The following is a 106867-nucleotide window of genomic DNA, read 5'->3' as shown; positions in this document are numbered from 1 at the left end:
ACTGCGTGAGATCATAGAACTGAGATACCTATGGAAGCCAAAGAAACAGGTAAAATATGATTGGATTGAGGGAAGAATGTAAAAAAGTAACTTCCTGAATGCCCACTTAGAGGATTTAATATCTAGTGAGCTCGGGTCATCTTTACTTTTGGCATAGCTTTCTTCATCTGACGGGCACGCTCTTTTGCCTCTCTCTTGCGAATAGCTTCTGCACTGAGCTTTGCTTCAGCCTCCTCTGGCATCTTCTTCTTCTCTGCCTTCTTTCTCTGCAAGGCTTCTTGTAGCGCCCAATTAGATCAATGTAATAAGGAATAAGCGCAACCAATCTAGTCGTATCAGCCATGTTACTGGCATCAGGAAGTGCAAACTTAAACAAGAGCATCTTCTTGTGCACTCCGAGGTGTTCATCAGAAAAATGCATGGAGATGAAACCCTTGCCATATTTCTCAAAAGCTTTTTCACCAAAAACCTGCAGAATTTCAGATTCACTTCATATTGTAAGTTCATTAAAGCAACATAATAAACATCATTCTGACCATGAGTTAAATTGCATGGGAAGTCCTATGATGAACTTAGGCAGGAGAAGGTAATGAAAATAACTCTGTATCATGTCACGTAAACCTAAAATAAGAAACAATATATTAGTCAATGATACTAATAACGGCAATAGGAATGGAACCAGCTAACAAGATAATTATACAGGTTTCCCATATCAAAACCAACAATAAGTCGTGTCAAATATACAGCTCAGTCCTAACTTTCGACAAACAGGACAAACAAGTTCTCTGCCAACAACGTTCATCTAAATGTTGATATAAGAAGCTCATATTTAGAAAAATGCTACATGCTCCTGTCTTTTTCTTAATAAGAAAAAGCAAATCATGGCGTAGTCTATATCAAAATTGTGTATTGCATTTATTTTGTTGTGGAAAGGAGATGGTGCATGTTAGGTTCAAGAATGACTCAATCTTTTGTTTTATTGGGTCAGAAACTGAGCATGGAACAACAAACAAATTCAAGCCAGTCACAGTGTAAGAGAACCAGTAAACTATAGCTCTATTTCGTCCTCTAGTCTCTCTGTACTCTGGAGATCATCACAACAACTCAATACTAGGATGCAAAATAAAAGTCCATTCCATCTTTTTAAAGCATAGATCTAATTAACAACTCCAAATACGGACCAAGATATGTGTGGCTCTTCATGCTCGGTCACTGAACCACTTATAAAAAAGAAGTTGCCTAGGGCAGGAGAAAATGGCAAAAATGTGGAGGTTATATTCTAATCAACTTTTCAGTCCTTCCCAAACTTGTGGCACACAAACAGATTTCTATTCACTTCCCTAAACATCCCGAAGAGCAGTTACCTAGGGCCTCTCTTCACAATAAATCCCCAAAACAAAACATTCTATGACATCTAAAGATTTAAGTAATTTTTTCATTGTCAAAGCCATGCATGAATTCTGTTTAACTCGCTGCATGTATCAACAACAAGCCAAGACTATCCTAGCAAAATAACTGAAAAAAGGGGAGGCAATGCTAAATAATCATTTTTGATAAGCAAGCACTTCGTCAAAGAAGAAATAGTTCCTAATCGCAAAGGTTCCAGTGCCTTTCCATAGAATATAAGAAGATACTAATTGCAAAGAAAGTGGAATTTTCCACAATAATAGCAAAGCACTCCATGCTAGATTCATAAACAATGCTCTACATTAATCAACAAGGTGCGCCTAGCATAAACATTAAAAAAAAGGAATGAGACAGCTTCACTGGATAATAAGAATAAAATCACCTTAGCTCTTATATACAATGTTATCTAATCAAAATAGCCACAAAACTAAGTCATTCTTATTAAATTTCAAATTCTATCGCATTCCTCGTGCAGGACCACAGTTTCCAAGAAACACATGGCGTCTCTCTCCTGTAAGCCAAAATTGCCTAGCAAAGATAGTGCATGTAATCCAAGGCAAGACTCCTATGGCATTACTGAGGATCTAATAGAAGAGATATTCAATAGAACCTCAAATACAAATTTATTTCGCTCTAAAAAATAATGGCTAACAAGATGATCAGTAATTAGACATAATCATTTCAAACAGCAAGATATTAAGTGGTCAAGATAAAAAGTATAACTAAAACACTCAAAAGAAACTAGAAACTGAAGTATGGACTATGGAGTATTAAACTTTGAAACTGAGCTGCTAAAAGAGTGGAAAACAAACCCCACCCAGTGAAAGCATAATCAAGCTATAAACCATATATAAGATACTAACCCATACAATAGGACATCAACCAAAAAGAATAGACCAGACCAGGCTACAGATAAAAGCATCAAAATACATCACCAAAAAAAAAAAAAAAAAAAATTCAACTGTGCAAAACATGAGATCAATTTAATAATCTAATTTAAGAATTTGGTGAGTGCCTTTCTATATATATGTCGAGTTATTTCCATATGTTGGATGAAATAAGAAATTTTGCTATGAATAAATTGAAGGGAGATGGAAAAGGGGACTTTTGTCTATATCATAAATTTGCTCTGGTATTAACAATTGTTGCTGTGAAAATAACACCACCCATTTTAAATTTGTTTATATTTAATGAGTCATCATTATCATTAATCAATAAAAATTATTAAAAAATATGTGAAATTATGCAAAAATTAGAGAATTTACAATCGAAGTGTTGTAGTTTTCCTCCTAATTTACTAATTGACTTGAAATGTGTAATTAAGACTGCTTCAATCTAACATATTAAAGCTCAACTGCATCAATTTTAATTATTAACTTCTTTTTTTTTTTTTAATCTTAAATGTAAAGTTGGAATTCTTTTTAAAGTGTAACATTCATCATGGGCCCCTACAGACCCAAAGCCAGGTAAGATGGGGCATCCATTCTTTAATATTTTATCATTACAAGTTAACTTCCTTTTCAATCTAAGAAATGATTAGCCTTTAATGGCCAAATGAGACTTGTTAAGAATTACATCCCCATAAGCAACAGAGCTTCCTTTTTTAAAATAATTTTTCTTTTTAAAAATTATATTAAAGAATTTTTCTTAGTGCAATAAAAGTTATTAAATAAAAAGGATCATGTGAGGATTTCAACTTTCCGATAACATACACACTAAATAATTAAATGCCTTAATTATTTGAATTATGCATATATGTTAACCATTTTTTTTTTTAGAAAAATACATATTAATTCCAGATCTGATATAAGTGATAGTACTAAACAAGAATAATCAGTATTATTGAATAATCCAAACTGTTTATAAGTGATTTAAAGGTACCTTGAAAAAAAAAAAAAAACTCATTTATTGAATTTAAGGAGTTAAGTTTGAGCTTGATGTTCTGTTTGGTTCGTAAAATGACTTGCAGAAAAATATTTTCTATGGAAAACTTTTTCTTTGAAAACTATTTTTCAAATGACTTATTTTCCATTGTTTGGTTGTAATATTAAAAATTAGGTAAAAATATTAAATTCTTTATCTCACAAGACTATAAAATATATTAATAATAATAGAAATTTTATAATTTAAAAATTTATTGTTAAATATAAGAATAATGCAAAAAGAAAAATGTAAATTATGAAAGCCACTGATGGCCGTTAGTGGTTATGGTCGATGGTAAATAGTGACTGGTAGTAGTGACTACAATGATTACTAACTTATAAAAATATAGATTTTTAATGTTTGCCGATGTTTGAAAAATGTTTTATTTTCTCAAAAATGAAAAAATATTTTTCTTAAAAAATTTTCCTTTGACTAGGAAAATATTTGCCGTTGATTTATTTTCTTGAATACCTCAAACAACGGAAAATTATTAAAAATATTTTTCTACAATTTATTTTACTGAAACAAATAGAGTCTAAATTACTTATCAAAATCATTTAAGAAACAAGCTGAGTTCGAACTCCAGCCTATAAAGGAGTTATATATATTTTAAAAACTATAAATTGTATTTGAATTTGGTTTCTCAAATTTGAGTTTAGCATGAACTGAGCTGAGTTGGAGCTATGGTCGATGGTAAATAGTGACTGGTAGTAATGACTACAATGATTACTAACTTATAAAAATATAGATTTTTAATGTTTGCCGATGTTTGAAAAATGTTTTATTTTCTCAAAAATGAAAAAATATTTTTCTTAAAAAATTTTCCTTTGACTAGGAAAATATTTTCCGTTGATTTATTTTCTTGAATACCTCAAACAACGGAAAATTATTAAAAATATTTTCTTACAATTTATTTTACTGAAACAAATAGAGTCTAAATTACTTATCAAAATCATTTAAGAAACAAGCTGAGTTCGAACTCCAGCCTATAAAAGAGTTATATATATTTTAAAAACTATAAATTGTATTTGAATTTGGTTTCTCAAATTTGAGTTTAGCATGAACCGAGCTGAGTTGGACCTAAATAACATTCCATTCAGTTGAATTTATTTACAGTTTTGGATTAAAATAAATTTTTATTTTAACCTTTTTTTAATCATAATTAACTTTCTATCCAAAGTAAGAAAAATTATTTTTTATAATTTTATAATCTCAATGTGAATACTATATCATTAAGGGCACGAAGTTAGCATAATATGTAAAAAAAATTATCCTAATGCACACCAAGATTGAATATAATAAAATAATTAAACTTTCCAACTTGTTAATAAGCCTTTTTCTTTTTCTTTTTTTTTATTCTTTACAGGAAATGGTAATAAGGCTTCTAAAATATAAAAATCCACTTTAAGCATAACCTTTTTGAGTTTAATATATAAATTTAGGTAATTTTTTCTTGTTATTTTCTGAATTTCAATTACTTCAAGCAACTCAAGAGAATTCTGGATCTCCTTGAATTTAGACTCTTTATTGAACTTATCCGATCTCCAAACCAAGAACAACCGACTATACACTTTCATAAATTAATAATAGTTATACTTTTCATTGAAATGAAATAATTTTACATGAGTTTAATCATAATCTTATACTTTTATATTTTATTTCGATAAAAAATATAATTATTATTAAAATATAAAATACAGTATCATAATTGGAACCTATGAGAAATTTAAGGGGCCATACCCAAAATTTAAAGTCAAAATTTTAATATTAAGAGGATTTTTTTATTACTTTTGTTATTTGTCATTGCAAAGAAATAAAGAATAAGAACGTGCTTGAACACATAGTGTCGAAGGAGCCAATTTTTTTTAAAAAAATTATTTCTCGCATGAGAAAAGACACCTGGGTCTGACACATTCACACATCATACCCAACAACAGGAATGATAAAATGACGGACAGGATCACAGGAACTGCTTCCACATCAGCAAAATTAGAAAGACAGCTGGAGGAAACTTGGGAGGCTAATGCACATGGATGGGGCCCATTTTACATGTGGACAAAACGCCGCAGTGGATCCCACAAAGCCACGTGAAACATTTTGGACCTGTACTTTTACTGAGTGATTAAAGATCAGCTTTGACATGTTGGCCACATCGGTGATTTATATATTGCTTGTCAGAAAAATAATATTTAGGAGACTGCAAGCTTTGACCATACTTTAATCTAAAAGTTTGGATTTTTATACGAAGAAATATACAACTTTGGATACTTTACTCCATCTCCGGATGATTTTATCTATATAATTTGACAAAATACGTGTATTAACGTGTATTGAAAATTTAATCAATAAAATTATTTTTTTATTTTTTATTCTTTAAATTAATACTATTACTAATAATAGTAGTTAATCTTAATAATTACCACTTGCACGGAAATAAAGGCGCCAAAATCCCACATTTTCTCATGTGTTCATCTGCAATGAGGCTCCAAGTCAAAACTGTAGGTATATAATCTATAATTGCATTTGTTTCTATGATTGTATTAATATAAATTAGCAATTAAATATGTTTAAATCCATTTATTTTTTGTAGTTATCAATTATTAATTTATATATAAAATTATTAATTAATTGAATGTGATCTGGTTGATTTCTCATTTATGCGAAGAGTGTGAGGTCTGAAGAGAGATACGAGCTACTCTAGTTGTGATATTATATTGAATATTACTTTTTGATTGTATTTATATATTTTCCAATTAATATTAAAAAACAGAAATGAAAAAGAATTTAGGAAAATAAATCATTAATATTACTTGCCAAAAAAAAAAAAAAAACCCAATTAGTGATCAGCTGATCATAATATGAGATTCCTGGTTATTAATCATTAGCACATAGCAACTGGGATTACAAAGGATACCCACATGCTCATGATCCTGTCAACTACATTATTATACATTTGCATTTAATTACTAAAATGAAAATTTCAACTCTAATTTTGAATTTTCAGACAAGAACAATGGAATCCAACTGGGATTCTTCGGTTTAAAATTATCCATATGAAATTCGATTTCCAATATTTTAATTTGGCTTGATTATAAAAATTATGATATTATTTTAATATAATCTAGTATTGGATGATTATAACAATGTAATAGTTGGATGATTATAACAATGGAACTCCAATATTGACAGTCTTTGTTGTTGAAAAAAAATTATTTAATTCTTAAATATTTTTTAATTTTTTAAAAGCCAGACATGAGTTTCAAGTTTCAACTCTTTGTATTGCTGTCCTTTTTGTATTAAAATAAACATATTTAATTAAGAAATATTATGTCTAATTCACAGATATCAACAGTCATTAATTCAGAACCAATCATATGGCCATGTCGGAAAGCCACATCATATGAATGCATATAATATTGCCACTATCACACATTTTGTTTTTATTATTTATTTAATGTTTTTTTTTCACCTCGATAACAATGGTGAGGTCCAACTATACATTTGGAGTCGAGAATGTCTTGGCCAAATGTCGCCACAAAGGCAAACGTCAAACAGATAACGATGATGATTTTTGAGAAACCACAATACATATTTTTGATTGGGTTATGTAGTCTTGGTCAAGGCCAGTAAATAGAATGAAGAAGAGACAAATGTCGCCACAAAGGCAAACGTCAAACAGATAACGATGATGATTTTTGAGAAACCACAATACATATTTTGTGCGCCTATCACTATTGGGTTATGTTCAATCTGTAATCAATATCTTTAAAGTTCATATTTTGCATACCAAACAGCAGCATCAAATTGTAAAGCACAAGAAAGGACTGCAAAAAATAGCATTCACCTTTGTTTAGTAATTTCAAAGTACCAAGCACAATTCTTAATTAAAATATGCAATTTTGTATATGAACAATATCCATTAACTAAACAAAAGAAATGTATAAAAACTATAACAATGAAGATCCATAAATAAAATTATAGAGAAAATAAAAAAAGGCTCACTTCAAAAATGTAACAGGGAGGTAAAAAAAATGGTAAGATGAAGCATATACCTCTAAAGCAAATAAAGAATATTAATGCCCCTCTCATTTTGCACAAGCATAAAGCCTAATGCACACATTCATTTTGGGTTTTCCAAGTTCTTCAACTAGATATATATACAAACCATGCAATATTCATTCCCAGCTTGTATCTCAATTTGAGCCATACAAAAATTTTTCAGAAGCTCAGTCTCAACAACAAAGATGAACTTCTTCCTGCTCAACACCAAGCTTCTTTGTTTAAAGACTATAAAATCAAAGATTTGGACTTTTACATATGTCAACTGTGCACAGCCATCAAATAAGTAATGAAGTCAGACAAATAAGCTGAAAATCAAGGTACATAATGCAGTTATACAATATATTGAAAAAAGTGGAGGGGCATGATGAACAGTGAAATCCAAAGAGGTCAATTTTTGCAGTAAGATAGGCAAAGAGAGAAATAAGGATTAGCTCTTTATGCTTGGAGAAAATATTTTGAGCTTTCTTTGGGTTTGATTGCTTTCTTTATTTGGCCTCTAGCAACCTTCGCCAACACACTTGAGCCACTGGGAATTTGGGAGACATATGCCAAAAGAGAATACTAGGAACCTCCATGTGATACATAAGTCCACAACTTGATAAAACGAAGAAGCCTAATATACAGACCCACATTTAATCATGTCACTTTTGGAAAAGGAAACACTTCCAAAACGATAGAAAAATTAGACACCACTCAGGTATTCAACTACAACCTGAGCAAGTTAATACTATGATTGTGAGTGTGATGTGATCATAAATTCTTAATGGTTCCATCTAATCAAGAGCTATGTAATAACACCAAAGATTGACAAAAAAGTAACACATGTAGAACTTCATAGTTAATCCGCTGCAATCTTTAAATAGAGGCCAAAAGGTCATAGTGATCCAATTCAAATGTTAGTGAAATCACTCTGCTTCATTATACAAAAAGTCATTAAAAAGCTCATGTTTAACATTTTGACTTTGCACAACAAAAAGCTCTCAAATCTATACCATCTGGAAGAAAACAACTCAAGTTGCTTGTCCATAAGCATTGAAAAACATTGAAACAGCAGAATGTCAATTTATCAAAAATGAAACAGCAGCAGTTGGTTCAACCACATTGAAAAACATCCATAAGCATTCACGGGTAACTAGGAAGCAAACTTATCTCAAAGCCATGGTCCCAGTAGACAGTTTCCAATTAAAACAAATAAAGAATGCAGAGGAAGAAGGGAACTCACCATCCGAAAAGCTGTAACAGGTGGGCATAAAGAACCATAATTCAACAATTTTCCCTCTTTTATTTGATCCATTGGTTATATATCTCATTTCATTCCGTAGCTCAATTTCTTGTTTTCACAGAATTTTGTCAAACTGATTTCAACTTCCAATTGGACCATTTGAAGCAAAATTCCAACGTACTGATATCAACATCTTGCCTCCTGGTTCACATGATACCAATTATCAGTTATCAGCATATCAATTCACGATTCCAATTTCATTGGCTCATCATTTCTGCATCCTCAAATTCAGAATCAGAATGTTCCAAGTCCTGAAATTCATTATCAAAAGAGCCATTTGACTTCGCTTCCTCTTCTTTCTCACTTTTATCTCTCACTATTCTTTCCTACCCTTCATTGATCGATGAGGCAACCGGCCTTTTCGACCAAGAACCTAAAGCTCCACTGATTGATTTAATGGGCCTTTTGTTAGCTTTTTTCATAAGATGAATATACCTAAATCTCATTCCCATCAAAGGATGCTTCACCACTAAAAAATCCTTCCTGTATGACTCTCTAAGCACCACAGTCTGTGTCCTAATCTTATTCGAAACATAAAATATCCCCGGATGATGTACCAAAGCCTTCTTAAATCTATGTCCAAACCCCAAATAGTCTCCCAAAACAAGCAAATTCTCCTTCTCTGTCTTCTTTGACACTAGCAACCACAACAACTCATGTAACACAGCAACAACCCACTTCTCTGCTTGATCCCCGTTTGGGTTTAAATGGAAGGCATTTTCATAAGGTGACATATATGGCAAACCTTGCCAATCAAAAACCCAATCTTTCACTTTATTCTTCAAATCAAACCCGTTAGGATAACTCAAAGGAAACCCAATGCGCTCACCTTTCTTGATATTTTTCATATCCCCATGTGCTACTCTTTTCTCCATTTCAGAGACAGATAACTCATCCCTCCAAGAAACCAACTCTAGGTGAAGCAATTTTTTATCACTAAAACAATCTTGAACTTCACAAACATGAAAATACTCGGGATAATCAGATAAAAGGGAAGTAATATAGTTATGAGGCAAACCCAAATCAAACTTAAATCTGTCGATGACATGCAAAGGCAATCTAGTTATTCTAGTAAGCATTAAAAGCTTAGCTAACCTTTTAACAGCATCATCTCTATATGTCAAAGAATTATGAATAACTTGTTCTTCTTTGTGGATTGAGAGAGCAAAAGGAGTGAGCTTGACATGGACAGGGAGAGAAGGAGAGGGCTGGAATTGAATAAACAGTGATGGATACTTCTGCAAAAATTTGAGAGCTGTCGTTGGGAGATTGAAGTGGGGTTTTAGAAGAGAGAGAGAGGAAAGGGGGAGAGATTTGGAGGGAGAAAAGAGGATTTGATTCTTGATAGAAATGGCTTGTTTAAGGTCTTTTTCTTCAGAGACTGCTGCGTCTAGATATGCATCACGAACCCATTTGATCTTGGCGGCTATGAACGTTCGGTAGTGGTGGAATTGGTGTGTGAATTTGGTGGTGCAGAGATGCATATGAGTCGTTTGTTGCTAGAAGTTGATTGTGCGCTACAGTCGGCAGTGGAGAAATTGATTCCAGTTAAAATTGGCTCTGGTTTACGACACAAGTTTTACTGCCGTTTGTGGCGCCGGTAGTGGTTGTTTCAAAGGTTTTTTGAATGTGAAAGACACTTAATGGCAAAACAGACAGATTAGGCACATTGGACTGTCGTTTAATATTTTTCTATAAACGGCTATCGTCTCAACTGGTTATTCAGCCGCATTTCAAGTTTCAACATTGCACTCTCCTTCACAATGAAGAATGAACTTTCTCACAGAAACGTGCTAAACTGGTCAAATACGACAAAACCGTTCTGGGGAACCCAACCAGCCAATCGATTCACTCTCTCTTCACCATCACCCAACACCACATGCTACCCAATGCCCATTCTCTCCTCAAAAACTCCCTCTAAAAAATTTGCTTTCTTGATAAATTTTCAAATTCACTTAGCCGATGGACAACAACACATTAGAAGTCTCACCTTACGATCTTCTCTTCAAAGCTCTTTCCTTTATTCCAATTCATCACTATCTATTATACCTGTTATTGACACTCTTCTTTTTCCTCTACAACTTCCTTGAGATTCATTTCTTTGACTATTTGTTCACTGGGTTTAGAGGCGATCCTGTGTTACTCACATGCAATTTGTCCTCTGAGCTCTACCAATCTGTTGCTTCCAAGTGTCCGATTATTCATGGAAGGTGAAGTCTTCCATCGTCAAATTCTGTAACTTTTTTGTTTCATTTTTCTGATTTCAATGTTCTTGCTTTGGTATTGTTAATATTGCAACTCAAAGTTTTGCATTTTTTTAAAAAGGTTTTCTCCAACGCCGTGGCTATGTAGTCCTCATCTCCAAACAGCTTTCCTGAGTCTTTTTGGGAATTCTCCTAGTTTTGCCTATACAAGGTTAGTACTTGGTAGCATTGACTTTTTTTCCCTCACATATATCAAGTTTTATTTTATTTCTTGTTTATATTTTAATATGTATATTTTCAGACATATTTTCAAGGCTAAAGATGGAGGAACACTTGCTTTGGACTGGCTAATGTGCTCTGATGGTTAGTTTCAGTTGTAACCCCTTATTCTAGGCCTTAATTTCAATAAAGTTGATGCCATTTACCCTTTAGCTATTAGCCTTTCACTTACATCTCTATCTTTTTCATTTCATATCATATGCTTGCATTTTTAGGAGGATTATGGTTGAAAATAATTAACAATAGAGGGTATGGTCTAGCTTCAGATAAAATAGGTCAATAATTTTCTAATGCTAGATGTCATTTTAAAAACAGCTTCACTTTCTTTTGGTTGAAAATATTACAACAGAAATTGATCTCAAGATGTATGACTTTTGAGTTACATACAAAATTTAAGTATTTGGCTCTGGTTCTTACAACCATGATTTGCAGTTGAAGGTGTTTCCGATAAAAATGATTCCATTCTTCAAGATGATAGAACTCCAATTTTAATAGTGATTCCTGGCTTAACTAGCGACTCTGCTTCTGCTGTGAGTTCCTTCCATTTTCTGTATCCTTTGCAATGTGTTCCTATATTATTACTAATATTATTATTATTATTATTATTATTATTATTATTATTATTTATGCACGCATATTTCAACTGATAAAACCAAACTTCGTGTTCATTTCCCTTATCTCTTGACATAAAACCTGTATAACTTATTAACATGCTCATTCTTTGGTGATATTTTCTCTTTCTTTGTTAACTTCATCTTCCTCTACTTTTAATATCTAATAAAAATGAACTGTATAACAGTATATAAAGCATCTTGCTTTCACAATGGCAAGGCAGGGTTGGAACGTTGTCGTGAGCAATCATCGGGGACTGGGAGGCATATCAATTACTGTGAGTATTATATATTTGCTTACAATTTTTTGATTTCTTATTAAGTAATGCTTTCCTTTTCAATCTCCATGGAGGACTGGTCTCTAGTCTCTATCTCTCTGTTCCTCATATGTATTTCTCATACAGATTCACATTGGTAGAAAGGACATCATACTTTATGATCAGTAATGGCTTTTCATTGGATGCTGTTTGAATTTGTTCATTTAAAAGCATACTTGACTCATAAATTGCCCTTTCTGAATTTCTCTGCTGTGAGGTGATTCTGTGCATGATTATTTTGTTAGGTTATGAAGTTATTCATGAGGGTCTTATCATCATTCTGAGCATATTCATCATTACATATAGTGATAAATTGTCCAACATTTTAAGTAACTTGAACATATTTTTAATTTTAAATTATCATTCATTGTCTGTGTGGTTATACATCCATGCTTGTCTGGATGTTGAGTGGTGTTAATTGTTGACTAGTAAGTTGTCTTGTTGTAAATATTTATGTCAGTCTGATTGCTTCTATAATGCTGGATGGACAGAGGATATTCGGAGTATCATCGATCATATCCATTGTCAATATCCTGAAGCTCCTCTATATGCTGTTGGAACTAGCATTGGTGCCAATATTCTGGTAAGCAAATTACCTGATCTTCCCCCTCCCTACTCAAATTTATTCGTGTAATTTTGAGTATGGAGGCATCAAAGTTTCATTATGTATTTATGTTAATGGACAAATTCTGTTGATGAATTAACTTACCAGTGAGATTGTTATATATTCCATTTCTAAAATTCAGAAAGGTCATAGTGCTTGAATGTATAATGCATTTTTGGACTGTTCTAAATGGTGAAGCTGAAAGCAAACTAAACATTTCATGGATGGACTTATTTAGAACTTATATTTATTAAATCTCTTAGAAATAGACACCAAAAGAAACTTTTTATTTCATTGTAAATTTGTAATGCTTTTTTACACTGTTGTTTTTTCTTCCCTTGATTTACTTCTTTTCCTCCTAATTCAACTATTTACTTGAGACTTGAGTGGGTATGAGGGCAGAATTTTTAACCAAATATAGTGAACTAAAAAAAAATGCTAGAAACCAGATTGCTGTCTTACTTTCTCAATGACAGTAAGTTAAAGAATAGGTAATTCCCATCATTTCTTAAAGTTGAAGAACAGATTGATATAATGTCACTGCTCTGATTGGATTGAAAAGGAAAACTGGACATCGGCCTCCTCATCCTTCTATATAAGTGACTATTATAGTTTTATGTATAACTGGAACTCTGGAGCACTTGATGTGCACATATTTTCATTTTTCTATTATGGTGGAGTACTTCTTGCAGGTTAAATATCTTGGCGAGCATGGGGTTAATATTCCTCTTACTGGCGCTGCTGCTATTTGCTCTCCATGGGACCTTTTGGTTAGTACATTCATATGTGTGATGTTGTCAAATGCCAAATCCCTTTGAATAGGGCTATGTATCACAAAATTTCTTATGCTTTTTGCATTTACGTACTGAATTAGTTTGTGCGATGATATTGGTGCTTTGATATGCACCTCTTAGTTTTTTTAGCTTCTTAAGGGTTCAAATCTCATCTATAGATATGATAAACTCTTTTTATCTCCTAAAAAAAAAAAAAATTGAAGTTATATGATTGAAAGTGTGATGACGTAGTTGGGTTCCAAATTTCCAGTATCCATTTCAGGCAATTGTTAACGTGGATGATAAAAGCTAGTGTTTCATGCAAAGAAAGAAACCTTCTCTCTTTATTTACATTGGTCTCTTACAAATATATGTGTTATCATGAGCGGGTGGTGGGACAACTGCAGCATTTTGAAAAAGTTTAGTCAGATTATATTTGATGAATGAATTAGAAATGCAGCATTTTGCTTCCTTATTGAAATGATCAAATATTCGGTTGTTTTTTTGGGTATCAAAGACAAGATGTCCTTTGATCATTTACAAAGAAAAGAATAAAGTTATAGAATAAAAAGCCAATAAAATATCAATATTTGTGTTTTTATGTTATAAATAATAAAACCTTTCCTGGATATATGCTCCAGGCAAGGTACCTGAACCTGCCATTAACTGCTTTTCCTATTGGAAATTCCATAATTTTAATGTTTATGAGATTAATGTGCTAAAGTGAATATTATATTGGTTGCTTTACAGATATGTGACAGGTTCATCAACCGCAGGCTTGTGCAGAAATTATATGATAGAGTGCTAAGTGTGGGCCTGAAGGCATATGCGCAGTTGTAAGTCTACATTTCTTCTTCCTCTATGTTTCTTGACTCGAATCTCTTATTATTGCTGCTGTATACAATATATAATGATTAAATAAAAAATGTAAAAGATTTCTTATAGACTACGATTTTGCTTTTCTTTTTCTTTTAATTTACATTCAGTCTATACTTTCCTACAGGCATCAATCTGTCTTGACTCGTCTAGTAGATTGGAATGGCATTGAGCTGGTATTTTGCATTTCTTTCTTAAACTCTAGTAATTGTGTTACACACAGCTGAATATTCACTCAGTTCATCTGTTTTCCAAAAACAGCAAACTGTCATGGCAATTAAATAATCTTATGGTACAATTTGAGAAATGACCTTTTCATGGCAATTAAATAAATGGTACAATTTGAGAAATGACCTTTTGGATTTGATCTAATCATTTTTATCCTTTTACAATATTAACAGTAATTATACATCCAAATAAAATGTTAACATATACAGTATTAACAGTTAGTATACATCCAGATACAGTAATAACAGTTAGTATACATCGAAATTGAAAACTGTCTTATCCCAGATATTGTCTGCAATTGGCAACTAATTGTGATGGTCACAAGCTATTTGATCTTGTAAATGGAAGTGTTTGTTTTCCTATTTCCTTCAAATCAAATGTGGCTTGTAGGTTGTAAACGTTCTCTGTAGGATTTGATTGATCAGAGATTCCAGAGGACATATTTACCACTAAATGGCCTCATGGTCTCATTAGAAATTGATCAATTAGTGGAAAATAAGTGTAAGATAGTAGCCTATAGGCAGTATTATGTCTGAAGAAAGCCCACAAAAACAACATATATAAAATTTATTTATTCCACAGCCCAATTGTATGTATACATGACATGTAGTCTCCACATTATAAACAAAGTCCATCATGTACATACTTTTTAACATTCATCTATTTGCTCATGTAAATATAAAAATAATCATTGAGGGGTTCCATGGACCAAGTAAATGGTCTACTTCTATTCTGAATGTTCCTCGACTACATGTGATTTTACCCTTTGACAGTCATGTTCAGTTAGAGACTTCGACAGACATGCAACTCGAGTTCTTGCAAAGTTTGAGGTAAAAGCCATTTTTCTCATTCCCCGAATCAAAGATGGTTGCTTTTCTATATCCCCTGATTGACTAAAGGATTCTGCTGTTTCTCAGACTGTAGATGCATATTACAGGCGTTCTAGTTGTGTGAATTTTATAGGAAATGTATCCTTGCCTCTCCTGTGTGTGAGCGCACTGGATGATCCAGTTTGTACAAGGGAAGCCATCCCATGGGATGAATGTAGGTAAGGAGTAAGAATCCTCTATTTGTGGCATTACTTGAAGGAAACTTGTTTGGTAGTGTTAAAAGTATGCACTAGGCCTAGCATGAGCTGTTAGGCATTAAGTTTTAGCTTTGGCAGCAATGGCTTCTTAATCCTTGGGTGAAATGCACCAAGGCATGAATGCGTTGTTCGTGAACCATAGTTGTGAAGGACAAAAAGACATGCCCAGGAACCTTCTTTCCTAAACTTTTCCTCTATATGGTTACTTGGATTCAGCTACAACTATGGGCATGAATATATGTTCAGGAGTCACGCACTACATTTGACGATTCTCCCACTAATTTGAAGTTCCAAAGTGTCATTTCCATGTCTGAATATCCCTATGTATAAGCTATAATGAAACCATTGAAGCGACTGTATTTCTAACCTTAAATAAGTTTCAACATGTCCAAAAATTTGCTCATTGGTCCAAGTTTTGGCCACCTGACATTATGATGTTGCACCTACTGAGTACTGACCTACACTAGTGCCATCAATCAGACTGGAAGGATGATCTTTTTTTAAACTTTTTGTATACTTGCTGTCAAAACTCTTGGATGTACAAAACGATTTTGATGAGCAAAATGGAACATTAGTATAGCAGATACATTTAAACATCCCAATGGTGAGGCTTGCTTGCTTAAATATGTTAAAAAATTTGAACAATACTAGCACGATGTCAGGCGAAATCAAAGACATCCATATTTTTGTTACTTTACATAGTTTGGTAGTCACTACATTATATTTGCAAAGTTGATACTAGTTTTATGTGAAACTGATACATTTGATTCATTTTAGGGCGAATGAGAACATTATCCTGGCCACCACAAAACATGGAGGACACCTGGCTTATTACGAGGGTATAACTGTAAATAGCTTGTGGCAATTTACAGCTTCTCTCTCTTTCTCGTGTTTTTGCTTCAGGCAAATCCTGTATTCTGCAACATTGAGGGACAGGTTTCCCCTAGTCTTCCTTTTATATTCACATTTTCCTTGCATCATAATAGTTAATACAAATTCTTCTTCCATCACAAAAGAAAAAGTTAAAATAAAGAGAGAACCCATGCCCTGGAGAATCCCATTGTGTGCCTGTTTCTGGATCTTACTAGAGGTGTCATCTTAGGACTGATGTGATGTTTCACGAGGATCTTTGCAATTTGGCCTAATTATTCGGTTGTTTCAAAGGAAGTTTAGTATTTTTTGTGTGGCTTTGTTTAATTTGAGATATATTGGTAAATTATCCCAGAAAAATGATAAAACCAATGGGATAGATAAAAATTAAGAAGCAAATTTCCATGAATTAAGACCTGTCATATTTTCCTAGAACCTAGGTATATCATGCATGTGCAAATGTATTTCAACATGTGTTATTGGCGTGTTGCGCTAGAGACCATTCGTGAGTTTATCTAACTGCGCGGTCATGGTATGATATATGATTCTTTGGATTGTGAAAAACAATTACTGTACGATATGCATGGGAGTCATGGTGTGATATATTTCTTCATTCACTTGCAGGTGGGTGAGAGTCGTTGATGAATTCTTTCATGTCTTGCACTCTAGCCCATTGAGAAACAGAAAAGAGAAGGTACAAAATAGTTTACCAATAGCTTAGAGCTAATATACTAAATAAAAATAGCAGAAGAATACCTGATGAGAATACATGACATGCCTCATATTGCAGTTTTCATATTTTATCTTACGATTTGAACCAAAAACCTGGCACTAGGTCCATTTACCTCCTGAGCTTGACAGAGGCTGAAGTTGCATTAAGGATTTTGTTGAAGCCTAATATTTTATCCGGCTGAATTAATGAAAAGTTGAAACTCTTCCTGAGAAAAGAGCGTGTATATAGTTGCATAAAAGAATCAGGAGCTTGATATTTTAGATCTTTTTTTTTTCTTGGAAAGTTGCATTCAAGATCAAAATGTGAACTTTTGAACTAAAATGGAATTGGCTAGTCCCAGTTGGCTGCAAGTTTAATATTTTTGCTTTGTATTGTCTTGCAGGTGGAAGAGTGTAGCTCGACTTCCATGCCGCAATCTTCAATTGATCAGGGACCATTCTTGAATGTTATGGAAGGTGGAATGGTGACTGCAATGGGCAACATCACAGACAGTGTAGTAGAAGAAACGTGCAATGGAGATGGGGATCATGTTAAGAAGGGAGAAGAAACCATTTCTGACAGAGAGAGGAGTGATAATATGACAGATAAAATACCTCCTATAATTAATGACAAGCAACAATCAGATCAAAATCTCAATGATCTTATAGTTCCTATGAGAAGATACATGGGTCAGCTCTCGAAGCGAAGTGGGATTTCAATCTGGCTGCTTGTATACATTGCAATTGTAACAACTTGGCCGCTGGCAGGCTCAGCTCTTCTTTTGTTCATCAAGAAAAGGTTCAAAAGCATAATTCCAGCAGCATTGCTTAGAAGATAACACACTATCACAATTATGTACTAGATATATTATAGGCATGTTGAGAGATTCCTACCTGATAATTGACAATTGGGTCTAAATATTGATTTATAAGATGTACTATCTTCTTAAGGATAATAAATATGCTAATTGCATCTCATAACAAATCGATGGGAACTTCTTGCCTAATATTAGGAAAACATTTTCCTTAGAAAAAGTTATTTTTTGGGAATAAACGGAGCTTTTTGATAATATAGAATGTAGATATATAATTAACAAAAAATAAGAATCTCAATTTTTTACAATTAAACAAATACAATTAGATGTCATTTAGAAATTTTTTCATCATAAATGTATTGTATCTGCCGCTACTGACTTGACGCAAGCTTTCTAATCAAGACGAGTGATTAAGGTTGGAAGTTAACAATTATATAAATGGCAGATGTTATCTGAGTTTTTTATTGTAAAATTTTATATATATTAAACACTTTCAACGTGGAGAAATTACTTCTATTAAGCAATTCAACGTATAAAAGTTTTATTAAATATTTATCAAATAATTAAAAAAATAAAACAAAAAGATGCATAAAATATTACTTGTCAAATATACATTCACTTGAATCGGTAGAAAATGATTTTTTTTTTTTTTTTTTAACTTTTGAGCTTGATATGGATTGATTCCTTATACGTCGATCTCTTTTTTTGATGCAAGTGTTATTCATTTATGATTTGTTCTTTTATCCTTTTTATTACCTTAAAATCTAATAAGCATTAGGTTCTGGCAATTTATTTAGAAAGAGAGGATATATTACATTGAGTATGGTTTGGTTTTCTCTGTGAAAGAAGGAAATAAAACCACATGAAAAAAAAAAAAGATAAAGAAAAAAATAAATGAGTAATTGAATGTGTGTTAATGTTATTTCAGTCTCATTACAGCCATATTTTGTCGTGGGTCTCTCCAACATATGAGACCCATAACCTTTGACAAAGAAAAAAAAAAAGGAAAACGCTGATAAAATTAGACGCGTTAATAACGCGTCTGGTCGGTGTATGCGTTAATAATGCGTTTGGTCGGTGGACGCGTTAATCAGCCATATTTTGTTATGGATCCCTCTGATATATGGGAACCATATCCTTTGACAAAGAAATAAAAAAGAAAATGTTGATAAAATTGGACGGGTTCTATTAACGCGTCCCCTTCTCCTATAGTGAGCACTTTGAACTTGACTTTAACCTTTTTTCTTTATTTAACCTGTTCTTTTATCCTTTTTATTACCTTACAAGCTAATAAGCATTAGGTTCTGGCAATTTATTTAGAAAGAGGGGATGTATTACATTGAGTATGGTTTGGTTTTCTCTTTGTGAAAGGAGTAAATAAAACCAGATGAAAAAAAAAAGATAAAGAAAAAAATAAATGAGTAATTGAATGTGTGTTAATGTTATTTCGGTCTCATTACAATCATATTTAAAGATCTTTTGATTTATGTTATGTATATAATACTAGTCATATACCCGCACGATGTACGGACTATATAATTTTTTTAATTAAATTGAATGTAATTTTTAATAAAATTATTGTAATTTATATTTGCGTTGCTTTAATGTAAATAATTTGTTTATGTATTTTTGATTAAAAATGAAAAGTAAAATTATAAGCTCTTTTTGAAATTCTCAATTAATGAACTAAAATATTAATTAGCACAATTAACTATTGTGAGTAAATTATTGTAATTCAACCTATATAGTTATTTTTTTTTCTCTTTAAAATTCACATATGTTCAAATTGGATGAGGTATTATAAGAATATTTAATTTTAATGAAATAAATTTTAGTGAATTGAAATCAATATTTTAATTTTATTTGTTAATGTAACTACATTATTCAATTAATTTTTATCAAATATGACTTTATTATAACTCCATTAGTTTTATTTGACAGAAAAAATTATTTTATAAAAAATTTAATAGTTATTAAATGTAAAAAATATTAATTGTAATAAAATCATTCATTAAATTTATTAGTTTGTAACTCCATTATTTAATGAAAAACATTTAATATTATTAATTATATTGAAAAAATAAAATGACACATTATCAGTTTCAAATTCTAATATATTGCTATATAAGTATTTATATCTTAAAAAATTATATATTTCTATAGATAGATAGTACAGAATCCATACAATTAGAGATTCAAAATAATAAAAAAAAATTAAAATTTTTAATAAAGTTTAGCGGTTTAGATGTCAATTCATCCCGAGAGAAAAATGCTAGGGACATTTCCACTAACTAACCCAACAATTAATACCGCTATGAAATGGCATTAAGGATCTATTAGAGTCTTCAATTTCTAGATTTGCATGTTTATTAGGGTTTGAGACAAACAAATCTCATTTAGTCTTTATTGCTCTTTTGTAATTTTCTTTTACACGATGTTCGTTTAAAGATTTCGCAACTATGGATTTTTATTATAAAGTTAATTGACATGATATTGATCGGAATATTTATAACTTTTTTGTCAAAAATATTATCGAGACCTTTCACTCTCCATATTTTCTATATTTTGTAGAAAGATCGATCAGATCATAACTGAATGATGTTAAATTTAAATGTTTGATTAGTAATTTATCAGAAAAAATAAAGTTTTTAGTATTTATGTCTCATCTTTACTTTTTCACATTCACGACGGTATTTTCTCGTCCCAAAAGTTGAAAAAAATTATATTTCTATAGAAAATAAGACATTTTAAAATTATATAATAATATTTATTTGTTTCAAAATATAATTCGTTTTTGTGTGATTATTTTATTCCAAACTATAAGTTATTTCGAGTATTTTAAGGAGTAATAAATGATGTTTTTCTAATGTTATCCTTATAGAATAACTACTTTCATAAGAGTAACTATCGGTATTGAGATAAAGGATAATTTAACCAAATTATCATTGGTTTTGTTTTATTAGGAACATTAATTACTTCCTTAATCATTGTAAAAAAACTTAAATGACTTTTATTTTGGGACAGAGAAAGTAATATTAATTGTCATAATTATGCTATTTTCTCAGAAAATTTTTATGATTATCTTACGATAATTAAACTTTGTTATAATAATTTCTTGGAATTCTATTTTTCTTGGAAAATATTTTTCCATAAAAAATTGAATTTCGGTGAATAAGTTTATCTTACCTCACAATAGTTGAAATACTCAATTTTATTTAAATAATTAGATTTCAGAAAAAAAAAAATAGTAACTCAAACTATTAGCATAAACTTGCAAATTTTACGGTATGAAGGATCTTACATGCGTGAGATAATCCGAGATAATCGCATCGTGCTATTGCTATCAATCCAATACTTAATAGTAACTTATACTCAGGGTATTATTATTTTTTTTTCGGGTATAATCGATCTTCTTGAGTGTAAAAGTCTTTTGTGCTCCCAATAAAGTGCGGAGCACGCTTTTTGAGAATCAAATTTGTATTCTCATTTTTTCGAGGGTTGAAGTCGATTATCACTTTAATCAACACATTGTTAATGATATTTATTTAATAAATTTAATAACGAACAATTAAAGAAAAAAAAGATTATAAATTTCTTTTTTAATAAAAAAATAAAATAGCAATAAGGCTAACCAGATGTATAGTTTAGTTAATTTTTCTTATAACGGTGAGCAGAATGAGTTCGGAGTCTTTACAATTAAAAAATCTTTGCTAATTATTATGAAATTATAAAGATATTTGTACCGTGACTCATGACTGAACGGAGCAAAATTTGTATCATATATAACTAAATAGTGGGCCAAAATAGTGAATATGACATTGTAAAGATAGGTCAACCTGGTTGAAAAGAAACGACGAAAGGAACAATTGAACATATACATAGGAAGGGGACGTAGGAGAGGCACATGCATTTGTCTAATTTAGTCAAAGTTTATATCTTTTTGGTTAAAAATTTATCTCTTTGTTAAAGGCCAAAAAAGAGTATTTGGTAGACCCATTTTTTATCATCTTCCCAACTTCTTTGTAATTTATTGTTTTGTTTTCATTAAAATTATAAGCATTTTTAGGGTTTCTTAGAGGGAAAAAAATGTCATGGTTAATAGAAGAATATAACAAAATAACAATAAAAAGATGTAGCAATATAATAAAAGAGGAGAGAGAGAGAGATGAGAGGAAGAAGATGTAGCTCTAAGATGAGATTTTTTTATAATTTTTCATTGTTTGGGGCATTCAAGAAAATAAGTAAAAAGAAATTATTTTCTTGGTCAAATAAAAATCAAATCATTTTGAAGAAAAATGACTTCTCATTTTTAAGACTTTAAAATATTTTTCTGACATTAATAAATTTATTATAACTTTATAATTTTTAATTTATTAACCATCGGTAGCTATTACTATCACTTACCATTCACCACCAATTCATACCATCGTCCACTATCATCGGTCAATGACATATTTCATAATTTACTTTTTTCTGTATTCTTCTCATATTTAACAATAAAATTTTTAAAATACGAAATTTCTATTACTGTTATTAATATTTTTACGGTCTTATGAGTTAAAATTTTAATATTTTTAACTAATTTTTAATATTACAACCAAACAACGAAAAAAAAATCATTTGAAAAATATTTTTCAAGAAAAAACATCATGTCTTCCGAAAATAAATGTAACCTAAGTCGTTACGTCTTTTCTTCCTCCTTCCATGTATAAGTATAAAATATTTCTTTCAATTTTCTTTTTTGACTATTGCAATAATGGGGTTCATATTGTGTCTTTCTTTCCCCTTTTCCTCCCTCTTTCCATGAATAAATACAAAAATAGTCACTATATTTTTTTTGCCTATTAAAATTATGGGACCCATAAGTATATATATTAATTATTAATTTGTTAAAGTAAATTTATATAATAAGTTACCTATCATACAATTTATCATTTCAAATGATAGTTTTAACATGTATAATGGGCAGTAATTATATTTTGATTATCAAAACATTAACGATATTAACGATGAATCCTTTGATTTTTGAGTAACTAAATAGATTAATTAATAATATAATATTTTTGATGATTGAAATATTTCTTGAAATTTTCAATTATGACCAGGAGTCACGTAATTATCTAATTGTGATTTAAAAAAATTATTAAATTATAATTGTCAGGTCAATTTTTCTCGGTATTTAGACTTGATCAGTAATTGGATTCAATTGAAATAACTTTTACAAGTGAGCTATTAACTGTAATTATACAAATCGAGCAAAGCTCTGCTTCCACGCACTAAAATGTCTCTCTTTGCTATGCTCTCGCATCGCTTCACTTTTCTCTCTATCCCACTTCCACTCGCTCACTTTGTTAAAGTTTCTTTGAAGTTTCTGTGATGATGACTCTCAAATCTCAATGGTTTAGCTTTATATATACTCTTCTACGTTTTATAAAACTCGCCTTTTATTGCTTCTTGTATCATTTGAATTTTCCGCTATGGGTTCTTTTTTCTCTTCTTCTGCTTCGACCTCTTCCCAGCGAACCCCTTCTTTTATCATTAATTCTATTGCTGCTTCTTCTCCTTCGTCAACCTCTTCCCAGCAAAACCCTTCCGAGCCAAATAACCGCGAAGTTTTTATTAATTTCAGAGGCAAAGACATCCGCGACGGTTTTCTCTCCTTTCTCTTTGAATCTTTGAAGGAAAAAGGAATCGATACCTTCAAGGATGAAAACCTTAAAAAAGGAACTGAAATAACACCAGCCCTCAAGCAAACAATTCAAGAATCATGTATTTCAATTGTCATATTCTCCAAAAACTATGAAATTTTCTCCATGGTGCTTGGACGAGCTTGTTGTGATAAATGAATGCAGAGAAAAGTCGGGGCAAATAGTTTTGCCAGTTTTTTACCGTGTAGATCCAACTGACGTTCAAGCGCTGAGAGGCCCTTTCGCAAGTGCACTTGCTAGGCTTTTAAAAGATCCCAGCGATAGTTCACACAACCTGGGTGGATGGTGCCATGCTTTGAAGACAATCAGCAACGACTTAAGTGCTTTTGTTTCGAATGAGATCAAGTAAAGCTATCATTTTTCCCTGTTTACTTTTCCATGTCTTTTTATTTTCTATTCATCAATAATAGATCAATCTTGCGCACAGAATAGATGGCTTTTAGTCGCGATATCTACTCCTTTGAACTCTCACTTATTTTTATTTTCTTGTTAAAATTCTGTTTCATTTTCTCCTATTCCTTCAATCATGGTATTTACCCACCCAGTTTTTCCAAACACTTAATTGATTGTATTCTAGAATATATAAGTTTTGGCTTACTTTTTATCTTTCATATGTGATCAGAAATGACCAAATGCTAGTTCAAAGAATCGTCAATCGTGTTTCAGAAATATTAAGTCATATGCCATCAAATGCTAGTTACCATGACAAGTTAGTTGGAATCGATTCGCGTGTCGAGGAAGTAATATCGTTATTGGATATTGATGTAAATGACAGAAATTGGATAATAGGAATTTGGGGAATGGCTGGTATTGGAAAGACAACTCTTGCCGGTATAGTGTTTTCCCAAATCAAGGCTAAATTTGATGCCCACTGCTTTGTTTCAAATGTCAAGGAACAGATAAGGAAGGAAACAGCAATTGTTTTACGGGATAAAATCATTGGTTCACTATTGGGGGACGAAAATTTGAAAATAGGCACGCCTCTTTTAGTTTTAGATGGTTGGATTATGAGAAGGCTACAACGAAAAAAAGTTCTTATTGTTTTTGATGACGTTGATGATTCAAACGATTTAGATCTTCTAGCTGGAAACTGTAGTTTGTACCGTAAGGGAAGTAGAATCATTATAACTAGTACAGATAGACAAGTACTTAAAAATGTTTGTCACAAAGAACATATTTATCAGGTTGAGGGATTAATTGATAAGGAAGCTCTTCAACTCTTTAGCTTGCACGCTTTCAAACAAAATGAACCGAAAGAAGGATACGTGGAGCTATCCGAGCAGGTGATAAGTTATGCTCAAGGCAATCCATTAGCACTGAAAGTTTTAGGCTCTAGCCTTTATGGCAAGGAGAAAGAGTACTGGGAGAGCCAGTTGCTCAAATTGAATAGCATCCCGAACAAGAGAATTCAAGATGTTCTAAAACTAGGCTATGATGGGTTAGATAGAAATGAGCAGAGCATATTTCTGGATATTGCATGTTTCTTTCGACGAGCATTTGCCCTGTTAAAAAAAAATAAGCTTGAAAAAATAATGGAAAGTTTTGGTTTCTTTGCGAGTTGTGGAATAAGGAGTCTCATTGATAAATCTCTCCTAACCATTTTAGGAAGCTATGTAACAATGCATAACTTACTGCAACAAATGGGAAAGGAGATTGTGAATGAGGAATGCAAACAGCCTGGAGGACGCAGTAGGTTGTGGAATCGTGAGGACATTTCTCATGTATTCAAAACAAATACAGTAAGGAGCAAAATTTGCTACATTTTTCTTTTGTTTTTCTTTTTATATTTGAACAATTGAAATTTGAACTTACCGCTCCACATAATTAGCTTTTATTTTTAAATATTTTATATTCAATTACCTATTTTCATTTGTTGTTAATTTATCAGGGAACTGATAAGATTGAGTGCATTTCGTTTGAGATGTTGAATGCTGGAGCTTTTGAGATAAGTTCCAAAATTTTCATGAAGATGCCTAATCTTAAATTCCTCAGTATCTATGACTCTGAATTGATTTTGCCTGATGGCCTTGATTTTCTTCCGGAACAGCTGAGATATTTATCTTGGCATCGTTACCCTTTGAAATCGTTGCCGTTGAAGTTTTGCCCAAATAACCTTGTACAACTTCACCTGCCTGAAAGCCAACTCAAACAACTGTGGGATGGAGATAATAAGGTATATTTCCTAAACTTTAATATTTGTATTTGGTGTAAATGAACTTATAACATAATAAGATGTAGTTTGATATTAACTTATACTTAGCTGAGTTAAAATTTATAAAAATGGTTTGATGAGAGTGGCGGATCATGAAAGAATATCATAAAAAGAAATAATATGTTCTAATCATTTAAGTAATGCTTATTCTTAAATGCATTTCTAAGGAAATAGATTTTAAAATTTTCTTAATGAATCATTTACAAATGTTTTATGTCCAATATATTTTTTACAAATTGGTCTTTATATAGTTAAAGGTCAAATCATTGAATTAAACGAGACTTTTTAATTTCGTCTTAAATTCTAAATATTAGTGATGAGTAATAAAAATTTTGATCAACCAATATATGATTAGTCTAAATTAGAGAAATTCAAATGTTAAGAATATACTTTGACTTATTTAAAAAACAGATGATGTGTTAATTAATCTTCATACTTTAAATTGGCTTATTTTAATTTTGGTATTTGTACAGACAATTATATTAAAATACAATTTTTAGAATTTATTTTTTGTATTATTATTTTTTGGATAAATAACGAATATATGTAAAACATGCAATTTTAATAATTCATATTCTTACTCTTTTTATTACAGCCTTTTAAAAGTTTGGAAGTTATGAACCTCCAGAGCTCTCTGTCTTTATTGAGAATTTCGGACTCGTTTCAAGCCCCAAACCTTGAGGAATTACGTTTGTCAAGTTGTAGCAGTTTAATTGAGATTCCTTCATCTCTTAAATATTCAACCAAGCTTGTTCGGCTACACTTAGACTACTGTGTAAGTATTCGCAGTTTGCCAAGCTTCCTTCAGTTAGAAAATCTTGAGATTCTTGATCTTCGAGGTTGCAGTAAACTTGACGAATGTCCTGAGCTTCCTTGCAATTTAAGGGATTTAAATTTAAGTGAAACTGCAATAAAACAATTGCCTTCATCAATTGGACATTGCTCTCAACTTGTTGAATTATCGTTAAGTGAGTGTACAGAGCTTGAAAATCTTCCAAACTGCATTGGCCAGTTACAATCTCTGAAGAAACTTGACGCAACAGGAAGTGGCATAAATTTTAATGGATGTAAAGGTTTGACGGTATGGCCTTTGTTGTCCGGTTTGAATAGCCTACAGAAGCTTTATCTAGGTAACTGTGGCACATCAGAAATTCCGGAGAGTATTGGATCATTAGTTTCATTGAAAGAGTTATATTTAGACGGAAACGATTTCGAAAGCATTCCTGCAAACATCAAACAACTCTCTAACTTGGACATTCTTATGCTGCATGATTGCAAGAGGCTTAGATATTTGCCAGAGCTTCCAGGCACAAGGTCATTTTCTGCATTAAATTGCACCTCTTTAGAATTTGTATCATTTTCGTCCTTTTCCAAAGCAAAAAGAGGAGATGCCCGTCGGTACACTAATCTTAATTTTGGTAACTGCATCAAATTGGGTGATAATGTACGTCTTCAAATTACGGAAGCTCTGTTCTCAGCACAACAAGGCCAGAACGTATGTTTCCTTTCTCTAATATTAAATTAATAAAGAAGTCCTTATTTAAAAAAAATGTTAATTAAGATTTTGGATGATAAACATCAATGGATTATTTTCCTAACTTGTGAATTTCATAATTAATTTGTGCTTTGACAAGGGAAGAGAGATAAACATAATATATCATCTTACCATAAAAAAAATATCACAAAAAGATTTCAATAGTTATTATAAGTGTTTTTTAAAATTTGTGTTTAAATTATCCATTTACTCATTCATCAGCTATTTAAATTCAACTCTATCGTTAATTAATTATGATATTCTTTAACAAAATATATTTTCATGGAGCAGGACTATCGATTATGTATCCCTGGGGTGGAAGTGCCGCAAAGTATGAAATATCGAACAAGTGGGTCTCATCTTTCAGTTCAGTTGGAAAGGCCTGATTGTATGTTGGGTTTTTATTTTTCTGCTGTTATTGATTTCCAAGATTTTGATATATATGAAATTTCGGGTTGTGGGATCTTCCAAGATAAATCTGGAAAGACGTATGAGTATGACTTTGACTTTAATTCTATATATTTTGGGCGGTTTAAGTTAGATTCAAAACATGTGTTCCTTGGGTATCAAACTTTTGAGCATGAAATGAATTTCACTCGAGTCTCATTCCAGCTTAATCAACGTGAATATTTAAGGGATGAGAGGGTGATCAATTGTGGCATTCATCCTATATATCGGGAAGAATACAGGAAAGCGGAAAGAAGGAATAAAAGAAGGAAAGAATCGGACAAGGATATAGTACAGGCGGCAAACACTGAATTATGGGAGAAGAATTCAAGACAAAGACTCTGATTAATGTCAATTAGTATGGCAAATGGAAATTGACAATAGGTAAAGAAATTTCTAGTTTCTGTGTGTTTTACTTTGGGATTTTGGTTGACTTCGGTTTTCAATCACAGCATCACAGCAGTGAAGAGAATCAGTTTATTATTGGCTGTTACTTGGGTATTAGCACTCGTAATAGCTAATCTATTTCTAAGTTTCTGCAGTTGTACGTTGGCATTGTATCTTAAGGGCTTGTTGCAGTTGGTGGAAGATCTTTAATCATGTTTGTAGTTATCCTAAATGCTTGTAATTATTTGCTAGTTTGGAGTTTTGGAGGGAAGTATAGATTGATCTTTAAAAGATGTTTGCTTCGTTTCAATTGATCTTTAAAACAAATTTTTTAAATTGGTTCAATTATATCAGCAACTCACATAAATATTTTCTTTGGATCTGTGATGCTATATCACCCTATAAAAAAAAAAAAAAAAAAAACCTATCAAGTCTATTGTTTTTCTTTCTTTTTATTTATTTATTTATTATGAGTTTCAATACATAGAATAAGATTATGAACTATATAATATAATACCCTCTTTAATTCATTAAATTATAAAAAATTTTATAATAAGATTGATAAAATCGTACTTGATTAACATTTTTATGAAATTTTAAAAATATTTTTACATCTAAAAATATTTCTTATTTAGAAACTATTTTCATTTATGAGTCACTTTTTATAATTTCAAGTGATTTCACATGAAACTATGGAGTGCATCATTTCCATATGCACAAAGCATGTTAAATAATTCCTTTTATGCTCTGTATACAAGTTGAAACTTAATTATTGGAAATATGGAATTATTAATGAGTTCATTCTAATTACCCATATTAATATGAGGGTTAAAAATACTTATCACCAAGAGCATAATTCACAATAAATGAAATTATTCATGAAACTAGCAAATAAAGTGCTGCTCGTGAAATATGAAAGGAGATTAATTTTGAATTCCAGTGAATACTTGCAAACCACTAATTGATGTTCGATCTCTAAATTGAATAGCATAGCAATTAAACTCGGTCCAATCTTTTACTAAAAGGATTGAGCTGAATTACATCCAAATCCAAATCTTAGAAGGCCTAATCTCAGATGAGAATTGAAGACCTAATCAATCGAATGATAAATATCACACACTTGGCCATAATCACTATCCCCAAACAACCATTAAGGAAAACGTTTTAGCTATTATAAATTAGACCCCCAAAGCGGAAAATGGCTCCACCTACTCCAAAACCAGATAAAAGAATGTCGTCTAAGAAAAAATTTATGTTTCCAAGTGTTGCATTTTCATACATTCAAAACTCTCAAAGATGGGAAATGTAGACTATGCTAAATTAATCAAAACAGTAGCTAAAAGTACACTTCTTGAGATCATAGAACTGAGATACCTATGGAAGCCAAAGAAACAGGTAAAATATGATTGGATTGAGGGAAGAATGTAAAAAAGTAACTTCCTGAATGCCCAATTAGAGGATTTAATATCTAGTGAGCTCGGGTCATCTTTACTTTTGGCATAGCTTTCTTCATCTGACGGGCACGCTCTTTTGCCTCTCTCTTGCGAATAGCTTCTGCACTGAGCTTTGCTTCAGCCTCCTCTTGCATCTTCTTCCTCTCTGCCTTCTTTCTCTGCAAGGCTTCTTGTCTTGCACCCTGAAGTTCTTTGTATGCCTCCTGGGCAGCTTTCACTCTAGCTGCCTCTGTTTTCGATCGAGCCTGCAGAAGGCAAAGCAAAGTTTCAAGACCATTGAATTTTGCAAATTATCATGTTGAAAAAGGCAAGTATAACATGACCCACCCACCTGTGAACTCAACTTGTAGCGCCCAATTAGATCAATGTAATAAGGAATAAGCGCAACCAATCTAGTCATATCAGCCATGTTATTGGCATTAGGAAGTGCAAACTTAAACAACAGCATCTTCTTGTGCACTCCAAGGTGTTGATCAGAAAAATGCATGGAGATGAAACCCTTGCCATATTTCTCAAAAGCTTTTTCACCAAAAACCTGCAGAATTTCAAATTCACTTCATATTGTAAGTTCATTAAAGCAACATAATAAACATCATTCTGACCATGAGTTAAATTGCATGGGAAGTCCTATGATGAACTTAGGCAGGAGAAGGTAATGAAAATAACTCTGTATCATGTCACATAAACCTAAAATAAGAAACCATATATTAGTCAATGATACTAATAATGGCAATAGGAATGGAACCAGCTAACAAGATAATTATACAGGTTTCCCACATTAAAACCAACAATAAGTCCTGTCAAATATACAGCTCAGTCCTAACTTTCGACAAACTAGGACAAATAAGTTCTCTGGCAACAACATTCATCTAAATGTTGATATAAGAAGCTCACATTTAGAAAAATGCTACATGCTCCTGTTTTTTTCTTAATAAGAAAAAGCAAATCATGGCGTAGTCTATATCAAAATTGTGTATTGCATTTATTTTGTTGTGGAAAGCAGATGGTGCATGTTAGGTTCAAGAATGACTCAATCTTTTGGTTTATTAGGTCAGAAACTGAGGATGGAACAACAAACAAATTCAAGCCAGTCACAGTGTAAGAGAACAGTAAACTATAGCTCTATTTTGTCCTCTAGTCTCTCTTTACTCTGGAGATCATCACAACAACTCAATACTAGGATGCAAAATAAAAGTCCATTCCATCTTTGTAAAGCATAGATCTAATTAACCACTGTAGTTCTATCAACCATAATTACTCCAAATACGGGACCAAGATATGTGTGGCTCTTCATGCTCGGTCACTGAACCACTAACACAATTCCACTTATAAAAGAAGTTACAATATTGATTGGCAGGAGAAAATGACAAAAATGTGGAGGTTATATTCTAATCAACTTTTCAGTCCTTCCCAAACTTATGGCACACAAACAGATTTCTATTCACTTCCCAAAGTCCAGTTACCTAGGGCCTCTCAAAACAAAACATTCTATGACATCTAAAGATGTAAGTAATTTTTTCATTGTCAAAGCCATGCATGAATTCTGTTTAACTCCCTGCATGTATCAACAACAAGCCAAGACGATCCTAGCAAAATAACTGAAAAAAGGGGAGGCAATGCTAAATAATCATTTTTGATAAGCAAGCACTTTGTCAAAGAAGAAATAGTTCCTAATCACAAAGGTTCCAGGGCCTTTCCATAGAATATAAGAAGATACTAATTGCAAAGAAAGTGGAATTTTCCACAATAATAGCAAAGCACTCCATGCTAGATTCATAAACAATGCTCTACATTAATCAACAAGGTGCGCCTAGCATAAACATTAAAAAAAAGGAATGAGACAGCTTCACTGGATAATAAGCATACAATCACCTTAGCTCTTATATACAATGTTATCTAATCAAAATAGCCACAAAACTAAGTCATTCTTATTAAATTTCAAATTCTATGGCATTCCCCGTTCAGGACCACAGTTTCCAGGAAACACATGGCGTCTCTCTCCTGTAAGCCAAACTTGCCTAGCAAAGATAGTGCATGTAATCCAAGACAAGACTCCTATGGCATTACTGAGGATCTAATAGAAGAGATATTCAATAGAACCTCAAATACAAATTTATTTCGCTCTAAAATATAATGGCTAACAAGATGATCAGTAATTAGACATAATCATTTCAAACAACAAGATATTAAGTGGTCAAGATAAAAAGTATAACTAAAACACTCAAAAGAAACTAGAAACTGAAGTATGGACTATGGAGTATTAAACTTTGAAACTGAGCTACAAAAAGAGTGGAAAACAAACCCCACCCAGTGAAAGCATAATCAAGCTATAAACCATATATAAGATACTAACCCATAAAATAGGACATCAAACCAAAAAGAATAGACCAGACCAGGCTACAGATAAAAGCATCAAAATACATTACCAAAAAAAAATATATATATATTCAACTATGCAAAAGATGAGATCAATTTAATAATCTAACCTGCTCAAGCACAACTTCAGTGATCAAATCCCCAGCAACCTCCTTAGACTCTGCAATAACTCCCAACTCCTCAGACACCCATTTCCTCCCACTAGGTGGTTGTGCAAGAAGCCCCGCGAATCTCTGCAAATCCCTCACTTCCTTTTGCATCCCTTTGGCTGCCTTCTTCTTTGCCAGCGCGAAAACCACGTGATCCATTGCATCATCATTCATATACACTTCAAAAGTAATCTCATCCTTGCAAGGCACGATCATATTATAAACCCTGGAAATCAAATCGTGCCTGCTCTTCAACTCCATTGTAGCCAGTAATCCTTGACAGTACCTTCGACCACTAGCATAAAATTTAAAAATATTTTGCCCTTCTTTCAACAGTAGTGGTGAATCGTCACCTTCTCCTACTCCTAACAGACTAAAATTCTTCTCAAATATCGAATCTTTAGTAGCAAATTTCGCTGCCCAAGATAGTGCCAAGTTCTCATTTTCGCGTTTACCAGTAAAGTAATTGATAATAAACATTATCAAGAAAGAAACGCACACAATCTCCACTGTATAGGATTGCTTCTTAGTTGATATCGGTTTCGGTTTCGGATCCATGCTTTGATTATCAGTCGGAGTGGTAGATTCGGTAGTTTTAGAGGTTTCGAGTGGCGGTTGTTGAACAGGTAGACCTTCGAATTCATCTTCATCCCAGTAATCAAAGGTGGTTGTTGATGCTGGAGATGAGGGTTTTGGAGGATCCGATTCTGGATTCGACGAGGGAGTATCCGGATTGGAATTCGGGTTCGGTTCAGAGTTTTCTGATATGGGATCTGGTATTGGTGTTGATGGTGAGTCGGAGCGAGTTAATTTAAGATCGGTAAGTTTAAATGAAACAGGGTCTATTGTTTCCTCAACGACCTCCTCTTCCTCGGCTTCGAAACCCTCAAAGTGGGAATCGGCGACGGCATAAGAGTGAGAGAGAACGAGAAATAAGAGAGAAAAGAGTGAGAGGAACCGCAAAAGGGAAGCGGATCGAGCCATTGCGGTGGACAAGGCTCCCTCTTTAGAGAGATGAAAAATGTAATATTTGGGGTGAGCTTTCTAGAGAGATAATAAGGTCGTAGCAGACGGTTGTTGGGACGGTGGAGAGAGAGTCATTGATGACGGAAGAAACGAAGGAACTGATCGTTGATGATTGGCAGAGATAAAGAGTACATTAGATGCATGCAACTGCTACTTGTACGTTGGTGACGTGGACTGGACAAAGTTCGAAAAGTTTTAATTTCTTGAGATGCAAATTCTTTTTGTTTTTTTCATTAAGGAATTTTGAGGAAAGATTAATTCTAAAAAATTTAAAATTAATTAAAAATAAAAACATAAGTCTAGAATATGTTTTATGTACATTTTATATTTAATACATTACCATTTTATTACATTTTTGAAGATATAGATAGACAAAGATATCAAAAAGAGTATAAGTTTGCAAAAAAAAAAAAAAAAGATTAAGATTGAAAAGTAATAAAAAAATTCTATTTTTTTCAAGTTTTAATATTTTTGTTCCTTCAAATTTATCTTTCAAGATTTATCACCTTTTAACCTATTAAAAGTTGGGAAGAACATTGATTTTTTTTTTTTCTTTTTGAGTTTCATTATTTTATTTAGGTTATTTTATAATAATTACTGGTCACCTTTCCTTACTTTTTGAGTATAGTAAAAAATCAAAAGATCGTCCAATTTTTTTTCAATTAAATGGTTAATTATCATTTCAATTTGAATCATCTCACTAATTTAAAATATTATTATATTTTTAGATTTTAGTATTATAATTGGTTCATAAATTTCATATTATAGACAAAACATAATAAATAATTATACAAAAAGAAAAATTAAATCATGACTGCCGTGAAATGTACATAAAAAGAAAAAAAAAGCTAGTAATATAATAAATGTAACAATACCATATTTATATAAACACACCCATTTTGTTAGTTTAATAAAATCCAATTTTATACTAGTTTGAGAAATTTGTAAATCATTATTTACATTTTTATTTTAAAATACTTTCAAATCACTATTGTCCAAGTGTTTGGGGATTTTGTTTTAACTTATTAACAATTTATTAGAACTCCGACTTATTTATTTAGAAGTTAAAATTTGTTGGGATGAAAAATTTCTCGTTTAGTAAACTATAACATTATTTTTCATTTTTTAACCGTTTAATAATACAGATTATGAATTGAAATTCATCATTGAGAGTTTAATCTAAATATATCTAACAATCATAACAAAGGCAAGTAATTTTTTACTTATCGGGATCGAATTTGTGTTCACGTCCTCGCGAAGATTGGGTCGCAAGTAATTTTAACTTAGCTTGATAGGTTCCTATCCATTTGATTCCCCTTTCACAACAAGTTCCCTCCAACTTTCTTGGTACGTCTCCTTCGCCTAGAAGGCCTAAACTACTTCGCTTACAATGTGAGACGAATGAACTAAGTTTTCATTACTTGTTCACAACGTAAACAAACAGTGTCTACTTGGTCACTGGATACCCACTTTCACTCTCACTCTATAAATGTCCTGTTTTTGCCTTCAAAAAACACCGCATTTTCTTGAATTCATATACCTGCTTGTCTTTTTAGCAACTCATTCATCAATGGATAGTGGTGGTTATAGAGGAAAGGCTGGTGCAGGTGCTGCTGCTGGTGGTTGGAGAGGGAGAGGGAGAGGGATAGGAAGGAGTGGCCAGGATGGTAGTCTTGGTCGTGGTCGCAGCACCGGTCGTAGTGGTGGTGATCATCAATACCATACTCGTCAGCAGTTTTATCATCAACAGCAACAATATAATCAGCAGATGTGGGTGTCAAGTCAAGATGGCCGTGGCAGTGGCCGTTATGGTGGTCTGAGGCCCACACGCGGTGCGTATGGTGGTCATGGAGGAGAAGGAAGAGGAAGAGGGTGGTGCCAATATGCTGTTCCGGTTCAATCACAGATGGAGTTACAAAGGCCATCTCCTGAAAGTCTCCCAACAGTTCAATCACAGATGGAGTTACGGAGGCCATCTCCTGAAAGTCTTCCAACAGTTCAATCACAGATGGAGTTGCAGAGGACATTTCCTGAAACTCTTCCTTGTGGTATGTTTCTCTGTCCCAAAGCAATACTTTTAACTGGTTTATCTACACTTCTATTTATTTTTAAGCTTAATTGCTAGTTTAACTTCATCTAATTAAGAAATGTATAGAATTTTATTTGGTTACTTACTAAAACTCAGTATAAATTGAGTTCCATAAAATTTCAAGAATTCTATTGGTTATCATATATCTACGTTGAAATCCCGAGTTTTGATGTCTCTTTTTAGAGGATTATAAACAGAGTTCTTGAAACAAGTGTAGAAAGGAGTATTCTTTTATTTAATTTTGATGTTGGGTAGGGGGTTTCCGGATCATGGCCTACTGAGAAAATGGTAATTAGTTGGGATCTGAATAACACTTTTCTTCTTACAATTATATGCTTGGTCTGTTTTAATCATCAAATGAAAAAGAGATAACTCATGAAGATTGGTTTTGTTAATGGTATTGTAATGTGGTTCTTGAACCTTCAGTAATAACTTGTTGCTGTTTTTCTTTTTCCAGATTCACCAATTGTTCCTGAAATGCAATCACTACAAATTTCTGGACAGTCACCTTCTTCATCTTCTTCTTCAACTTCTCCTCCAGAAGTTGCAGGCAAACTTATTCCAATGAAAAGGCCTGATAATGGCGGTAAGAAGGACATCCGGCGCATAAGCCTTCATGCTAACCATTTTCGGGTTAAGTACAATCCAGAGACAATCATAAGACACTATGATATTGATGTCAAACTGGACATGCCCACCAAAAACAATCTCCCTACGACATTTTCAAAGACTGTTCTATCCGCTGTTCGTGACAAGTTATTCTCAGATGATCCCACCAGGTTTCCCAGCCTGTCAATGACAGCATATGATGGTGAGAAGAATATCTTCAGTACAGAGTCATTACCCACTGGCAAGTTTAAGTTGGAGTTATCAAATGAGGAAGGCTCAAAGATCCAATCTTTCAAAGTACAAGTCCAGCTAGTGAATGAGCTCAAATATGAGAAGTTGGATAGTTATTTGAGTGGCCTAACTTTCACAATACCTCGTGATGTACTTCAAGCTATGGATGTAGTAACGAAGGAGAATCCTACAAAGCAAATGATTTATGTTGGTAAAAGTTTTCACTCTACTAGACCTTATTTACAAGTTGATCTTGGTCGAGGTGTCATAGCTTCTGAAGGTATTAAACACAGTTTAAAAACAACCTCCCAAGGTGCAGCTTTGTGTCTGGACTATTCTGTTTTGCCACTTCGCAAGCCAATGCCAGTTATTGATTATCTCAGGGAGGATATTCGTGGTTTTGATTTAAACAATTTCGCAAGTTTCAGGAAAAAAGTTGAGAATGCTTTGAAGGGATTGAAAGTTACTGTGACTCACAGAAGTAGCAATCATAGGTACAAAATTGCAGCATTAACCGATGAGAATGTGCAGGACATCTGTTTTGATCTTGAAGACCTGAGTGGAGATCAAATACCTCTGAGACGAGTTAGCCTTGTTGAGTATTTCAAAGAAAAATACAGCAAGGATATTATGTACAAGGATATTCCATGTTTGGATTTAGGGAAAAGTAATAGGAAAATCTATGTTCCTATGGAGTTCTGTGCCATAACTGCTGGGCAAAGGTATGGAAAGGAGCGTCTCGAAAAATATCAAGCTGAAAAGTTAAGGAAGATTTCACTGGCTCCACCAAAGGTTAGAGAGAGCACAATATATGGCATGATAAGATCTGGAGATGGACCTTGTGGGTAAGTAACTTCAACTTGTTTTAAAATAGAAAGAAAATTTGACTGCCATATTTTTCTAATTCATATCATTTATACTTGCATTAACTTGCAGACATTTCTTCTGTTTTTCTGGCAGGGGAGGTATCTGCAAAAATTTTGGAATTGAGGCAGATATGAATATGACATCAGTGATTGGTCGAGTTATTGAGCCACCAGAATTGAAGCTTGGCACTTCAAGGGGAAGATGGATGAAGGCAACAGTTGATAGAAGGAAATGTGATTGGAACCTTAACAGAAATTCAGTAATTTCCAGCAAACCCATCACAGTATGGGGTGTTATTGATTTTGGGACTTTTAGTATTGAAAGGTTCATTCCTGATCTGATTTCTCGGTGCTACAGACTCAACATTAACATGGAGAAGCCTGTTTTCTATAAACGTCTTCAAATGGGTTTATTATATGAGGCTGATAATCTCCACCAACTACTTGAGAATGTTAAGGACGAGTCTTTTAAAATTGGTGGTAGCCATTTGCAGATTCTTCTCTGTGTGCTGCCTGAACAAGATCCAGGATATAACAATCTAAAGTGGATAAGTGAGACCAAAGTAGGCATTTTAACTCAATGTTGTTTATCTGCAAATGCCAATAAATCAAAAGATCAGTTTCTTGCTAATGTCGCTTTAAAGATCAATGCGAAGCTTGGAGGCAGTAATATGGAGCTCCTGACGCAACCTCAGTGCTTGCAGAGTAAAAGTCATGTTATGTTCATCGGTGTTGATAGTAATCGCCCTGGCCCTCTTAACGCAACAAGTCCTTCAATTGCAGCTGTTGTTGCCACCATGAATTGGCCTGCTGCGAATCAGTATGCTACGCGAATTTGTCCTCAGGACAATCGAGCAGAGAAGATTCTGAAAATCGGTACCATGTGTTTGCAGCTAGTGAACACTTATGCTCAGCTAAATCAAGTAAGGCCAGACAAGATTGTCCTATTTCGAGATGGAGTTAGTGATAACCAGTTTGATATGGTTCTCAATGAAGAGTTAAGGGATATCAAGAGAACATTTCGAGCACAGAATTACTTCCCAACTATTACTATTGTTGTCGCGCAGAAACGACACACAACTCGTTTGTTTCTTGACGGTGATAGAGAAGAAAATGTGCCTCCAGGCACTGTGGTGGATACAAAAATCACAAGCCTTGTTGGGTTCGATTTTTATCTCTGTAGCCATTTTGGTCATATTGGGACAAGCAAGCCAGCACATTACCATGTGTTATGGGATGAGAATGATTTTACTTCTGATCAACTGCAGGAGCTTATTTATGGCATGTGCTTTACTAGTGCTCAATGCACTAAGCCTGTCTCATTGGTCCCTCCTGTGTGCTATGCCGACCGTGCTGCTTATCGGGGCCGGCTCTACCATGATTCAATTGAGTGGGATCATTCTTCAGCTTCATCTTCATCTTCATCGAAGGCTTCTTTTGACGAGAAGTTCTACAGGTTGCATCCTAACCTGGAGAATTCAATGTTTTTCATTTGAGATGCCATGCCATTGCTCATCTCATTTCCTTCTTTCCTGTCATGCGAAGGAAAGAAAATAGCTATATATATATATATTCAAAACCTGTAAGTATGTAGGTACATACGAGTTGTTTGTATTGCTGAATGAAATTTGTGCTTTTCTTTTCCAAGCTCCCTTTCTTCTGCAGAAAGGAAAAGCAGTTTGTGCGTGAATCTAATGTTGTTGAAGTAGGTGTGTTTTTGAGTGTAGTGTTTAGCCTTGAATGGACTATGCTGGCCATAAAGGAATAAATGTGTTTATGTTCTTTCAATTAAGCAACAAAGTGTCTAGTTGTGTTTGTGTTCTACTATCAGTATATATATATTGATATTAATATATTAAATATATTAAATATTAATATATACCATGTCCTGTCAATCAAGTTTCATTTATTGATTGTGATAAGTGAGAGATTTTGATTTGTTTTTTGTTGCAATGTTTTCCCTCTCCCAAAAACTTTTTCTCATACGTCTTGACAATCAAAGATTCTAATCCAAAAAACATGCATGTATAAAATATATTGAAGTCAAACCCAAGGGCAAGACCCATAGACCATGAGTTTTCCTCAACTTTCTTCTTATATTTCTTTTTACCCGCTACTTCGCAAACAAACACTCTTCTCTTCTCCTTCGCTTACACTGTGAGATGAACTGTTCCTTAATTCCTTCATGGTTAGTATTATATGGATAACAGCTACCAAGGCGCTGGCTGCTGCAAGGAAGGTTTGGTTCAGATATCGTGACAGCCATTTTCTCCATCTGCTCCAAATATGATGAATCGGTTGTTATCAGGGAGGAATCTTGCCCCTGGTGTAGTGATATGTTCCTTGTCTCACCAAAATTCGAGACGAGGAAGATGCTTGCACATTTTGTTGCTTTTTGTAACTTTATTTCGAGGGTTTGTCTTCATCTAACAATAACTGGATCATAGATCTGATGACCTCATTCTCAACAATAGTTGCATTCTGTAAGACATTAAAAATATATTACATATACGAATCATTATTCCTCAAAGAAAAACATATATGAATCATTTCAGGTGCACATATGTCAAGAAAAGGCGAGGTAACTAATAGGAACCGAAAAGGATTTAAAAAATGAAAAACGGCACAAGAGAGTTGAATCAGAAGAAGATCATCACTATCAGATAGACTGGTTAAAGGGAGATAGACGATATATAGTAAGCTATATTTGGTAATGCATAACCTTATAGTCGCATGTTAAGAGACTAAGAACTGAATAAAACAAAAGCATGGCCAGAAAGGTACCTACAGTACTAATTGCTTGATAACATATCACGCATATGAAATGCACAAAACTATTATTTGTCTCAAAATGCTGTAAATTCTAGCAGACAAGCAAGTAATAGCTATGTTCTTGTCATGGAAATCATAGTAGCTGTAATTGACTTCCATTACCCTCCAACAATTTGCATTAACCAAATATGTTTATCCTTTAATGCTATTATTTGCTCTTGTAGTTCTCTAGTCTTTTGATGCCTCACTTGCATATATCAAAATATACTTGGATTCGACTTATTTATTTTATTTTATTTTATTCAGCCAGGGAAATGGGAAATTCATTGCAAACAAGAAACAGGGACAACATCAAGACCCAAATACTGCATAATGAAAAAGAGGGGGGAAAAGGAAAAACTAAAGGCACATTCTGGCAGAGAGTCCAATAGCCAAGTAAGTCATCGGGAAGAATTGTATGACACAAACAGTGCATAAAAAAAAAAAAAACCTTTGGCTTTTGGACAAGTTCCTTTAGTAGGGAATGAAGAGCTAATCTAAGTTCCTTAAATAAGACAGCAGATTGGGCTGGAGCTGTTAGCTTTAACCATCCATCTATGGTGACCAATCCTGTCTGCAAATGGAAGTTAAAAGAAAGTAATAATTTTACATACTAACAGGTCTACAGCAAAATGCATATATATTCTTTGTGAATAAAGATAGGAAAGGTACCTGATGCTGAATGTTAATGAAGCCACCAAACAGCAAGATAGAGAAGGGAGATACAATAGTAGTATCCCGCAGAAATACTTTGTTGGTTTCAACCTTAAAGTACAAAAGATATGGCGCATTATAATCTTAGTGTTCAATGCACAAAGTAATTATGTGGGCATTGCTGCTGGAACTTTTGGATTTTATTGCAACCATGAAATAAACATAAAAAAGGAAAGATTTCAAGACATTAATACCTTCAGAACGCACAGTTTAGAAGAAATTTTACTTCTTCAGAGCTCATCTAAACTAGAAAACATTAAATGTTACCAAGCCCAACATTATGCATGACATAAATTTAGCAGCAGGCACATAAACTTCTATAACTACATGCCCCTTCTTGCCTTAAGAAAGCATGAAAGGGACTTCTTTTTTTTTTTTTTTTTTTTTTTTTTTTTGATTCATTGGATGGCCCGATGGACCGAAATAACACTACGGGCTAAACAGCAGGGGGTAGCCCTTCCCTAGACTCACCAAATTGATAAAAACATTTGTGTCATATAAGTGAGAGGACCAATCAAACCACACTTGATTGGCAATAAGGGACTTATTTAATATTACTCCGAATTCAACATGCAATCTCTTCTGAATCAGAGAAAACTGACTAAATAACTACATGATTTATCAACAAGGGCAGCAAGCTTAAAATAAAATTATTGGACCACTGCTACAACTATGTGAAAGCAAAATGAGCTCAAAGAAAGGTGGAAGGAGGAGAGACCAGAATTACAAACTAACTGATATAGTCTATGCAATATTAATCAGATATCATGAAATAGAAAACAGAACAATGTCCCGGAACTAATTTGCAAACCTTCTCAAGGAAGACTAGAAATGGGTGCTGAAATGCTTTTACACCACTGTTGATTGAAGATGGGTGTATATGAACCTCTCTTCTTCCATCATACCAGAGAGGACGAGCCTTCGTTACAGGATTGCTAGACTGCTTAAGGCTGTTAAAAGCTGTTGCAGTAATGCCTTGTTCAGTGGCAGCCACATTTGGATACAAACCTGCACTTAGAATTGCCTGCAAGAATGTCTTAAAATCCATCTAACCCAACGAAAAATGCTATTTCAGAAGTTCAAGCTTTTATGTGACATACTTTTCTAAGTTCAACCATTAACAGCCACAGCTAAGAAGTAAAAGAAATTACAAAGTAATTGGGAAAAAAAAGTAAAAATAAATGGGTACATTGTTATCATGATAAGGCCAAACAAGTCTTTGAAATAAAGGAAATTAAATGTAAGAAAACGTCATATTGGTGTTACCTTCACAATTGAGGAGTGATGTGAATATATATTGAATGTCTGTGATCTGTCAGATAACCATCTGTGAAGATTCTCTCTGTTTTTTCCTAGAGTCTGCCAAGAAACCAAATTGTTGTTAAGGTTGTAGACAATAATTCGGTAAAAAAAAAGTTGCATTTCTGTACATAAAGGAGATTCAAAAAAGGGGAATGCACAACAGAATCCACAAGTTATTTTAGGCAAAATAGAAATGAAAACAAAGTTATCCTTTTCTAAAATCAGGTATGCAAAAACGTGCATTCTATGTTTATATCTACATAAAAGTAGCACAAGAACAGTACCTGGTAATTCTTTGGAAGAGTGATGAATCCAATGTCTGCCAGCAGTGACCCAAATTGTATCCTCATGTCTCTGAAATTTTGGCATATCAAATACAAGATGCTTCTCTAAATACACTAAGAGAAAAGAAAAGGGAAACCAAAATCTAAAACAATAAAAGACAAAAACAGATGTAAGAATATTTGGTGTCTTTTCACATGATTAATAAGCATATGATGCAAGTCATTCTTCCATATAGTTCTGTCAACATAGACGCGGAATTTGTAATAAATCCTAATTCCAACATATTAAACATCTATCTTTGCAATAAAACACGCTGGATCTAGATGAAGACTGAACATCTAACTACTTGGAATTTTTAAATGAAATAGGAATACAACCAACTGTTATACGGCCTTAGCACCCATGGTTAAAGAAACGTAAAGAGAAAGAGACCAAAATAATAAAGGAAAATGGTGTCTTAGATATATCTCCTTGCTGACTAGGATCGCAAAAAGGTTAGAATTTGATAGCTGAAGGATGATCTATGAATATGATTGATGACCAGAAGCTCAAAACTATACAGCTATGGTTTTCTATGTTCTCAATTTTCTGTCAGTTTCAATTTTTTTTTTTTCCTTTTCAAATCATATAAGCCAGAAATCTTGCCCAGATGTTACATATTAAAATTTACAAGAACTTGGCAGGGACTGAAAAAATGAAACCTAAGGTTGTATTATTGGTGGACCGTACTAAATCATATCCACCAGACAAGTATTTAAATCAGTTACAATTTCTCGTAACTGATACTGTTACCAAAAAGGGGTAAAAAGCATAAAATACTAGCTTTCGTATCCCACTATGTTAGAGCTAAAAAGCATAAAATGCATTAACATATTTGTTATAAGAAAAGAAAACAGTCGACATATTTAAGAATAACAAAGGGTGAAGAATAGGAAACTAAACCTTATCATGTACATAACTGAACTGCTCAAAAAATAAGAATTGCAAAATTGCTGTGCAGCTTTAGCACCCCTCTGCAAGTGTGAATTTCCAAATATCAGTCAACAAAGTAATCCGCAAAACAAAAACTCCCACTGATATGAGGTCTATAAGTGCAGGGATCATCTTAGACTTCTCAGTGTAGTGTCCCCAATTAGCTGATCCATGACACTGCAGAGGGCAGCTATCAATCTCCTATGGGATGCATTACTATGGTGATAAATTGTGCAAAGTGGATCATTATTGAAATTGCTTAATACCTTGAACTGAAAAGCTTACGGATTCTAATTAGTGACATATGATAGTGCAGAAGACAGCTGCAGGTCCCCTTTAAGGATGAATTATTAAGAAAAATACAATAACCATGCATAGCATCATTAGAATTGCTTAACCTGTCAGATAAACTAACTAAATCACAGAAATCTTGATCTGTGAGTGCAAAGAGCATATAGGCATATAATTTTAAGTACTTTTTGAGTGTGTCCCAGAATAATTATAGTGAAAAACGTCTGAAATAATAACAAATTCACTACATATTTGTGTCACATAAGAATCTTAAAAGCCATTGAAGCTTTAGCGGCTAGAATCAAAACTAAACTGGCTTATATGGTCCTAAAACATAGCCATCATGAAAAGACTCTGGGCATAATACTTGTTTGACATGCAATTAAACATGATCTAACAATATAGAGAGTTTACTTATTAAAAAATGAGCAAACCCCAACTAACCTCCTGCAGAATCTTCTCCCACTTCTTGTACGCAACCATCATTACTATGTGATCAGATTGCTTATCATTGTCATTTGAATCATTTGAGCCATCTGACTTATCGGTTAAAAGCGCAAGCTTTGCCCTTTCAACATTTTGCCTCTAGAATTTATCCAAAATAACAGAAATAAAAAGTTAATAATAATAACAATAAAATGTCATATCTTTTCTGCTCTCAAGATGAAGAAACAGTAAAAAACTTGGGACACAATTAGAAATAGAGACCTCGTCTTTCGGGTATACAAAAGGTGATTTATAGCTGAGAAATGCAGAAATGGAAAGAATAGGTGATAAGCAACCAAATATTGCACCATACAGCATCATCTGCATTTTGAGAAGCACATAGTTAGAGGGTATATTCTGAAGAATACTTGCAACATAAGAAAGAGAGAGAATATGTAAAGTATGCAAATAGTATATAATGAGTTGCTAAGTTTTCAGAGGTTTCCAACATTCCTCTGCTAGCATGAACCAGCAAAAAGAATAATTACTTTGCTAAACTTGATCCAGCCTTAATCCAGCATATAGTCTAAGGCCTGATTTCAGAATGACAGTAGAAGAATTCCACTCCAAGCAAGGTCAAGCCAACATGACATCAACATAAACCAACTAAAATAACTGAGTTAACCAGAAGAGACATAAGTCATATCGGAGTTGATGTAAAGGTATACAAGCTGATAATAGGACCTAAAGGTTGAATATACTGATTTCAACACTGATACTTTACAGCTGTATAAATAAGCCATGGACAATATTCACATACAAACATTCAGCCAGAATGGTTTTGTCATAGAAATTGAATAAATTTCAACAATTTTCTGTAAAGTTCAGGAAACTTCAGTAGTTTGATTCCTATGAAGCACTTATATCAGATACTCAATGGGTCCATACCATTAGAGGTCCATGAGGAAGCCAAGAGCATAGCTTTTTCATGTAATACTGAACTGCTAAACTTTAATGCTTAGACACCAGGCATGACTCTAACCAAATACACAAATCATAAACTCAAACCCATAACCTCAAAGCATTCACTTTCCTGCCAAAAGCTCTATATTTAGAGCTTCATAACACCCTCTGACATCTACAAAAATCGAACCCAACCTTCCCAGCAGCTACAAAAATCAAATTCCAAAGAGACAATGAAGCGAGGCATTGAAGAAATTGATGACGTAGTTTGCTCTCCCGATAGATCATAACACATATATTAGGAGATAATGCAAATTCAGGTCACCTCACATGCAAGAAAATTTGAGTGTCCCAAAACTGATTTGCCAAGAGAAATGGCATTTGGATAATAGTAAAATGGATCGAAAACCTTTACAAGGAGCTGCAAAAACTGTCTTAAAAAATTTTTCTATCCTATCTAAGCCAGAAGAAGACAAAATTGAACCAAAGTGATTAACATGGTAATATCTACCACCTCTCAATCATTTAGGTTTTTCAACATACTTATAACAATTCAAAGTTTAAACATTGCATAATAGCTCCTAAACAAATTCTTGACACAATCTTGAAATAAGTTTCATGTAAAAATGTAAAGGCCTTTAAGAGTTGTTTGAGGCCATTATGATGAAGCAGAAATGAAGAGAACTTGTTTTCCTATCAATACCTTTCCGATCAATACATCAACAGGAAGTTTTGCCAAATGATGCCCAAGAGGTGTCAACTCTTCATCCCCTTCTACAGCTCCAACCTGCAAATTTTTGACACCAGGGATTTAGTTTACCAGATAAAAATATAAAGGAGCTCCAAAATAACAAAGATTACCAATATAATTAGATGCTCTGACCATTCTTTTCTAATACAAAACTTCGTAGTATAAACTTATACACAACTTAGTTGCATAATAAACTATGGTCAATAGCATGAGTAAAAGACCTACATAGTAACACAGAAGAAGATATCTCATTTTTCCCAGGGTAGTCCCCTTACTAGGCAACAAGAAGGAGAGAGAGAGAAACAGAGAGACAGAATGCATGAAAACCTACCTCATATAGCAATGAAATTGCAGAAGTCATAGCCTCATCGTTTGGAGGTTCCAAAGCCTGAAGATAGTATTCAAAATAATCTGTTAGAAGATTTTAACAATTAAACTATCTCCCATCTGCAGGCTCATTTTGCATTACTTACCTTGGATAAAAATGGTTTTATGTGACCAAGAGAAAGTAACTTTATTTGCAAACACAACTCCACTAATGGCATCCGAAGCATCTCAGGAACCTTATATTGAAGATACAAGAGTTTACTTTAAAATAAAAGAATGAAAAATTAAGAATATTGAAACAGTTAAAATTGAAAAGCACATGAAGATAGATGCCTCAATATCAATCATACAGAAGTACCTGATAAGGACGCATAAGTTTCTCAAATCTATGACGTGTATACAAGCAAAAGCAAATTCCAGGTTTAACACGTCCAGCTCTTCCTCGGCGTTGCCTCGCATTTGCTTGAGATATCCAATCCTCAACCATGCTTGTCAATTTCTAAAGCAACCAAAAAACTACTCAGACACCAAGAACAACAGGTAAGATAAGTAATGAATTCATAGACAGAAACCCAGATGAGCAGATGGTATTGGCAATTAACAAAGGGCCATTTGAAGCTTGAGAACATATTTCACTATTAGCAATTCCTCATTGTAATATATCCTGCTAGACAGCATCCCAAAAGCTAATACAATGGATTACATAATGCTAAGTCTTCAGGACAGAGAAAAGTAGAAGACCTGAGGAATTAGGACATCCCTTTTCTTTTTTCATATATTTTTAAAACAGCAGAAAGTAATGATCCAAGCATATTCCAAGATAAGAAAGAAAATTCCAATAATTGGAAAAGTTCCTTTCATGTATCAGCAGGATTATATGTTAGATCACAAGGGTAATAGGAAATGTATGCACTTCTATAGATTTTGTGAAGTTAATGCCATAATGATTTTCATCAGAAACATATCCCATAAACTGAAATTGTTTCTAATAACCTAGAAATTTAGCACTGTTTCTTTTAGTAAAAAACTTTATTGTATCAATACTTTTAAGAAATGCAGAGCCCAGAATGTTTTTAATAAAGAAGACAAAGAAGCAGGAAAAGAAAACATACTTTTTGAGGATTATAACGATTTTCCTTGTGCTTTCCACAGTCAATCACATAAATTACATCATCTATTGTTATACTAGTCTCTGCAATGTTTGTTGCAATAATAACCTGCACCAGAAAATCAATGAAAAATGGAGACAACAAGAAAAATTTTAGTGAAGTCAGTCAATCAAACAGCCAAAATATACTGGAAATTTATATCTGATAAGAAAGAAATTGCACAGATTTTAATAAGGTTGGGAGAGTACAATTGGCAGGTTGAAAGCTTTATATTAAGAAACTAATGTTTGTAACAGGATCTTGGAGTTTCTCAGGGGTTTTCTTTATTTGTGAATGGACAAGCAAATCATTAGAAGATGAGGTACGCACAATTGTCCAAGTAATAAGAATAAAAAATAACACAAATAAAATTCAAACACACAAAATTAACACGGTAAAGCTTTGTAACTCATAAACTTTAATACCCAAATGTTGCACCAAAGGAAACCTATAAACCATTTATAGTCATGTAAGACTCTCAAGAGCATATTTTACTATTCCTTCTAGTCAAATATTTCAAAGCACAATTTCCATCCATATCCCCATAATAGATATTAAATTATTTCTCTCCTATCTAGGACAAATCCAAGAGAGTGCAGTATTAAAGATCCTAAATCATAGCTTTTCTTTTCTTCTTTCTTCTCCATTTTACCTTTTGCCACATGTATCATTCACTTGGGTCATACTCCCTTAGCGTGGTTAATTTGTTGTATTATTTTTCATTCACAAACATGTTAACTTATTTATTATTAATGGAAACATATATATAGTTGAGCAACTTGAGAAAATATTAGATTTGCAGGATAGCACAGCATGCATGATGCCTTGGAGAACATAGAATAGGATAAATTTATGGTTTGAGCACCAGATTCAGAAAAGGATCACTATTGATATAACATTTTGTTTGAATATTGGATGATGACAATTTTTCAAGGAAATTGAAAAAAAAAAAAAGACTGGAAAAGTCTTACACCAAACAGACGGACACACCACATTGTAAACTAGGGTTGCAGAAGCCAAATAGAAATTTCTATGTTACATTTGGATTTCAAAAGCCCCCAATAAGAAATTTCTTTCACGGCCTTCTCTGAAAAGATTGGACCCAATGGACTATCCTTCAGTCAACTTGCTACCATTAGAAAAGACTTTTAACGGGCAATAACATACAAGATCTTTATTGCTGAAAGAGGGACTCTTTTACTATAAACATCAAACTCCCAGTTAGAAGGCCTTCCTGCTTTTTGAGATAGAATTCATATTATCACTTCCATTCTTCCTGACTATTCGAAAGTTTGTCCTACGCTCTTATGGAATTCCAATTTTCATTATAAGATAACTCACCCCTTAAAACCATCTGTGGAGGAAATAATCACCATCCTTCTCATGCATAAATACAAAATTTAACTCTTACAAAGATAAATTCTGGACAAACATACAAATCATAATTTCCTTATGATCAGCAACTTCACAAAAGGAAACAAAACTTCATTCTCACAAGAAGCATAATTGGATAAAGAACAAATTCAAAATAGTTAGAATTTATAATGAAAAACAGAAGTAAAAGAATAAATAACAACTGACAGTAAAAAGTTACCTTGCGTGTGTTTTCAGGTGGACGCAAGAACACCTTTTTTTGATCCATTGGTGCTATAGAAGAATGCAAAGGAAGTACCCAGTCAGATGATGTTCCACCAAATCGGTAAGATGCAGATAACCTATCGAGTAGCATGTGAATTTCAGACACTCCCTGTGATCAGTAGCAAGTGTGTAGATTCAGAAGGATATAACAAATGCCAAAGAGTTATTTAAGTAAAAGGATTACTGAATGAACTTACAGGCAAAAAGACAAGTATGGCACCTTCACCACATGTTTCATCAACATAGCATATCAAGTCTTCCAACACATCATAGTCAATCACATCTTCATTCAATTTTTTCTAAACATTAGATTGGATAAATGTTATACCATGGATCATGAAAAGAAATGGAACAGAAACTATATTATTGACATGGCTATAGCACTTACCAAATTCTGTCGGGTTTGCTCACCATACAATTGATAATTGCTTGAGACATAATGGGGATTAACAAAGTCTTCTGAAAGCAGAGAATCGTCACCCCAAGCAGACAAGACAAGATTTTTCTTCCCTCTACGGTTATTCACAGAACCACTCTGCAGCTACTATTCGTTATTTAGATGTTTCTTTTAAGCAAAAAACATAAAAAAAATAAAAAATAAAAAAAAATAAAAAAAGAAAAAAAACCACGAATTGTTGGAATCTGCAATCAGAAAAGAACTCTACATGCATCCTAGAGACTAATAAATGGCATGTAGAAAACCTATCAAATAATTGCTAAAAAATCTTATAAAGGCTTTACATTTAAGGTACATAAGCATTTAAGGCATAACAATAAAGCCATATCAAGAAGAGAAAACATGTTTGTAACTTTTTGGGGATCACACTAATGGCCATGAGCTTTGATGTTCATCTTAACAGCATTTATTAATGAATTCAACTTCAAGCAAAAACCTTACATGCATATGCTCGTCATTTAGTTGGGTTATCTATATAGTTTTAAGAAACCCGTTAAAGGATTGCTCAAAGAATAAGCACATTAGAATGCAAGGCATAACAACAAAGTTATCAAGAAAAGGCAAACCCTTATTGAAATCACACTAGCAACCCAACCATGTCAAGTATAACTTACATAAGTGCAAAACAATACAATTGTTAATTTCAAGTTAGAAGATCTCGTCGAGAAATGGATATCTTATGAATATTGAAAGCTATCCACCATAGCGATGCAATCATACGTGCTAAAAAGCATTCATAAGCACTACATAAACTTATTTCTGAAGCCAAAATGTAACTGCACCTTATCAAATGTTGGTGTTTGGTATTTTAAAGCAGCTGGAGAATCTGAAGTCAAATGATAATTAATACTCTCATATATATCCTCAAGAAAGTAAGTTGTCACAGGATGCGTACGGCCTTGTGCAGTAAGAACAGGACAGTGTCCAAAATAACTTGAAAATAAAGTTGAATCAACAGTTGCAGACCTGAACATTATTAATTCAATAAAAATAAGATGCCAATGTATTTACAGACGAACAAAGTAATGCCTGTAGAACAAAACTGAAAATAAGTATTACATAAGAATAACTTTCAGCTTTGGCGTGCCATGACCAGATTCCTTCTCTATCAGGCTCTTCAAAATAATGAGTAGAAAATCACCCTATTCCAGATTCAACAAATGAGATTTTGCATCAGCCAACCTTTATAAAAAAGGATACATCACACGTAAGATCTGGTCCCTTTCATTAAGAAGTTGCAAGGTAAATATAAAAATGAAAAGGACTCACTCAGTTGCAAAAACTGAAAACAGAAAAATCATTCAGGACTTGCCTTGATTTGGTGGTGCTTATTCCAAATGCACTAAACTATTGAAAAACATGTTGTGATACATGAACCTAGCCACTTTGAAATGAATCAGAGTGATGAATCCTAGTTTCCAGATGAAACATGCCAAAAAAATTTCCCTATGCAACAAATAGAAAGTAAAACACGTGGCCTGTATTGAAGAAACTGTCTGAAATTGCAATATGGCATAAAAAAGACAAAAAAAATGCCACGACTTGTATCTGTTTTATGCTGTTAACATTTTGTTGACTCACATACAGAGATCACAAATTTACTATATCATGTGGGGGAAAAAATTAACTCTATCAAGTCATCATCTGACATCCATTCGTACATACCAATCAACTGCGCTAACTCTGACTCTTTGTAAGGAATTCATCCATTTAAACAAATATGAAAGGCTGCAGACATTACGTACTATACAGGTAGCAGGTGCACAAAAAACAAAACAAAGAAAAAAGAAGAGAAAGAGAGAGAAACAAAAAACAAACAAAATGAAAAACTAAAGAAACAGTCTCTCAAATCCAGGGATCGAAGAAACAGGATATCTTAGGCTACATTAATGAAGAATAGAATACCTTCAGCTACATTAAGTTTCACTTACCAATAGTGACCGTTCATGCACCTCATCAACAATGACATGAGTAACACCGGCTAAGTTTCTATCCCCCTGCAAATAGTTGAAACCGCAATGAGAAAAGATTGTTTTAACTGGCCATACCAAAGCAAGTTTCAACTTCCAAAAAATTAAGAAACCACTGAAATAATTTCAAATTTCTGAAAATATCTCATAATTAAGAATTCTTTGAATAAAATTTGAATCTTAATTAAAAAGCAAAAAGATTGAAATAATTACAAAGCAGTCGGAAAATATCCTCATCTCAGTGTAACACAAAAACACGTACTGATGTCAAAGATTTCATTTTATATTGCCTGTGGAAAAAATTAAGGCTGGCATAAAAACATCTCGATGAAAACATCATAAACCATATTTTATATACATTTCTGGGATAAACAACAAAACAAGTTAAGGTTACGAATATCTTAAACAGCAGCCTTTGGTTTTTTATTTTGTTATATTTCTATTCTTTTGATAACGAAGAATTTATTAAAATGAGAAAGGACGATTAATATGAGGACAAGGTATCCTCTGCCAAGGAGAAAAAGAAGCTGATTTTCATGTTTTGAAATACTGACATTTTTACTAGGCAATACCAAATACCAATGTCAAAAACGACCACTAAATTTCTAAGATACATGTAGGAAAAAAAAATGATGCTGGCATCTAAATTTTGTTTCCTTATCAGAAAAGCAAAATGGGCCAAATTCAAATATAACAAATTCAAGATCACTCAGTAATTTCAGCTTACCACAAGCCTCCTCAAAAGAATGCCTGTTGTGCAAAAGAGAAGCTTCGTTTTCTCATTCCTAAGACAGTAAGTTATAAGAAAAGAAAAAGACAATTAGTATGCATGAAAGTATAATATGCATAAAGATTGTTGAAAGAACACACAAATGGAAAAGGAGAGAATAAAACATCCCACTATTTCCCTAAACCAAAATGAAACGAAGCATTTCAAGCAATAACAAGAAATTAGCAGATAGAAAAAGCATGATTTTCAATCACAAAAAATAACCAGAGCTGAATCTCAAAACAAAAATAAGTTCAAATACATGCAAGGAAATGAAGGAATGAATCTCAGCAATATGATCAAAATGCAACATATGAAATGCAGGTGATGCATACATATGGTGATCCTCACAGTAACCTTAGCCAATAAGAAAGAAAGAAGCAGATTAGCACCTTGCACTATCAAGACGAACTTGATAACCAACTAAGGAGCCATTTGAACCAGGTGAAGGTTCACATCGCTCATCAGCAACTCTTTCAGCCACAGAAATAGCCTACAATGCATTGGAGAAATCAACAAATTATAGTCAACGAATGGATAGAAAAGATTTCCCCATGCTTCTCAATCTACAATGGCCACATTATATATAACAAAAAGATATTTTCTTAAAGACTAAGATGACAACCAGTTGCAGATATAGGAGAAAAAAGATATTCCAAGTACATTCTATTTTAACTTTGAACAAATAAAATAAAGAAATTGACTACCAAAAGATGAGCACTAAAGATGGATAAATGCTCTCTTATAGGGCCAATAGAATAAGGAAATACAAAACAGAGCCATGAACCATGTGTTAGGACATGCATTTTAGAGCTCCCGATTGAAGATTACCAGGTTTATTATAACCAATTGTCATCTATACCTAAACTGGATTTTAGAAACTTCATAATCAAGTTGGAGGGGGAGTCAAATAACATTATAGATAAGAATATGGAGGAAATAGATCAGAGATTTCTTAACTGGTTAAAAGGAGATCTCAAGTCCGAGTCTGAAAGTGTCTACGAGTTTCAGACTAAGGGACAGTCCATCTTCTTTGTTCGTTTACATTATTGAAGTTCTTAGGAGAAAGCTGAATAGGGGAGGTAAGTAAGGGCTGATTTATTGACTTAGTATCCAATGGGGTTTCTTTCATTTGTAGTTCACCAATGGCGCATTTTCTTAGACTTTGATAAGAGAATAGCTGAAGAGCTTCATAATGAGATGCTCGTCTTACACCTACTTGGAATCCATGAGACTCCTGCATTTAGAAATCTTAAGTTACATCCAGCCTTCTGAAGTGAGTTGACCTTCTCTTAACCTCCAATGAGCCTGGACCCCAAGCCCTAAGTGACATTAGAAGACATCCACAACTTCCCAACACCGATAGGAAGCAAGCCTGACAGGACCTTTAAGATTTTAGACAGAAAACCTTGTCCCCATTAGAGAGTGTCCAGCTTAATGATCAGAATTTAACGGTCATCTGACAAGTATAAATTTACCTCGAGACTATGTGTGGGGTACTAGGTAGGATTGTGTATGCAGATGAAAAGTCCATGTTCATCATTTAATATATTTATGAGTGGATTTAACCCGGTAAGCATATGAATTTTGCAAATGAATCTTAGAGATTTCAGAAGTAGAAAAGTAAGGAAATAGAAACGATGTTCTGTCTTTGCATGAGCTGATCTACCTGGATAGATAGGAGTACTAAGGCTCTTTATGTTCTGCAAAATATTTTAATGAAGATATTTTCTTTTCACGCACGAGCAAATTCCAAATCTTCCAATAAAAGACGCCAGGTTAAAAGAGGTAGGCAAGAGAATAAAACTTGTATATTTCAAAACAAATATATATATATATATATATATATATATATATATATATAATTGGAAGTACTGACTTTTTAGGGATACACACCTGCAACAAGTTATTGTAGTCACCTTACGAGTGACAGTTGGCCATAATAAGCCCTAACTTTTTGTATGGTACCGTGACCTTCCATAAGAACTACCAATTGATGAGTAGAAGTAGGACTACTAGGAACATGAATAAGAAATAAAAGAAGAGTTTTCAAAAGTACCAAGCACTGATAATACTAGGAGACCCAAGGGCAATGTAAGATAATAATATGAGCAGACCTAGAATGAGGTTGTTTGCAGTCAACTTTAACCACTGAAGGTGAATACAGGAACGGTGTTTGAAAAATAGCAGCATTTCCACCCAAACCCAACTTTCACTATTCATACAAAAAAAAAAATTCTTATACAACTGCCTCGTATATCATGTTTATTTCCAGTGTTGTTAGGACTAGAATAAAATATGTTTTAATTGGAGAGTGATTTCTGTATAGAAGTAGCACATTGATGAGATAGATATCTAAAACAATAATCTGTTCATGGACAAGGTAAAGTACCCACCGCTATTCTCCTCGGTTGTGTGCATATAATGCTACACTCTCCACCACGTCCAGATTCAATCATGTCATCCAATATAAATTGTGGAACCTACATAAAAGGTCAGTTAGATAGGTGGAGGCCTGTTTCTCAGAAAGAGGAAAAGACAAACAAAGAGCCCCACCCATTAAACGACAAAACACCAAAAGCTAAATGAGCACCACCGGTACACAAGCTAAGTAAGACCCAAAAGAGATATAAGGTAACTATGAATATGGACCTGAGTAGTCTTTCCAGAGCCTGTTTCCCCGCAAACAACAAGAAAATTATTTTCATTCAGCATTTGCAGTATATCATCCTTCAATCCAGCAATAGGAAGAGCATTTCTAGTTTTCAACATATCCTACAACATGAATATAAGCAAAATACATAAGCAGCAAAAAAGGCAGAAGAATTTTTTAAGTCATTAAAGGAAAAAAAGCACATGGAGACCAAAAAAAAAAAAAAAAAATCATATTGACAAAACTCAGTTTACACCCATTATCTTTTAAAACAAAAAGGAAAATGACAGTAGCCCTAACAATGAATCAAACAGTCATTTAACCCACTGATGCGACTAATTTCAGCTTAAAATGGAGAGGGCGTGGCTGTAAAGAAAATGCCAATATTCTTTCAGATTGTGTTTCTCTAATAGAATTATGAAGTATTCAGACAGAGATATACTAAAAAAGGTTCTAGCCTTAACTCATTTAGCATTGTATGAAGGATAAGATTCAATTTAAGTGGATTATTCTATCAATTTTTACTTTATGGTATTTTTAACTGTATTTATTAGTTTTGTATCATAAGAAATTGGTCATTTCCTAATTATGAAGTAAAAACGATATTTCACATAAAATAAAACTGAACGTCTATGATGGAATGATAAAAAGTCCCTCCAATGACTTCTTTCCCATCCAATAAGAGCTGAGAAAAATAAATAAATAAACCAACCCTGTATTTCTGCATTGTCTTTTTGTTTTCTTGCTCCTGTCTCAGATAAGAACTTTCCACGTCACTTGTAATCTTTTCCCCTACAGCATGCGATGGTCAAAGAAAGTCATGAAAGCCTCAAATACAAATTTGCAGTACAATTTTCATTCTGATGACAAAACGAATAGGCTCCACATCAAAACTTTATTTTTTGAATATGTGTTCATCACTTCTATATTGATTGAATAATACTCGAAATATCAAAGGATGCCTGCCAGCTCAATCCTTCTCAATCTTAATTGTTTATGTCATAATTTTATAGACTTTATTTTTCTTTTTACTCACACAAAGAGATATATTGGTCAAATTAGAGCAAGATAATTGAAGAATATGGCAAGTGAAATGATAATAACCTACAAATTAGGGCAAATGCATTAGACGAAATAAAAGAACACCTTTTTAAATTATATCTCATTAAAATAAGTGAACCCATCAGTAAAGAGTACGTACTTCCTGCTACGGGATGAGCACCAGCATCACTAAACTTGCTAGCCTCTTGAACATGAGAGTTTTGTAATGGTTCTGAAAGCCCATTTGTAGTATCAGCTCTGGCAATCGATACATCTGAATTCAATAACCGATCCACAAAACCAGCTCTCCGCTCCTCCACAGCATTTTCCACTTTGCTTGATGATTCCCCTGTAAGCATTCATAGATTTTACAATGCTTAACTAATCCAAAAGTATCAAAGGAAGAAGAAAAACAATAAAAATAACATAAAAAATAATTCCAACAACAACAGTTGTGACAGTTGTAATGAATAAATTGCAGAAATAATGCCAGGATGACGATTCTACTTAAGATTACAGAAAGTCCAAATAAATAAACAATTCTACGGCAAGTGATGGAGAAAGTATATGGCCTGTATTAAGAAAGCATTACCTTCTTTCCACTGTAAAATAAGAGAAGCATAAGGTTTGGTAACGATCAGGTGAATAGGGATATCAGGAAACAGTTCGTAAAGAGCAAATGCAGCAACTCTGTTCTGGGCATCCTGCAGTTGTAATCATTCACAACCAAAGGAAGAAAATTAAAAAAGACACAAAAAGAACATCAAAACTTCTTTAAAAATTAAAGGAAAGTAATATTCACTAAAATACATTTCATTTCAGAGCAAGCCCTTTCAATATTGAGTCCACAAGTGACAAAAATAAGGATTTGGTAACCACCAATCAAATAAGTAGTGACAATGAACTTAGCAATTCAAGGGTCCAACCCAATTAAAGACGGTCGAAAATTGGACCCTGGAAGCTCTCTCAACTCAGAGGCAGAAGTGGGATGGGTTTTATGTCTACACTATAATCAAGCAGAGACTTGAATATAACTAACATGACAACTACTATCAAAATTTACCTCTAATACATTCAGAAAGACATAGATAAATAAATACAAGACTCAACACCATATTACATCCTACACCCCTTGTCATACTTTTCGTGCTTGGATACTAAGTTGATGGGAGATTAAGAGTTATCCAATCCCTGGTTATAACTTAGAAGATGGTAGTTCAGTCACAGCAAGAACAAAGCAAAGGGCAGAACAGGACAGCGGTGTACTTAGGTCAGAGAATTGCTGAAGTGGGAAAGAAACAACAATGTTACTAAGTGTCTTCTTGTTATCACCCAGCTATTGCCAGCTTCTAATATAAATTTTCTAAGAGTGGAGGTAGGAGTAACTTTGACACTTTTGAAATTGGAAATGGAACCAGAATTAAAGTACCTCAGCAGATTCATATGTTTCATCCCAGTCAGGAAGCTGAAGGGTGATCAAACCGCCAGCTTTTCTACTCTTGCCCCTTCCACTAGCTTTGCGTAATATGCTAACAGAATACAGGAAGCCTTCTCTCCTTTCTAGCACCTTATTAAATTTTGGAGCATCCCACCCTGATTTTTGACATAGTTGGTGAAGGACAGCCTTAGGAATCTTATGCGGGTCCCCCTGTCATTATTTAGCCTCAATCAGAATTATTTAAAAAAAAAAAAAAAAAAGAAGGAAAAAGAAGAAGAGGAAGAAGTAGCAATTCCAACTTGTGTACAAAACAATCACATTGTAAGAGCCAAAAATAGAAGAGAATTACTTTAACCATGAGAAATTTGGATAATAATCCATGGGGAGAGAAGCATACATGAAACATATAAGTCCATGTTAAAAAAAAAAAATGCTATATAAAATTTTTCAGCAGGAAAATTCATATTCCAAACATTCCAAAAAATTCATTGCATAGCAGTTTTTCTCCCATAGATATATGAGATTGTAGGACAGAAAAACAGATCTGAAACCATAGAACTAACTATATGGATTTTTTACTAGGCATCATGTATTACCTAACTTACATTACATCCAGGATCAGTAATATTTTCCTAACAAGCCTTCAAACATTAGTACCTTCTTCCAAATGCCGTCTAATTTCTCCAAATTCTTCTCATTTAATAATTCTTCTCTCCTTTTTTCCTTCTTTTGTAATTCCAATACTTGAGGAGGTAAAGCTTCATTTGATGCAACATCTTCCAAAAAGAAATCACCGAGCTCCACTTCTCCAGCCTCATCTTCTAATACAATGTCTTTTTGTACAGGTACACTAGAGGGAATAGATTCTTCTGAAAACTCCACAGAACTTGAACTTTCCACATCATTTGCTTCTACTGGTATTTCATCCGATGGCACAAGAAAGTCTGAGCCCCCTTCTGCATCAGATGATGTTTTTTCCTGAAGTTGCTCTTGAGGCATAGCACTCATAGATGTGCCCTCAGGCACAGAAACAGAATGACGTTCATGATCAAACTCTTGTGCTAACATGTCATCTGATAACCCTGCTCAATTAATAAAATACAGCACAAGGTAATTGGAACCACAACCAGATTTGACTATGGATCAGGAAAGGGACTGAATTTAACCTAAAGAAGCCAATTCCTGTTTGAGCTTGCGGATAACATGGCCTGCTTGCTCCTGAGTTTTTTTGTCCCCTTTTTCTTTGGCTTTTGTAGCTTCCAATCGTGCTGCATAGTACTCTTCAGCTATAATTTCATAAGACCGCGGTACAGGATCCTATTAAAATAAAGAGAAAATAGAAAAACCGAGTCAAAAGCAGGCTTCAAATTTTTCCATGGTTGAATATTTCTCTCTGACCAAAAAGAGAGGAAGGAAGAAGAGAATTTACCTTGTTCACTAAATTTCCATCAACATCATAGTCTTCCCAAGTTTGGGACTCATCCTGTACATATTCACAAAAATGAATATTAGTTCACTTAACTAATTCTTCACCATTAAATATCTCCCAAATCAAATACACAAATTCTTGCTTAACGGATCATATATAAACAACTTTTTGCATGTTATTGAATGTAAAGTAAATCAAATATGTCAAAATAAAGTAGCTCTTTCCCACACCATAATTCTATCACGCTCCAATTCTAGAGTATTTTCTTCAAAGGAGACTAGAAACTGGCTGACTTAAAATTTCTTTCAGGATCAAGCCAACGCAATAACCCAGAAGCCAAAAATAAAATACTTTAGGCCCCAACCTCTACTGGAAATACAGTATTATGTTCACCAACTCATATCAAATGATAAAGAAATCAAATTCTAGAGGACAACAATTGCACCTTTGACTTCCATTTTCTTTCTTCCTCTCTTCTTCTTCTTCATTCCTTTTTTTTTTTTTTTTTTTTTTTTTTTGTCAACAACAGCAAGACATGCGTGAAATCTATAATACTTAAAGGCATTCAGTCTACCTCTTCCTGTTGTTCCATATATTGCCTAATCCAATCTGCCTGTGAACGAGAATCTAGAGCATCATCATTATCATCCCACCGTGCTTTGATTCTAACAGAAACTGGTTGCACAGGCTCCTCGGTCTTTGCGGAAGCATTGACTGAAGGAGTCCAATTGTCCCGCGCAGTTGATACAACACTAACAGAACCTACAAAATAACATTACAAAAAAAATAATTGGCTAACTTGAATGCCAACAATCAACACGTCATCATTCATTCACGTGAAAATTGCATTATAACACTAGTTAAAATGAAAATCAAATATACCTTCATTTGTATTTAGCGAAGTTCCACTTGAAAACTTCAAAGGAAGCTCGTTTCCCGGTAAATTCAAGCATAACCAATCCAAAGCAGATTCAAATGTAGCATTATCCTACTCACAACACAAAGAAGTTTATATTTTCTCCTTTTTTGTCGTTCTTTTCGTTTATATGAAGTAATAAAACAGTAGTAATAAGAAGAATCTATTACCTTGATTGAAGTGAGAGCAAGCTCAATTTGATCATTAGAAAAGCCTTCACAGGAGAGCTTCTCGTAGATATTTTTCAATCTCTTGGCCTTTTGAACCTTAGAGAGATTATCTTGAACAGAAGTCGCGGAGGATGGCTGAGTGGACTGGCCGGAGTTAAGTAAGAGCCGTCTTAGACGATTCTCGTTTTCGGCAGAAATCTGAAGCCTTGGACCGGAGGAAGATTGTGGTTTGGATTTAGAAGACGTTGAAGATGCTTTGTTGTTGCTTTGCTTCTGCTGTTTCTTTTTTGGTGCCATTTTTTCTGATTCTAGGCTTCTCAGGGAGAGATCAGAAACAAAGACGATGATGGCGGATCTTTTATATTTCGATTAAACGGCGACGTTTCCAGGTAAAACGTTTATCACACGTGCTTTAACAAGAATCAGGGGTAAATTACAATAAGACGATCGAGGAATTGTAAAATTGTATAAATCAGCCCTCACTTTAAAAATATATACCGAATCCCCACAAATAAATTTGTAATTCATAGAATTCATCCATGGGATAATATCGTTGAGATTAAAGTGTAATAAATTATTTGAAACATATCATAAAATAAAATTATTACTAGCAAACCAATAAAATTGAAATTAAATTACTATTTAATTTTTATGTTATGACAAAAAAGATTTATATTTTCAAATATTAATTAATCCCTCTATTTTGTTGTTGTAAAACTAAAGAGCTATTCTATTAAGATTTTTAATTTATCAACTAAAAATATCAAATACATTTGGAAAAATAATGATTCCAATTTTATTATTGAGATAAAAAAAATTAAATTTTATTGTCAAATCTTATCTAATAATTTAATATAAACACATTGATGGAATGTTATTTTTAATGAGTTTCTATTTAGAAATTAGAATAGCTAATCTAAGTTTTAGTATAAAAAGAAAACTTAGGATTTGATCTGATAATATAAGGTAAAAGAAAATTGAAAGTTTTGTCTTAAGGGTAAATTTGATATTTCATTATAATTTAATAAAAAATTTAACAGAATGACGATTAAGTTGAATGTTAATGAAATTAATAGAGAGATCATTTAATTGATTTTTGAAAATATAAATCTCAATTTATAAATTTCAATAAATTATAAAAATTAACTAGCAATTCACCCTAAATTTTGATTTATAAATTTGTTTGTGATTACTGCAAAAACCATTTATTTGATTGCTTATTATAAATCATCTAAAAGTATTACACCTATGCCTGAGTCATGACAAGCAGCACAAATACTGTTTTAGCCTCAAGCACCATCCTCCAAGCTATTTATTTTTAAAAAATACAAATTAACAATTCTGACCAGTAAAAATTCCCTATTTTGTTTTTTGAAAACAATAGAGAGAGAGCAAGAACACACTACAAATGCAAATCTCTTCTCATATCATTAATTTGAGAAGGACATGTTTATATGCGGTGGGGTGGTCGAGTCAATCAAATGTTGTTTTGGTTCAAAATTATGGGATTGTCTTCATATGATAATTCCATCAACTTGATCCATTGCTTAATACTTGCATTGCCTCTTGTGTGCATGGGTGGGTCGCTCTCTTCAATATTCGAATCATCCATGGAGCTATTAAACAAATTTTCAAACTTTAGTTTCGATTTGGGTAACTTTTTATTTGGTATGACAATACAACAATAGCTAAGTTTTAGTCTCAAATTAACCGGCATCGACTATATGAATCATTTGTAATTGCATCCGCTCAGAGTTCGTTGCAACAAGAACAGGCAAATCATAATATATATATATATATATATATATATATATATATATATATATATATATATATTAGCAACAATTAAGCTTTATTTCCAAATGAATCATTTGTTATTGTATCCGCTCAGAGTTCGTAGCAACAAGAATAGGCAAATCATAATATATATATATATATATATATATATATATATATATATATATATAACAATTAAGCTTTATTTCCAAACTAATCGGATCCGCTATATGAATCTCTTGTCATTATATCCATTCGGGTTCTTAACAACAAGGATAAGCAATATATATATATATGCACGCGCGCACATACATACATTTGGTATAAATGAACTTAAATATATTTATTTATTTATTTACAAAATTATAGAATTTTTGCCGGTTTGATTAATTATTAATTTTTAAAATTGAATTAATGGCAATAAAATTAACATTTCCTTTCATATTAGACATAAACATATAAATTCCAAAGAAATTTCACAAGAATTCATTTAAACCAACAAATAAAAAAGGCCTTAGAAAGAAAGAAGAAACCTAAAATATTCAAACTCCAATCCAATCCCAAGTAACAAAGACAAAGAGTATTAGTAAGTATAATCCCTTGTAAATCAATACGCCAACAATTGGTGGTTTACAAATCATAATCTACACGTCCACTTCCAAATTCCCTTTCGATGCTGTCTTAACCTTAAAACAACGGTCTCCCATCTCTAATGTCTCCTCTTTCTTATCAATCATTTTTTTTTAATATATCTTTTGAAGTAAAAGCAAAGAAAACCAAACCAAACTCATTGTCAAATAATCCCTTCTCATCCCTCCAAAACACACAACATAGCTAGCTAGTTACTCTCATTCATCTTCACCATGGAAGAAACCCCAACTCCTCTTCTTTCTCCAAAACCAAACGAAGACTATAGCTCCTTTGTCGACACTTCTCGCCCTTTTCGCTCTGTGAAAGAGGCTGTTGCCATATTCGGTGAACGCATTCTTGTCGGAGAAATATACTCTCCCAAGCCATATTACACTCCTCCTCCTAGCCATGACACTTCATGGATGCATTACTCATCTCCAAGTCCTATAAGCCCTATTTGTAAAGAAGATAATCATGAAGGAAGTAACAATAATAATGAATTCTTGGATACTTTAAAGAAACTAGAGGCAGAGCTTGAGCAAACAAAGGTGGAGTTGAAGGTACTAAAGGAGAGAGAGTCAGAGACAGAAATTGCAGTGGCTTCTTTGAATGCTGAGTTACACAAGAACATGTCTAAGTTGGCTGAGGCAGAGGCAGCAGCAGCTAAAAAGGCAGCGGCTGCAGCAAGGGTAAGTTTTGAAAAGAGAGAAGATGTTTTTAAAGAGGAAGAAAAGAACAGAGAGTTTATGATAAGAATGGAGAATTCACCAAATTTGGCTCAAATATTGAGTCTTGGAGAAGAGAGAGGATATTTTGGAGGTAAAAAGGAGAGGAAGGTGATGAAGAAGAAGCCTTTAGTTCCTCTTCTGGGAGATTTTTTCTTCAGGAAAAAGGGGTCATCCAACAAAACACTTAATAACCCTCTTTATGCATCTGCTCATGGTGTGTATTAATTAGGGAAAAATTTGTAGCAAACTAAGTTCATGATTTGTTTCAGGTTGAATTTAATTTGATTTCTCAGAGTTTGTTGTGTGGTTGTTTGTATCTATGTTCATGTAAAATAACTAAAACTTCTTATTGCTTGTTATTTCTATAAAGTTTTGCAGTCAAGCAGAGAGAGAATTTGAATTTATTATATTTTTTTGTTAAAGTGGACTTTGTTCTTAACTAATTGGATCAAGGCTCTTAATTGCACTAATTGTTAATTTCTACAGATAGACCAAAAACATAATCCCTACATTTCTGCTAGCAGCAAGGCAAATCTTGAAGGCCTAAAAGCTATTTTTACTTCTGCAATCTAATGGTTAAAGACCTTAAAAAAATTCACATGCATGGTACAAAATAACATATAGAAATGCAAAATATAAAGAACAAATGTCTATGTCAATTGAAGGGGAAAGAAAAACCTTATGTTCATTTTGGTGTTTTTCTAATCTAATGAAAATAAAGCCCCTAACGGACAAGCAGAAACTTTGTTGAATCACCAGTTATGTCATTGCAAAAAACTAAACTAATTTAAATTTTTTACTTCTAAATTGTTCCTACATTTCAAACCATAAATTTAACTTGGTTTTACAGAACAAAAAATTGTACTTCAAACCAAGGAACTACTCACCACACGTAATTCACTATCAGTCTTGTGCATTCTTGCTTCCATTACTTCGACTTTTTCCCTTGTTTCTTTTTTATCACTTCATCAATGTACATTATACCTTTGCCTTTGTAAACTTCAGGAGGCTTGCAACTACGAACAGAGGCAGCAAACTGGTGCACCCTTTGCTTGTCAATTCCAGTGCAACAAACAACATTGTTCTTGAAGCAGAAAACGCGAACAGCAGGAGGCACTGTGAGTTCAACCTCATGACTGTATCCCAACTTGAGATATAAGAGACGGCCTTCTGCTTCTGCTCTGGCTTTGTATCCAACACCAACAATCTTAAGAAAGCGAAAAAATTTGGCATCCATTATGCTCAAGTATATTGGTCACACGAACAGTCCTGAGATAAAATAAATGGCACTAGTTCAAAAAAATATTCATATCCAAACAAAATCTTGATGGGAGAAACATATGTGTGCATATGCACAAAAAGAACAGGTAATTATGTTTCAAGAGGAATATTTCTATTGATGATTGGCATTTTGCTGCAATCATAATAAAACAGTTTGGAAGTTGGCGATTGCCTCCCAGGAAATCGAACAAATAAAAGGTAGGAGAAAGCTGCCTCTAACTTGAGACAAGAACCTTTTTTTAAAAGAAAGGGAATTTTTTGACATGATAGGAGAACATTGCCAGAAGATCAAAAGAAGTTTGTTTCTGTAATTATTGATTTGACCTAGACGTCAACCCAGCAAATGAATCAAGTTGGTTAGAAATCATTAAATCAATAAGTGTCATCAATGAAACTAGCACAAAAATGTCAACTACGTTTAAACTAATCAAGTAAATCCCAACTGCATGTAATAATTTCCTTAATTCCTCAGGTTTATGAACTAGAATTATCAAATATTTTAAATGTAATTCTCAATTCAATGTAAGATGCAGATAGCATATAATATGAAAGAACTCAACTTCAAAAAACCAGATAAACTACAAGTGCAAAATTTTTCATAAAAGATTAATAAAAGCATTAAACATATCGAAACCCAAACATCTGATGATCAAAATATTAATGAGAGCTTATACAATACCAAGTTTCAAACTTTATCAGCAGTTAAAAGAGTAAAGTTTGAACTTACACATTAGTCCTAATCTAACAACACAAAAAAAAAAAAAAAAAAAAAAAAAAAAAAAAAAAAACATGTCCTTTGAATCTAAAATTTTCGTTTTCATTTTCTTCTCGTTATGATGCTAAGAACAATCACTTGATGATCCAGTTCAATTTCAAGATTTCTTGCCTCTTTAGAGGAATAGATGTCGTTGAAAGCATCCACTGATTTAATCAAGAAGAAAAAAATCATGAAACTTGAGAGACCGTTGTTTTTACCTCAATGTTGCCGGAACTTAAATAACTCTAAGGCGCCGGTGGTTGGAGCTTGGGAGCCGGATTTTTCCTTCTTTAGGGAGTGAGTGTAATTAAGACGATAAAAATGGAAAGGCTGAATAAGCAAGAAAAGCTAGTGAATGTTTTGAGCTTCGAAACGACGTAGTTTATAATTCATTGGTTTATTTCCCCTAACCGGTTCGTTAAGATTGCCTCCGGGTTTGACCGGATAAACATCTGGCCAAAAATAACTGTAAACCGAATGGGTTTGATCACGGTTTAAGCTATCAAGCCTTTTACCTGGGCCTCCAATGATATTTGAATTTATAATATTTGAGAAAAAATATTTGTAGTTTCATGATAATTATAAACTTCACTTTTTATTTTATCTTTTTTTTTTTTGGTTTGACAATCTTCAAAATTGTAATTAGTTTTAACCTTCACTAATCCAAATATTCGGTTTTGCTACATACTTATGGAACCAAGTGGTCCGGTTTAAAACATTGAAAACAACTTGAACTAGAACTCTCCCTGCCAATATCAAAACAAACAGAACCAAAACTCCCAGATTCCAGCCACATTTTCCAATCAAAACAAAATTAAATTATACATAGCCCTCCATTTTCGACCATTAAACAAAAAAGGCGGCGCTAACCTCCATAAATCGCAGAGCAGAGCTTAGACAAAGATTGAAATCTATATTTCATCAAGCAATCAATCAATTGGCTTTGGGTTTTACTTTTTTTTTTTTTAGCTAACAATCAAGAGAAGGATCATGCAAGCTGTGGTGCTTAACCCGATTTATTGTAGGGCCCAGCAAACCCCAGACTCTCCTTCCTCTTCTCATCCCTTTAAGGTATTTACTTTGTTTCTCTGTAAAGTTCCTTTTTTTGTCTTTTTGAAATAATCAGCTAAAATGAACTTGTAATGAATCTCAAATTTGTAGAGTTCGAGTTTATTTGCTACTCAAGTCTCGCTTAAGCGGGAACGCAATCAGCTGCGGCGTATCCCATGTCGTTCCCTGCGGATTCGGTTGCCTGCGTTTAATCGGAGGCTAGGTTTGTTTCTGCTTACTTTCAATTTGAAGAAGATTCAAATTTAGAGGCTTATATAATTGATTGCTTCCTGTTTCTCTTTTTCAATCTGAGTGTGTGTATAATTGTGAATATGTGCGAAAATCTCTTTGAAGTTATGTCTTTTATGTTTGTTTTTTTTTTTTGGCCCTTTTTAGTGTTTGTATAATGTTCTTAAGAGAGTTTTGATAACACAACGTTTATTTCGATTTTGGTTGATAGCATATGGACTTAGTTTTCTCTTCTTTTATTGTTGGTCAACTTTTAAATGGTTCGTTATTAAATTACTTCATTTGATGATTTGCAGTCTTAAGGGCTGTTGCTACACCAGAATCAGCATTGGAATTGCCACTAACTGCAGAGAATGTGGAGAGTGTATTGGATGAGGTTCGACCATATCTCATTGCTGATGGGGGTAATGTGGCTTTACATGAGATTGATGGCAATGTTGTGAGGTTGAAGCTACAAGGAGCATGTGGCTCTTGTCCAAGTTCTGTTATGACGATGAAAATGGGTATTGAGCGTCGCTTAATGGAAAAGATTCCTGAAATAGTTGCAGTAGAACCAGTAGCAGATGAAGAAACCGGACTTGAGCTAAATGAAGAAAATATCGAGAAGGTAATCGCATGACTGACTTTAATCTTATTGTTACTTCTTCGTTTATGGCTTCCGTACGTGGTTCTGTTACTTTTGTTTGAAAGATTTGGTCTTGCATATACTTCTGTAAATAACTCATTTGGGATGAATTAAAAGAAGTGAATAGATGGTGAAAATCTCACTTCTGAAAGGACTGAACTCTATGCAGACTAAATATTGTGGGTTGCACATTAATTGTATTTCACATTAATGTTTGATTACTTTTTCTTTGTGGTCTTTAATGTTTAATTACCTTTTCTTTGCTGCCAATTTCCAATAACATGTAGGTTTTCCAAAACTGTTTTTCTACACCTGTTTAAAGTTCTAACTAAAAGACGGTTTCACTTAAGTTCTGGTTCCTGGAAAATCATTTGCTATCATCTTTTATCTGCCAGAGAATTCTAAAACACTCCAGTTTCTTTCATTTACAATTTGTGTGATACTTCCTTCTTTCAAGGGTTTTACATTTAATTCCTGTTGGGCAGTTTGAGCAATATTTTCTGCTCACCACATATATTTAGCCTCAAAAGGTATAATTAGCATCTCAGGACTTCTCTCTGCCAGTTTCATCCACCTGCAACTACTAGTTAGGCAGTCACAAAATGTTTTCTGTATATGAACAGTCCTTTACAGAGGGTGTTTGGTTTTAAATACTTGTGAGTGGATTTATTTTTATGCCTTTTTTCTATGTCTAAACATTTGTGAGAGAACAAAGTCGTCACTCCTTTAACTAAGGGAAATTAGTGCTAGTAATACTGTTAAACAAGAATTTATGAAGTACGGTTGACCTCTATTATTAGGTAACTGGCTTCTATGGGCCACAAGAACATGCCATCAATGGTAAACAAAAGGAGCTGCTTGACTTTCTGTATTCATTTTGGTGATATAAAAGTACTCGAATGAGATATAAATTTAATTTTTTTAGCTATCTTTACTTTGACAATTATTTACACTGTAAATTTTGGTCAATGGTAAGAAATGCAACAGCCTCTTAATAGTGATTTAGTTCTTTCTTCAAGAGCCCCTGGAATTTGTAGGTGTGTGATTTGCGCTGTTGAGATGAAAGTTTTTGCATGACACAATTATCCATAAAGGCTGCTTTACATGACATTGGGGATTTTTGTTATGTTTTGGTTCTCTTTTACCGGAGTCTGCACCACATAAATGCTGCAGTGAAAGTTCAAATAATGTGCTTCCACTTGCAGTTATTATGATCTAGTTAACTTATTGTGTGAGTGTTAATCATGTCAGGTGCTTGAAGAAATTAGGCCATACCTTGTTGGGGCAGCTGGAGGATCTCTTGAACTAGTAGCAATCGAAGAGCCAATAGTGAAAGTCCGAATCACAGGTCCAGCGGCTGGTGTCATGACTGTTCGAGTAGCTGTTACACAGAAATTACGAGAGAAAATTCCAGCCATTGCTGCAGTTCAGCTTCTATAAACGAAACATGCTCGCAAACTTTTGACGCTATGCCATTCAGCGACGTCCTCAAATAAATAAACTGAGAGCAAGTAGACTCATAAACCTGTATAAATAGTCATATACTGTGTGTACAGCTGAGTTAATCTTAATGCAATTGTTGAATGTTATTTAAAAATTCAATTTGAGGAAATTTGAAAGCGAAAACTCGATTTATTATGTTTTAGTGTGTTTGACATTTTTATCTTTATGGCAATTTCTTTTTACACCTGCACCTGCTAAAGTAGGAAACATCGCTTCAACAGTAGTGTTTTCTTTTACACTTGAGAATGGTGTTCAGAAATCTTATTATTTTGAACATATAGATTAAAATATCTTGAATTAATTATCATACTAATCTACCAGAAGTAACATTGAAAAACAATATGTATCGGTTTTTCTTTTATTGGTTGTTCTATTAAAAAGAAAAAAAAAAAAAAAGGAGAGAGAAAGAAATCAAGAGTACCTAAAACATTCAATAACACAAATTTCAAGAAATGCACGAAACCTTTCAATTTATAAATACATATAAATATATTAGACAATTAATAAATCAACATAGAACCAGTATTGGCTTTGTCAAAATTATAACTGAGGCCTTATCCAGATAATATAGGCAACAGCTAAATCAACCACTCGCTACCTCAACGCTCAACCTAGTGTATCTGTATTTGCTTGAACACCATCTTGTATCATACAATCCAGCACATGAGCATCTCTCAAATCCCAGTCATCCTTCAATGTCATGTGATGTGCAATCTTTTCCCAACCAGTGTGAACAATAAATGCTGCTTTTTTTATCATCCTAATGACAATAGAGTTTGATCAATGAATCAGCACCAGCAGTGAATAACCAGGGTTGCCTTGGATGAAACTTACAATCCAATATTCCTGCAATATCATGAGAAACAATTAAAGTGTAATCATTTTTCTCAACTCAAAAGTGCATACGATATATAATTAGATCTGACATGAAAAAACACAGTCTGTACAAAATTTACATAAGATAGGGGATACATATCTATTATTCCTAAAATTAATGGCGCATCCACTTTATTTTGACTAATTAATTGATCTTATGGTGATCAACGGTTCTGCATGTCAAGAAGACGCGTACTGGTAAAAAACTCACCTCTACCATTTGAGGTTGAATGTCCACGAAGAATTTCCAGTGGAACAATAAGAGGGTTCTGGTTAAGATCAGAATAAACCATGCCATGAAAAACATATGCAGTGCAATCATCAGAACACGATGCAAATAGGGGGTACGAACGATGGAATGCCACATTGGTTATATCTTTTGGATGACACCTGAGAAGTTCCAAAATCATCAAAGACAAATCAGCATATCAGATAAAATATGTAAATGGAACACCAGAAAGCTGCATACATTACATTTACTAGTGCTTGAAATTTGTAATTATATAACACCTGAAATTCAATTAGTTAAACAAAGCATTCCACTTGAAATATTTTGCCTGTTGGTGAACTATCTCCTTAACTAAGGTAAATATTTTAAGCACAATTGTGATATACTTAAAATTAATGAAGGGAAAAATATTGCTAATATTATAATGTGGGCACTTATAAGGGCAGAAAAAAGAAATCTCCGACATACTTGAGAATTTTGTAAGGCTTTGATGAAAGGTCCATATCAAACCAACATAATTTTCCCTCCTTGCTTCCCACAATTACATTATCACCTGCATCGAAAGGAAACCTTAGATATATGACTAGAACAAGAAATAAATACAAGGTGTGAAAAATCATAAATGGGAATGGAGGTAAAACCAGCAGGATGAACTGAAATAGAGGAAACTTCGCGGAGTCCTGTCTCAAGCTTCTTAATCAGCTTGTGCTTCAACAAATCATAAACACGAACATTTTTCTTTGTTGCAACAAAGAAAACAGAACGAGTAGGATGAAAAACTGATGTTACTGGAAGTCCATGCAGCTTAAAAGGTAGTCTTTGTGTAAGCTTCTTAGAGAGCTGGTGTATGAGAATAGCTTTTGATTCACGTGATTAACAAGTCAAGAAAATGCAAATGTGTTCGAATACATGCCTATTTCTACTTCACACACAAATATCTGCCTACCTTGGGGGAAAATCAAATTTACATAACAATCCTTGGATAATTAACCAATGTTTCAATATTGATATGCATCAACATAATCATATTGCACCTAATCAAAAGCATAACCATTTGCAGAATTCCCTCATCACAAGTTATACCTTAAAAGGGAATCATTATAGTCCTATGATGATCCTTGACTAAATAGGAACAGAACTATAACTACATATCACATAGACAAGGTCCATAACCTTGATTTACCAAGATGTAGAAATTTCTAGGATATTAATTCTTTACCATCCAGATGTTACCCTAAGTAACATTCCTTACTTTTATATTCTTGAGAACATACAGATGAACCTTAAGTTTTCACAAAAAGATGGAATACGTCCACCAACTGAGAGCAATAGAAAACCATCCTCACCAACACATAAAACAGACATCAGTTAACAGGCGTGAAGGTGTCGTTTTTACAATAACGGAAGCCAAAAAACAGACAAATACATAATATAAACATGGAAACAAATTGATAAAGAAACAATAAAAACCTAGCAAGAAAGATCAACATAATTCATACATGCAGAAGTTTAATTAAATAGGAGCAAAAGAAGGATATCAGCTGGCATCACGCTGCACAAATAGTCCCCTTTACGATGCCATTCTACTGAAGATACAGTCTGCAAGAAACCATAATGTAAAAAGTTAATAAACCCAAAAAGGAGTTTCAAACAAATATCTTCCAATAACCATAGATGAAGAGAAAACTGCAGTCAACATATGAATACAAGAGGAATTACCCTAAAATGCCGCAACTTTATTCCTCCATGAATGTTGTCTTGAAGCCAGCTCAAACTGGAACTTGTTTTATCTGTACATACATGATAATTTTATGTGAGAATTGGAAAATATTCATTTCTATCTGTTGTTGATAATGATAGCTATTTTTACACAGACCAGAATCATCTGAAACAGTAGGTGTCTCAACATGAAGTAGTTCCTTCACTTTTTTTTGCACTTCTCCACTGCCCAATCCAGTATTGAGAACAATTACATCTTGTCCCCTGCAGAATTATTCTTCATCAAATTAAAATGCAAGAAAATGAAATTTGCAAACTAGAGAACATTTGGGTTAAAAAAATTAAGCACACTGCAATTGAGAAACGAAATTATTCTTACACAGATACTGCCAAGATAGGAAGCTCATGAGAAGGATTCCATGCTACACATTGGACAGCTTCACCAAGCTCCCATATTTTAATACATCTACCCGTCTCAACCTCCCAAACACGTACAGTTCCGTCAGTTGCACCTTTTTAAAGATGATTACACCATGAGATAGATGCCCAATGATAATGAAAATTTTCTTGGGAAAGACAACTATTAAGATGATATACAAACCTGAAGCAATCCATTGTCCTGAAGCTTCAGTGGAAATTGACATAACTGCACCTTTATGACCTCTATACTCAAGATAGCATGTCACAGGGTAAGGCTTAAGATCTCTTCTACTTGGCAGCTTAGGTTTCAATGATTCAGGATCAATATTAATCTGAAATATAGCAAGGAAGAATTTTCATTAGCTTGACTGCGTAGAAGCGGACTGGACTAATACAAAGATCTTGCAAGAAAATCATCAAAAGCTATATTTTACAAGCATTCAAAAACATGGTCTTCAACAGGGGTCACCAACTTACACGTTTCTTACGAACTCTAGGGCACAAGTATAGATCCAAACAACGTTCAAAAGAGTCCTTAACAGCATTCTCATATGCAGGGATGCTTCTTAGAGATGTAAACCTAATCAGAGATAATTTTTTTTTAAGATACTAGATATTCAAAAATAAAACTAGAAATGGAAATAAGAATCATAGACCAAGATTTTGAATCACCGTTTAGGTATAAATTTAGGTCGGTCTTCCTCATCCATCAGCATATAAGAATTAATCTCTTCTTGTGTTGGGACGTATTCCAGGGAAGGATTATACGACTCCTCATGGCCTGAAACAAAAATCAGTATAAGATATATCATGTGCATAAAATTCTGAAACTTTAAAAAAAAAAAAAAAAAAATTGCAGGTATTGAAAATGGTACCTGGCAATTTTGGCTTTGGTGCAGGGATGTAAGATAAATGTGCAGCCTTTTCAGCTGAGCCAGAATCATCACCCCACAACAAGTGAAAACGTGGTTCTTCTTTTGGCTTGTCAAACTTTATTAAACCTTTACGAATTGCCCTAACATACTTTACAACCTATATATTCCAAAGTGAGATCAATGAACCATGTTAAAATTTTGACCAAGAGATGCCAAGCGTAAGTCATATAATTGCTTATTCAGAAATAATAAATCCCAATATAAAGGCTAAGAAAACACTTGGCCAATTCCATGGTTTGGAACCAAAAAGAAAAATTACCATTTTAGCTTCCCATTTTGAGGGAGTAAATCGCCTCTTTGGTTCGGGAGCATTTGACAGTGGATGCTTCGCATCCCAGTCGAACCAGTCGCTGTAAGTCTGAAAAAACACATAAAAACACAAAAATTCAGCATAATAATATACATAATATGACAAATTAATCATGAAAACTAAAAGTAGTCAACAGGAAAATTAATGAGAACTACAGACCGGATATGGTTCAAAGTCAAGATGCGGAGCCTTTCCTTTGACCAATCGACGAATAACTTTTATTTCTTCTTTTGTTAGTTCTACCACTTCATCATTGTATTCATCATAAATTTTGCGCCTGAAAATAACCAAAATTGGATATTAAAAAAAACACAAATAAATAGTACCTTTATGTGTGTTAACAAAAAGGACTTAAATTTCAGTAATCAGAAATGGAATTATAGTAATTAATGTATGGACAACAAAAACAGAATAAAAGCATATAAACAAACAGCTGATTCATATCAAATTCCTGACACTGATGCCAATCAATGATTCCAACATTTCATACAGTGTAGCAGCAACTGAAAAAAAAAACATCCCAGCCAAAAAAGTTGCAGTCAGTAATCAATGCAAAATTGGGAGGGATAAGTTCCTAGAATGGCTGGAGAACAGTTGCCTGGATTACAGAGTTACAAACCATTTATATTCATCCTGATTCAGTTAAACCTCAGATTCATGAAGTGAAAAAAGAAAATGTGTTCCCATTGATGATAACCAAAAAATGAGAAAATAATTACAACTGGAAACTCACCAATTTTCTGAATCATCAGCGCTTGCAAGAAACGACTCCAGTTTATCTTGCCTCTCCTTCTTTGTTATTTTCCTCCCAGCTATATCATATCCAATATGTTTTTCATCCTCGTACCACTTCAAGGGAACATCTCCAACCGTATTTCGAGGAGCCACCTTATAAAACATAAACAATATAATTAAAACTTCCAGTAAATAATGGTAAAGCATTAAGTAAATATATAATTCAATTTGAAAAGGAAAGAAGGGGAGTAGAAGAAGCAATAAACCTCATCCTCAGAGGAATCACTTTCTTCAGCAACTTTATCAGATTCTGAACCTTCACTTTGATCTTCATTGTCCACGCTATCATTATTGTCAGTGTCAATAGAATCCTGCAATAGTTTACTCTTATTGTAATTTCTACCTTCATTGTTATCTCTTTTTCTATCATGTCTTTTGTTTCAAAGACCAACTCATAGATAAAACCAAAATTTGAAAAATATAAACCTTGATCTTTCCATATTTCTTGGCACGTAGTGCATTTGCATATCAAAAGAAAATGAAGGAAATTACCATGTACCTCATCTCCAGATGAATTGCTTTCTCCAGCTTCTGAATCCCCAGATGATTCAAAATACTCGCCCTCAGAATCAGAAAGTTCCTAATTTGACAAACATTAACTCAATGATACCAACTACTACAAATTGAAATTAACAGTTCAAAAAACCAACACATTGTAGTATAAGCATGTACAAATGTACGCTTAACCCAAACTAACTAAGAATTACAAGCAAATGAAAAGGTTAAAAGCTTCTAAAATTTATAAACAAGGTCCTAACTCCAAAATATAACTGCAAATTTCTGTTTGTTTCTTGAGAATATAGTAGTTACCTCAAACTCAGACTCGGAATCAGTAGCAATTTCTTTTTCTTCCAGATAGTGTTCAGGCTCTTCACTATTATTAAGTTTGTCTTCCTTTGATTGGTTTTTTATACTCTTTTCTTTGTTTTTATTATTCTTGTTCTTCTGCTTCGCTGAATTCATCTGAAGGGACTGTTTCTTGCCCGCCCTCATTCTCACTCGATGAAAGATTTCGTCTTTCTCTCTAGGAACAAGAGTTGAGTTAGGATGAAGAGAAGGCTGCAAGAAAGGAAAAGGAATTTGGGGTTAGGGTTTTTGGGGTTTTGTGGTTAAGAACTGTAGAGTTTTGAATCCAATCACACTGTAACTGGGCTTCAATTCCATGGCCCAATGTTTTATTTGGTAGAAATAGAAACCTTAAAGAGAAAATAAAAAATAAAAAATAAACAGAAATAAAAATATAGGCTTGTTTTCTAAAAATAAATAATAAGGGTCCGATTTTATTTTTAAAAATCTACATCTTTTTTTTTTTTAATCATCATACAAAAAATCTAAACTACTTAATGACTTTTTTAAAACTGTGGTTTGGTTCATAACTTAGCTTAATTGACTTCTGTCCAATGTTTTATCTCATGTAGAGGGACTCAATAATAAAATGGGAATCAAGATTATATTAGAAAGATTAGCACTAGTTTTAGTAATGAAAACAAAACTCTCGTAATTCAACAACTGCCATTTTATATAATTAGTTCAGTTATAAATAGAAAAACCAAAATCTAAAACGATCGTCAAACTTCAGAACTCTCTTGTTTTGATTATTTAAGATTCGTTTATTTCCGTAAAATACCCTGCATAAATATTTTTTCCACAATTTTTTTTGTTGTTTGGAGCACTCAGAAAAATAAGTCAACAAAAAATATTTTCTTAGACAAAGAAAAATTAAGTCATTTTTTAAGAAAAATAACTTCTTGTTTTCGATAGGGTAAAATATTTTTCGAACATTGACAAACTTTATAAATATATATATTTTTAATTTATTAATCATCGTAGTCACTACCACCAGTCACCACTTATCATCAACTACCACCACCAGCGACTTTTTCATAATTTATATTTTTTTTTCATCTTCTCACGTTTAACAATAAAATTATAAAATTTCTATTACTATTAATATTTTTAATGGTCTTACGAGATAAAAACTTTAATACTTTTAACTAATTTGCAATATTACAACCAAATAACGGAAAATAAGTTATTTAAAAAATATTTATCAAGGAAAATGGAAATATTTTCAACAAATTATTTTTATACATGTTATTTTACGGAAACAAACAGAACATTAATATTTCAATGTTTAGATCATTTCGAGCCAATTAACTAGATAGAACGTAATCATGTTAATTTGATTCGTTTTGTTTTTAAATTTTTATGGCGCGTACACTTGATTTTATTCAATATGAAATGGTTTTAATTAAATTGGCCGATTTTTTACTTATAGTTAGAGACACTCTCCATAAAAATAAAAATAATATATTCACTTCAAAAACTTTTGAAAATATTTACATTATACTTTATAATATATATAAATTATTGTGTATTTAATAGTCATTTTTAAGGATATACCAAAGGAAAAAGACCTTGGGGATGCCAAAACAATCGCAAGTTTCTTTTTTTTTTTGAAATTATCTGAACTGAGCTCAAATCTACTAGATTCGAAGCTTAGTTCGATGAAATTAAGCTTGGATCAAAACTCATGAGTCTGAAATTTTAAACTTGAGCTTGACTTGAAACTTAAGTTTGAAAAATTTTTCAGATTAAGTTCGCTCGAGACTTGAGTAAATATAAAATAAATTTTATACATAAAAGTTCAATAAGACTCAACAAGCTTTCAAGCCAATCATTGAAGTTTTTTGAACTTTTTCAAATTGACCTTGAATAGTTTGCAAACCAGCTCAACTCATTTACATTTATGATCATTTTATATTTTTATAGTAATCGTCAGCAACCACCAAATACTACCTATCAACAACCACCGTTAGCTTACAATCAGATGGACCATTAGGTTTTTTGGACCAATTTTTATGAAGAATTGGCTTGTGGCCTATACCGTTGCATAGGGATGATCACAATTCTGTTTCAAATTGAAACCATAAACTTAAAATTCAGTTTCGGTTTTTCATTTTTTTAAATCAAAACCAACGGTTCCAATTTGAAACCGTGAAAAATATAATTTTAAAGAAACTCCTAGCTTATTTTTTATTATAATTTTTTGAAGTAATTTTTAAGAATTTTTATTAATTTGATTTAATTTTGTTCATTAGTAATATTTATTATTATTATTTATTCAAGCTATAAATCTTAAAAATATTTTTTAAAATATTAAAATATATTATTTAATTTTAATTTAAAATTGAAATCGACAGTTTTAAGATTATTTTTAAAATCATATAAAAGCGTTTCAATTTTGATTTTATTTTTTTATAATCAGAATTAACGTTTTTGAAATTAAAATACGCAGTTCTGGAAAAGTGGTGATGCCCACCGCTGGCTAGTTACTGAATGAACGCGAGGGGGTCCAAGGCAGAAGATCTTGACGCATATGCGTATTAAGTTGTTATAATGAACACGATGGGGTCCAAGGCAGTAGATCTTGACGCATATGCGTATCAACTTGTTATCATACACACGGCCGTATTTACCAAACATCAACTATCGTTCTGAAAACAGAATCTAAACCGCAAACTGACTATAGTGAATGCAATTTCTTCCCCTTCAAAATCTTCCTTTTTTTTCTCACTTGGCCGCTTCACATCAACGGCGGCGTTTCTCTCTCTCCTTCTCTCTATAATTTCTCCATTTCTACTCTCAGTAGAGCTTTGTTTTTGCTAAGAAAACCATGTCTATGTCTCTTCTCCATCCAAATTTCCAACAATGCCCCGCCGCCTTCTCTTCCTCCACCTCTCTCTTCCCGTCCCATGCGTCTTTTCGCATCATTTCTCTAAAACCTTCTGGTCCTTCTTCTCTTAGACCTGTTTTCTGTTGCATATCCCAGTCTCAGGTCTCAGTTGTTAATGGCGGAGTCAATACTAGAGCCTCTGAGAGGAATGAGATTCGTCTTGGTTTGCCTAGTAAAGGTCGCATGGCTTCCGATACTATTGATCTTCTCAAGGTAATGCGTGAAGGTTTCTGTTTGATTCCTAAGAAAATTATGGGTATCGGGAGGAGAGAGGCATATTTTGTTTTTGAGTTGTCTAGCAGTGAATGCAATCGCAGAATTCAATTTGATTTGATTATAATAGACTCTGCTTTGGATTAGTATAGCTACAGGTGAATTAATGAAACATTCAACAAGCTGTTGGAAAAGATAGGACTCGTCAAATTCGGAATTTTCTTACTAAATTGATTTAGTTAAATTAGTTAAAATTTAGCTTTTAAGAATATGGTAACTTAATTAACGATGTGTTTGGTTGCTGAGAATATGATGAAGAGTAAATAAAAGTGGATTTTAGAACTTCAATCTTACACTTTTATTGTACCAGGACTCTTAACTAATATTTCTAGCATAGATGAGTAAGACGATGTCTAATCTTTTTATTTTCTGTTGCCTAGTGAAAACAATATCGGACATTATATATATATATATATATATATATATGTATGTATATATATATATATATATATATATATTCTAATTTAAGATGTTAAAGAAGTTCTATTTTGAGTTCCACCTTCGATTTTTGAATTCCAACTGATTCATTCTGTACTTTTTGTAAAGGACTGTCAACTGTCCGTCAAGCAGGTCAATCCTCGACAATATGTTGCACAAATTCCTCAGGTTTCTCTTCTATCTTTCTCTTTGAAGCATGCACATTAGGGTAGTTTTTGATTTTGATGTGAGTAATTGAGAAGGGCCAGTGCTTCGATATTTTTGAACCCTTTTTTTTCACACTTTGTTGGGAATGCATAAATAGGTGCAAATGATGAGTGAATGGAAAGCTACTACAACCAGTGTTTTCCCAAAACTTGTGAATGTTGGTGTAGTTCAGACTAAGCTTAGTGCTGAGTGTGAATGGCATGTTAGGTATTCGTTAGAAAAACAACTTTTAGTCAGTTCTTGATTATTGTGAGTAGTAGTATAGCTCCTGCTGCAATTGTGCGACTTTTGCATGTATCTGTGACATAAGGATCTGCAAATGATCTTCATTTATTTGCAGCATCTTCTCCTATGAGGGATGGACTTCTGTGCTGCTGTCACATGCAATTGTCAAATCCATCTTCCTTTTGTTTTATTTTGGTTGTGTACGTGTCTGGATTTTCCACTTATTTTCTAATATCTAACAGTCATGTCCTTCTAGTGCCATGTCATGTGAGCACTGTGCAAAGGAAAAACGTACTTTAAAGTAGCATTTTGTGGTACTTTCTGGACATCCCATTTCTAATATGTGTTGTATGCTATCAAATAACTAGTAAGACTAATGTTTATTTGTTGGCTAGTCCATAAGTGGTAAGGTGTTAAAATTGCAATATAGCTTGGTTGTCCGTTGTTACTCCATGTGCAACCACTGCCATAATTTTGGTTAAACTTGCAGTTCTCGTCTTTGCGTTTAGTGTTGACTATAATATGACAAATGTATGAGCAATGTTTAATCTGGACTTTGGACTTAGAACTTGTTTTATTGACTGTCTATGTTTAGCTGTTCCCAATTAATTGATCCATGCCTTGATACTTGTTTGCTCTGCACAATCTTAAGCTTGTAGTCTAAAATTTTTAACTCAATTTCCTCCTTTTTGAGCTTGTTAGATGTGGTCTTCTTAAGTTGTACATTTGATTTGTCAGATATGGTTATAACACTGTTTATTTATGGCAATGCAAATTTGTGTGTTTACATTTGCTTAGTTTTTGTTTTTATTTTTTTCAATTTTTTCGGTAGATGAATATGGATAAATGTTTCATATGTATTGTTCTTCTGCAGCTTTCCAACGTGGAAGTCTGGTTCCAGCGACCTAAAGACATTGTGCGAAAATTGTTATCAGGAGATTTGGACCTTGGAATTGTTGGTTTTGATACAGTCAATGAATATGGACGGGTAAGCAGTATCCTTATTTGAGTTGGTTCCTTTGAAGGTTTATTGAAGCTACTGATACATCCACAGGCATAGCCAGAGTAACTGGTTCTTGGAACCAGAATCATTTCTATTTGATCTCTGTTTTTGCTAATTATTTAGACCGGCACAGGAATGATATATTTTAAATGTTCCATATCATAGCGATTAATCTACATGGTTGTATGCTTTTGATTGATTCCGAGCTTGTCTAATGATCCATGAGGCAATTTGTCATGGTTTGTGCTTTTAGCGATTGCTTCCTATACAAATCACCAACCACATGAAGGATTCTTGAATGTAGTAGCTGATGCTGCTAATGACCCTGTTAGAAAGACATCTGAGCATTTTCACCTCCAAAATATATATGCATATTTTTAAGATACTGCAGTGGGCTCATAAACTGTGCAAAACTGGACATCCTGGGTATAGTTGGTATGGAATCAAGTATTAATCAAATTTTAAATGCTAAGCATCTACCAAAAATTTCATGCATTTTGTCAATTTTAGTTTTTCCTTTTGGTGCAATTGATGCCAATTTGTGTTGCTCATGTTTAATATGAGAAATAAAAATTGTAAAGCCTGTAGCATGCTGATATTCTCATTCTATCATTTTCAAATTTATTTTTTCTCATTTTTCCCAGCTTTGTATCTGTCTCTTGATATGAATATGGAGGAGTGCACTAACTTAGAATATTGATATTTGGACAAAAATATTTTTGCAGGGGAATGAAGATCTTATCATTGTTCATGATGCTCTTGAGTATGGGGATTGCCGTTTATCCCTTGCAGTATGTTTTTTGCCTTTTCTCTTGGTTCAGATGTAGTCAATTACAACTTTAGCACACTGATTTTAGTAATTCTGTCAATATAAAAATTCTTTTGGTTTCAGATTCCTAAATATGGGATTTTCGAAAATATAAATTCAATTGGAGAGCTGGCAAAAATGCCTCAATGGACAGCTGAGAAACCCCTCAGAGTTGCTACTGGCTTCACTTATGTATGTTATGTATCAAGTTTATTTTTAGTGCATAGTTAGTTTTTCAAGAACATTTTGTTGTTTTAGTTTTGTACAATATGGTCTTACTAATATTTTTTTCTTCCCTATCTTATGCCCAGCTGGGTCCTAAATTTATGAAAGAAAATGGATTGGAGCATGTGACATTTTCAACTGCAGATGGAGCATTGGAAGCTGCTCCTGCGGTGAGACAAAATCCTCTATCATTTTGCAGAGTGAATAATGTTTGATCTAATATAAATTAATGTAACTGATTTAGGATGCTGTCAGCCTGTCACTAATTCTTAATCATGAGTCAGCATTTGATGCATTGCCTCACTAGGAAGGTGGCTGGAAGTAATTTGATTAACTTCAAATTTTTAGATTTTGCGTAGATAATATGAAAATGCTCATATGTTTTCCTTTTTCCTGGTGCTTTTTTATCTTGTAAATTGTGCATCAGGCAGTGCAGTTAAATTCTTTCTTTTTACTTGCTGTTCACTTACCGATAGATGAGTTAATTCTTAGGAAGCGACTATCTTGACAAGCTGTGGACATTGATTTACTAATGTTTCAGGTGTGCACAGCATGCTCCAATTTGGAGTTTTCTCATTTTCACTTTCTCTGGGTTAAAGTTTCTGTAGCCCAGTGGTTTAGGCAATGGAATTTGATGATGACATATTCAGCTTGATCCAAAAAAATAGATCACAAGCATAAACAAAAGTCCTATTTCCCTTACAGTACTTGCTTGTTTCTTGGCTTGAGAGTTTCATATCTTGAAAAATGGTGCTTATGCTGTGGCCATGTGTATTGATACAAATAATTGTCTTTGCTTTTAAGATGGGAATAGCAGATGCTATTTTGGATCTTGTGAGTAGTGGAACAACATTGAAAGAAAACAATCTGAAAGAAATTGAAGGTGGAGTTGTATTAGAGAGCCAGGTAAGTTATGAATATATATAAAATATATACTTTATTAGCATGTAATTGTCATCTTATATTAAAGCTAACCTATTCTTCAGGCTGTTCTTGTTGCAAGCAGGAAATCCTTAATGCAGCGGAAGGGTGCCTTGGACACAATTCATGAGATTCTTGAAAGGTTAGAGGCACATTTGAGAGCAGTTGGTCAGTTCACGGTGTGTATGTCACATATTTAATTCTGTGCCCCCGTCCACTTTGTTCTCTTTGCTTTCTAGAATAATGGCGGTAACACTTTCATGGCAGGTAACCGCAAACATGAGAGGAAGTAGTGCAGAGGAAGTGGCTGAACGTGTACTGAGCCAGCCATCTTTATCTGGGTTGCAGGTGAGGACAAGATAGAAGCTATCTCACTTCTATCTGGAATACTGTGACTGGGACCAATTTTCTTGTGGGTCAGCATACACCCATTTTCTTTGGAATTTATTCTCCTTTTCATTTCAAGCACATAGTTTTTCTTTTGTATGGAAGAGGAAGGGAGTGGAGTTAATAATGTATCTGCTGTTACCTTAGTCCTGCAGATTTTTTGGAATAAATCCTTTTGGTTTTCCTCAAAAGACTTGCTTAGGACTGTGGCTCATGATGCCAAGATTTGAGATGCTTTCCACTTAGACAATGCCTTGGGTGATTTTAATTTCAAGTACCTTTTCTTTTGTTGTCACACAGGGGCCTACTGTAAGTCCTGTTTTCTGCAAACGTGATGGAAAGGTTTCACCAGATTACTATGCTATAGTCATTTGTGTCCCAAAAAAGGCATTATACAAGTCTGTACAGCAACTAAGAGCGGTGAGTTACCTAATTGTCATATAATTTGTAATATTAAAAAATGGTATTTCTAACTTTGGGTTTGCCAGTAGAACCTTTAAGTCTAAATGTAGAAGGCTCAATATTTCCTTCTCTTTTTCCTTTCTTCTCCTTTACTCTTTTGCTTCACCTTTTGGTTTGGAAGTTGGGGAAGATCTTTATATGGAGCACCCAAAGTGGCTTAGAGATCAAAATGACAGATATACTTATGGGCAAAATTACCCTTTGGATGTGTTACATGGTATCTAGTTCTGACTTCTGACCGAATCACATAAACAAGCCAGAAACTAGCATAGGGTAATTCATGTACTTTGTTGTTGGTGGCCTCTCTTTTTCTCTTTCATTTTTTGTGACCTTTATTTCTGAATGGCATATATTTCACCCAACTGTTTACACTGGAATGATGTTCATGTTTTCCCATCTCTGCTCAAGATTTTGTACCCAATTCAAAATTTGACTTGTAGAACGAATTTAGTTCAAGTTTACAGATACTCCTACTAATTGCTATTCAGTTCAACTATTTATTATTGCTTATACTCTAATGTTCTTTTGCAGATTGGAGGTAGTGGAGTTCTAATTTCTCCTTTAACCTATATTTTCGAAGAAGAGACTCCAAGATGGCGCCAGCTTCTTTCAAAACTTGGGCTGTAGCTCATTGCATCCAATGTTATTATTACTTCTCGTTACCGTTGTGCAGCTTCTTGAAATATTCAGGATGTCTGATCGGTAAATTATCTGCTCTTGGCCATATTCCGAGTGTTTAAAACGTGCAACAAACTGGACAGTTTACAAAAAAATTTTGTAATTTTTCTGTATTTTATGTCAAGCAACTTGAACTCCTTAAATGGATTTTCATTCAAGTTTAAGATTCTGTACACCACCTCATATTATTTTACTTTAACATTCAGAATATGTTAGCATGATACGTTTCCAAGTTCATTTTACAACTCTGATTTGTGTCGGTGTCAAATGAAACTTGGCAGTTGACTATTGTGTGTTGATAGGCAATGGTATAGTGTGGTGAAGGACATTCAATAATATGTTTAAACCATATCAAATCGAACCGCAATTGCATTGCGTTTCTTTATGGTTTTATGTGGTCCTTCCCATTCCAAAATATGAAAATATGGTTTGGATAGAAAAGTGAACCATTACCATAAGTTTCTGATTTCAAGATTTTGTAGTGATAGTAGTTTTTTCAACCCTATGTTTCCCAAAATTGAATTCTCGGGTTCACCGATATTTACTTTCTATGCTGCAAGATGGCTGTAAATTGTAATTGTCTGCTTCGACTTACAGATTTACATGAATTATTATCAAAAATCTTGTCGTCAAATAAGTGAAAATGAAAGGTCAACTTCAGTATCATGTTTATTTTTCTCTGTGAAAAGCTGTTACCCGTTAAGCATTATTATAAAAGTTAAAAACGAGAAGGTGATCATCCTAGTTAAAACCAACAAAATGGAGTTAGATTAAACAGACAAACCAAAAAAACAGACAGACAGACATGACATTGTTGTTAACAACAAAAAAAAAAAAAAAAAAAAAAAAAAAAAAAAGAAAAGTTTAGGGCCCATGAAAATCATCACTTAATGAAATCAACACCACAGAAGGAATGGCCCAAAATTTAAGTTAACGATTCTGATTTTCTCATGTGAAATTTCCTTTCTCACACGACCAGAAAGCCTTATCTTTTCTTCACCCTTGTTTTCCTTTTATTAGAAAGAAAGTACCTTTATTATTCATGCATGCCAAATATTGAAAATATTTAAAATGTATTTTTTTTTCTAAAAACAAAAACAGACTAAAAGAATAATTTCTTTCCTCTTTGACTTTAGATCATAATTGGATAATTGTTTTTAGCATTACATGTGTGTACCTATATGTGCATTACTGACATTGTGCACCACACATCACTTTTATTTTTATTATTTTTTTTAAAACGCTAAAATATTATTATGATCCATAATCCATTTGGTCTCCTAATAAATAAAGAAATAAAAGAAAATACGATCTCATGTTATTTAAAAATCCTTAATTTAATTTCGAGTAATTAAGTCATTTTACATATTCATTTTCTTAATTTTTTTATTTAACTTGTTAACCATAATGTATTTTTAAGTAGAAAAGAGGTTTATATTTTAGTCTCCCACTTCAACATTTAAAATGAATAGATAAACCTTCTAAACATTATCAATAGAAACAGCTGGTGAATGCACCCACCAAATTTTATCCCCTCTTTTCGCCTACCTTCCATTGCATAATGAACATACAATTTCAAGAACCAAATCTTATCATTGAGCCCACTCAAGATCCTCAATTTACATTTTTACTATTTTTTTTTTTTTAGTAACCAATAATGATTTAAACATGAATCTATTTTAAGATCATAATGTATTTACCACTAGGTTATGTCTCAGTGCGCATTATTGCTAATTTTATTGAGCCTTCCTAAAAGCACAAGGGTTGACATTAAAAATTTTGAATTAGAAGTTAAAAAATATGATCAATCAAATTACTAAAGATTTGATATTACCAAGAAAAATAATAATAGTAATATTAGTAAATAATTTGTGGTAAACATGTAAATTTTGGGTTAGATTTTTCTCTCTCTAGGTGATTACATGTATAATTTACAAGACATTTTTTTTATATATTATTCTTTATCTTATATAAATAGAAAAAACAAACAAAATGTTTTTATGTTGTCTTTTCTTTTTTATAGAATGTGATATGATAATGGTTTTATTATTAACATTCCACTTTAAACATTTTTCTTTAAGGCATCAATTTAACAAATCAATTTAAATTAACTTCCTAATTAACTATAATAAGCAAGAATGATATGAAAAACAAATAGAGTAGTCTAAATTCTTGGGCAATAAAAGTATATTTTTTTCCCTTTCTTTTTTTTATTATTTAAATTTATAAAAAAATGAAAGTATTAAATGAGTCAAAGATACTTATGGATTATTTGAGATTTTGCATTTGGAAAAATTATTTCATTGTTTAATAAATTTAATCAACTTACTTCAAACATGCTTATTAAGTTTGATTTCATATTCAAGCCTACCACTTCACAATTTTTTTAAGCGAAATAAATTAATTGAGTTTGAATTTGTTTTTTCAAGTTTGAATATATATTTTATGAGAATAGCTCGAACTCAACGGTAGTTTGATTTAGACGATTCATAGTTTCACTTTAATCTTATATAAATTTAATATTATATTAACTTGAGAAAAAATCATGAATTTGAATATAGATATATACTAAAAAAATTGCATATTTTTATTAAAATTGGCATTTCAAAAATGTTTTATGATAAAATATGATGAAATAGAAAGAACAAAAATAAATGAAGTGGACAATGAGCAACTATAAAAACAGCTTTCATCATAAAATAGAAACAGCAAATCATAAGAAAACTAAAAAAAAAAAAGGAAAGAGAATAAAAATTAAAGAGATAAGAGTGTTTCACTCATCAACCTTGAGTCGGAGAAGAGTCCTCCTTTTGGTAAAACAAATTAAGAACCGTTTCCTCTCTCTCTCTCTCTCTCTCTCTCTCTCTCTCCTCTTCCAATCTAAGCAATATCACAGCTGTATTCACCTCTCTTTCTGTCTCTCTTGTGCTCTCTCTTTCTTTGTCTTTCTTTCTTCTTTCCTTTCTTTAAGCGCCGACACAATTCTTCAATTTCTTCCATTCTGATACTCTCTTATTCTCTTTTAGATCCAATCTTTGTTTCTTGCAGTTCAATCCCGAGTCCAAACGGAGTCAATTTTACCATAGAACACCGATTTGGACTAACCCACCTGAAAAAGCTTTGAGCTTAGTCTGGAAGTTAGTTCTAACCGAGGTGGGTGTGCCTGCAAAATCTGTACAAAGCCAGCTACAAAATACAAATCGCCTTGGAATTTTCTGTCTTTGACATTTTGGTTAAGTTGAGTCTATTGAAGTTGGTGCTACGTAGGAATTCGTAGAGAAATGGTGGTTTCGTGATAAAGGGTGATCAGTGGAGAATTTGTTGGTTTCTTTTAGTTAGGTACAGCCATGGAGACGGCAGGGGCAACGACCACTCAGAGCTTGACGGACTCCTACAAAGGCATGTCCTCTGATAATATCAAAGGTTTGGTTTTGGCGCTATCTTCAAGCATCTTTATTGGTGCTAGCTTCATTGTTAAGAAGAAGGGCTTGAAAAAAGCTGGTGCTTCTGGTATCAGGGCAGGTATGTAATTGTTATATCATTGTGGATTCATTTGTGAATTACAAAAAAGTTTGTGTATTCAGCTGCTTATGTTGTGTGGAAATGCTGTGCGCTATGCATTGATTTGATTCATTTTGGATCTATGTTGCTGTTATATGTGATGCCACATCAAATTTGAAGATCGATCTTCTTCACATGGAGTCTTTATTTAGAAAGCTTGTTAGATAATTTTGTCTACTAATTCTCAATGAGATTCGATCAGGCAAGAGGGCAGTTAATTGATGCCAATCATTAGATTCTTGTAGATCATATTAGATTGGGCTGTTCATTATTTAGTTAACTAAGGGTTTTAGAAAGCGCGTGAATATTAGTTTCACTTTGAGTAGATTTGGGCCACTGCATTCTAGTTTGGGATTTTGTATATAGATTTCTACAAAGTCTCAATTTTGGAGTTTAATCTTCTCATTTAATGGAATAGTAAAGTTGAGCTCCATGGCTCCTTGTGGTGAACAGACGACGTTCTTCTGTTAGTTTGTTTAGGCTTGTGCTCATTTTTGTACAGCAATGTAATGGCAAAGTGGTAATCTGGACTTCATGTGGCTCCATGTATAGGGCAATTTTGTGAAGTTTGGTTTTGGGAAGATCCATTTCTTGGACTAGCAAAATAAGCATTTTAGAGAATAGTGTTTTATTATGGCATTCTACCTGCTAGAATGTTGATAATCGGTTTAGTTTCTTGATAATTTGGGTGAATCTAATTTTTCAAATTCACAACACATTTGCTGTGGATAAAAATTCCTTTGCGATAAGATATATAAAGTTCCAGTGTGCAACTTTTTGCGGAGCATGTATTCAAATTTTTTTGCAGTCTCTCTCTTTCTCAGAAAAGTTGAGCAATCATTTCATTTTTAATTTATTCCTAACATCTGCAAAAGCTATAGGGATTTTTATGCCACTATATAGGGCTTGTTTCTGTTTTGCTCTTCTGATAAGCCATTATGCTACTATGATTTTCTATGAATTTCACTGATTAGTTGGTTCATTACAATTTACAGGTAGTGGAGGCTATTCTTACTTGTACGAACCACTTTGGTGGGTTGGCATGATAACAAGTGAGTTCTTTTATCGTACAAAATTTGGGTGGTTTTTCTTCTCTTGCTATGTCAATTTATTTAAGTTTCCCATGGCACAGATCATAAAGATCAGTCAAGTTCTTCATCTTTCAAGTCTTTAATTGGTTCTGACAATTTTAATACAGTTTTCTAAAGCCATCTTTGTATATAATTTGTGATCACTAACACACAAGTCTTATGATGTATATGTCGTGCTCTGATCTATGTATGTTGTCCAGTCAACACTTCGTTTGCTTATATTTCAAGCTTTTGTTAATAAGAAGCCCATACTGATACTTGGCTGTAATTTCAACAGTGATTGTTGGAGAAATTGCTAATTTTGCTGCTTACGCCTTTGCACCTGCTATTTTGGTCACTCCCCTTGGCGCTCTCAGTATTATTATCAGGCATGACAGATCCTTGCAAAACCATCCCATATTTAAGTTTATTATTCTGTTATTGAGTTCTGATCTTGTTTCCTTGCAGTGCGGTTCTAGCACATATTATTTTGAAGGAGAAGCTACATATCTTTGGAATTCTTGGTTGTGTTCTTTGTGTTGTGGGTTCTACAACTATTGTCCTGCATGCTCCTCAAGAACGTGAAATTGAATCAGTGAAAGAAGTTTGGGATCTTGCTACAGAGCCTGGTAATGGTCGACATCTTGTTTGCATTCTGAATGGACTATAATAAAGAATGGATTTAAGAATGGAACATTTGATTCCCTTTTCCCCTTGCAGCTTTTCTGTTCTATGCAGCTTTGGTCATAACAGCTGTATTTGTACTGATATTCCACTATATCCCTGACTATGGTCAGACACATATAATGGTTTACATTGGAGTTTGTTCTCTTGTTGGTTCTTTGTCGGTATGTATCGTTATTATGATTGTTGGTAATTTCTTCTGTTTCTTTTTCCATGTTATTTCTTTGCTGTAATTCATATGTTCAAAATTTCTTTTTGGCAGGTAATGAGTGTTAAAGCTCTTGGAATTGCATTGAAGTTGACTTTGTCAGGAATGAATCAGCTAATATATCCCCAAACATGGGCCTTCACTTTAGTTGTAATTACTTGTGTACTTACCCAAATGAATTATTTGAACAAGGTAACAGTTATTTTTTATCTATTATTTTATTAGTTTGTAGGTTTTCATAGCCAGTTTATCTACTTGAATATCTCATTGCGCTTGCCAATTTTATTTTATTTACAAATTTAAACTTTGAGTACCTAGTGCCTGTTTGAAAATGGTGGATGTTGTTAATACCTTTGAGATAATATTTGTCATGATTGTCACTGACTCAAAACTTGGAAAGGGCTTCATACATCAAGTTCCTTGCAGTAGGGCACCCTTTTGTTGCTATCTATTATGCTTTCTATTTTTTTAAAAAAGCAATTATAGTGTGATTAATTGGATATTATAGAACAAGGGGAAACATGATTATGCCATCATGACATGCAAATTTGTGTTCTGTCTTTATCGATGAACTTGTTGTGGGTATCACATTGATGTTGTGCTGCACCAAAATCGTCCGGGAAAGTAATGAGCCCATTAAATGTGCAAGGAGGTTGTATTAGAAAAGATGATTTTTTTTTTTTTCCGAAACTGAAAAGAATATTATATCATAGGATATAATTGCTTTGCTTTAATAGGAAGCAACTATGAAAAAGGATGAAATAATACCAGTTAGGAGTCTAAGATGAAGAGAACCAAGTGTTTTTTGGTTTTTGTCTAGGCCTAATATTTGCATTAAATGATTGTTACAATTTTCAAAGAGAGCAACATGATGATGAATATCAAACCACTTTGTATTGACTGTCTAAGCAGTCGGCCATCAGAGGCAATGTTGCCACTCCTATTGGCTGAATCTGACTTACCTTCTCTTAGTGAAGAAGTCATATCTTTCAACTGTATGATTTCTGTGCTGAGGATTGAGTATTTCTAATCTGCTAGTTAATTGGAGTAGAGGGTCAGTTATTTTTTGGTATAGTCAGGAGTATGATGTGAGTCAAATGTCAAATCAAACATTGGGCGGAGCACTTTTATTTTTCTCAATACTTCTTCGGCTCTTTAGCATTGCTATTTGACATTTCTCCTAAAAAGTGAAGGGTTCTTGTGGATCAGTCTGTTCATTTTGTGAACTAGTAAATATTAGAGTTACTAGAATTGTATGAAAGAGAGTTAAAACTGGGAAGCTTTTGAATTGAAAAATTCTGTTCACTGTGTTATAGTTATTAATGTCTAATGGGTCTTCCTGGTGTTTATAAATGAGCCATCAGATGACTTGAATAAATTTTTGACTCGTGGTGAGAGTGCTGTTTAACCATATCTTTTCAGTCGTTGAAGCTTAGACCTAAAATTAGAAGTTGATTTGCATTTATGTGGGCCTTAGACCTAAGATTTTTTCGACTATTTACTGCTTATTTTAGCATCTGCAAAAACAACCTTTGATTGTTACTTTCTCTAATTTTTAATTTTTGGGTTTTGCCTTTTCAGGCACTGGATACATTCAACACTGCTGTTGTATCTCCGATTTACTATGTTATGTTCACATCACTGACCATTGTGGCTAGTGTAATAATGTTCAAGGTAGATTTTCTGCTAACTTCCAATCAAAACATAATGTTGCTTAATTCACCTTTTTTTTATTTTGCTCCGAGTTTTTCATTCCCTTTACCTGAATGATTAGAGATGTTAGAACTTTCTGATGGAGCACATTCTTTAAAAGAATCCAAAAAAGGCTTAAACCATAAAATAAAAATCTGCAAAACTAAAGATTGAAAAGCTTAGTTTTTTGATATATTATATTTGGTATTCTTAGAATTAGGTCTGATGCTTTTGCATTTCTATCATCAACCCTGTTTCAGAGTCTGCTCCATTCCAATTTCAAATAACCATGCTATTACTGGCTCTTATTTCATCTGTAAGTAATAAGCTCTTCAGAATAGAATGTGGCAAAGATTCACGTAGCTTTTAGCCTTCTGAATCTCAGAATTTTACAAGATATGTATCTTGTACTTTAGCACAGTATTGGACCCATGTATGTTCAGTTTGGTTTGTATTTGTTTTTGGCTTATAAAGTTTTTTTTATGCATTTTAATTCTCATTTTGTCAGTGATCATCAATAACCAACATTGAAGTTCAATTGTTTCATAGGATTGGGATAGGCAGAGTCCAACTCAGATTGTTACAGAAATGTGTGGGTTTGTGACTATCCTATCAGGAACCTTTCTTCTTCATAAAACAAAGGATATGGCTGATGGTATGCTCTTGAAATCATTTACCATTGTTATCATCATTATTGTTATTATTATTATTATTATTATTATTCTTAGTCTTCAAGGTTTTGCATATGCAACATGTTGACAATGTTCTTGGTTGCCATGATTTTTTAGGGTCAATGTCTCTGCCTGTAAGACTTCCTAAGCACTCAGAAGAGGATGGCTATGGTGCCGAAGGCATCCCTCTTAGGCGTCAGGAGTCATTAAGACCATCGCAAATTTGAACACCCATCAGCTTTCTACAGACTTGATATTTTGGGGACGCACTACCTGACGTCAACCTGTAGTTTATGAAAGTACCCCCATCAGTTTCTTTTCGGGATACAGTCAGGGAAGGGAAGGTGAGATTTTCCCCTTCCGCGTTTCTTTTTGGCTTCACCATGAGTCTAGCATTAGCTGTTGCCTTGTATACACTCCCCAATTCATACGGAAAGAGTTGGCCAATGTAATTTTGAGCACATTGGTAATATATAGTGCATCTTTATTCCATTTATCACGAATTGGTGAGTTAACAAAATGTTTCCCTTCCTATTTTATTTATATTGCAAGAAAAATATACGTACAAGCTTTTCATTCTTGATAGATGCCTGGCAATATACAGTGCCTCAATTTTTGAATGAAGCATATCCCTCCATGTTTATTGCAAGAATATTGAGCTTGCAAGTTGCTAGTTTGCGACTAATTTGGTGGATGCTTTGCTTGAGAGATTTTCATTTTTGTGCCAATTAACGCGATCAGAGGGAACTACGTACACGCAAAGCAACTTCTTAACAAATTCTGATGCTTAATTCATTATGTCGATTGATGCCATGTGGCCCCATTTATTCTCTTCACCTTTCTTCCAATTCATATCTGATCTATTACTATTGACTTGATGCCTGAGTACCGGAAAATAATTGTGGAGAACCAGATTTTTAGAAGGTCGAATAAGTTTGCTTTGCAATTTCACCATACAATAATAAATTCCCTGCGTTTAACATATTAAACAGGGGTTAGTCACGCTTTATATTCCAAGAAACCTTAACTGAATGTCTTTGTAAGTCCATTAACAAATTTAGAGAGAACCTTGGACGTTATTTCTAAAATTAGACTTCACTCACCTTCCACTCGATTGTTACAAGAAGTCTTGTGTGCTAAATAATCAGAATCTAGGCTGAAAATTATGTTTACTTTTATTTAAGGTGCAGGTCTTGTTTTCATAAAGAAGCCTAAAGAATAAATGCACAAATGAATAGCCCTTTTGATACTGCTAGTCCGCTAATGTATATGGAAACAACAGTACCGCAAGATAGAATGCTTTTGTTCTGACATACCATTGTTAAGAGTTGCTAGTTAAAGAGCAGAAGCCGTAGGCACTTAATTTCGATCAGAACATTACAGAGCAGAAGCTAAACCAAAAAGAGAAATGCTACATAAGATGAAATAAAGCTGTAAATAGCATGGACGTTTAACAATAAGATGAAGCTTTGATAGTTAAACATGTCAATAATCCCAATTCAAAAGTTTCTGCTATTTATTTATTCTCAGAAATGATCTGTGTCAAATGACAGTTTTCTCTTACATAAGATTTTGCATTCTAATCTGAAATTAGATGGTCACAAATAACTCCGCCTGTAAATCCAAAAGAAATTGATTTGGTGCATACCATGCTGTGGAAATTACATTGTTGCATTCCTCCAGTGGAAATAAGCTAAATATGTACATCAATCAATTGTAGACTTATAGTTTGCACATAGGAGGGGAGAGCTCTCACTTGTGAATTTGCTTTAGTAGACCAGTTACAGAACCACAGTGTGTTGACTTGTACTCGCATTTTTCACAGCAAGATTGAAGATTTTGAATGACTTTAAGGCACCTGTTCCATTTCAAAGGGTAATCAGAAATTAAAATTACAGAAACAAAAGATATTATATCATTGGAGGCAGGATTCATTTTAAAAAAAAAAATCACTAATATCATGTAAAAGGAGGACAAGATCAACTTAAATAGTAAAATTGGACTGTGGAGATCTGTTACAACCTTCAGTTAACTAAGATCACATGGAATGATCTGTTAGTACTAGTGCATTATCAAGTCATTAGACCAAGGTGAGGGTGCAAATATCATCCAGCTAAATAACTCAGGGCCAGCCCATGTAAACACTAATTCAATTCTCGCTCAACACAACCATGCACTTAAAAGACCTAGCTAATCAGCATTGAATAATGAGATTAAACTCCTAGACACTGCAAATAGAACAGTGCATACACGAACTCTATACGGGAAGTCATTTACAAAGATGATGCTTTACAGAATATTCCTCTACTATGTTCTAGTCATTAACACATGCTGAATAGCCTGAGCAAAAATTCTAGCTACTGACACATTTTCACTAGCCTCAGCCCTAATCTATAGGTTAAACACTAATATGCTGAATAGCGTTATTACATACATACACACAGAGAAAGTAAGAGAGTAGCAAGGCATGAATTGGCTTAATCAAAGCAGATTAGTTTTAGGATAGAGCAGATATTTAGGAATCATTTTACATTAAGATCTATAGATGTTATTGATATATTTTGAAACATTTGTGACAATCATGGGAGAGAAGAAACAAGTTGAAGTAAATCAAAGATGAACTGATGGTGGTGGTGGCATGCTGGTCAATTAATTCATCAAAGCAGATGACAGTACTGATACCAATTTTGCACAATCATATATCCATTTTTGACCAAAAAAAAAAAAAAAAAATAGTGCAATGGAAAATCTGTAATTTCATTAATGCTTTTTGTAGAAGTAAATGCGTATATGTGATCCGATTATTTTCTGTCATTTCTGCCACAGAGGTTGATGACCAAATTCAAAGAGTAATTGATAAGCAGATTCAAATATACAAAAAGTACAGAGTCCTATAAATTATAGTCAGTATGCTTAAAAATCAATTGCATTTGAAGCAACATAGCAAACAGAACTCTTCATTCTTTGATGAGTCCAATTGAAATCCAAGAAAAATTTCCAGTCCATCCCATAAATCTTGTTTGCACCACAATTTATCAAGATGACACCCTTTTTCCTTTGAAAAAAAAATAAAAAATTATGAAAAACTATGAGAAAAAGAGGGAGAGAGAGGTTATTTGATCAACAATAAATGCTAAAACCTATATATACGAGCAAAACCCAAAGGATTATAAAGTCTTAAAAGCGTTCAAATTCAATGCATCGACAAGCTAATTCATAACATTAAAGAATCATCATAGCAATCAAACTGGCTTAATCTTAATATGCTAGTGCAAAGGCAGTCACAAATTTCGATCTTTACGATCAATCCCTAATTATAATCCCAAAAATTAGAATAAAAAAGAAAGAAAAGAAGAGAAAAGAAAGATACTTTTGAGGAAGGAAGTTGTTCTTAGAGAGACAAGCTTGAATGTCGCAAGCTTCTTTCTTGCATGGCTCTTTGCTCTCTTGCGCCATTTCTTTTCCTCCTTTCACTGTCTTCCTATTTTAAAACGGTGTGATTTCTGCAGAAATTTGCTGGTAAAACTGTACCATGGCATTTATTTCAGTTCTTAAGGAAGAGGCGGAAAAGTTTCCTTCAAGGAGAGAAACTTCTCCCTACCATGGATGAAAAATTTTCCATGTCATCCACGACAAGGAGGACAACTTTCCGCTGTTTTCTTTTCCTCTATTTGTAGTTAATTGAAAATGGTTCAAAATAATCAAGGTCATGCTCATATTTTTTATAAAATAATTTTCTCCATGAATTATGTTTATAATATTGACAAAGGTGAACCCAAAAAATTTAAATTAACAAAGGCAAAATTTCTAATACAAAAATTAAAAGAATAAAACGAGGTATGATCTAATTAGTTTTCTCATATCTTGCATAATGAGCGAATAGTGATACATCTTCTATATGAATTCTATACTAATCTTATCCGGTAACTATGTAGTTTAAATATAATAGAGTTTCTATTTATTAAAAAAACTATAGTAGAGTTTTTTTTAACTAATTAAATATTTTTGAAAAAATAAAAAAATATTAATTAAATGTGATATATAATTGATTTTTTTTATTAAAAAATCAAATTTATTTTTTTAAAAAAAAATTAAATAAGACACCCCTTATGTAAGATAAGATGATAAAGATCATTTTTCCCTTCACTAGAGGTCTTGATTTCAAGCTCTGGATATAGAGTCTTTTTAAACGCTCGATAATGAACGTTTTGCGTCTTTATAAATCTATCTAGTAAGGATTCGAATTAATCGGACCAGTGAGTTTCGACGTATGGATGGTTAAAACAAAAAATTAAACAAGGTTAAAACTTGGTGACTTGGGTATATGACGATGATGGGTTAAAGTTTTTTGCTCGGGTCTAAAAACAAAGCCCAAAAGACGAGTCCATTTATCGCAGCCTTGAGAGCCAGGAGAAGCAATAGCTTTGTTGGTCAAGAACCCCTATTTAATGTTGTTTTAGTTTAGTTTCTGTTTCTGTTTTTTCTCCCTCAAAAATGGAAACAACAACACCGTTAATAAGAGTATCCGGGACAAAAGTAAAGCAAGCATCTTTACTATGGCTTGAGGGTTTTAGAGAAGCCTGTTGCTTGCATAGAGTAGTCATTCTCTGCCTCAGGTTTTTTTTTTCCTCTCTCTGTATAATTTATTGCTTCTCTGTTACTAAAGTTCTTTCCTATTTGGTCGCCGAGGGAAAAAAAAAAATCCAATTTCGATATTTGTGAAGTGAAATTTGTAATTCGAAGTTTTATTTTGCATTGGCTTATTGAAAAATCAACTTCTATTTGTGTTTTTGTTGATGTTTTCCGCTTTTTTAATATTTTTTTTGGGTGGCAGGTCAAAGTCGCTTTTGATTAGAACAGGGCAGTGTTTTCTCTTAAATGGTTTCATCTTTTTAGGGAGGTAATCTCTCTCTCTTTGTGGCAGCTCAAGTTTAATTTTGCAAATCAGTTGTAAAATGTCTATTGGGCATTTGGGATAGTTTCAAGTATTTATGGGTTATTAGGCGGTACAGTTTTTGAAATTTAGAGCTAAAGCTAAGCAACTGAACAATTTGGATTCTTGGCTATTCCATTTGGAGCTGCATTTTGATAGAAAATCAATTTGGGAGTTGCTTCTGTAAAATCTGCATGTTCGTGTTTATATGGATTGTACTATGGAGCTTTATCAGGATCAGAATGATCCCTTGGTGGTTTTAATGTTATTGGTTTGATTGATTTCATGGATGTTTTTCGGTAAGACAGACTGACCTAAAATAGAGTATATACCTTAATGTTTATCATTTAATTTTAGACTAAACCTTGACTTACCTTAAGAATCCATTCACACTGTTAATTGTTTTTGTGTTCAAGTAAAATACAACCGTTCTTTTTCCTCAGTATAACAAATTCTTACTGCATAGCTCCAGTGGCGTTGATGGAGGTGATAGGGATTAGAGTGAGATGTTTGATTGCTATAATGTGATTGGGGATGCACTACAAACCACATCAATTGTTCATTAGGGTGGAATGATCTGTATAAACAATTGTAGTCAGAACTATTTTAAACTCTCGGTTAGTCTTTTTTGGGTTATGCATATATATGTGGGCAGTCTTTTTTGGGTTATGCATAGATTTGGGCAGTCTTTTGCGGGTTTAAATCTGGATTTGAGTGCGGATTGTATTACATGCTCATGCATCTGGCCAGTGGTAGCAAAGCCTACTTATTATCTGTTTGTGGGCTTGTGCCAATAAGTCCTTTGGTGCTGCGAACATCTTCATGTATCCTATCATACTATTACTACCAATTAGAACAAGAACAATAGTTTTGAAATCTAATTTAGTTTATTTGCATCTTTGCTTCATCGTTAGATAGGTAGTGATCCTTAGTCATGCATTTATGATATAAATATTTGAATCTTCATTTCCATGCAGTATATTTGTCCTGAACTCGGTTGTCATCCCAACGTTACAATGGATACTACCTGATGAGTATTCTGATATTAGTTCTCAAGAACAATTCACATTTGGCAGTATTTTAAAACTTTATTCCTTTTTACGTGTTGGACTCATACAACTCTTTTATGTAAGTATGCAGATTATACATTCTTATCACTTTTTGCTCTTGCTTCTGTAATATCCATAAAATTTCTTTCTTTCCCTGTAAGGATCCATGGATGGTATTCGGTAATTTCTATATCATGACACTAGTCAAAATCTCTCTAGTTCTACAATTCTCCATTTTGAAATGCTTGAGTGCTGTTTCTTTTGGCTTACTTTTCCTTGCTATATATATGCTTGGTTGTGTACTTCTGGTTCATTTTTGGATAAAGCTTTAATTGAGCTCACTTTCTCAATGCATCCAAATTAACTTAGCATGAACATATTTCTTCTCCATTCCATGAACATCTAAATTTGGGTTCTCCTTCTCCCTTTATCATAATAAGATTTGCTGTTAATGGACACTTTAAAATTTTAGATGGGATCTTGTGATGCATGTACAGTTTACACATTCAGATTGTGGTTGACTTGCTGTTGATAAGTAATTGATGTTCTGATAATACGTACAAAGGATTTCTGTCTGTGAGACAGATATTCGTTTTACTTTTATATCACCATATGTGATTCCTTTCACTGTTTGTTACATGCAGGTTTTTTGGTTCTACCCATTGTATGTATTTAGCTTTATTCTGAGCACTCTCTGGTATCATTCTCTCTTTCTGGTTTACCTTTGCTACTGGCATATTTCGGACTACTTATTTACTTAGTTGTTTTAGCTAGGTAATTATATCCATGATTGGAGATATATGGGACAAACAGCATTGCTCTATTTTCCTTTTCCACATCTCTTTCTTGTGTCAAAACAAAATAATAATCATGAGTGGTGAATATGAGAAGTTGCAAATTTCTATCTGGGTACATAGGTTTAAGCATGAACTATGGTTCCTGATTTGTGAGTTATATCACCACCATGTTTGGAGATAAATTAAAGGGTTGAAATATGGGAATGTTTATATCTTAGTAGGGGATTCTTCCTCTGCAATCCTTTCAAAGTTTAATCTGCTTTATTAATTTATTCTACTTTAAACTAATCTTAATCAAGGTACAATGAAATTGCTAAGTATGGTTTTGCTGCAATGGGAAGAGATGAATGTAAAGCATTGGAATCCTTAAGTGAGAATGAGGTAACAACATCCTCAGACAACACAAGAACAACAGAAAAGCCTGCTGGTCTAGGAGGGTAGAATTCCTACTTGTAATTATTTAGTTTCTGAAACTGTCTTTCCTTCTGGTTGTCAGCATTATTTTTCCCCCTTAAAGGACAATTTTGCTTGAGAATGTCTGCTGTGCTCATCTTTTTGTTGTATATATTTTCTGCAGGGTTATGATTGGTATTGGAGAGCAGGTGTATTCTATACTGCTTTTGAGCTTCTTCTTTTTAGAGGTACAACATGTGTTTGAATATATATGGATGTGGTGCGTGTGTATATCTATTATCTTCTGGTTGAAGTATTCAGTAAAGGCAATGCCATCAGCACGCATTATTTTATTTTATTTTATTCTTGACTTGCACTGGTCTTGGTTAATGTTTACCATTTTGATTTTATACACTGACAACTATATGCAGGTTTATGTTACTGGATTCATACCACATATAGGGAAGGCACTCAATTTTGTGCTTCTTTCCTGGATGTATGCTTACTACTGTTTTGAGTAAGTCATTAATGTGTACCTGGTACTATTTGTTGTGTTGCACCTACTATCAGCTGGGTATTTGCTAATTATGATTCTAAAATTAGGTACAAGTGGAATTTGTCTGAAGTGGCACTGGATAGACGCCTGGACTTCTTTGAATCTAACTGGGCATTTTTCGCTGGTTTTGGTAAAATAGTTTCTTACTGGTGTCTGTTCTTCAAGTGACTTGTGTTTGTACTTCATATTTTCTTCTAGTTGCGCTGTGTGCTATCTCATTTCTATGAAGGTTCCATGCACTAAATTTACATGCTCCTTTTTCTGTTCAGTCATGATCAATAACATCAGAACATGAACTTGCCAATATTCTATTTTCATTCTTATTGGTTTGCTGAATAGGAGGTTTGTGCTAGTGCACATACGGCATTACAAGATGTTTTACACACCAGACTTGCCTTTTTATGTTCTTTAAATTTCAACATTGAGTATTATGGATAAGAGATCCAACATTAATTTCTTCCCCGGATTTGCAGGAAGCCCTTGTGTTCTGGCTATTTTCTTCTTCTCTCCTCTTGTGAGCTACGGTGTCATGGCTATTCTTTTCCCACTGGTAAATATTCCTTTTTGTGGTTTTTAAGTAATTTATCTGTTTCGGTGTTTCCTCATCTCCTCAAAATGACATGCTTTCTTTCCTGTGTCCTGCAGTTTGTTTTGGCTGCAACTGGCTCAGGGGCTGAGCAACTTATCTTCACTCAAAGAAGAAAGTGGAAAGGTTTCGGATTGGGAAGGCTTCCAATATTTTATGTGGCAGATACAGTGTCGTAAGTTATCCACATCTCAGCATCTCTTTAATAAAAAGAACTAGCAGCCTTCAAAATATTGTGCAGTAAGCTGAAGTAAAAAGGTTCTTAGCAGTATTGTCTGTGCTAATAATTTCTTCCAAGAAAATTTATGTGACACTGTTTAACTAAGCCAAATGCTTCGCAATGGAGAAATGACATCTTTTGATTTTGAATTTCAGTATCATATTACATGTCTCCTCTTCTTATATACAGATTGATCGTTTTATCTGTAGGATGCGAATCTTGTCTCTGATAAACTTCGAATCTAAAGAACAAGTGCAAGAGAATAAGGCTCTTTAAGTTCTGACTTAATTCCTACGCCACGCAATCATTGTAAGCAAGCGTTGACTTATTCTCAGCATGCTAAAGATTTAGATTTTTTTTCCCTTCCTTTCTAATTTTTTATTTATTTGCTTATTGTCAATTTAGTACTATATTTTCTTCATTCAACAGTATGCGCTCTCGCTCAAGCAGTTCATCAGAGCAAAACTTCCTAAAGATTTTATAGAAATCAAGTTAGAAGTGGCTCAAAGGTAAACAACAGTTCCCATTGGACTTGACCGAAAGGGAATACTCTGTACTTTGTGTAGATAGAGATCAGATGTCACCTATGTATTATTGTGTATAGCATTTTTAATTAATCATGTATTGCTGATATGTACAAAATAATTATGAAAATTACATTCTGGATATTTGTACTAATCAAACTTGGAAAACTGTGAAAAAGTCTCCAAATTGTGGCTGTAAACAGTTTTAAGATGTGAGACTGTAGGCAATTAAGAGTATCTCCCCCTCTCCTATTTTCTTCTTCTTCTTCTTCTTCGTGTTCTTCCATAAGAAAGTTATTAAACTTTTTTCTTTAGTTTACTGCACAATTTTTGAATTCTGAAATAGAATTTTTTTTTCAGAATTTTTTTCTTTAGGCATACATGAACTCTTCCAATTAATCGGAAGATTTACTTCCCGAGAAATAGAATTTAACGCAAATTAAATACAAGTATTTTATACAGCAATCCAAATATCAGCTATAAGAAAAAAAGAAAAACAAACAATGAAGAAGGAAGCAGCGTGAGATGATATGTCTGACAGATAAGATCGAACAATAAAATTGTGAATGAGATATGATCTAATTTTTTTTTTTATTTGCGACTTATTTAATTCAGCAATTGCGAATAACTATTGGTGTTTAGCAGTTGTAACTATTTAATTGTTAACTGTCAAACTAACAAAAATTTTTTGAAATGTTGCTTCAATTGTTAGATTTACCAAACATATTTAAAACAATATACAAAGACACCAAAAAGAATTTCTAACATATCATTTTCTCATATGTCAAATATTAAAAGAAAAAAACCTATGAGATTACATAAACTCTTTCAATTATAATCCGAACGGAGATTAATAAGATTTGTAGACCGTTAAAACGGATACGGAACACGAATCTGAATATTTGCTGAAGTATAAAAAAAAACTCTTCCAATTATAGAAAGAAAAAGGTTCAAATCAATGTCTAGGGATGAAATCTACAAGCATAGCACTATATGAAAAGAAAATTATTATTTAGTGCATGATGATGACATTGGATAATTTTTATATGGCACAAATTTGAAGACGTGTGGATCCCACAATAAAATCCATTTTCATATGAACTAGGGCAAAAATTATTCTTGGACAAAATCATTTTGCATTTATTTAATCAATGTAATATTAAGGTTGCACTAGGATCATGTGCCCCCACAATTGCAAATCATGCATTTTCCATAATGCATTATGCTTTTAAATAATTCCCTAAATCTTGATCCATACATATCTTATGGGATCCCACATTTGTGGAATTGAAATTTCCTCCTAACATTATTAGGGATATACTTTCATGTATGTTTGGTTATCTTTCTTTTTTCTTCATAGAAATTAGAAATTATTTTTTGTAAATTTTGATTTTCAAGATATCAAATGAAATATATGAATTCCAACTCAAAAATATTTTAAAGTATTTTTTTTTTCTTTTCATTAAAGAATAGAATGGATTTCAATTTCATTAATAAAAATCAATCAACAAAACATAGAAGCAATTATTCTCGACAGTGGTATTCAGATAAAACTTCTCAACAATGATAAAAATTGGTATTCAAATAAAATTTTTAATTTTATATTTAAAGTTCATTTAAAGCTACGATTATTAACATTTATGTTTCATTATTAAATAATAAAATTATATGCTAAAAAATTTATAAAATTGCATAAATTATGATATAATTGCTTGGCAAGATAATTTCAGAAATTTAAAAAAAAAAAAAAACAGTTGGGTCCAAAAATTAAAACAAATGATTCCTTTGCTCGTGAAAATGCATGAGGAGAAAGAGAAAGAAGTCTAATCCACCAAAACCGCACATAGCACACCAATGATTGGTGCACGTGAAGCGCGTGGACTTAATTAGTTTTATTCCACAAGACAAAACTTATTTTCTATAACTATGTTACGGCAGATCAGAGCAAACAAAAAAAAACCATCCTGACCGTCCATTCTTAATCGTGGTTTATTAATCCAACGATGATGAGCCACCCGTCATCATGTACTTTCCAGAAACAGTAGCTATTCCACATTTTCAAAAACAAAATTAATTAAAATAATTTTATCTTTTTCGAAATATATTAAAGTCAAAGTAGTAATTTGATCCACTTTTCGTTAAACAAATAATAATTTATTAATCCCTAATTTGGCTTTTAGTTGCGGAAATTGCGGGAATAGTGGTGCCTAAAGAAATATTTGTTTTATGGCATGGAAATATAATAATAAGAAAACAATAATTACTATTTAGTAATTTTAAATTAATATTATAATTTTGCTTAAAGAAGGGATGAAAGTGGAGTTTTGTCTGTTGTAAAGTGAAATTAAGACGGCAAATTGACTGGATTGACTCTATGTCCAATTTGATTTGAATGACTGTGTCCAATTTTCATTTTCAACATTTTCCACCTTTGCTTTATTATATATATATTTTTTATTTTATGTATAATGATGAATATTACTATGTGATGCAAAATATTTATTATAGGTTCATTTAAAAAAAAAAGAAATTATTATCCATTTCAAAAAAAGAAAATGTCGGTTAAACATAGGTAGATGTTTTTGTGCAATTGGTATTGGAAATTGCACCTCTACTATAAACCTTATTTTTGTCAAAATTTTATAAATAAAACCTAGGAAATGCCAATTTTGGATTACTATTATTGCTTTGTTTTAGGAACTCAAATATAAAAATCTTTTTAGTTGTCATGTATCTATAAAATAATCAAACAAATAAATATTTTTTGAATTTCCAAAAAAGAAAATAGAAAGAAGACTACTTAGGGGTTGACAAAAAAAAAAAAAAAAACAAAGTGGGGCCAAAGCATAAATAGCTAAAAACTGCAGGAGATCTAATGCAAAAACATGAAAAATGATTAAGCAATGAAAACAAGAAAGTTTATTTGAATTGACTGTGCGAGTCAAAAACAAAAGTCATTCTCAGTAGTCTGTAAGTAAATTAAATAAATTAAACAAAAATGGAAAGCTATACCTATATATATATATATACAGCCACTGAGTTGACTCACTTACAACTCATTGAGTCTAAATTATATACCACTAATTTGATTTTTCCTTTCCCAGAATCCAAGAAAAATTAGAACATTGATTTTTTTTTTTCAAAAAAAAAATAAATTTAGAAGTTAAAAAATGATATAGAACAATAAAATAGTATGTCTCATTTTATTTTTGTATTTGGAAATTTTGAAATTTTTGTTAATAGTTTAAGCAATATCAGAGTAATAATATAATCAAACTTCCTGAAAATAAGGGAGATTTGGAAGAAAGTGGAAGCTGCTTAAGAAATAAGATATCATCAAACATGCTCATAAAATATATTTTATGAAAAAGAACTCATAAATGTGCTTCTTTTTATATAATCCATCCTTTTCTTTTCTTAATTAGCTCCAAAATAAGAATTTAAACCCAAATATTTTTATGACTAATTTGGGATTAAAGCTTGATTTTAATAATTTTCCTCCAACTTTTTTTCTAAATAGGAGAAAAAAGATATGTGGTTCCCATAATTAATTTTCTCTTTATATTTTCTTTTCTTCCATATTTTCTTCATTCTCAAACAAATGAAGCCTTCTCAATTTTCTTCCCTCTCCTATTTTTCAGCAATCCAAACAGAGTGTAAATGTTTGAAAATTACCTTCCAAATGCTGTTCTTACAAGTTGAACTGTAATAAACAATATCTACCATCTTCCTGTCTACAAGGTAAAAACAGGGAAAGGAAGAAAGGAGCAAATGACACCCAATTGACTTGTTTTTCTACTTTTAACAAAGAGAAAGCAAAGACCTATTGGATGGAAGGTAAAAACCAAACTGACATTACACAAAAAAAAAAAAAAAAAAAAAAAAAATGGTAAACAAACATGCTTTATTCTTAAATCATCATTTGTTCCATTTCCACTTCTTTGATAAAAGAGCAAAGAGGCACATTGAAGTTTTACAATGTCCAACAGTATGTTCCTCACAGCCTTATCATAGACAAACAAAGATATATAAAGATCTCTTTAATTTTCTTTTCTTGCTTTTTGCATTTTTAGAAAGAAAAAGACCAGCTTTTTGCTAAGCTACAAAAGAAATTTAAGAAAAAAATGCAAACTATATAAAAAAAAAACTGAACTTCTCTCTCTTTTTTTTTCTTTTTTCTTTTTTTTTTAAACTCTGAATACCTTTTGCTTCTTGTCCATTTTGCTCTTACAAACAAAGCAAACAATTAATTATAAGAGTAATAAACACAAACAAATATCCCTCCTATACAAACTCTCTCCCTATTATCAACTTTTTTTTTTTTTTTTTTTTGATTTTTGTGCCCTATTCATGGACCAAAGTAACAAATTACACTTCAAAGTACTTCTTCCCACATAATCAATCTAGAAGAATTCAAAACCTTGAAAATTAACAAACCAAAACCAAAACCAAAATGGCAAATTACTAAGAGATCACTGAAACTCTCATCCTCCATCATCATCTTCATCACCATCCATAGAATTCTCAATCATTAGAAATTTAAACACAAATTTCTCTAGCTAGCTCCTTGTTTAATTCCTATTGTAATTGAATCAAGAGCAATTAATTGAACCAACTTATGTAAATTCTTTTTGTCATTGAGAACTATTGGGACCTTCATCTCCACTATTAGTACCTTGAGGTTGCTGGTGTTGATCTAATGGATTGTTTTGCTCAGAGTTCATATTTAAACTACCCCTAGAATATGCATTAAGAGCAGCTAACATCCCCAAATTTGACTCAGACATGCCTAACCCCAGATGTTGTGAAGGTTGTTGTTGCATTAACATGGAACCTAATTGCAAGGCATTTCCTCTTCCACCTTGAAATTCAAGATTACCTGGTAGATTAAATCTTGGAACAAAATGTAATGGCGCTTGTAATGCATTTCCACTTGATGGGTTTGCTGTAGAAAAAGGCCACATCTGGGGCTCGGATGGTCCAGCCACAGATGTGCCGGTTCCAGTGCCGGTGCCGGTAGTCACTGGTAGCATCCAAAATGCGCTGCCACTGCTTGGCGCTGGCGCCATTGCCCACATTGCAGTGGCAGGTAGTAAATTTGAAGGCCTAAGTAGTCCAGCAGCGCTTGTTTCCTGTTGTTGTTGTTGATGAGGTTTTGGCAGCTGTAAACTGCTTTTAAATCCTTTTATGGGAGATCCTCCCCCTCCACCGCCACCTCCTCCACCTGCACCACCACTACCGCTGTCTCCTTGTTGTTGTTGACTTTCTTCTTTGAATAAATCTTCTCTATAACGTTTTCTTGCATAATTCTCATTAGAATCTCCGCCGCCGCCACTGCCAGTCTCACCTCCTCCCCCACCGCCACCACTTGGAAGAGCTTCTGCTATTTGATCTGCTGTCATTAGATGTTGTTGCTGATGATGAAACCCTAACATACTTGTATGAGCAAATCCTTCTTCGTAATGAGGATGATGAGATAAAGCCAAAGCTCCATGAAACGAATGAGGTGCGGATTTCGAAGGCGGAGCAGTTAAGGTGGATCCACTACTCCTTAAAGAAACATTCAAGGTAGAAAAATTAGCTGGAATAGTACCAGTTCCGGTGTTTGCTATAATTGCCGGCTCCGCTTGCCTTAACAACCACTCAATTGTTTCTCCATCAGATTTATGACCCAATTCTCTTGTCAATTGAAAAACCCTAGCAGCACATGTGGCTGGCATTCTGATTCTTCTTCCTCTTCCATCAACTTTTGTGTGTCGGTCCTTGGTCGACCGCTTAGCCGGCGCAGGTGTTACAGCTGTGGTGGTGGTGGTTGCTGTTATAGAAAGATTTTGTTGATTTTTCTTTGTTGTATCTAAAAGAGGACCAGATCTGGTGGCGATGGCAAGAGAGGCGTCCACGAGGTGAGGAGGAGCTGCAGAAGAAGTGGAGGTTGAGGTGGAGGTGGAAGAAGAGGAGGAGGAAGAAGAAGAAGTTGAAGGAGCAGAAGCAACAGCAGCAGCAACGGCGGCGGCGGCAGTAGTGGTAGTGGGAGATGAAGAAGAAGGAGAAGAAAGAGTGTGATGGTGGTGTTGATGAAGATGATGAAGGTGAGAAGTGGAAGGATGAGAAAGTCCAGCTTGGATAGAGATGGAGCCCATGAAGGGACCTTGAGATGGTCCTCCACCTGATGATCTGCCATCAAAAGAGACTAATTGTTGGTGGTGGTGATGGTGGTGGTGGTGCTGATGGTGGTGGGGTTCTTGAACGGTATTATTTTGCTTGTTGCTTTGCATATCTGTGAGTTCCATTTGATGGGTGGGGTGGGACTGATAGGTTTTTTTTCCTTTTTTTTCTTTTTTCTTTTTTTCTTTTTTTTTTTTTTAAAAAATCTGTTTGGGATTTCAAAACAAAAACCCAAAACGATCAAAAACCCATCTCTTATTTCTCTTCTACTGCATAGAAGAGATTTAAAAATGGTTGCAGTAGAGGACTAGGAGTTTGTTTGTGGGGTTGCTTTTGTCTTCTGATTGACTGTTGTCTTTGCCTGAGAGAGAGAGAGAGAGAGAGAGAGAGGGTGCGCAGGTTAAGAGTCTGGCTGGCCAAATAGAAGCAGGTGAGGGGACCTTAGGTGGAAATACAAAAAAAAAAAAAATTGTTGGCAGAAGTCCACTCGTGGGGTCAAAGTAAAAGAGAATGTTAAAATATTTACACCATTTTTACTACTCAATAATTTACAGTCTTTTTCAAATCATTTTAATATTATCCATAAGTTTTAACTAAATCTTTAGATGGATTTTTAGCACTATTTTTCAATTAAAAGATTAGCACTTTACCCCTTAATACACCGATTCGGTAGGTGTAAGATTTAGTTTTAATTTAAAGAATTTAAGATACATGTGAATAAGACAAAAAAAAAAGATTAATTTACTTTATTTTTTACTGATTAATCACATTATTAAATGTATATTTTTAAAAAATAATTTTAAGAAATCCCATTTAAATCTTTTTCATGATATATAAGCAATATTCATATGCATAATAGAATTATTTTACCATATCATAATATTGGCTATGAACAATGTTTTTA

General features: G+C 33.2%; 14 protein-coding genes and 1 pseudogene across 21 annotated transcripts; 8 read left to right on the top strand and 7 right to left on the bottom strand.

Moving 5' to 3' along the window:
* Window positions 1–7353: 7353 nt before the first annotated feature.
* Window positions 7354–10158, bottom strand: LOC119370211 (protein WHAT'S THIS FACTOR 9, mitochondrial-like; annotated as a pseudogene). Its single transcript, XR_016321222.1, has 2 exons — window positions 8615–10158; window positions 7354–7654 (listed from the first exon to the last, which is right to left on the bottom strand). The product of XR_016321222.1 is annotated as a protein WHAT'S THIS FACTOR 9, mitochondrial-like (transcript).
* A 478-nt stretch (window positions 10159–10636) lies between these two features.
* LOC110009047 (uncharacterized) lies at window positions 10637–18219 on the top strand. 2 transcript variants are annotated; one of them, XM_089722547.1, is made up of 14 exons: window positions 10637–10884; window positions 11000–11089; window positions 11180–11241; window positions 11590–11687; window positions 11993–12046; window positions 12546–12668; window positions 13382–13459; window positions 14213–14298; window positions 14466–14514; window positions 15340–15396; window positions 15484–15614; window positions 16431–16589; window positions 17148–17217; window positions 17639–18219. In XM_089722547.1, the coding sequence occupies exons 1-14, from the start codon at window positions 10637–10639 to the stop codon at window positions 18071–18073; spliced, it is 1740 nt and encodes a 579-aa protein (XP_089578673.1). In that variant the 3' UTR covers window positions 18074–18219. The 2 variants fall into 2 exon arrangements, with proteins under 2 accessions (XP_089578673.1, XP_089578672.1); XM_089722546.1 differs by having other exon boundaries at window positions 11957–12046.
* Window positions 18220–23305: 5086 nt separating this feature from the next.
* Window positions 23306–28685, top strand: LOC110009046 (disease resistance-like protein DSC1). The gene is given in 6 exon segments (XM_089723344.1): window positions 23306–23850; window positions 23852–24102; window positions 24380–25496; window positions 25646–25930; window positions 26565–27464; window positions 27795–28685. Coding segments are annotated over 6 exon segments (3378 nt in total). The 5' UTR covers window positions 23306–23526; the 3' UTR covers window positions 28296–28685.
* An 876-nt stretch (window positions 28686–29561) lies between these two features.
* Window positions 29562–33459, bottom strand: LOC105629644 (uncharacterized protein At5g49945). Its single transcript, XM_089723131.1, has 3 exons — window positions 32278–33459; window positions 30123–30326; window positions 29562–30036 (listed from the first exon to the last, which is right to left on the bottom strand). The coding sequence occupies exons 1-3, from the start codon at window positions 33298–33300 to the stop codon at window positions 29806–29808; spliced, it is 1458 nt and encodes a 485-aa protein (XP_089579257.1). The 5' UTR covers window positions 33301–33459; the 3' UTR covers window positions 29562–29805.
* Window positions 33460–34752: 1293 nt separating this feature from the next.
* On the top strand, window positions 34753–38961 carry LOC105629743 (protein argonaute 2). Its single transcript, XM_012211387.4, has 3 exons — window positions 34753–35390; window positions 35889–37116; window positions 37232–38961. Exons 1-3 carry the CDS (start codon window positions 34832–34834, stop codon window positions 38631–38633), a joined length of 3189 nt encoding a protein of 1062 aa, XP_012066777.2. The 5' UTR covers window positions 34753–34831; the 3' UTR covers window positions 38634–38961.
* A 62-nt stretch (window positions 38962–39023) lies between these two features.
* LOC105629643 (RNA helicase family protein) lies at window positions 39024–60001 on the bottom strand. Of its 3 annotated transcripts, XM_012211259.4 has the most exons (34): window positions 59609–59996; window positions 59405–59510; window positions 59097–59284; window positions 58523–58576; window positions 58260–58410; window positions 57751–58175; window positions 57085–57303; window positions 56248–56359; window positions 55816–56004; window positions 55327–55406; window positions 54614–54736; window positions 54358–54444; window positions 52354–52454; window positions 51920–51977; window positions 51154–51219; window positions 50282–50364; window positions 50005–50188; window positions 49154–49300; window positions 48963–49064; window positions 48722–48874; window positions 47092–47196; window positions 46338–46478; window positions 46126–46215; window positions 45984–46040; window positions 45605–45688; window positions 44221–44319; window positions 43957–44097; window positions 43192–43262; window positions 42249–42318; window positions 41929–42021; window positions 41474–41686; window positions 40621–40713; window positions 40400–40522; window positions 39024–39618 (listed from the first exon to the last, which is right to left on the bottom strand). In XM_012211259.4, the coding sequence occupies exons 1-34, from the start codon at window positions 59903–59905 to the stop codon at window positions 39541–39543; spliced, it is 4383 nt and encodes a 1460-aa protein (XP_012066649.1). In that variant the 5' UTR covers window positions 59906–59996; the 3' UTR covers window positions 39024–39540. The 3 variants fall into 3 exon arrangements, 2 of the variants coding, with proteins under 2 accessions (XP_012066649.1, XP_020533292.1); XR_001046631.4 differs by lacking the exons at window positions 39024–39618; window positions 40400–40522 and having other exon boundaries at window positions 41474–41670; window positions 59609–60001; XM_020677633.3 differs by lacking the exons at window positions 39024–39618; window positions 40400–40522; window positions 40621–40713 and having other exon boundaries at window positions 41436–41670; window positions 59609–60001.
* A 2097-nt stretch (window positions 60002–62098) lies between these two features.
* Window positions 62099–63149, top strand: LOC105629642 (WEB family protein). Its single transcript, XM_012211258.4, has one exon. It carries the CDS (start codon window positions 62248–62250, stop codon window positions 62965–62967), a length of 720 nt encoding a protein of 239 aa, XP_012066648.1. The 5' UTR covers window positions 62099–62247; the 3' UTR covers window positions 62968–63149.
* Window positions 63150–63378: 229 nt separating this feature from the next.
* LOC110009057 (large ribosomal subunit protein uL6m) lies at window positions 63379–65144 on the bottom strand. The gene is made up of 2 exons (XM_020677644.3): window positions 64999–65144; window positions 63379–64011 (listed from the first exon to the last, which is right to left on the bottom strand). The coding sequence occupies exon 2, from the start codon at window positions 63977–63979 to the stop codon at window positions 63671–63673; it is 309 nt and encodes a 102-aa protein (XP_020533303.1). The 5' UTR covers window positions 63980–64011; window positions 64999–65144; the 3' UTR covers window positions 63379–63670.
* Window positions 65145–65631: 487 nt separating this feature from the next.
* On the top strand, window positions 65632–68342 carry NFU2 (NIFU-like protein 2). Its single transcript, XM_012211257.3, has 4 exons — window positions 65632–65851; window positions 65942–66053; window positions 66376–66686; window positions 67956–68342. The coding sequence occupies exons 1-4, from the start codon at window positions 65771–65773 to the stop codon at window positions 68142–68144; spliced, it is 693 nt and encodes a 230-aa protein (XP_012066647.1). The 5' UTR covers window positions 65632–65770; the 3' UTR covers window positions 68145–68342.
* Window positions 68343–68821: 479 nt separating this feature from the next.
* Window positions 68822–74591, bottom strand: LOC105629640 (Transducin/WD40 repeat-like superfamily protein). Its single transcript, XM_012211255.4, has 18 exons — window positions 74302–74591; window positions 73991–74071; window positions 73698–73802; window positions 73430–73584; window positions 72856–72973; window positions 72646–72744; window positions 72327–72483; window positions 72124–72232; window positions 71929–72031; window positions 71633–71783; window positions 71411–71543; window positions 71189–71295; window positions 71032–71102; window positions 70851–70911; window positions 69954–70181; window positions 69781–69865; window positions 69295–69473; window positions 68822–69053 (listed from the first exon to the last, which is right to left on the bottom strand). The coding sequence occupies exons 1-18, from the start codon at window positions 74482–74484 to the stop codon at window positions 68968–68970; spliced, it is 2211 nt and encodes a 736-aa protein (XP_012066645.1). The 5' UTR covers window positions 74485–74591; the 3' UTR covers window positions 68822–68967.
* Window positions 74592–77028: 2437 nt separating this feature from the next.
* On the top strand, window positions 77029–83018 carry LOC105629639 (ATP phosphoribosyltransferase 2, chloroplastic). Its single transcript, XM_012211254.4, has 11 exons — window positions 77029–77440; window positions 78047–78106; window positions 79245–79358; window positions 80099–80164; window positions 80266–80373; window positions 80493–80576; window positions 81211–81312; window positions 81393–81506; window positions 81595–81675; window positions 82015–82134; window positions 82708–83018. The coding sequence occupies exons 1-11, from the start codon at window positions 77168–77170 to the stop codon at window positions 82801–82803; spliced, it is 1218 nt and encodes a 405-aa protein (XP_012066644.1). The 5' UTR covers window positions 77029–77167; the 3' UTR covers window positions 82804–83018.
* Window positions 83019–85629: 2611 nt separating this feature from the next.
* On the top strand, window positions 85630–91243 carry LOC105629638 (putative magnesium transporter NIPA4). 3 transcript variants are annotated; one of them, XM_012211253.4, is made up of 9 exons: window positions 85634–86376; window positions 87411–87467; window positions 87784–87874; window positions 87954–88114; window positions 88206–88333; window positions 88432–88569; window positions 89959–90051; window positions 90619–90724; window positions 90858–91243. In XM_012211253.4, the coding sequence occupies exons 1-9, from the start codon at window positions 86202–86204 to the stop codon at window positions 90965–90967; spliced, it is 1059 nt and encodes a 352-aa protein (XP_012066643.1). In that variant the 5' UTR covers window positions 85634–86201; the 3' UTR covers window positions 90968–91243. The 3 variants fall into 3 exon arrangements, with proteins under 3 accessions (XP_089578895.1, XP_037493772.1, XP_012066643.1); XM_089722769.1 differs by lacking the exons at window positions 90619–90724; window positions 90858–91243 and adding an exon at window positions 90330–90559 and having other exon boundaries at window positions 85630–86376; XM_037637844.2 differs by lacking the exon at window positions 89959–90051 and having other exon boundaries at window positions 85632–86376.
* Window positions 91244–92238: 995 nt separating this feature from the next.
* Window positions 92239–94397, bottom strand: LOC105629637 (Cox19 family protein (CHCH motif)). The gene is made up of 2 exons (XM_012211252.4): window positions 94111–94397; window positions 92239–92598 (listed from the first exon to the last, which is right to left on the bottom strand). Exons 1-2 carry the CDS (start codon window positions 94194–94196, stop codon window positions 92493–92495), a joined length of 192 nt encoding a protein of 63 aa, XP_012066642.1. The 5' UTR covers window positions 94197–94397; the 3' UTR covers window positions 92239–92492.
* Window positions 94398–95182: 785 nt separating this feature from the next.
* Window positions 95183–100035, top strand: LOC105629636 (etoposide-induced protein). 2 transcript variants are annotated; one of them, XM_012211251.4, is made up of 12 exons: window positions 95183–95356; window positions 95575–95640; window positions 96651–96801; window positions 97367–97419; window positions 97819–97956; window positions 98097–98160; window positions 98344–98429; window positions 98516–98598; window positions 98942–99018; window positions 99114–99229; window positions 99484–99583; window positions 99680–100035. In XM_012211251.4, the coding sequence occupies exons 1-11, from the start codon at window positions 95235–95237 to the stop codon at window positions 99548–99550; spliced, it is 1023 nt and encodes a 340-aa protein (XP_012066641.1). In that variant the 5' UTR covers window positions 95183–95234; the 3' UTR covers window positions 99551–99583; window positions 99680–100035. The 2 variants fall into 2 exon arrangements, with proteins under 2 accessions (XP_012066641.1, XP_012066640.1); XM_012211250.4 differs by having other exon boundaries at window positions 95184–95356; window positions 99704–100035.
* Window positions 100036–103701: 3666 nt separating this feature from the next.
* Window positions 103702–106392, bottom strand: TCP8 (TCP family transcription factor). Its single transcript, XM_089723009.1, has one exon. It carries the CDS (start codon window positions 106086–106088, stop codon window positions 104433–104435), a length of 1656 nt encoding a protein of 551 aa, XP_089579135.1. The 5' UTR covers window positions 106089–106392; the 3' UTR covers window positions 103702–104432.
* Window positions 106393–106867: the final 475 nt, after the last annotated feature.

The sequence above is a fragment of the Jatropha curcas genome, chromosome 6, assembly GCF_041381405.1.
Source record: "Jatropha curcas cultivar XTBG-Jc1 chromosome 6, XTBG_Jcur_1.0, whole genome shotgun sequence".
Lineage (NCBI taxonomy): Eukaryota > Viridiplantae > Streptophyta > Magnoliopsida > Malpighiales > Euphorbiaceae > Jatropha > Jatropha curcas.
Note: the sequence above shows the minus strand (reverse complement) of the source record. Positions and strands in the feature narration are given on the sequence as shown.

What these genes read in the sequence shown, in the direction of transcription:
- NFU2 (XM_012211257.3), top strand. Translation starts at nt 65,771, where the DNA reads ATGCAAGCTGTGGTGCTTAACCCGATTTATTGTAGGGCCCAGCAAACC. An exon ending in CCTCTTCTCATCCCTTTAAG is followed by an intron (nt 65,852 to 65,941) that starts GTATTTACTTTG and finishes TCAAATTTGTAG; the next exon opens with AGTTCGAGTTTATTTGCTAC. An exon ending in ATGAAGAAAATATCGAGAAG is followed by an intron (nt 66,687 to 67,955) that starts GTAATCGCATGA and finishes TAATCATGTCAG; the next exon opens with GTGCTTGAAGAAATTAGGCC.
- LOC105629636 (XM_012211251.4), top strand. Translation starts at nt 95,235, where the DNA reads ATGGAAACAACAACACCGTTAATAAGAGTATCCGGGACAAAAGTAAAG. An exon ending in GGTTTCATCTTTTTAGGGAG is followed by an intron (nt 95,641 to 96,650) that starts GTAATCTCTCTC and finishes ATTTCCATGCAG; the next exon opens with TATATTTGTCCTGAACTCGG. An exon ending in TGGCTATTCTTTTCCCACTG is followed by an intron (nt 99,019 to 99,113) that starts GTAAATATTCCT and finishes TGTGTCCTGCAG; the next exon opens with TTTGTTTTGGCTGCAACTGG.
- LOC105629644 (XM_089723131.1), bottom strand. Translation starts at nt 33,300, where the DNA reads ATGGCTCGATCCGCTTCCCTTTTGCGGTTCCTCTCACTCTTTTCTCTC. An exon ending in CTGAAGTTGTGCTTGAGCAG is followed by an intron (nt 30,327 to 32,277) that starts GTTAGATTATTA and finishes GAAATTCTGCAG; the next exon opens with GTTTTTGGTGAAAAAGCTTT. An exon ending in GCTACAAGTTGAGTTCACAG is followed by an intron (nt 30,037 to 30,122) that starts GTGGGTGGGTCA and finishes TGCCTTCTGCAG; the next exon opens with GCTCGATCGAAAACAGAGGC.
- LOC105629637 (XM_012211252.4), bottom strand. Translation starts at nt 94,196, where the DNA reads ATGGCGCAAGAGAGCAAAGAGCCATGCAAGAAAGAAGCTTGCGACATT. An exon ending in AACAACTTCCTTCCTCAAAA is followed by an intron (nt 92,599 to 94,110) that starts GTATCTTTCTTT and finishes GAAATGGAACAG; the next exon opens with GTGCCTTAAAGTCATTCAAA.
- LOC110009057 (XM_020677644.3), bottom strand. Translation starts at nt 63,979, where the DNA reads ATGGATGCCAAATTTTTTCGCTTTCTTAAGATTGTTGGTGTTGGATAC.
- LOC105629643 (XM_012211259.4), bottom strand. Translation starts at nt 59,905, where the DNA reads ATGGCACCAAAAAAGAAACAGCAGAAGCAAAGCAACAACAAAGCATCT. An exon ending in TTCGCTAAATACAAATGAAG is followed by an intron (nt 59,285 to 59,404) that starts GTATATTTGATT and finishes GTTATTTTGTAG; the next exon opens with GTTCTGTTAGTGTTGTATCA. An exon ending in ATATGGAACAACAGGAAGAG is followed by an intron (nt 58,577 to 59,096) that starts GTAGACTGAATG and finishes GAATATGTACAG; the next exon opens with GATGAGTCCCAAACTTGGGA.
- LOC110009047 (XM_089722546.1), top strand. Translation starts at nt 10,637, where the DNA reads ATGGACAACAACACATTAGAAGTCTCACCTTACGATCTTCTCTTCAAA. An exon ending in CCTAGTTTTGCCTATACAAG is followed by an intron (nt 11,090 to 11,179) that starts GTTAGTACTTGG and finishes GTATATTTTCAG; the next exon opens with ACATATTTTCAAGGCTAAAG. An exon ending in TGGGAGGCATATCAATTACT is followed by an intron (nt 12,047 to 12,545) that starts GTGAGTATTATA and finishes TATTTATGTCAG; the next exon opens with TCTGATTGCTTCTATAATGC.
- LOC105629642 (XM_012211258.4), top strand. Translation starts at nt 62,248, where the DNA reads ATGGAAGAAACCCCAACTCCTCTTCTTTCTCCAAAACCAAACGAAGAC.
- LOC105629743 (XM_012211387.4), top strand. Translation starts at nt 34,832, where the DNA reads ATGTCCTGTTTTTGCCTTCAAAAAACACCGCATTTTCTTGAATTCATA. An exon ending in TCCTGAAACTCTTCCTTGTG is followed by an intron (nt 35,391 to 35,888) that starts GTATGTTTCTCT and finishes TTCTTTTTCCAG; the next exon opens with ATTCACCAATTGTTCCTGAA. An exon ending in TCTGGAGATGGACCTTGTGG is followed by an intron (nt 37,117 to 37,231) that starts GTAAGTAACTTC and finishes TTTTTCTGGCAG; the next exon opens with GGGAGGTATCTGCAAAAATT.
- LOC105629638 (XM_012211253.4), top strand. Translation starts at nt 86,202, where the DNA reads ATGGAGACGGCAGGGGCAACGACCACTCAGAGCTTGACGGACTCCTAC. An exon ending in TGCTTCTGGTATCAGGGCAG is followed by an intron (nt 86,377 to 87,410) that starts GTATGTAATTGT and finishes TACAATTTACAG; the next exon opens with GTAGTGGAGGCTATTCTTAC. An exon ending in GGATCTTGCTACAGAGCCTG is followed by an intron (nt 88,115 to 88,205) that starts GTAATGGTCGAC and finishes TTCCCCTTGCAG; the next exon opens with CTTTTCTGTTCTATGCAGCT.
- LOC105629640 (XM_012211255.4), bottom strand. Translation starts at nt 74,484, where the DNA reads ATGAGGGCGGGCAAGAAACAGTCCCTTCAGATGAATTCAGCGAAGCAG. An exon ending in CAAAATGGGAAGCTAAAATG is followed by an intron (nt 72,484 to 72,645) that starts GTAATTTTTCTT and finishes TGGAATATATAG; the next exon opens with GTTGTAAAGTATGTTAGGGC. An exon ending in TATTTCAGTTCATCCTGCTG is followed by an intron (nt 69,866 to 69,953) that starts GTTTTACCTCCA and finishes CTTTCGATGCAG; the next exon opens with GTGATAATGTAATTGTGGGA.
- TCP8 (XM_089723009.1), bottom strand. Translation starts at nt 106,088, where the DNA reads ATGGAACTCACAGATATGCAAAGCAACAAGCAAAATAATACCGTTCAA.
- LOC105629639 (XM_012211254.4), top strand. Translation starts at nt 77,168, where the DNA reads ATGTCTATGTCTCTTCTCCATCCAAATTTCCAACAATGCCCCGCCGCC. An exon ending in ATACTATTGATCTTCTCAAG is followed by an intron (nt 77,441 to 78,046) that starts GTAATGCGTGAA and finishes CTTTTTGTAAAG; the next exon opens with GACTGTCAACTGTCCGTCAA. An exon ending in ATGTTGCACAAATTCCTCAG is followed by an intron (nt 78,107 to 79,244) that starts GTTTCTCTTCTA and finishes GTTCTTCTGCAG; the next exon opens with CTTTCCAACGTGGAAGTCTG.